The sequence below is a fragment of the Adiantum capillus-veneris genome, chromosome 9 (genome assembly GCF_014529385.1).
Source record: "Adiantum capillus-veneris isolate H3 chromosome 9, ASM1452938v2, whole genome shotgun sequence".
Taxonomy (NCBI): Eukaryota; Viridiplantae; Streptophyta; class Polypodiopsida; order Polypodiales; family Pteridaceae; genus Adiantum; species Adiantum capillus-veneris.
The window spans coordinates 119042372-119186550 of NC_140939.1; the positions used below are offsets into that span (position 1 = coordinate 119042372).

Below are 144179 nucleotides of genomic sequence, written 5' to 3' on the forward strand. Positions count from 1 at the left end.
TACCAGAAATGGAGCAGGATCCAATGGAACATCCTTCAGCTTTTTGTATTTTGATTCTGGGAGGATATTTACCCCATACCCTCCATCCAAAAGTACAATTCCAAATCTCTTATTCTGATACTCCATTTGAACAATAGGTACCCTAAAATCAACGTCCTCTTCTTCGAATCCATAATAAGGTTGAATATTTGTCTTCTCTTCTTGAAGTATGCCTATCTTACTCATCATCCTCTCCTTGAACATTGGAGCTATGTCCGATTGCCCAATTGTGATGTTCAGTGGGGCATTCAACAATTCTTGAAAGAACTCATCAACCCCCTAATTATCTTCTACAACAACCTGCTCATCCTTTTTTGGAACTTTTTGCAGCTTGTAAGTAACCTCCTCCCGAACCTCTTTCTGCTCTTCCCTAATTCAATGGTGACTTGAGCTTAGCCTTGGATCTGGTCACTGACATAGCCTGCCCTTCAACACTTCTTGTAACACAGGTAGAACAATCACATGATACTGAGATCTCTTCGATGCCACACTTTTCCTCAGGAATTATCTTCGTAACTACCAAGTTTGCTTGTGGTATCGGCGCATTTGCCTGCATTACGGGAGGATTAATTTTGGGAGGTCCTCTTGGTGGTGGAACCTGATTTCCATAATTCCTCTACCACTGTGGTAAACCCTCTCTTCCTCTGCCCTACTAATACTATGGTGGCATGTTATCCTTGGAATCTTGGTGGATATCCAAGAAAATTTTATTTGTCAGTTAGAGGTCTCCAATTCCTCCCCTGATCTTGTAGGTACGAGTTTTGGTCCATTCTCTCCTGTACTTTTGTATCTACCCATTTTGCCAAAGGGCCTCTTAGTTGAGGCTTTGCGGCACATTTCCCCTAAACTTTGGATCATACCAGCAACTTTTTGTTGTATGTCCTTGTTTATCACAAATCTCACAAAATGGTTTGTTATTCTTACCTTCTTGAGTCCCCAAATTCTTCAATTGTTGCACCAAGGAACTAAGCTCCACCATATCCTCCTTCTGTTTTTTTAATTTTCCTTCCTTGCGATCTTTTCTGGATTTTTTGTCCTGCTTCCCTTTCTTCTTTTTCTTCCTTGATTTTTGAAGTCCTCATCTTCATTCTTTCTCTGAATCTAATTCAAAGTCTAATTTGTGCTCCTCATCCTCTGAATCCAAATTCGATTCCGTATCCGACTCCCCTATCCCTGTGAGCCTCATTCTTTTTTTCCATTATGACTGCCGATTTAATCAACCCATCAAATCCTCTAGCCACATCGTAACTAGCATTCTTTAATTCCTTCCTTAATCCTTGCATAAAATATTTTGCAACCATCTCATTAGTTGGTTTTCATCCAGCTCCAACCTGTTCAAAATAGTCTTGAATTTTTGGGCATAATCCTCCACCTTCAACTTCTTCTGCTTTATCAATCTAACCTTCCTCAACAATTCATTGGGCATCTTCACCCTTCGGAATCGTCCCAAAATTGCCACCTTTAATGAATCAAAGTTTGGAGAAGCATTTGTTGGAAACCCACTGAGCCACTGCATGGCCTTCCCTTCCAATATGGCTTGTAATTGCTGCAACTTCTCTTGATCCCCATACAGAAGGTTGTATCCGTTGGCCATTCTTTTTGTTTTGAACTGGCCTTTATGACAATCATGGTGGGTCTTCATTCTTATTACCCTTGAATGCCCCGAACTTGATCTTCAGATTTGAGATTCGGTTTGGTGCCACAACCATCCACCTCGGTACGGGTTGATTTCCTAAAACTGTTGAATTAAACACGAATTGCTTTTTTGCCGAAATTGTTGCTTCATCTATAATTGGAGAAAAGAGGATGTGGTGCCTTGCTAACCGCCCTCTTGAAAATCTCTCCTCTTTTGTTTCCAAATGTGAGTCATCTTCACCCTGCTGCTCTATTGGTGTCTGCTCACCATCATCCCCATTATATCCAAATGGGTCAGGTTGATCGAACGAACTCTTATACTCCTCTCATCCATGCTCATGCTCTTCCCTCTCTACCAATTTTTTGGCTACGAAACGCGTGAAATACACATCCCCAAGCTTTGTTGGTTCTCTATCGGACATACATTCCTCTCATTTGGTTCTTGCATGTAGTCCGCTCTTAATCTAATCTAAGCAAACAGAAACCCGCAGGATTCCCCAGTGTTAACTGTGATGAAACACTAAGAAAAAAATACTCAGCTTAGCGGAACATACGTGTACACAGAGACAAGACACAACAAACTACCTTCTTTCTTCATTGATGTGGAACAAGATTACAAAGGGATTTATCTAGAAAACTTAACAACATAACTTTTGAGATCACGTGAGACTCCCAAGACAACCACACGGAATTTAGATCAAAATAGACTTTAGAACTTATATAAGTAATGGCTAGATATGCCCTTTACACTTCACAATTTCACTTTACCGATCTGTTTGAGGATGATAGGCTAAAGAGGAATTGAGCTTTGTTCCAAGCTCCTCAAAGAGACCTTTCCTTACTATTTATTTGGGAGATCTTTATCGAAAAAAATACTTGTTGGCAAACCATGATACTTAAATATTTGAGGGATAGCTAGTTGCCATATGTGGAGCTTAATAGTCTTTTTGATAGGTATAAAATGACAGTGCTTGCTAAACGTGTATACTATTATCCATATTTCTATATTCCCATGGATAGAATTTAGTAAGCCAAAGATAAAATCCATAGCGATATTCTTCCATGGAGAATTAGGAATTGGGAGTGGTTGGAGCAAGCTAGCTTCCCATGGTCATATTTGATCTTTTGGCGAATATGTTTCAATTTCATTCATTGTTGCTTGAATCCCTCTATGCCAAGCATATGGTTGATCATGTGATTTATACACGACCGTATCTCTTAAACTTTCAGTAACACATAGCCAAGAGCCATAGAGAAGATAGCCATCTTGAACCACACATTGTTTTTGCACTCTCTCCTAGTGTTATGTCACACACAACATCTCAACTACTTGGTTCACTAGCGTACTCATCTACCATATAGGTTAGATAATTGTGAGAAGCTATTGACAGAGCATTGCATCAAGGTCTATGTGAAAGTGCATCTGATACTTGATCGTGCTTGCTACAAATATGAGCAATGCAAAAATCAAATTGCAAAAGAAAATTTGCCCACCTCATTTGTTTGTCGGGAAGCTTGGTTTGCCTCATGAAGTACTTAAAGACTCTGGTGATCGGCTCCAATGAAAAGAGTGTCCCAAGTAGTTAATGCTTCCACTTATCCAAGACATGTAAGTTAGCTAGAAGCTCATTTTGATAAATGCCAAGAATCATCTCATTAGAGTGCAATCAATGACTCTAATATGTTATAACGGCATGCCCTTCTTAAAGTAGTACCGCTCAATCACCACTAGCATCACAATGGACCTCAAATGGCTTTGAGAGGTTTGCTAGCACTAAGATAGGTTGAGACGTGAGTCTCTCTTTAAGGGTAGTGAAAGCTTTTCTACCCTTTGAAATTCAATTTATACATGCTTGACGTTCTTCTTGGCCAAATTGTGTAATGGTCCTCCTATGGTAGATAATTTTGCAATGAATCTTCTATAATACAAGCACATTTGAATAAAGCTTTGTAGCTCATGTAGATTCCTTGGTTCAGACCATTCATTTATCACCTCAAGCTTTTGTGGATCCATATGTATCCTATCCTTTGAGATAATGTGATCTAAATATTAACTCTCTTTTAAGAAAAATGCAAAGAAAGGCCAAATCAAGCTAAGATGCCGTAGAACAAAAAAATCAGAGGAGTCAAACTAAAAAGGGGGAGGTGATTTGATGGGTGCATGTCAAGGCGGCCAAGTGGTAGAAAGAAGGCTACTGCTGCTAGAAAAGGCAAGCAAGGCGGTAGACGCAAGAGGCAGAGAGGCAGTCAATAAGGAGGATGTCATCCACTGGGAACAAATTGCAAACTGCCTGTGCACACAAACGAGGAGTTCAAAATAGGGCAACCGAGATTGAAACTATTTGTTTTATTGTAAAGGGGAGAACATGCAATCGAGGTAGAATTTTGGTTATTTGGTAGTGTAGCAGTTGTAGAGCACTATACAAATGTGCTCAAGATCGAACCCGCAAGTTTTAAAACTCCATGCTTAGTGGAAATCACCCTTGCAATTGGGGATCTACATAGATTTTGGATTATATAACTGGGAAGTTGCCAATATCCAGTGGTTTTTACGATGTGCTTTTTATTATTTTTGTATCTAGTGGTTTTTATGATGTGCTTTTTATGATTTTTGAATGTTTTTTGTAAGATTAAGATAAAGATGAAAACATATTGTCTTTATATAAGCAAAAGTTCATTCTTTAAAACCTAAAGGTAAATTGGTAAGATTATACCATGTAATCCTAGGCCTTTTTTGATGTTAAGCATTCTCTTTTGAATCCTAATGCAAACCCAACAACTCAACGTCTTCTTGTATAAGGCCCGTGTCACACCCAGGCGACGAACAAGATCTATCAAAAAAAGCCTCTTTGGGTGCTTGGTGTGTCACACATACAGAATATAGAGTCAATGAGCCAATGCAACCAGCTAGTAAGGCAACGTTGACCTTCGGAAGCATCAGATCGCCAGTTTGGATCCTATCAAAGGCGCTTGTGCCCTTTGATTTTGCTCTGTCCGCACACCCATCTGGATGGACGAGGATTAACGAACATCACAACTTCCAGTAACGTTTTCCATTTCAGTTGCAAACAGGGCCACTTGCGTCCAAACAATGGAGACCTATTTTTCATTGGCAGCCGCATATACTGATAGGAACATGCTTTGAATAAAAGAATACTGATTATTTATATAGTGTCACACGTTCATTGGCTTTCAAAAGTACGGTGCAGGCAGCGCCATGTACAAGCGACCTCAATTCCCAGACTGCTTGTTTGTGACGTGCATTCGTGCATAACCTAATATGGTTTTTCTTGTCTGCTACATTATGCTGCTCACCAAGTATGGAGAGCTATGAGCCACTGCATGCTATAGATGATCATGTGGTGATGCAGATGATGTGGCACACAAGCTAACAACTGCGATATGATAAGACGGCTTTGAGCTTCATGCAGCATGTGTACCCAAGGTACAACTCTACTGCTAAAAGACCAATGGGGCTGATTTGATACTCAAAACTGTGTCAATGTCGCATGGGGAGTAGTGATGCTCAATCATTGCTTTTGGAACATCGTCAGAGCTTGCTGACCATCTACCTACGCACAGATGGTCAACGAGCTCTTAATGACTTGCAGTTTTGTCACAGACACGGCTGCATTTCTGTTGTCCATGAGCCACCATATCCAAACTTACATAGACCTTCCAGACTTGGTTTTTTCATAATAGCAAGGTTTAGAGCCCAGGCCCCTTACAATTGTATTAGTTGCATGAAGGTTTGAAAAGTACTGGATGTGGTCTTACAAAAACAAGTCATTGTGGAGAAATAGAGAAAGGGTTTTAGTTGCTTACCCAAAAAAAAAATCTTACTTGAAAATTTCATAGTCTTCCTTACCAAAATTATCTAAGAAGGCATCATGCTCATTTAGCGAGGAAAGCGGAAAGGTTTCTCATTCGTTAATTTCCTTCCAAGCCTCTTATCTTAATACAAATCAATTCATACATATTAAGAGCATTAAGATTTATTGGAAGGTTGTATTCTTTATTTCACTAAACTCACAAACGGCTAGGTGAACACCATTTTGAATAATTAAACTAATCTCACTATACCACCATGCAGAGGGGACCTAACTCAGTGTAATCCCACCTACAAAAATTTGAAATTCATCTCTAAATTCAAGTTCGAAGGCGAGAAAACCAACAATATTCACAAAATGAAAACCTCCAAATATTATCAATCTACCTCCATTTTTTTGTGTGTAGGTTTCCAAGTTTTTGGAAAAAAAACTTATTTGGAGCACTCGTATGATGTTGGAGCCCTCCTTGCCTAATGTACTTGACTACCTCTTCCTTCATTAGTATGTACCTTGCTTGAAACTACTCTCCTCATGCTTTTCTTGTCACATGATCTTTTGAGTCATGCCTCGTTCGAAATGATTTGGCGTGGAACATGTTGTGAGCAACTTAGTGAATCTCCATATGCTTTTGATTAAAAATGGAGTGTTGAAGTAGAAAAAGAAAAGTTGAAGTAATAATATTAAATCTTGACTCATGGTTCTCATCACAAGACCCGTTCTAGGGCTCTTGCATCATTTAATTGCATTTAATGATAATGCTTAAAATTTACATATCTTAGAAATCCACAATACCTTTATTTAGATTGGCTAAGAAAGCATGCCACATCACTTTGCAACCAAGTAATGTGTTTATATTTGCAAAGAATAGATAGTGGTTGATCTCAATCGATAACATGAGGACTATTATGGTAGGGTGATTACCATCGTCCTTTTGCTTGTTTCGGTTAGAAAACAATTTCCTATTGAAGTGCCTAAAGATAAACGAGCAAAACTCTAATAACATTGCCAAAAAATGGTTTTACAACCTCTGAAGGCTGCAAAGTGCTCGCCTTGAGCCCAAAAAGTAGGCTTTAAAGAACATGTGCTCAATCCCTCCCAAGCCATCTATTCGAGCACGAGTGGATATGGCTAGAGCTTGGAGGGGAGAGGGGAACCACTTTGAAGTTCATGGGCTATTTGGCCAAAACTATTGCACAAAGCCCACGAGCTTATCAATACCTTGTTTAATGCACAGTGTGTCTTGGGCTATGGTGGGTTTTCCTCTTGCCATGTGCGAGGTGAAGTTTGAGAGTACATCCCATTAACTCATTGAAAGGCTAGAACAATAAAGGCCAACTAGCAAACTCTCAAGAGGGTTGACACTTATCATAGAGCTCACCGTAGGGATTTTTCAACAAGTGATTTGCGTTTTGGTATGCATCTATCGACTTTAAAGTTTATTGTGCTATGGGCGTCAAATTTGTTTCATTGTTACCTTCCAATGCCGTATCTCATGTGCCATTCCTAGTTGGCTAAGCAATGGATTGATGATAGCACTTAGCATTTTGGTTCTCCGCTTTGAACGCCTATGTACTGAGAGCATTACATAAAGTCCATTGAGGTAAGGTCAATTCAAGATTTCAGTCGAACTTCCATTAATGTTTTTATCTTTTGATATTGAGCTATAATGATGTCAGAGAGACAGTACAAGGATTGGTAAGCTATATATCCATCACAAATGAATCCAACACTTGGTTTGTTGTTATCCATTGTCACCAATCTCTCTCAGTCGATAGCCAGTCAATCTTGCTCTGTTTTTGGTTTGCTTGGATGAATTCACGCGGTGTTTGGTAGACGTCATCCGGTGCAATTACACTAGAACAAGCTGACTTTACGTGCTCACTATTTGGTTTGCTTGGATGACTTCACATGGTGCTTGGTAGATGTCGTCCGATACAATTACAGTAGAACAAGCTGATTTCAGTACACGAACAGTGTAAATGACTTTGTGCCAGCTTCAAATTGTTCAATCAAGGGCCTTCTTCTAAACTTGGTGTGTGGGCACAATCCCTGTAACGTAATCCAATGAGAACACTGGTGTCCAAAAGAGAGAATTTGTGAAGTGCACAAAATTTTGAAAACGTTGAAGGTTCTTCGACACGACCATTGATTGCTACACTACACCAAATTAGAGTACAGATATGTGCCATTAACGCAAGGAGAAGCTGATCCCCTTTCTAGTGCCTTCTAGTGCAAAAGCGCAGCTTCATTCAACTGATACATGCAAAATGCTTACACTGTAGGGCTTTATTTGGAATACCCTTGGCCTCTTGTCACGTCACTGTTATTAGCCAGCTATAATTCCACCAAGGACATCACTTTGGCCACGTGAATAAATAGTGTACACGAGTCGAATGGCATCCACCCAGCAATCCACCTCCTCCCAGGAATCTGCAATCTGCAGCAATGAAAAGAAAAAAGTGAAAGAATTAAAGCCTGTTTGTGATTGACATGAAGAACTTAACGGCTACGGGGCTAGGTTGCTGAAAACTAGCTCAAAAGCTTCTGCCTCTCCAAATAGACAAATCAATTCAGCAGTTTAGCTGTGCTTCAAGAGTTAAGCCATGCAGCTATCCTTAGAATTTGGCACGGAATCAAAGAAAAGAAAAACTTTCCAAGCAGCACCCTTCTTTAATCAGCTTGTAGTTACGTACATTGATGGCTCGTGTGGCCCTGCAATAGAAACACCATGTTTTCCCAACAAGCAGCATAAACTAAAGAGGGATCCATCTAGCTAGACACACCATTAGCCCAAGGTGGTTGGGTCTTCTGCAGATAGGAACACGTTTTATGCGTCGCATCGAATGAGCCATGTAAGATACGCACCTCTTTTCAGGAAAAGTCTCAATCTTAGTTATCAAAGAGTCTAAATCTTTTGAGAAAACTCCTACCTGCCTGAATGAACTGGACGACTGGTCATATGGTAGTGTGCCAACGAGGGCAGTCATTTGGCCTGTACAAGGGTAACTAAGCGCTAAATAACAGCAGTTTAGCATGTATATGTAAAAACACAAGGATTGCCACGTAGGATCGAGGTGCTGAAGATGAGATCGATGTCAGTTCATTATGCTTGTTCAACATGTTAGTATGGCTTGGTCATCTCATTTGCGCACTACATCCTACAGATCATTAACATTTTTGGATAATGGTTAATTTTTGTCCGGTTCTTCTGCAAATGGGAGTGGTCAAAGAGTAACAGCAGCTATAGAATCTTCTTTTGATTGATATACATTGCATATATATGGAAGAGAATGTTGACCCAAAATAAGTGTACATGCGCTTTAAAAAGCTATGCATACACAGTGCACACTAACTTTCTCTCAAAAGGCAATGCCAACGAAGTCTTCAAACTTCCATGACCAAGTACCATTCCATTTCAGGCTCCATGAATTGAAAATTTGAAGGGTGTGAATGCTGTGCTAAATCAGTTTGTCTTAGCCGGATGCACAGTAGTTGCATACCATTAACAAGTGCCATTTCGAACACTATTGAAAGGTGCATGTTATGACTAAGCCGCCGAGGTTCACGCCATGTGTTCCCAAGCTACCAAAATCAGAATTGAAGTGAAATAGGAACCTCACATTCAATAGGACCTATCTGATGCAGGTTTTCAGTGCTATCCTTGGACTTTGGATTATCATGCATGACAGTGTAACCTCCAACATCTTTATTTTTGGGTTTATTTTGCTCCCCCATGATCCTACCCTGGCGTACAAGCATCAAATTCTCGTCCAACACAACCTCATATATGCAAAGCCACCAGACTTTTTAATATGCAAATAACATCTACCTACCTTTCCAGATAGTTACAACACATCTTTCAGCATGTCTAGAGCATCAAAGATGCTTTGTAGAGCGGTCACTATATTCCCACTCATGGAGTGTGGGTAATCGTACAATGGACACAAAAGCTTCAAACAGATAATTGTAGGACCATCCTCAAGCTTGCAATGCCCAAATGTACAAGGCACGCCGCGAAAATGTCACTCTCTACTGACAGATTCACTCACAATAGTTTTGAAGCGACAAACTTGAAACTACTAATTGCTTAAAGATGCCTCATTATGTGTGGGGAAGTTGAGGCGAGGTACTGGTACTAACAATAAAAGCTTGACAGATCAGGAAAGGTAGGAAATGGCTTCTCCTGCAAAATCTGTGCACGCTAGACAGAATTTGTAGATTAAGATGCATTTTTGCAGCCCATTATTGTGAGGCCAGTACCTCGGGACCTATCCTTCTTTAGAAATGGGAGAGCCCTGATGTCCTCCAGATTCCCAATAGTTCTTTATTGACTGTATACTCCCAATTTACATGCTGTCAAACCTGCATACGACGAAGCCACTTCTACAGCAACTATATAATAAAACCTTGGGACCTTCACCATGAGCACAATTGAGTTTCAAAACCAAGCCCCTTGCTCGTATAGGTGTGGCTTATCAACATACAGTAAATGTGCCAGCGAAGAAATGTGTTCTACTCTCTACTTCTGTGGGAAAGCCAGGAGCAAGAAAGGCAGTGCTCTTTCAAAATGCTGGCCCGTGGGGTCTCTGGCATGAGAGCTAATCCTCAAATCAACGTGTTTGGTCATGGCAGCTTTGACATCACTTGCAACGCGCCGAAGAAGTTGAATCTACCCTGCTTGGGTTTGTCACAAACGGGAACGCACACGAATAATCAACAAGCTGAAAATAAATAAACTTTCAACTAAAAGAGTCGAGGGAGAAGATGGACAAAGTATTTGGGACCAGAAGATGGGCTGGTTCCCCCCCTTAAAGAGAATCTTTATTAGGGAGAATCTTTTTACAAGCACAAGAACCGGAGAAAACCCCTCCGTTCGAATTTCAGACTCGATGGTCGTTCTTTCCCGTGAGGGAAATCCGAGAGACGAGCTCTCGATCCTTTTTCCGTTTGTACTCGGAGTCAAGGCTCTGTAGACACTATTCTGAATCCCGTTCCCGTAATTCCCAAGCGTACGCCGAGGTTCTCCTTTGCGATGAAGTACCTGCAGACACGGGACAACAATTCATATGGCGAATCCACAACTGATACCCGTCGCTCTTTGCACGGAAAGCGACCTCCGTGCTTCGTAATCCCTCGATCACTTCTGTCTCCTTCCCACCAGAGTCTCTTCCCAACTAGCGCTCGTAGAAATCTCTGTGTGTCTGAGAGAGAGAACGGGTTGCTTTAATAGGCTCCTGCACTCGGCAGGAATAGCCAGTGCAGAGCCAGCGGAATAGAGCAGCTAGGTAGCACTAGGAGTGGGAGGAGACTGCGGGCTGTTTTTGGCGCAAGGAGAGAGATCGCAAGACGTTTTTCAATCAGTTGTAAGAAGCCAGCGCTGTATCTTTTATAAGTGCTCTTTCAAAATGCTGGCCCGTGGGGTCTTTGGCATGAGAGCACTCCATCATCCGATCACTGTTTAAAAAAATGTGAACCTGATCAAAACTTCATAAAACTCAGTGAGTTGAAAATCGATGCTAAGCAACCACATTCCAGGAGTCCCCGGATGCAGTTCTCAGGCACAGATGCAATGCAAACACAGATTCCTCGCGGGAAAGCGTCTGCCATTCCCGGAAAACACTTAAAAATATTCCGCTTTTTAGAAAAAGCTTCTCAGAACCCATCTTTATTCTTGTGCTTACATCTTTACACGTATTCCTTTTTCCAGTTCGGGTTTCCTGCCAGACCAACGGAATATTCCCTTTCCGATTCTTCCGTTACCCATCATGTGACGCATCAAGAATATCCGTTTTCCGGTCTCTCCTACCGGACTAACAATACAACCCCTTCCCGATGCTTAATGTCACCCATCATATGACACATCAGAGTTGTCCGTTCCTGATGGCTTTTAATAATTCCCGTAGACCTACAGTTCCTAACCTTACGGTTCAAGTGCACATATTTTAATATTCTAATTTCAATAAAAAGAAATTACTCAAAATAGAAAATAGTCCATTTAGCAACATTCCTCTGGCTTCTAAACAATTGTCCTCAACCGTAGTGCTTGTACATATCCTTCCAGTTTCTTGGGATAGAGTGCTAATTCCTACTCGGTTGTCCCTTGAGCATCCTAAGTGTAATCTTTCTAGACTTAAGTGTTCGGTCCAATTGATGGATAGTCTACTCCGGTTGGAGTATCTCTTGTGTAGAGTGTAGGTCCTCAGCAATGATTGCTAACTCCATCATCCTCTGAAGGGTATTATGAGGGTACACCTTCACGCTCTTCCAAAGCTGTGGTAGGAGACTTGCTTCAAATTTTTGCATCTTTTCCTCTGTCCTACGTAAAACTAAAGAAAAGCCCAGATTCAAGAAGGATAGTCGCAAGTCTCATCGCCGCCTGAGGATTTTCAAATCTGGCGACAAAGATGTCAAGTTTGATAGCTATACTGGATGGAGAGACATCTCAAAAGCATTGGCCTTTATATGGCAATTTAAAGTTGCTTTCGCTAATGAGCACTTCACACGGAAAAATCCAAGTTGCGTCATGTTGGGATGTGTCTCAAGGAGACGGCAAGTAATTGGTGGTTAGCCAAGATTCTAGAAGGCTCTTAAGCCAAAACGTGGACATTCGTTCGCCCATAGAGAACATGAGAAAGTCGCCACTTATGTTGACGAGTATTGGTCAGTTCTTCTAAAGATTTCCAACGTAGTAGTAGCTTCTTCTTCTTGGGAGAAGATTTAGATACTATATAAGAAGTGGAAGTAGTATAATCAGGAGAGAAAGATGGAGAAGAGATAGAACATCCTTGCTTCCATCCAGCAGAGAGAGTTCCTTTTCTTTGCCTTTGCTCTTTGTAGGCCGTTTGTTCCAATCCGAAGATCCCTTATGCGTATTGGCACCATCCTCAGCATGTTCCTCCTGCGGTTTTGTACCACCCGCAGTATTTTCTTGATGCCCACCGGCATCTGTTCCTTGCGGGTTCTTAAGTCCGGCCAAAACCTTCTGGACATCTGGCAGTGTGTGAAGTTGTTGCAATTCCGCAAGCTGAGCTTGCAGTTGCTGAAGTTCCTCTTCAACGCTTCTCCCTTGGCCCGACATGGTTCTTCCCGTTCCTCCCGGAATCGTCCTTCTTTGCAGAGAAAGAGAGAAATCTGGATTCTGAGCTCAGATACCACTATCACAAACGGGAGGGCACACAAATAATCAACAAGCTGAAAATAAATAAACTTTCCACTAAAAGAGTCGAGGGAGAAGATCGACATAGTATTTGGGACCAGAAGATGGGCTGCCCCCCCCCCCCCCTTAGAGAGAATCTTTATTAGAGAGAATCTTTTTACAAGCACAAGAACCGGAGAAAACCCCTCCGCTCTAATTCTTAGACTCCATGGTCGTTCCTTCCCGTGAGGGAAATCCAAGAGACGAGCTCTCAATCCTTTTTCCGTTTTTTACTCAAGAGTCGAGGCTCCACAAACAATTTTCTGAATCCCGTTCCCGAAATTTCCAAGCGTAGGCTGAGTCGAGGCCTTCCCACTTCTCCTTCGCGATGAAGTACCTGAAAACACACACAAACACGGGACAACAATTCGTATGGCGGACCCACAATTGGTACATGTCACTCTTTGCACGGAAAAGCGACCCCCGTGCTTCGTAATCCCACGATCACTCTATCACAAACGGGAGCGCACACGAATAATCAACAAGCTGAAAATAAATAAATTTTCAACTGAAAGAGTCATGGGAGAAGATCGACACAGTATTTGGGACCAGAAGATGGGCTGCCCCCCCGCCCCCCCCCCTCCCTCCCCCCTCAAGAGAATCTTTATTAGGGAGAATCTTTTTACAAGCACAAGAATCGGAGAAAACCCCTCCGTTCTAATTCTCACACTCGATGGTCGTTACTTCTCGTGAGGGAAATCTGAGAGACGAACTCTCAAATCTTTTTTCCGTTTATACTCGGAGTTGAGGTTCCGCAAACAATTTTTGATCTCCTTCCCGGAATTCCCAAGCGTAGGCCGAGGTTCACCTACGTGATGAAGTACCTGCAAACACACACAAACACGGGACAACAACTTGTATGACCCCGCCGGCTCTGCACCGGCTGTTCCTGCCAAGTGCGGGAGCCTATAAAAGCAACCCGTTTCCTCTCTCACACACACAGAGATTTCTACGTGCTAGTTGGGAAGAGACTCTGCCGGGAAGGAGACGCAAGTGATCAAGGGATTACAAAGCACGGAGGTCGCTTTTCCGTGCAATGAGCGACAGGTATCAATTGTGGATTCAGTGCTAGGAGTGGGAGCAGACTACGGGCTGTTTTTGGCGCAAGGAGAGAGATTGCAAGACGTTTTTCATTCAGCCGTAAGAAGCCAGCGTGGTATTCTTTATAAGTTCTGGCTTTTATTTAAATAGGCTGCCCACTTATCAAGTGGGCGGCCGGTCACTTTTTTTTAAAATGTGAACCTTGTCAAAACTTCATAAAACTCTGTGCAGATGCAATGCAAACACAAATTCCTTGCAGGAAAGCGTCTACCGTTTCCGGAAAACATTCAAAAATATTCTGCTTTTTAGAAAAAGTTTCTCAGAACCCACCTTTATTCTTGTGCTTGCGTCTTTACACGTATTCCTTTTTCCAGTTCGGGTTTCTTGCTAGACCAACGAAATATTCCCTTTCCGATGCTCCCGTCACCCATCAACGTGACACATCAGGAATATCCATTTTCCCGGTCTCTCCTACCGGACTAACGGCACAACCCCTTCCCGATGCTTAATGTCACCCATCGTATGACACATCAGAGTTGTCCGTTCCTGACGGCTTTTAATAATTCTTGTAGATCTACAGTTCCTAGCCTTAACGGTTCAAATGCACACATTTTAATATTCTATTTTCAATAAAAAGAAATTACTTAGAAAAATAAGAAAATAGTCCATTTAGCAACAAGGTTCCTCATGCGGAGCCTGCCGACACCTTGGGGCTTGGACATAAAGATGCTGTCTTACTTTGTGGAACTGCTTCAACAATAGCCATGAACAAACCCGCCAAAAATGAAGAACTCCTCGTCTTCCTTGCCGGTGTTGCCATTATGCTACAACAAGCCAAGTAGTCTTGCGGGCAATTGCCATCTTACTCGGGCACCATATACATGCAGCAAATTCACCTAAAACATAGCCGCTAGACAGCCGGTAATAATTAGCATTGGAAAGAGTGGATTGAAGACAAGAACTCCAAAGAGAACTAAATTCTATGTGTTAGCTCAATGGCGACGGCGGCGCTGAGAGAGAGAGAGAGAGAGAGAGAGAGAGAGAGAGAGAGAGAGAGGGGGGGAATTGGTCTTCAGAAGGCCAAAAGGTTAGACCCATATGTGACTCCAATACAATGTCTGAAGAATATAAAAATAAAAATAAATGAGGGTACCTAGAGTAGGTAGGTATGTAAGCCTACCAGCCTACCCTACATCCTCATCATCAGCATCACATGATGCATAATCTCGAAACAAATGGGGAGGGGTACAATCACACACGGCTAATGAGGTGTACAATGGAGAAAGTATGCAATGGTGATCATCCCATGACTCTCTCATGGGTTCTTTGCAATATGGCCTCGATGTCCTCCATAGTCGGCTCTCTAGGTGGGAGTGCTTGATGTTGCTCAACGATGCACCTTAGCCTCCGATGTGAAGATCCTCGCATCCTCAAGCATTGTAAATGGTCGAGCTGGATGGCTCCATCAGAGCATCATACATGAGACTTGGACGGCTTTGTCAAGGAGCGTAGTATCCTTGACTACATCTTCACTTTCTAAGAGGCGACTGCCCTGGCTCGTCTTCGAGGAGAGGATCTTGTGGTGCTCCTTCGAGGAGAGGCCTACAACAGAGTTGACTAGGGCTTCCTTGAGGGAACTATGTGCAGGATGGGTTTTTCACATACATGGATTAGAGGGGTGTCTTCTCTTTGCAGATGTGCTCACACAGTAGGAGGTCGAGGGGAATGGTTCATGCTTACACGCTTAGTACAACAGGGTTGCCCTCTTGCCCTTTTCCTATTTCTATGCTATGCAGTGGCGATGAGTAGATTTTTGACTTCACAAGAGGTTGGTTTGCGTGACAAAGTAACAGGGAAGGGGGGGAACGGGGCCCTCCTGTTCTCGGAACCTATTCCCATCCTAGTCTGGTACCCAGAACAGGTACGGAAACTGAACGCACGCCCGACTTGTCACCTGGAGAGGGCTTTCATTGGATCCCTCCAGGGACGCGAGTTCGTTACTTGGGCTTCCAAGTTGGCTTGGACTTGTCACCAGAGCAGCACGCTGCTCCCCTTCTCCTAGCCATCAAGAGGAAACTGCTTTATTAGAGCTTGGGATGGCTATCTCTTGCTGGCAAGGCTGTTGTGGCTAACCAGGTGATCTTGGCCACCCTGTGGTACATCACTTCATGCAGAACTTTCTCAAGTTCTTGCATCAGCCAGCTGGAGAGGTGATCAAGAACTTTCCGTGGACAGGGAGAGACACGCAGTTGGCTCAGGCCAAAGTCTCCTCGCAGGTCATCACCCTACCTTGCTCTCGGGAGGGCTGGGGATCATTGATCCGGCACGGCATAGTAGAGCCCTCCTTGGAAAGCTTGTTGTCAAAGGTCGTCTTCCAGGTGAGGAGCCCCGAAAGAGCTTCTACTTCATTGGATTCGAGGCCGAGTTCCACAGACGGGTGGCCCTTGGAGCCCCTCCACTCGTTGGATTTTCACAGCGAAGCATAGAGTGCGCTTAAGCAGGAGGTGGGAAGACCAATTCTCTTCGAGCTTGTTTCGGTGTTGGGAGCAATTAAGGGGGGACTTGAGTAGCATCAGCCCACATACACTGAGGAGCGCTTGAGGCAGCCTCTTACATGGAATCTGTTGGTCATTACACAACGAGGTCACATGGTTGGCAGTAGACCCCATGTCTCTTGGGGTCTCATGGTAGAGCATCTTGTCCGCACCCTGGCACACTGGTTGCAGTTTACAACACTCCCTTAGGAGATTTAGAGCATCCAACTAAGTGGCATGAGGGGGGTGCAGAGCATGTGCCAAGATCTCGTCAAGGCTATACCAACAGATGGCACACACCTCACGAGCCGGTGGCTCTGAACTGAATGGGGGCCTTTACTCACATTGAGGTCCTCATCGCAGTTAGCGCTTGCTAAGACTCAAGCCTTTGCATGTTCTTTGAGATTCAGCGAGAGGGTGGCCTCCATAGAGTTACTACTGAGGCACCAGAGGTAGCAGAGTGCCGTTTCTAGTGGATTTGAGTTAAAGGTGAGGGTCTCACAACTGAGTTCCTTACAGACTTCTGGGGGCGCTTGTGGGACAACATACAGCTGAGGAGAGTCACCATGTTCCAGTAGCTAGTTGCCCATTGAGTTACGCAATTGGGAGTGTATATCCGTGCTAGAATCAATATGCATATCCTGGACGTATCAAAGTACCGACGCACTAGACGACACAAATTTAGCACTTACACAAAGACAACAGTCACTGAACATCCACATTTCATTCAAATCAAATCATATAAAGTCCATCGAGATCTAGGACCATGATCTCGGCAACATGTTTAGCAATCTATCTAGATCCACACCGGACCTCACTTATGTCAGATTGATCAATTCTTATTGCTATCATGTCCATAGAATCTCAAGACCGAAATGTTGCAGTCATTTCGTCTTTCAAACTTACACTCAAACACAATCACATGAGAGAGCACACATAAATCAAAATCATTTTGGGAATACGCACTTCAAAGTACTTCATTCATAAAGTCATAAAGCAATACTATCAACACATCAGTATCCTTGAAATGCAAAGGAAAATGATTGATTTTATTCCATCTAAGTAATCTATGACAAAGGAGCGGAGTAACTCCCCTCTTGTGTAGTCCCATCTACACTAGATTCAACCCTGCTGATCTGCAGGATCTCTCGGAATAGTCGAAGCTAGACCAAAAGCCTCAAGGTAAAGTTCCAATATCTGAGGAGTATTTGCTAGGTCCTCCTCCTCCATCCACTTCGCATCCAATGCCAGATAGTTCTTGAATTTCACTAAGAACCGCCGTATCACTTTACCTTTATCTTTCCTTTCCTCGTGAGCCAGTATCTGTTCAAGAACGAGTATCTCCTTGCACTCTTCTACTTCAGGTTGCTCCTTAGCTCCATGTCGACTGGCATCTCACCCTTGAAAGGTTTCAAGAGATTCACATGAAAAGCATTGTGAATCTTCCAAGTATTTGGCAAATTCAGTCTGAAGGATACATCATTTCTCTTTTCTTTAAACTGGAAGGGGCCATAATATCGCATACTTAGCTTTGGAAAAAGCCGCTCCTTTCCCTTTCGTTTCCTCAATCGTGCTTTTTCAAATTGTAAGAGCACCCAATCATCTTCCTTCAACTGTAGTCGTGTCGATGTTTATCAGCTGCCTTCTTATGCCGTACTTGAGACTTCTCAAGAGCCTCGCGAACCTTGGCAATAGCAGGGTCCAAATCTCTCATGTACTAACCCCTAACCCGCTTCAAAAATCTTGTCTTTGGTGCTTAGAAATGGAGGAACCTTCTTAACACCATCAATTACTTCAAATGGCACTTTCCTCGTCCATGAACGAGCCGTGATGTTGTAGGCAAATTCCACAAAGGGCAAGTACTTTTCCCATTGATTCTTTTGATCAAGACTTGAATAAATCCAAAAACCACTGAATTTGCTATTTCAAATTGCCCGTCTGTCTGTTGGTGGAATGAGGACGAGAACTACAACCGCATGCCAATGTTCTCCCAGATTGCCCTCCAAAAGAAACTTGTGAATCGAGGGTCTCTATCCGAGACTATGGACCCAGGAATGCCATGTAGCCGAAAAATCTCTGAGATGAACAGTCTCACCAAACGATCAGGCTTAACTGTCTTCTTTACCGGAATGAAGTGGGCCTGCTTGCTAAATCTGTCAATGACTGTCCAAATGCCATCATGCCCACTTTGAGTCTTTGGAAGATCAAATATGAAATCCATAGCAATGCTTTCCGAGGGCGGGGGAGGGTATGGGTAAAGGCTGTACAAGTCTTGGTGCCATATGCCTGTAAAATTTGACTTTTTGGCATACTAAGCAATTGTGAACAAACTCGTCCATATCCTTTTTGAGCCTCGTCCAATAAAAGTAACGCTCAACACTCTTCGAGGTGGTATGCCGCGGTGGCCCGAAAAAGGTGGACAGTGGCACTCTGTCAAAAACTTTTTTCTCAAAAGTTGTGTAACACACATTGTTTTCTGCATCAAATAGCCATCCCGTATGGAATAGCCTGCAACTGTTTCCCCACTCTGTATCCGGTGAAAGATGTCTGCAAAGTCAAAATTTGTGGTGTACTACTCTACCATATCTTCAAAGCTTTAATGATGTCTCGCGGAAATAGCCAGAACCAAGGGCTTTCGAGACAATGCATCTACCACTAAATTCTTGTGTCCCTGAACATGGACTATCTAGAAGTGGAACTGTAACAAGATGTTAGTCCCCCCGCATCTACTTTTTCAAAAGCTGCTTCAACGACATTGAAGACGGTAAAGTCGGCGCCGAGTAGATAGTATCGGCATTGCATAAGAGCATGGATAACTGCCAATAGCTCTTTCTCGTAGATCTGTGCAACCAACTCAAGACGTGAAAACATCCTACTCTCGTAAGCAATTACATGGCCTTCTTGCATCAAAACTGCTCCCAGACTGTGACCACAAGCATCACAATAAGGTTCGAATGGATTTTGCAAGTCTGGCAAGGCCAACACTAGTTTCGTAGTCAACTTTTCCTTGAGAGTCTGAAACACTGTAATTTTTGTCGGTCCCCAAGCAAAAGGAACTCATTTCTAAATTAGCATATGGAAGGGAGAAGCTATCTCTGCAAATTTTCGTATGAACCACCGATAATATGAGCACAAGCCCAGAAAACTTTGACAAATCAGGGCAATCACAAATGGCCTCTTCTTTGGCCGGGTCCATCTTTACCCCTTCTCCTGAGACAATGTGCCCCAAAAAGTGTATCTCTGGCAAGAAGAACTCGCTCTTTTTTGCATTTATAACCAATCTATAGTTTCACAGTGCTTGGAAAACCTGTAACAGATGGTGTCGTGCTTTGTTTCACTCTTGGAGAAGATGATGATGTCATCAAAGAAAGTGACCACAAATCACAATTTGATAAGAGACGACACAGCCCAACGTAGTTCCGTGCCTAGAGGTATTAGCTCCAAAGTCTGGCCCCCCTTTTGGTATTTATTTTAGTATTAATGCTTGAGCAAAAGTACAAAGAAAGAGGGGTTCTCTCTACTAAGTGCTCGTCAGCAAATCTAAGGGAGAAGAGCCCTTGAATACATATTTATAGGCCCTAGGTCTTCTCAAAAGCAGTTACATGAAAAGCTTCATCCCCAAAAGCATCTGGTCCAAAAGCTAACGCTCAGGTCAGCCAATGAGATTTGCGGTGCAAAAACCGGGCATCCGTACAGCATGCCACGTTAGCGCAATTTGTGGAATTTCCGCCAGCCTAACATGTCAGCACTTTCCACGCAAATTAGTCTTTTGGCATATTTTACTGGCCTTGTGTCCCTTGGGCCCCGTCGAAAAGGAACCATAAGTTGGAACAACTTTAAAAATGATTTTTATATGATCTCCGCGTAGTCATGCGTCGTCATCACTTTGTGGCATAATCTTTGCCAACATATCCATGCCAATCGCATCAATACCATGTGCAATGACCTATGCTAATGTATCCACAGTAGATATCTCAACCCTTACTACATCACGACCAGAACTAGTCACGTATATATGCGACTCCAAGTAGTCCTCACTCCCTCATCGTCCATAGGGGCTGTATCCACATGTTCTGGCATCACCATATCAGCCTCTAGCATGAGCATGTCAAAGAACTTGATATCGCTCATCTCTGTGGTAGGAGGCATCTTTGTCCTAAGGGGATCAATCTGTTGTGTCTTGCTACAACATGGCCGTGCTAACTCTGCATCTACAAACATGTTGTTCACAACACTTTGGAGCTCATCCGTGAAAGAAATGTGTCTAGTCTCTCGTTGACATGACTGTAATGTAATTGAGATTATGTTGTCTCGCACCTCACATACATGCATAGGGTAGACCAAGCCAATCTTGGCTCCTCTCACAAATGACTAGTGAACCGCAACGCATCTGGAAAAACTTCTCTCTAAACAATACCTAACATTTGCTGTCTCTAAAGCATCTCACTGAGATCACGCTCTGTCCGATCTCAAGAACATAACGCACATGTCGTAGCTGATTCTCCCCCGCCCCTGCCCTTGCCCGTGCCTGAGTTGCCCTTCATGCCCAAGCTGAACCCTCCTACCCACCTTGCCCCAACCCTCCTACCCAAACCACGCATGCTCCTCCCTTGCCTAGACAGAGTTGCCAAAAGCTTGTGTGTCTCATTTGCCTCTCCTTTCAATGCACACCCTCTCTCTCACATTCACACATTCGCCTCGTTCTCACACCCACTTTCCTTTGCACAATTCCATGTTTGAGGGGTGAAGAGGGGAAAGGTCAAGGTTTCAGCCTGGGATATCTTCTTCATTGACTCTCTCTCACTCATTTATGGCACATTCTATGGTTATTTTGAAAGATCTACAGCGCAACATTTGTGATGTATTGAAGTTCTCTCTCAAAGAGAAGTTGTTGGCCGCTTGGTGGGGTGTTCCTATGCATGTATCAACATATGGGAGTGGCTCACATATACACTAGCTGGTTCGGACGAAGGCAAAGTGGAGGAAATCATCTTGCTCGGTACAGGCACTTTCATTGCTATTTTCTTATCAAAGGAACTTGCCTCTAGGGTCATCAGCCGCACTTCTCTCGACTTTGGAGATAGATTGATTTTTCTGCATCCGTGGTGTGATTTGTCCATTACTATCTTCAAGGACAAATGTCAGGTCCCAAAGTATCTAGTAAAAATAGTTTCTCTAGAGCTGCCTATACAGTTTTTCCAGAGCTGCCTGCACACTGCACAGTTTTCCCAGAGCTGCCTGCACAGAACTCGGAGTTACGGGCAGACCGTACCAGTGCCTTAGATGTCATGAGATGGGACACTTGGTGAGGGATTACGCTAGAGGGTGACAACAGAGATAGACTCGTCGAAGGAGGAGACAGCTCTCACAGCCACATCAGTCTCAACAGAGTTTTGCACATCAGCAAGGCCCTATGTAGAGTCAACAGCAGCACAATTTGAGCGACAAAGAGACAAACATGTACAAGCACAACCTATCCTTGTTTACAGAAAGGTAGTGTTATAGAGGTTGGCAGAGGCAGAGCGGTCCCTAGACAGACCTCCAGAGGAGAGATTACTGGATCAGGATCGAGAGGAGGTCCTAGGATAGTTGGATAAAGAAATGGAGGACTAGCAGCCGGCCGCAATCCACTAGCGACTTGAGTTGCCCCCAAATAGGCAAGTTCGATAGACTTTGGATCTCTTGGAGATGCAGCCACATGTGCCTCTCACTGTAGGCATTGTTCAATTTACAGAGGATTTTGACTATTCAACAAACTTGACATCTACGACAGATGCTCCGGTTTATAAGATCTTGCCAGTTTAGTTCTTTGCGGTTGGTCCATGGAGATCTCCATATGTTTCTTTGAGGAGTGGCCACTATGTGTCGACATGTTTTTCCTACAGTTGTTAGAAGCACATCACATTTTCCTCGGTCCAGAGAGAGCTCCCATGATCAGATTTAGAGTGTAGGTTTCATATGATGACTCCATTTGGACGAAGGAGGCTGTTGATGATATCTTACAGGAGCAGACAATGGTTGAGGACAATTACTTTATGGATATTGGCTTAGTTAATGGCCTCAACAATTTGTTTCTTTGTAGATAGAACCGCTTAGAGAGGGCTAAAACGAACCCGACAAGCACATGATCCCTATAACGACTCGGGTTTGTGGCCTTCTTGGTAATGCAGAAGATGCTCAACATCGCGCATTTCTCATATTGGCTATTGGGCGGGTCCACTCTTCCTTTGATTTTTTTTTTGTTTGCTTCGTTTTTTTAATTTCTTTTGGCTTGCAACTCCTTGCTCTGGTTTTGGGATGCGTGTGTGTGTGGAGCTTGGTTTTGCGTGTTTTGTTTGCTTCGTGCTCTTAAACTTGACTTTTGGGAGGGCATATGTACATGGGTGGGTAAGGTTTGTTTTGAGAGCATGCTTTTCGTTTTCTTTTTTTGCTTTCTTTGTTTTCCTGCTTTTATTGCGTAAAATCCCCAATTTCCGGGTCTCCTTTATAAAAAAAATTGATTTTTTTTGTTTTAGTTTAGAATGTTTTTTTTGCAATGATGTGATATTTATAAGTGGAAAGAGACTTCGTTAGCAAGTTTTCTTAACTTAGATGGACACTTGGTTCAGTTTTGGAAAAAAATCCTTTTTCTTACTTTTTGCGCTTTTTTCAAGGCTTTTTTTGCGAAAAGCAAGGCCGAATCCTTCTTCTACTGGGTCCACAAAAGCTAGGGTTCAATTTTGCAAACATCCACTTTTTATGCGTTTTCGTGCTTTTCGGTAAAAAGCAGGATTGTTTCCTTGTTCGAGTAGACCAAGTGAAGTCATAGTTTAATTTTTTTTTAATTTACTCTTTTTTGCCTTTCAAACTTTTTCCCATTTTTCATGCTTTTCTGCGTTTCCAAAAAGCAACCTGCATTCTAATATCACATAACCCTAAAAATATTATTTTTAATCACCGTATACGAGCAAAATGGATGTATTACATAGAAACAGAATTAAAACACGTTTTACGGGAAATATTTTTCATAAAAAGCGGCACAGGGCGGCACGATGAGCATTGTGATTATGCCAGGGCGTTGTCGTAAGGTTTAGCTCACCTCTGATTGCATAAGTTGCCAGTATATTTTTTCATTGAATAAATTGTACCAGAAAATTGGACGGTAAAGCAAGAATCGACTTTTCAAAGCAGATCCTTGTTTTTAGAAAAGAGGAGAGCTTTTCCACAAAATTAGCCTTAGCTTTAGGCACCCTGTTTTGCCTTGGCCATCACTCTGCCTTGCCACCTATATAAGGAGCAGTTGTACACACAAACGAACAGATACGGATGCATACAAACGTAGTGAAACTCTACGCACTTATTATACGGAGATGGGACAAAGCTCTCCATCACCATCTCCATAGCAAACTCTCTAGTTGTTCGTAGGAACAATCCATCTCTCCCTACTCTCTCTACTACTTTCTTTTTTCCTTCACGGGGTGAACGCGCTCTCCATCAACTTCGTGGCGGAAACCTCTATGTAGCTCTCATCATGGCTCTCTTGCGGCAAAGCAAGAAGCCTCTCAACTATCAAGCAACACTCCATCACAGTAAGAATCTCTAAGAGGGCTCCCCTATAGGCCCTCTGAAGAAGGCTTGGCAGGACCCTCGATTTTCCTTGCGGGTGCTCCATACCCTTCAGGTCAACATGAGATGCCCATTACCTTTCAAAGTGGAGTTACGCCTTCCTTTTCGCTGGTGAGTGCTTCAACCACCACCAAGATAAAAGTTTTGCCTTCGCTACAGGCAATAGCAAGTCAACTAGTCTCGCTTTCTGCTTGTGCACCTCCAAGTTTCTACTCTTCTCTCTTTGATGAGAGCAGGCAAGTGAGGGTACCTGCGTGCTGTTTAGTTGCACAACAGGATAACAGAGGTGAAGGGTGATTGAAGTAGAGGATGACGACGTAGCAGGAGATGGCAGAGTCGGAGGGCTCCCACATGATGGAGCCCCAAGCAAGTAGAAACAAAAGAAGATGGCGAAACACATTACAGCTGATGCGCGGAAAAAATAGGAGTAACCGGCTCCTATTGGGTTCTGGGGTAGTCACAATCATTCTATTGGATCCACCATAGAATAAGCCCACCCCCCCCCAAAAAAATTGCAAGGCCCTTTAGAAGGCCTATGGGGGAGCCCTCGAAACTCCATAGCCACCATCTTTTTCTCTCTCTACTTCTGTGTCCGCTCCATGCAAGGAAATTGCAGTCTCGGTTGGCGCTTTTGCATGTACATAGGCATGTATGGCCTTGTTGAAAATGTAGTTGATTCATGCTTCTCATATCATGTTTAGCATGCCGATGTATGTGCACGGGGTGTTTATTCTCACATAGACGTAAAAATCTCTCTCTCTCTCTCTCTCTCTCTCTCTCTCTCTCTCTCTCTCTCTCTCTCTCTACAAGAAAAGGGGCTGTATTTTGCGTACATAAGAGACCTCTGGAGATGCATAATGGCCTATCACCTAGAGGAAGTACAAAAGTGGGCTAACAAGGTGTGAACTATACATACATCAAGGTGGCCTATATTCGGTTCAGTGAAGAATATGGTCAATGGTTGAAGATCTCTTATGGTTTTGGTTGTGGAAATCGGTGTGTCTCTTGGAATTTTTTTTTTGGTTATGGATGTGCTATTGAAATTTTTTTGGCCATGTTATGTGCTAAAGTTAGTTTTGTAGGATGGATGTGCGTCACCTAGAGTAGGTTGGAGTGTTCATGCATAAGATGAGAATTTGATTATGGTTTAAGGTTTTGGATTTGGACTTAGGACCCTATACATTCCAATTGCCTTGGAAAGGATTGTTTGTGCATATGCAAGATGCTAATTTGATGGGACTCATGTGTTATGTTTTTCATGATAGCGTCGATACGAGATTAAGATTACCTACATCGCTTAGCCTTAAATGAAAGGGTCGATGACTTGGGGTTTTGCTGCATCGAGGGTATTTCCTAGATCTTCTTTTTTTGTTAAGCTCATCTACACGGTTAGTGCATCGGGGGTTGAATGACCTACATGAGCAGGGGTAGAACTCTACTGCATATCAGCCAATTTGTCAATTGCTGCTACAAGGGCTCTGCATGAGCACTCCAGCTTTTGAGAGGGCTACTAAAATCAGCAGAGTTGGGAATTAGAGGCAGCTTTGGGTGATGAAACCAGGCAGGGGTATAACTCCTCCCGCGTGAAAGCTCTCTAGCCATGAAGGCAAAGATGAACAAAAAAACCTCTTTATGACAAAGAGTCATCATCCTAACACTATCTCACAGAAATACTATCTGTAACTAGTACCCTGGACGGTCCTCAACCAGCTCTTTGCTGGAATCTCTGTGAAGTCGTTTTCAACCTTTAGAGAAGCTAATATACCATTTATGATCAGGGCTTTAGGTGTGAGGGGGCCCGGTGCACACATGAGATGTTGGATTCTCAATGACACTCAAGTCGCAATAAAGAAAAGTTTAGCATTTTAATGACCTGTCTTCATTCATTTCAAAAAACTCAAACAAAAATCTCACCAGATATTTTTGCCCAGTGCTTGTGTCAATCTCAAAACCTGCACCCGATGGAAGGCTCAAATCAGCGCTTTGACTCAGACCACAGATGTCAGAGACCTCAATCCTGAATGGGCAGGAGCTATTTGTTTTTGATTCATGACTGTTTGAAACAACTTCAACTTTGATTGAGCTAGATTCAGAAGAGCCTACAGTTGTCTTATCAACCTGAAAAATTGTTATTTCTTAAAACAGAGTTCTCTTACAAGAAACGAGGGAAAATTTGTTTCTGATTGGACCACTTTAGAACCTGATAAATAGCTTCGTGATCTAATACAAACCACGAACGTTTCCAATCAGTATGAGGAGCTAGATTGTCTCCTTCTGGTGGTACCAACAAATATCCCGTCTTCAGATAAGCCAAAGGAAGCTGCCCAAAATAAATGTGTCAGACATGGTTACGACTCAAAAACATAAAACATTGCTGGTGTGAAAACTTGCTGCCACAGCAAGAATAGCAAATCTGGTACTCTCTCTGTCGCACTACCAAAACTGGTAAAAGAAGTCATAAAGAACAATCCCCCCCCGCCACCTCAAAAAGAAACAAAAAACAAAACCAAAAAAAAAAACCCAACCAGCACCACCAAAACACTCTAGACCTCAACGTAAGGTTCTTCCATGCACTCAAGTCTCACCTTCCAACTTCTATCTAAGCAAGAGCAACAGCGCCATGCAGGTTGACTTTGAGAACTCAAGTGAAAGTGTACTTGTTAATGAAAAATGTTTTAAGGTGGGCTGCAGTAGCAGTTTGTATAAGAAACACCAGCTTCCCACATCACACACACATTGGTAGACCACTCGACCTGGGACCATGCCCCAGGATAGATAATTTGATGAGGAGTGCAGAGAGCTATACAGACGCCTATGCGCGCAGCAGGCCACAGGCGAGTTCACAGAGAGGGAAGCTCGCAAACAGATGAGGACCCTCACCTGCTAAAAATCCACTCCGATTGAGGACCCTCAGAGATGGCATGATTATGCTCAGAGGCTTTATAAAATTTCAGGGCGGCCACCCATACCAGAGCCCCCAGGACCACACCCGACCACATCTACTTTCTTTACAGCAAGTATGGTAGAGAGGGCCATACGCCCCCTACAACGTGGGCGCTTCATGGACCACATAGGTATGCACAGTGAGCACATCATATATGCTGCAGATACACTTTCCCCTTTCATTGCAATGCCCTTCAATAGGGCATTAGCAGAGGGATTGCCTTTAGAGTGGGACTATGCACACCATCGTGCCTATCCACAAGTCCAATGACCCACTTGACCCAGGCAACTACAGGACTATCATGATTGGCCAAGATTTATGAAGCAATACTAGAGGCAGAGCTGAGCTCCTCTGGTTTCATACGAGCTTTCTCCACCATAGACCACATCTTCACTCTGCATTGTCTCATTGATCAGGCAAAGGCGCGGAAGAGACGACTACATTGTTGCTTTGTGGATTTCCGCAAAGCTTTTGACACAGTCCCCCGTGACAGACTCTTCCAGTGCCTTCAGATACTAGGAGTCCCTCTAGAGATGATTTGGGGGATTTTCACTCTTTACGAGCGCGTCTCGAGTAGGCTCTCCAAGAGGCACCTCACCATCTCTTGTTGGCACCATTGGTGTGAAGCAAGGCTACCCTCTCTCACCGACACTGTTTGGGCTATACATCGACGAGTTGTCAAAGCATGTCCTCCGAGATGGGGACGAGGGCATGGATTTAGCAGGTACACCTGTTCACATCATGTTATATGCGGATGATATTGTATTGGTATCTGAGTCACACAAAGGACTACAATGACATCTCCAGATTCTGGATGACTTTTGCACACAGCGAGGTCTTACTATGAACCTTGGAAAAACCAAGGTCCTTATCTTCCATACCTCCAGACACGTCAAGAGCCAAAGCCACCTTTACACTAGCAGGAGGGCGAGTTGAGGTCATTGACTCATATATATACTTGGGGATCACTTTTACTGCTACTACAGGTCCTTATCTTCCATACCTCCAAACAGGTCAAGAGCAAAGCCACCTTTACACTAGCAAGAGGGCGAGTTGAGATCATTGACTCATCTATATACTTGGGGATCACTTTTACTGCTACTACAGGACGGTTCTCATGGCGAGTGCAGCCAGAGATAGGATTACTCGAGGATATGCGGCATTAGCGATGCTAGAGCGTCGATGCCACCAGGCATTTTTGCAAGAGTCCTGCACCAAGGGGTGGCTCTTCAACATATTAGTCACCCCCAGCTCTCATGTATGCAGCACCAGTTTGGGCACCAAGTCTTACGGGATCTTGGTGGGCACAGTACAAGAGGCCATAGATTCATGCTATCCCATTTGATATGCAGGATATCCTCAGTGCCCCACAACATCATCAGAGTAGAGCTAGCCGCACCACCTATGTTTGTAGAGGCTCTCTTTCAGACAGTATGCTTCATCTAGAGAGTGCGGCAGCTTCCAACAGATAGATTATCATACAGAGCACTTGAGGCATCCCGCCAGCTAGCTGAGACTGGAATGCACACATGACACAGTGGTTTAGCACACATGGCTTGGATATCGAGCAGCTACCACCCTTTATATAAGACCCCGACTCAACTTTCATTCTCCTCTCTCATGCGTAGAGAAATTGGGTCCTCAGATAGGATCTCCGGCGAATTTATATCATAGAGACATGGGTCACACCGCGATGGCCTCTTCCACCGAAGATACTCTACTACAGGGATCAGTTTGTGACTATTTTAGAGGACAGCTTCATCCAGAGGCCTGGATACATGTCTCACAGTGCGAGAGTAGCCATCAAACAGCTTAGAGTCTCATCACACAAATTGGAGATTGAGACACGCCAAGCATCCCATACCCCCCGAGACCAGAGGATAATGTACAACAGAGGTAGCTGCAGATGTCGAGCTTACCATGATATCCGCAGCCGCTCCCTGCCTTGTTCTTAGGGCAACATACACTCAAAGAGCTTATGCAGTCCAGAGACCAGAGACAGCTTGGGCGTTTTCTCCTCATGATTCAGAGACATAGAGACCTGATACGAAAGTCATCCAGTGGGAGTAGACAGTCCTAGCTTATAGATTTCTTTCATTGAGCGACTCCAGCATCACTTGTTACCACCAGACCGGGAGGGGTCGCACTCCAACAAGCAGATGCGAATCGAGCCACGACACGACCCGAAGCAGTGGGATATCGTGCTCGACAGCACACTAGAGGGAGATCTACCAGATTCGGACACAACATGAGCAGACCACGTAGAGAGAGATACAAGGAGTCTTCTTTGACCCGGCTGCTATACTACACGGGCTCTTTACACCTTACCCCCCTATGCATGATATCCTACACTGCCAGTTTTCTACCAGATGGAGCTAGTTTGCATCTCATGATTGTACCTTCTGAACATATAGTTTCACATATATTAGAGATAGAGCTCCATTCCCTCATCATACTGCCACATATATTACCTCACATCCGATCAGATTAATGCACCCTTGTACAACCTTACCCCTTTAGTTAGTTCTTTTTCAGCACTTTTATCCTTTTTTTGGATACTCAGAGGATACACACATGTATATGGTTTTGTCTCATAGGCCGGGTTCGGCCTCTAGAAGACGTTAACAAACTCGTTCTTTCTTTCTCTCTCTCCCACTCTCACTCTCAATCGCCGAGAAATTGATTCCAAAGCAACTCAAGCTCAAGGCAAGCGAGCTCAAGGAGATGCACGAAGCTCATAAACAAGGTAAATACGATGTCTATCAAGGCCGTAAAGCCATCATTTAGGAGTTTCAAACTCCTAGACCGGTGTCTCCGTCCCCTGACCCCCCTAAGGATTTGTTCTTCTCTTTTCTTTTTCCTTCCGATGGACCCTCAGTTCTTAACTAATATGTATCTCTGAGAAAGCCCCATTGTAATGGTTTCTTTTGGTCCCATGGGTCATATGTGACCCCCTAGGACGATAATCTCTCTCTCTCTCTCTCTCTCTCTCTCTCTCTCTCTCTCTCTCTCTCTCTCTCTCTCTCTCTCTCTACTTACTATAACAGGATTTGCTGTACCACATCCTACCTCTGGCTTGGACTAACACTAGCTCAACCCCTGAACTGATTCATTATGTGAGTGGATAGCCGTATCTCATCTTCTCTCTCTGTTTATCTTTCTTTACTTTCCTTTTCTTTGACTGTTATATAACTGTGCTCTTAAAACTATCGGATAATGACCCCGTGGCCCGACTGGGCTTCCCTCTCCCTCTTTCAAAGCTTGGGAATAATTACAGTATCCTCGTGGTGATTTGGGTCGTGTAGGTGATCGTTTATTATCATATGGTAACTTTTGATTTGGGTCGTGTAGGTGATCGTTTATTATCATATGGTAACTTTTTACCGTGGGAACAGGGTTTGGCCACAAGGTGGTTGGAAAAATAATAATAAATTTTATTTTTTTTTGGGCACCTGCTTTATCTGGGTCGTGTACTATTTGAGGGAAGGGTCATAAAGCTCACTTGATGGCACAACGCGGTGTGACAAGGAATCGTGCCTCTCTGCGGATATTGCGAACGCCGCTTGCTGATTTTGGGTGCATGCGACTAACATCGCCCCTGCGCAGTGGGTGGGCATTCCAACGCACGGCCAGGCTCCATGTGCTCATGAGGGGGCTCCACGGCCGAGAGCGGGAGTCTGCAAAGCCTGTCAATACCTTATAAAGGTGAGCATAATGCTCACTTAGCTTCCATTAAGCATATGGTATTCTATCCTTTCATGTTTTTGCATACACTGAGTGGGTAAGGGTGTGAGAAATTTCACCTTGTCTTTTGCAATCCTGTTGCAAAAGACTATACTGTGGGTGAGAGGATTCATCCCTGCAAGTCTTTTGGTGATGGCTCCCAACAAAAAATCATTGGCCGAATCGACAGAGGTACCTGTGTTTTTTTTTACTAAAAGGCATTTTTGGGTATGGTTTGCTTTGACATTATGGAATAGAATAAAAGTTGTTTTTGGTTTTTCACTGCTGTTGGTTACACCTGATTCAGTTTTGAACTATGCGAATTAATCTATATGCACTTGCTATTTCTAAATGGGGAACTTAGAAACTTTTGGCATTATCAGGTAAGGACTAGTCTAATCAGTAGTTTCGGACTGATACACTGATCATTATATCCAATGTGTAGTATTATATGAGGCAAAGAGTGGTCACGGGCTGTTGGACTGCTCTTATATCTGAGAAAAGGGAGTTGGGCTTGACTTACCTTGACTCTAGTTGATAGTGAGATGTCAAATCAATGGTTGGGCTAAGGTGGATTGTTCGACTATATGATAATCCTTGCCGATGGGTTGATGTATGAGAGGAAGGGATATCCTATGCTGGACTAAACTGGGTACTTTTTGACCGACTGATTTGCTGCACATTCACTGCTGTCAGACTGTTTAGGAATGATATACCTTGACTCTTGGCACTATATGGCAATCTTGGGCTGCTAGACTGCTCTTCAATTTGAGGGGTTGGGCTTGATATACCTTAACTCTTAGCAGTATATGGTAAAGGTGTGTGTAATCGGGGGTTGGACTGAGATTATATGTTTGACTGGGTGAGGATCCTTGCCGATGAGTAAGCTATCGGATGTTAGGCTTGACTGGTTTTTTTCTGTCGATGGGTTTTTTTTGCCGACTGGTTTTACCCGACTTTTTGGATTTGATATACATTGACTCTTGGCACTATATGGAAGTGTCGGGCTGTTAGACTGCTCTTCTCTCTCGGTTCGAGGGGTTGGGCTTAATATACCTTAACACATAGCAGCATCTGGTAATATTGTGTGCAATTAGGGTTTGAACTAAGATTAACTGATGGAATTGATAAAGATCCTTGCAGATGAGTGGTACATATAAAGGTATGCTATCGGATGTTGGGCTTGACTGGTTTTTTTTGCTGACTGATTTTTTCGCCGACGGAATTTTTCCGACTCTTTGGGATTGATATACCTTGACTCTTGGCACTATATGGAAGTCTCGGGCTATGAGACTTCTCTCTTCTCTCTCGGTTTGAGGGGTTGGGCTTGATATACCTTAACTCATAGCAATATTTGGTAATGTTGTATGTAATTAGGGGTTGAAATGAAAGTAATTGTTTGACTTGGTAAAGATCCTTGCAGATAAATGATACATATAAAGGTATGCTATCGGATGTTGGGCTTGACTGTTTTTTTTACCAACTGGTTTTTTTCTCCGACTGTTTTTTCCAATTTTTTGGGATACCTTGACTCTTGGCACTAGATGGTAGTCTCGGGCTGTTAGACTGCTCTCTTCTCTCTCGATTTGAGGGGATGGGCTTGATTGTACCTTAACTCTTAGCAGTATCTGGTTATGTTGTGTATAATCAGGGGTTGAACTAAGATAAACTGTTTGATTTTGTAAGGATCCTTGCAGTTGAGTGATACATGTATGGGTAAGCTATCTTATGCTAGGCCTAACGGGTTTTTTTTGCCAACTGGTTTTTTTTCCGAATCTTGTCAATATCTGGTAGTGGTATAGTGATAGGATGACCGGCTTTTTCCGATTGGATCTTGTTCGATTATGGTCTTGGATTATGTTCTTCTCTCTGCTGATCATGATCTCGGATTATGGTCTCATATCATTTTCTTCTTTCTGCTGATTATGGTCTCGGATCATGTTAGATTCTGTGAGGACTCTTGCCGATGACTGATTTATGCAAGGGTTAGCTAGCCTTGCTGATCTAGGTTATCATATTATGTTCGAATTTGTGAAGATCCATGCCAATGATGGATACATGTAAAGGTAAGATATCCCTTGCTGGTCTTGACTGGTTTTTGTGCCGATGGGTTTTTTCCCCGACTCTTATCACTATCTAGTAATGGTATATTGGATAAAGTTGACTGGCTTTTTCGACTGGAAATGCTGGCAAATTAAACTACTGCCTAGACTGAATGGCTAATGGTAAAAGGTGCTTCTTTCTGTTGATTATGGTCTCGAATCATTACTGTGGGTGCTTTTGAAGAGAAGATGTGACTGAAAGATTGCTACAACTCACTAAACTAGGTTTTTTGGAACTTTTTTGATGATGGAAATACTGGTAGAAGAGGACAGCCATGCCAATGATTGTTGAATCTGATTAAAAAATACTAAAACTTGACTTCACAGTAACATAAGAAACAATTGGTATAGCGTGAACAATATTCTGGGCTATAAAAACTTCATTTAAAACTTAGGAAGAAAAGAAATGAACTTGAACTAAAACTGGAAAGTTTTTCTGGAAATAAATATTACTAATCACTTTGAACCCTAGCAACATGATTTTTCTTTTTCTGATACCTTGGTGACATGGATGACAACTAGGTCACCCCAGTTACCTGCAATGCTATTTGGAAGCTAACGAATGGTTTGTTTCCTTACTTTGGATGCAGGTAAGGGTGTCCTTTCCTTGGCTATTGATTTAGGAGAAGAAGTGTTGTACCTGTAACTATTGGACTATAACAGGACCTTCCTACCCTTTAAATGGCCTATTACTATGATGTATTTGCTTTGGATAAACTGTCGAAAGTAATACATGACTTTGTATTGTATCTGTAGGCCATGGTCTTTGTAGAATATCTCATGTGTTATGTATACTGTTAATAGTTAAAACTCTCTCTCCTTAAGCACATGGGTGCTTTTTGGCTCTCGGGCTGCCCTAGAGCACCAGGACCTAGTCTACAGAATTTTTATCCTTAGAAGATTTGGCTTGCAACCATATTTTCTGGGATAGGGAGTATCCCACACAACCGTTATGACCCTCTGTCTTGGTTGTTGTTAAGATGGAATACTTACCAACTCCTCTTATGGATCTTACTAATATTTTCCTATTTCTGGCTTCAGATTATCCCTATCTCTGCTACCCTTGACCTTTCTACCTTGCCCTTTTCTCCGGCTTCCCTGCTCGTGATTAAACTGATCCGAGATGCTTTAGCCATTTCCCTCCTGAACCAACACTCTAAAGTACCACAGGTCCATGACTCGATCATGAATCTGTTGACTTTCAACGACTGGGTTTTGATCCTCGCCAACCTAGTTGCTGATTCAAAAGAAGGGTTACTTCATCTACAGAGATTGGCTTCCAATCTATCTGCTATTGAAATTAGTCATAAAACTGATCTGCTACAATTCTCAGCTAAGGGAGCTGACCTATCTAACTTTATCAGAAAACTATGTGGCCTCACTTCTTATTTTGCTTCCACTAAATCTTTCGATCCTGCTAAGGCTCCTAAAGGCCTTTTTTGTAGGGATGACGCGGCTCTGGAAGCGGTAAAAAGCTTTCAACAGGGACTTAGCTCGTCAAGTGAAACTTCTTTACTTGATATGGTTCCAAAAGTCTCTAAATGTTTTCCTTTCCTCCCTCCAAGGCAGATTGCAATTGAAGGAATTGAGCTTGACCATCAGCTTTGGGAGCTTCAGAACAAGGCTTTTGTAGCACCCATCTCTAGAGAGACTTGGGTCTTCTTAGCAGCGCTACCGGCCTCTACTAGTGAAGACTGTCGACTGGAAACCCTCAAAGGTTTTTGGACAAAGGTGATGTAATAAAAGCACCTTTCAGTATGCACTTCTTGGATTCAAGGAAATGCCCGGTCTTATCTGGCATCTATGTCAGAACCAAAGGGACGATGACCTTTTCTAAACAAAGCAATGAATTCTACTCTGAGTCTATTTGGAACATCTACCGTCCCTACATCAAGTGTGCTTGTAAAGCTTTGGATGCAAAAGCAGACTGTGAAAGCAACATCCTCTGGTTTGATCATGCCATCTGGTTTCTTCTCAACCATCTGAAGGACCTCTTCCCATCACACACGGAGGAGCATTTTTTACCTATGATCTGTTCATGGCTTGGAGACCAAGCTAAGGAAGCTGTGCGAGCCCAAATTGCATATCTACACTTCAGGAATTTCATGTATGAGGCTCTGAAGGAGCTAAAGTTAGATGCACCTAGTCATTTACTGTCAAATCTTAGTGCTTCTAAAGGGATCAAACATATTCTATCCCTTCTCAAACCATCACTAGATGTAGATGAGTCCCCCACTCTTAAAAGGCCTCTGTTGACTAGTTCTGCTTCTCACTCCATCACCTCATTTTTATCCCCCTCCTCTACACCTGGGTCTTCTGAAGGACGTAATAAAGCTAGAAGCTATGTCAAAGGAAGAGGGAAGAATCTCCCTATCAAGAAAATGTTTAACTCTTGATTGTATTGCTTTTTTCAGATCAAGCGGACTACTTCTGGGAAGCTGGTTCTATGCAAAAAAGAGTATCTGAAGAAGCGTTTAATTCACTACCATTTTTCGAATCGATTTTTTGATCTTTTTACACCAAAGTCTTTGATGCAAAATGCCTTTCAACAATTGTTTGGCAATACTAACATGTTGGATGATTTGACTTTTTGTTGGACCTTTGACCCACCATTGAAGAACTTTGTATACTCTACAGAATTTTTGACTTTTAACAAACAACCATCGTGTATATGCTCTCTTTTTAAAGACTACTGTTCGGATTTTGGTGAGTTTGGACAACACGTTTGTACTACAGATCTATCTTTAATTGATTCAAAGGAAATCAAAGACCTATTAAATAAAGGTCTAAATCATATCCCCTTACAACCTTTAAACCCACACTTGGCCTTTGCCGCCCTACTTACCTGCTTGGCTAACATAGCCGAGTTATTGAAATTAGAAAGTCTACAACATGCTAGACTTTTTGATTATATTTTCTCATATTTTCAAACATGTATTGGAGCAATCCCACCTACATGGTTAAGCCGGGAGACAACCTGGCTATCTCCGTCACTGCTTTATACGATAAATAAACTAAAACAGGATTGGTTTGTGGTAGGACTTGACAAAGCCCCTCATATACCTACTCTTATCTGCAAACACCTAGCCAAAATAGCAGCTGAGGCTAGACTTAAGGGACCAGAGTTCCTGCTATCTGAAATGGGTCCAGAAGAAACCATACGGTACCTAGGTTTTTCACTAAGTAACTTAAAACTAGACACTCATAGTGCTAAACTACCTTTACTATTTCCCACGTATAAGAGCCACAAACACAAGTTTAGGTGGATTTTAGATGCCTCGAATTGCATTATGTTACACGCCACAAGCGTAATTACTGCTTGTCTCAATCTCATTCTCACGGACTTTACCAATATCTGCGAAGAAAAGTTTATAGCAGCTAAAACCTTCACGGGGCTTCAAGTAAATAACTTTTGGCTAGTAAAAAACGCGACTGAGGTGTTCATTAATCTACCACAGGACATCTTTTTCATGTTTTCAGCAGATATCACGCAATGCTATGAAAACATATCACTATTTGGACCTTTGGGGCTGTTTTCTGTACTACAACAGATATTAAATGGGTTTATGAAAGAAGAAGTTTGATGGCGGATGAGGCGGAGAAATGGATAGAAGTCGCTAAGAAAGGGAAAGGGAAAGAAACCACATCTATTCCCACTCCTACAATCATCAACATGACTTTAGAAGAAGAGCAGCGAAGGAAGACTACAGCTCTACACATATGAATAACCTGTCTAAAAGACTGAGATGATGTGGAAGAGGAAGTCAAAGAACTTCTCCGCATGATGGGTAGTGAGGCTTCTCATACAAAGGCATGGAGGGTAGGGAATAAGACACAAGGAAATGGGGAGACTTCAAAGGAAAGAGCTCTAATCACACGCTTTCCATCCATGGAGGCAAAGAAGGACTTCTTGAAGAAGCGTCCTACTCTAAAGAAAACGGGCATATTCCTTGGAGATGACCTCACACTCACACAGCATGCTCATATGAAAGAAGTTATGCCCGAGATACTGACAGCTCGAGAGAAGGGAAAAGTGGTCTTCTATAGGGATGGACGAGTGGTTATTCTGGAGAAGCGCCCCGCATGACGGTGCGAAACTTGTGGGACCACACTCAGAGTGGCTACATGGAATTGTAATGGATCTTTGCGCCTTGATGTAGGGGCCTTTGAGGATAGTTTCACAGGGAGAGACATCATTTTCTACTCTGAGATGCATCAGGCCCCGGGGTAGTCTATGCCCCATGTGAGTGGATACAGATGGGAGACAACTTGCAGACAGGAGACTTGATCAGAGCATAGAGGACGAGATTCAGGAGGAGCAGCAGTCTTATTCAGGGAGGAGCTACAGTTTCTGATACATATAGCTCGAAGGGATGAGCATGCTAGGTACATGTAGGTGAGACTAAAGACAGAGACAGGCAGATATCTCTACACACTATTTGCTATTTCCCTCCTGATACGTCAATATGCATCAACTAGAGGACAATCCCCCTTCTCTATTTTGGATGATAATATATGGGAGTTTTCCAGAGATGGCGACATTATTATCTTGGGGGATTTCAATGCTAGGACTGCCCATCACCAGACAATATACTATGACACCTCAGAGGAGTTGATGCGGAAGCTTGATATTACAGAAATGGGCCCGTCTAGATTATCACAGAATGAGGAGCGCACTGAGTATGGCAGATACTTGATTGATATGGGGGTTGCACATGGATTGTCCATTTTGAATGGCCTACAAAAATTCCCTGCAACAGGTGGTTTTACATGCTTTACACATCGGCATGGCGCTAGTACAATGGATTATGTTATGGCTCTGCTAGGACTCATTCCTTCCTTTCAGGAATTCATGGTGGGGACTAGGCCGGTTGGGGTAGCAGTCGATCATGCTATCTTGTTTTTCACTCTATCGTTCCAGTTCAACACAGCCCCATTGGGAGACGCCTCCACACATACTCGGTATACCTTCACGAGGAAGACAGATCCTGTGTACACTGATGAGATATACAGGCAGCTATGCACTTAGGAGCCAGGACGACCACTAGATGAGCTCACCCAGATTCTGACAGAGACGCTCCATGATGCAGCATCAAAGGCATATCCCCACAGCCAGCCTACACGAAGACGATCTAGAAGCATGCCTCGGAACAATTGGTATGATGAGGAGTGTAGAGACACTAGGATCAGATCACAGAGAAGGTGCTCATGGGTACTACCAGTCATGGATTATCTTTCGCCACCTAGTGCGACAAAAGAAGAGGGCTTACCTATCTCAATTAGAGCGTGATCTGTATCAGCTGTTTATGAGTCAGGACTCTAGTGAGGCATGGAGGCTTTTCAATGAGCACTCTCGATCGCTAGCCATCACTTCCATAGAGACATGGGGAGAATATGCTACATCTCTCTATACAGCATCGGGGCAGCCCCCTTTGCCTGACCTCCAGAGGCATGCCCAAAAACATGTACTTTCTTTACTGCTAAGAGGGTAAGGAAAGCCATTGACAAGATGAAGACAGGAAGAGCACAGGATCATGATGGTCTGGTAGCGGAGCACTTTATCCATGCCAGAGATATGCTTGCAGAGCCTCTTGCTATGATGTTTAATAGAGCCATGTATAAGGGTTTCCCTGAGACTTGGGAGTATGTCCACTATTGTGCCTATCTTCAAGTCGGGAGATCCTATGCTTCCCAAGAATTACCGAACCATCATGGTTGGTCACACTCTGGCTAGGCTATATGCATCAATTCTTGAGTATGAGTTGAGTGGATGGGCAAAGAGAGAGGGCATACGAGCAGCAGGACAAGCAAGGTTCACGAGAGGCTTCTCCACTCTTGAACAAATTTTGACACTCAGAGCCATTATGGAGGAGGGTAGACACCATGGCAGGAGGATATATTGTAGCTTTGTGGATTTCCGCAAAGCCTTTGATACAGTGCCACGAGCCAGACTCATACGCAGATTGCAAGACATGGGGATGCCCACCGAGCTGATCTAGGGGATCTTAGCTTTATACAAGACATTGGTAGGACAGGTACGCACTACTCAGGGTATGTTCGACATGGTTCACTCCACCATTGGGGTGAAGCAGGGTTGTCCCCTATCTCGGACTCTCTTTGGGATATATATAGATGAGTTTTCAGATTATGTACAAACAGAGGGTGATAGAGGTGCTCAGCTTGCAGGGACATGGATTCCGTTGCTATTATATGCTGATGATATTGTGCTGATTTGAGATTCTCCAGAGGGGATGCAGCGTCATTTGGATACATTGCATGTATTTGCACGGGACAGTGGATTGTCTGTGAACCTTGGTAAGACCAAGGTACTGGTGTTTAACACCACAACGCAGTGGGTAAGGAGGTCCGCCCCCACTTTTACATATGGTCGAGAGACTGTTGAGTATGCAGATATATACACTTATCTTGGGGCGGTTTTCAGTGGTCTAGTATTTTCCCTAAGGCGTGCAGCACATACGCGATTGACCAAAGCCTATGCAGCATTGGGGAGACTTGAGAGAATATGTTCGCAACTTCCGTTCCAGGAACCTTAGACAAAGATTTGGCTCTTTGACACTTTGGTCACTTCAGCCATGCTATACGGAGTGGAGATATGGGGCCCCTCAGTTGATCATCATAGCAAAGCTTGCAGTACTGATGGATGGAGCTCTATGGAGAAGCCCTTGGTGTCTATGATTTCTCGGATGATTAGGGCCAAGGCCTCAGTACCACATGACATTGTTAGGTGGAGCTCGCTGCTCCTCCATTGGTAGTGGAGGCACTCACTCGATCAATTTCATTTATGCATAGCACTTAGGCTCTCCCTAGAGACAGATGTGCTCGATTAGCACTAGAGTCTTCGCGACAGCTGGGGTATGCAGAGATGGCATCTTGGTTTTAGTTACATGGCTTTAGTATGGATTGGCTCAACGGGAAGGGAATTTGCTTCGTTTGGAGAGTCTTCATTGGAGTCGAGCATTCTCCCTTACTTTGGTTGACCACTCGCCTCGTCAGGCATACTTCCTCTCTTGCCGTGGCATTCGGGTGGTTGAGTGGTGGATGCGGCCGGATACACCTTTGAGTTTCCCTTTGCCGCTTGCCGTTTTGGATTCGGCATGCATTACCGTCAGTTCTGGAGAGAACTTCAGCTCATGCTAGTTGATTTTTTGCCCATTTCACCTTTGCCTGATGTGATGACATGTCTCATTGGAATCTTTGGGAGACCTTTCAGGATATTTCCGCAAGTCTAGTTTATTCTCTTCTTCTACCACAACCTTGGCTTGTTGATCATTGTAATGGCCTTTGGCACATGCACAAATCTAATGTCTGCTGGAGGAAGCTTCTCTCCACCTTGTGGCAAAGCCATTTTCCTTTGAAGGAGTGGTTGTTTCTTTGGCATTGTTTGCTTGGAGTGCTCACGGTGGGAACTTTTCTTAGGGCATGTAATATCCGCCCTTCTTCTTCTGTTTGTTGCTCGACTGCGGAAGAAAACGTTTTCCACTTCTTGTGGGATTGCTGCATTACAAGGGATTTCCTTCGCTACGTATCGGCATGAATGCGGCTCCATTTTCTAGCGATGGTTTTCCATAAATGATTTCGGGCATTTGGCATTTTCTCACCGACATTACAGCGATTCGCGGTGATAGACAACTTTTGGCGTGTACAAAGTAGTGCATAAACGCATGGCATGTGTACAAATGAATGTAAATACATGCACTTGGAGGCTTCACAAAGTGGTTTTGAGTTCCAAACATGATGCGACATGTACACATTGTAAATAGTCATGCTTGCGTGTCCACAGTCGCGCATATGTACGTGCCTAGACATAGGTGTCGAAGACTTAGATATGGTTCCAAGTGGCTTCTTTGGCTCTAGAGAATGTGTTTGGGATTTTTTTAATGTAAATAATGCAAGTGGGAACTGTGGTCACTCTCATCCCGCCCCAAAGATTTGACACATGCGATAACTGTCTATTTGCGGCGCCTGATATGCAGCCATGCACGAACCGCCTTAGAAGTGGTCAAAAGTAGAATGTGGCAATGAAATTTGATTAACAAGGACCAAGCCTACAAAATTTGGTGGATTTTGGAGTCGGTTTGGTATTTTTCCTACGAAAAATGTCCGTTAGAGGGTCAAAATTGGCCAAAACTAGGTCCAAAAAAGTTTTTAAAAAAAGGTAAAAAATGGTGTGGAAAGGCAAAATTTTGCCGCATCAGTGACGATACCGTGGGTGTTGAAGTAGAGGGAGACTTTTTGAAGCCAAGAATCAGCACTTTCACCTCTCTGTGTGTGGTAGGAAGCAGGGTTTCTACATGTGGTCCTGCAGTCCCATCTTGTAATCTTTTCTAGAGATTACAATCTAGATGAAGCTGAAAGCAACAATTAGGCTGAGTACCTCACTCTTTACCTTGGATTGAAGCAGTGTGTTGAGTTTGGACTGAGGAGAGCAATTGTGAAAGGGGATGCATTCCTAGTCATGAATCAGATGCTTGGTTTGTGGAAAGTTAAAAAGGACAACTTAAAGAAATGGTTTTATGGCATCAAGAAGCTTTTGCATGAGTTTTGAGCAGATATAGTTTAAGCATGTTCCTCGTGAGCAGAATAAAGAAGCTCATGAGTTGGCGTTGATGAATTAGCGCTGATGAGTTGGCTAGGGGCAAGTTGAATGCTTTGGTAGCCCCTTTAAAGGTCAAAGAATCCTTGTATGCAAGAAGTGAATCACTGCAAGATGTAGAAGCATTTCTTAGTAGAGGCCAATGTCTGGAGGGCGTGTCCAAGATTCGACGTAAGAGAATAGTTGCAAAAGCAAGAAACTACACATTGGTCAATAAGGATCTCATAATTTATGGTAGAGATAGCATTTTAAGGAAAGCGCCGTACAAAGAAGAAATAGGTTTGATATGAAAGCACTGCCATGAAGAAACAAGTCATCAAGGCAGGGACCAAGTTGTATTTCGTATTTTGAGACGGGTTACTCTTGGCCCTCTATGATGAGAGATGCTAACTTTTGGTGCAAGTAATGCCATGAATGACAAGTGTTTGCAAATCGAAAGCTTTTGGCGGAGCTTCAAAAGGCAATACTGTCTTTTGATGGATTTACAAAATGGAAAGTGGATGTTGTAGGTCCGATGCCAAGGACCAATAATGGCAAAAAGTATATCCTTGTGGCTGTGGACTATTTGACAAAGTGGGTGGAAGCAAGAGCTGTAAAAGATGTAACAGCAGAAAGAGTGGCCTCTTTTCTGTATGAGCAGGTGTGTTGTAGGTTTGGAGCTCCTATGGTTATCAAATCTGATCGTGGACCAGGGTTTAGGGAGAAACTTGTTGGTGCCCTCATGAAGAAGTTGAAAACTCAGCATAGGCATTCTTCTCCTTACTAACCACAATACAATGGATTGGTTGAAAATTGCAATGGTCAAATCATAAAGATATTGTCAAAGTATGCTAGAGAGCATTCCAAAGAGTGCGACTTGGACTTGCAAAATATTTGTGGGCTTACAGAATTGTGTATATAGTGTCTACACAGTTTACACCGTATGAGCTTGTTTATGGAAAGGAAGCTGTCATGCCTATATAAGTGCAGTTGGATGCATTAATATTGTTGTGTAGAATGCAAGGTGAGCTTATATAAAGACAAGCTGCAAGAAAGAATTTTTGCTCTAGAGTTGTTGCAAATGAATAGAGAGAAAGCCAGTGATTATTATCTTCAATAGGCAGAGATAAGGAACGAGAAAATGAATAAGAGGCTGCCAAAGAAAGAGATTAAAGAGGAAGACCTTGTAATGAAGTATGATTCTCGCTTAGATTTCACTTTTCAAAATAAATTGAGAGACAAATGATTGGGGCCTTACAAAGTGAAGCATGTTCTTCCAAATGGCACATATGAGTTAGAAAAGCCGCCTGGTCAACATTTGCCCTACAGAATAAATGGTTATAGATTGAAGAAATATTTTGCAAGAGATGTGGTTCCATATGCAAATAGTCTCTTGGTTGAGCATCAATGCTCGACCTAGAGGGTGGGCAATGATGATGGACAACTTTTGGTGTGTACAAAGTAGTGCATAAATGCATGGGCATGTGTACATATAAATGTAAATACATGCATTTGAAAGCTTCACAATGTGGTTTTGAGTTCCAAACATGATGGACGTGTACACATTGTAAATAGTCATACTTGTATGTCGGCAGTCGCACATATATAAGCGTGTGGAAAGGGTGTCAAAGCCTTAGATGCGGGTTCCAAGTGGCTTCTTTTGGCTCTAGAGAATGTGTTTGAGATGAGCACTCTCATCCCGCCACAGAATGGGGAGGATTTTCGTTGAGCTCTTGAGTGGTGGTGTGTGAGATGAGGAATTTAAGCAAATACCTTGTGTTGTGCTAAGGTGTCAGGGTGTGTGTGTGCGCACGGTGTCTTTTGCTCCATCAACGGTCGTCTTCATGTAGGTCAAATATTGGGCTTACTAGACCCTATGGCGTCAGCGCAATGGCAATATGTTCCATCGCATTCATGAAGATCCCTTCCCGTTCTTCAAGTTCTCTCTTAGGAAATCTTAACGGTTAGCCTTGGAAGTTGGTGATATCATCAGAAAGATTCATCAGCTCTCCTATGATGCTTTTAGCTAGATTGTACAGCAGGAAACTTCTGTGTTCTCTCCCTTATATATGATCTTTTTGGTCGGTTTTCCTCGCCTTGAGATTTCCCAATTGTAAAATAATCAAACTGATTTACAAAAACAAAAAAAAGTGTGTGTGTGTGTGTGTGTGTGTGTGTGTGTGTGTGTGTGTGTGTGTGTGTGTGTGTGTGTGTGTGTGTGTGTGTGTGTGTTTGTGTGTAAGCTATCTACTTGGCCATTACATGTTCGCCTGCAAATCGTTCAGAGTATTCTGATGGCATATGTTTAGTTCTTTCTGCCACTCTTGCATTGGCCTCGCCATTGTCTTGATTCTCTTATGTCAGCCATTCTGTCTCATTTCTGACAAATTCATTCACACAAAAAAGGCTTGCAATTGATGTCAATGGAGAAGCTTTGTACACCTAAACGCTTTGGTGGTCTCAAATTTTGGATTGCGTAGGTATGTTCTTGAGGGAAAGCTATGTTATTGCTACACTTGCGCAACAATCTCAGCCTTGGACTCTTACGTTTGCATACCTGAGCCAGCATGTTGCTACATCTTCATTTGGTCACTGGCAATCAACTATTTGGGAGGTCGTACTTGGTAAGATGGATGGACATATTCCTGGATGTCCGCTTGCTTCCACTTTTCTCTCTGCTTGGAAAGAGGTTACAGTTCATCTTTCATGGAATGCATGGTAGGAAGGAAATTTGCTTCGTTTGAAGAGACTTCATTGGAGTCGGGCTTTCTCTCTTACTTTGGTTGACCGCTCGCCTCACCATGTGTACTCTCTCTCTGAGGTCGCACATACGTAGAGAGCAGGTCAGCTTCACCGTGCGGAGGTCTCACACCAACACACTTGCACACACTCTCACTCGCACACATTCTCTCTCTCTCTCACACACACACACACACTTTTTGTAAATCAGTTTGATTAACAAAAGTGTTCAGCTGTACCAAAAGGCTAAAAGCATTCATAGGAGAGCTGATGTATCTCTAGGGTGATATCACCAACTTCGAAGACTAACCGCAAAGATTGCCTGAGAGAAAGCTTGAAAAACGGGAAGGGATATGCATGAATGCAATGGAACATATAGCCATTATGCTGTCGCCATAGGGTCCAGTAAGCCCAAAATCTGACCCGCATGAAGAAGACCACGAAGCATTGCAACGCTGGCAAGAAAATGCCAAATGCCCAAAACCATTTATGAAAGACAGTTGTGGGAAAACGGAGCCGCATGCAGGCCGATACGAGGCGAAGGAAATCTTGAATAATGCAACAATCCCACAACAAGTGACAAACATCCTCTTCCACAGTCCAGCAACAGACACAAGATGAAGGGCGAATATGGCGTGCCCTAAGAAAAGTGCCCACCAAAAGCACACCAAACAAACAATGCCAAAGAAACAACCACTCCTCCAAAGGCAAATGGCTTTTCCACAAAGCAGAAAGAAGCTTCCTCCACACGTGTCAGATTTATGCATGTGCCAAACAGCATTACAGTGATTAGCAAGAGAAGGCTGAGGGAGAAGAAGAGCATAAACTCGACCAGCAAAAATATCCCGAAAGGGCGTTTCCTGGAGAAGTAGGACATGCCATCATCATCGGGCACAAGCAAAATGGGTTAAAAAAACAACCAGTATTTGCTGCAGTTCTCTCCAGAACTGACGGTAATGCATGCCCAATCCAAATCGGCGAGCAACAAAGGGAAACTCCAAAGTGAATCCAACTGCATCCACCCCATCCTGCAGTGTGCTCAGTCCTTCAGCACGTGCTCCCTGTCGCCTGCAGAAGACCAGAGGTTCTGCTGCGCACTTGGTTTCGCCTTTGCAACCTGCACAGCATGTTGCTATAGCCAACCGTAAGTGTGGGAGCATGTGTATAGGTGTGGTGCATCTGCAGGCCTGCGTGGTCATAGTACAGGGCAGAATTTTAAGTTCGCAGGACTTGTGTACAGCTAGGGAAATTTGCAGTAGGTTGTTCATTTGTTCTGGATTCATTTGATGGTTTTTGCATCTTCTGTACAGAGTTACAATGATACAGGGATTTTTGGCAGTGCTTGGTTTCTTAGGGATTTGCTCCTCGAGTGAGGTGTTTCTGTTGTATGTTCGATTCCTTGTGTGTGTTTAAACATCGGAAAGCCATGGGAAGCTTTTCTGAGGATACATCCGAGATCAAGGCTTGTTTATATGAGGACTTTGAAGAAGCCCGGAAAGCTTGGAATGCTCCACCTCCTCCTCTCGAAGTTCACATTCCTGTGCAAGAACTCATGGATCCGGTTGCGCAATATGCTATGAATGCAGTCATTCTGTTTTTCCTGGGAAAGATGCCTACTGCAGAGGATGTTGGGCAATGGGTTGATTTTTTGCTCAAACGCCAAGCTGTCCGGGGCATATACTTTGGGGCTCCAGGATTTTCTTTTGGTGGATATCGATGCCAGAAACTTGTTGTTGGAAATGTCTCAATTGTTCTTTGGTACGCAAATCACTCATGTCCTGCCGTGCGCATTGACCAAGGACTATCAAAGTCTTATTCGCCACAAATGTCCGGTGTGGGTGGAAATAGTGGATTTCCCCAGCACATGGAGACACTTTCTACCACTGTTGGCGGCACAACTTGGGAAGGTGGTCTATCCCCCGAAACTAGATGTGAATACCAACAGGTTCTGTATTCTGTGGGACAATGATAGACCTACACCGAAAGGCATCATGGTTGATTCAGGGGACCCTAGGTGGGTAAGCGCCCATTTAAACTCAAATGGGGCAAGTTAGCAAATCATGTTTCCGATGTGGAAAATTTGGGCATATGCAGTCTGAATGTCCTGAACCGGTTTTGCAACCACCTTTTTCAGCAGTCCCATCACCTGCTTCTCTTTCTACTTGCAAACCGCTTCATGAGGCTAAGCAAAATGGAAGCTTGGTTGTTAATGTGACTCCCAATGTGGAAAAAGGGAAAGCTAAGCTTCGCAGTCTACAGCTCCGGCTAATGGCAATGCTGCAAAGGGTACAAATGTGGGGTCCAGCGAGTCTGCTGCTTGGGTGGTACCCAAACAAACGGTGAAGGTTGGCACTCCTCCCTCTTCCCGTAATTATGTTCTACCTTTTTTTGTTTTGTTTTCGGAGTCGGGTAGGGCACGCCCGGCCGCTCTCCTCATACACCAGAAAAATGCACAAGAACGACCAGGACTATGCACCCAGGTAGACGCTTTTGTCACTAGTTTCCTCTGGACTACGAGAGGCCAGAATTATCAAAAATGCACAAGAACGACCAGGACTATGCACCCAGAATCCGAAGGTAGACGCTTTTGTCACTAGTTTCCTCTGGACTACAAGAGGCCAGAATTATCTACACTCTTAGGGCCATGACTATTTGATTTGGGCGTGACAGCGACCAAGTACCTCTGCTCAGAGGCCCAGGTACTGCGGGACATTATGTTCCACCTGTGAATACAAATAAGAATGTACCGTTCAAGCAGCTTCCATGTAACGACAATCGAACGTTGATCGATGCATGGGAAAAAGCAATGCACTCTTGTAAAGATGTACTCGTTGGTGAGACTTCTACCCCGCGTTTGAATCTCGCAGAAACTTGTTCGGCAATGACTCAATGCATTGGCTCTTGCACAAATGTGGTAGAAGAAGACGTGCATTTGGGCACGTCTACATGATTCCTCTTGTTTTGTTGCCTTTGTACATATGATCTCTCATGCTTGATCACATCAGATGCATCTTGGTCAATGTGCGTGGGTTATGCAACCTTCATAAATGGCAGCTAACCTGGCACTATGTAAATACATGTAGGGCTAATGTAGTAGTATTGCAAGAACACAATCAGCACGAGTTTGCGGGCCAGTGCTCCTATTTCGCAGGTTATTGATTGCGTATGCTGGTTTGCATGGTTACTCTGGAGTAATGATATTAGTTCGGCATGAGCTTCAGCCAATTGTGGTGAGCAATGATCCTAGGGGTCATTGGATGGTGGTGCAATGTTTGTTGAATGGCTCACATTTATGAAGCTGGAGGTGTATATGCATATATAGCTCTGGGCGAAGGGCTGCTCTATGGCGAGATATTTCTTCTTATCCATGGACGTCCAATGCACTTCTTTGTGGGGAATTTAACAACACTCCTGACGTGTATAACACAACACAGAGGTAATTCGCATATGTTGCTTGTAGAAAGACAAGCAAAAGGGACCATCTCCTTGCTTCTATGCAAATGCTTGATTTATGGCATTGCCTGCATCCGGGTCTTCCGTGTTTTACTTTTCAGCATACTGCTCATCACTCATATCATGCACGCCTGGATAGATGGTATGTTCTTAACAGACAGTAGTATGACGACTTTGTGTGTGATATGAAAATGGATTGCACTTTGCAGTTGTCGGACCATCATCCAGTGCTACTGAATTTGTACTTTGGGCAATCACTTTGTGATAGGCCTCTTCATCGGAAGCGTCTGCTACATATTAATAGTGCTTATCTTAAGCATGACGCCTTTTGAGGTTTGATTTTTGGGCTTGTTCCTCCTTTGATTGCTCACATGCATCTTGATCTGGATGTCGCGTGGTTTCGCTTTGTCATGCGAGTGCAATCTGCTATTGAGGATTATGGCAAACAATACTTGCATTGGACTCCCAGCAATGTTAAGGATGCCGAGCAAGTTTGTCAACATTTGCAAGCATTGGCTGATTCCAAGCCTTTAACTGAATATGAATTATTGGAGTTGTGTGAAGCTCGAGTATGCATACAACTTGATGACAAACGAAAGCTTGAAAAATGGCAGACGCATGCTCGCCAACGGGCTTTTGTTGATAAAAGATGTGCTCCTAAGCAATTTTTCAAGCATTTGCATCACACGAGGGTTTCTTAGAATATTTGACGTGTGAAGCTTTCTTCGGATGATTGGACATCCTCTAAGCATGAACTTGATGATGCCATGGTCTCACATTATAGACAGGTTTTTGCAGCTCCTCCTTGAGGATCGCCAACGGTATGTCAAGCAAGATAGTGGCTGCTCTCTCATGTACGACCGATCATCTCTTCTCGTGATGCATTATCTCGTAAGGAACCTTTCATCGATTCAAGATTGCATAATGCATTGCTTTTGTTGGGCCATTGGCGATCTCCTGGCTGGGATGGGCTTACTATGGAATTCTTTCTCTTTTTGGGAATTTCTAAAAGAGCCGTTACTTTTCATGATGAATGTTGCATGGGAGAAACAAGATTTGCCGGATTCTTGGAAAGAAGGCTTGCTTTAATTGTTGCCTAAGCAGGCACTTTGTGAGCATTTCGCGCACTGGAGACCGATTACGTTGATGCCTGTAGTGTATAAGAGAATGGCCAGGCTATCGGCTAACCGGATTAAGGATCATCTTTTTGTAGGAATACATCAAGCTCAATATGGTTTCATACCACGTCATCAGATCAATGATAACCTGGCTAATGTGATTGGCATGGAATATGCAAAATACATGCAGCAGGATGTACTTGTGATGCAAGTTGATATAGAAGCTTTTGACATTGTGCAATGGGACTACATTGCAGCCACGATGCGTTGTCTTGGGTTTGGTCCTAAATTAGCCAATAATGTTCATTTTCTGTATGCTCGCAGTTCATCTCAAGGCTTCTTAACGGTGAGTTGACAGATTCCTGGCCTCTTGGTTGCTCGGTAAGACAGGGATGTCCCCTTAGTGCATTGTTGTATTCCATTGCCACGCACCCTTTGTTGATATATCTCGATCACTTGACTTCTGCTGGGTGTCTTCATGGCCTGCAGTTATCATCGAGGCATAATTTCGTTGGGAAGGCTTATGCTAACGATTCGTTGTTAACGCCCCGTAACTGCTAGGCTGATGTTCAATTGATTACGGAAGCTCTGGATCGGTATGGGCTTGCGGCTGGTCTTCGAGTCAATTTTCGTAAATCGAAGCTTCTCCCTTGAATTCTTGTGATTGGCATGAGTTGATATGGCCAGGGGAGACTGTTCCTCCGAATCAGATTATGAGGCATTTGGGATATCCAATCCGTTGGAATGTCACTCATGCTCAAAAAGCGGATTAGGTTATGCAACGTTTGAATGCCAAACTGCATTATTGGAAGCTGCCTACATGGCCATTTCATGTTCGTTTCAGAATTATCCAAAGTATCATGATGACATATGTACAATTCTATTTACCCTTGTTGTACTGGCCCCGACATTGTCTCCCGTCACTCATGTCATCAATTTTGTCTCATTTGTGGCATACTCATGCTCACAAAAAAGGCCTGCATTTGATGTCCATGGAGAAACTTTGCACTCCCAAGCGCTTTGGTGGGCTCAATATTTTGGACATGTTCTTGCCCGAAAGGCTATGCTGTTACCGACTCTTGTGCAACAAACTTAGCCGTGGGCTATTATGTTTGCCTCCTTGTGTCGGCATGTTGTTACTTCCTCCTTTGGCCATTGGCAGGCAGCCTTTTGGGAAGTTGTGTTTGGCAAGATGGAGGGGCGTATTCCTGGATGCCCTATCACCTGCAGCTTTATTGCTGATTAGAAGGAAGTTACAGTGCATTTATCATGGAAAGGTCGATAGCAGCAGGACCGGAACTCGACTAGATTAGAGAGTCTTCATTGGGGTCGGATGTTCTCTCTTATGTTGGTCGACCGCTCGCCTCGCCAGGCCTACTCTCTCTCTCTAGTCATGGCCTTCGAGTGGTTGGTGATGTAGTTGATGATGCAAGCTACACTTTCCAGTTTCCCTTTGCTGCTCGTCAGTTTGGATTGGGAGTGCATTACCGTCAGTTTTGGAAAGAGCTGCAGCACATGCTGGCTGACTTTTTGCCCATTCCGCCTCTGCTAATTGCGGGACAAACCCTTTCACACTGTCGGCCAGCAAGATTTATGCTATTCTTCTGCCTCAACCCTAGATTTCTGATCATTGTAATGCCTAGTGGTTCATGCACAAGCCCGACCTTTGGTGGAAAAAAGCACTTTCTGCCCTTTGGAAGAGTCATTTGCCTTTGAAGGAACGATTGTTTCTTTGGCGATGCTTGCTTGGAGTTCTTCCAGTGTGTTCTTTTCTCAATGTGCGTCATATTTGCTCCTCCCATTGCGTTCGTTGCTTGGCTCCAGAGGAGACTGTTAGCCACCTCCTTTGGAATTGTTGCATTATTAGAGAATTTCTTCGTGGTATAGCAGCTGGCATACGGCTCCGATTCCCCTCAATGGTTTTCCATAAAAGGTTTTGAACATTCGGCATTCTACCGCCACCCGCTCGACCATTTGCAGCTTTCTCTATGTGGGTCAGATTTTGGGCCTATTAATAGGACATTGTGGCGTCAATGTAACAGCTGCATGTTCTCTCGTGCCGATGCAAATCCAATTCAATTTTTCAAGATTTCCCTTCGGCAATTGTTACATTGTCCCTAGAAGTGGGTGACATCACTTCAGACATGCATCAGCTTGCTTATGAATGCTTTTAGCCCTTTTTCGCGGATGAACACTTCAGTGTTCACGCCTTTGTATTTGCTCTTTTCTGTGGATTTTCCTCGCCTTGAGGTTTCCGACCTGTAAATTAATCCCAAAGATTTACAACAAAAAAAAAAGAGTGTGAGAGAGAGAGAGAGGTGGTGTGTGTGTGTGTGTGTGTGTGTGTGTGTGTGTGTGTGTGTGTGTGTGTGTGTGTGTGTGTACATGGGCTGGTCGCACCGAGCATGAAGGTAACTCTTTGAGGTTGGAAAGCATTCATTGGAGCAGGGCATTCCCGCTGACTTTGGTGGACAGCTTCCCACGCCAAGCTTACTTTATTTCTCATCGTGGGCTGCGTATGGTTGCTGATCTCGTGAATTTGGAAGGGAATGTGCTTTGTTTTGACGAGATGGCACGCAATTTTGGTTTAGGCATGCATTATCAACCTCTCTGGCGGCAATTGCACCTCATGCTGGCTAACCTGCTCCCCATTCCACCTCTGGCTGATGGAGGCCGTATCATGGATTGGCAACTACATCAATTCAACTTCACTACAGTTTCTGTTGGCCAGGTTTATAACATTTTGTTGCTCGATCCGTAGCTTGCGGACCACTGCAATGCCCTATGGTGACTACAGCGTTCCACCCGGTGGTGGCAGAAACCCCTTATTGCCATTTGGAAGAGCCATTTGCCTGTTAAGGAACGTCTATTTTTGTGGCGTTGCTTGATGGGTATGCTGCCGGTTGGTTCTTTCTTGCAAAAGCGTCGCATCCGCTCCTCACGCTGCGTTCGTTGCTCTGCTTCCGACGAATCTGTTCAACACTTGCTATGGGATTGTTGCTGTACTAGAGTCTTTATTGCTCGGGTTTCTTCACTCATGCGTCTCCGTTTTCCCGCAGCTATCTTTCTTCACATGGGTCAGATATTGGACCTTCTGGAGTATTTGGCGCCAGCGCAACTCCTGCATGTTTGACCGCATTGATCTGGACCCTTTCCCCTACTTCAAGATGTCTCTTCGGCAATCCTTGCGCTTTGCACTCGCTACTGGGGATATATCGCCTGACCTTTATCAGCTTTCTTATGTTTGCTTTTAGAGCCTTTTCATACTTGAACACATTGGTGTTCACCCTCATGTGTCAACTTCTTGTTGTGGGTTTTCCCTCTTTGGAGGTTTCCCACTTGTAAATTAATCAAATGTTTTTACTATAAAAAAGTGTGTGTGTGTGTCTCACGCGAGCTTCAGCCCCTGCGCGTGCTGCCTCTACGCGCGCTCAGCCCTACGTGAGTACCAGCACCTCAGCGCCCTTAAGCCTACGTGCCCTGCGCACTCTCAGCAACAGCTGCCTCTCAGTTCAATAGCCACTTCCTGCGCTTCTTCTATACGCTCAGAGCACTTCTGCAGGTCTGTTAAGTGGTTCTATCACAGATGCTTGGAATCTAGGGCGTTCGGTCAGACAAGGGTGTCCTCTCAGTGCTTTGCTTTATGCAATTGCTTCACATCCCTTGTCATATCTTGAGGCTCTCACTTCTGCAAGGTATTGCTCTACCTTCAGAGAAGCAATTCATTTGTCAGGCGTATGTTGATGACTCTCTTTTCATGCCCAAAAACATTAAGGAGGATGTACAGCAGATTATGCATGCCAACATATACTACATAAGCCTTAAATTGTGTGTGTGTGTGTGTGTGTGTGTGTGTGTGTGTGTGTGTGAGAGAGAGAGAGAGAGAGAGAGAGAGAGAGAGAGAGAGAGATATGCCAACACATAGTACATAAGCCCTACATTTAGTACAACGGTGACGCCTCCGACAGTGCTATGCGGGTATTCTTACCTTAGGCACGTCAATATTATCTACATAAGCGAATGGCCGCACTCAAATCAAACAGAGCCTAAGAACATGTTAAACAAATTGCATCGATTGCAATTTGTGGCTACACAAATCACAATACGTTCTCTTCTCTTCTTACCAATGGTACAACGGTAAACCGTAAGACCTCTGGCGGTGCTTAGGCATGCCAATTCTATCTACATAAACCCTACATTGATCTCTCTCTCTCTCTCTCTCTCTCTCTCTCTCTCTCTCTCTCTCTCTCTCTCTCTCTCTCTCTCTCTCTCTCTCTCACACACATCAACGTTATACGGGTAAGTCCTTTGACGCCAACACCGCCTTTGGTGGTGCTTACACATACCAACACTATCTACATAATCCCTACTGAGAGAGAGAGAGAGAGAGAGAGAGAGAGAGAGAGAGAGAGAGATGTGCTTGATGCCTTTCTCTCTTGCTCGTAGTCTTCAATATACATATACTTCTATTCTTAAGCAATTACATGTGTGTTTGCCTACTCTATTGTACCTACTCTATCTTAGTTTAAGCACACAAATTCCAACTTTATGCATGCCCCACATGTTAGAGAGAGAGAGAGAGAGAGAGAGAGAGAGAGACTTGTAATGACAACACTTCTTTTGTTGAAGCTTGGGACCCGGTGGTCCGCTCTTACAAGGAAGTTGTTACAGGAGAAGCCTCTTCATCGCAAGGTGCCTTTATTTTCATTCATCCGGGTCCAGGTCTTCACCCACCTCCTCAGGCACCTGCAGCTGGGGAGGATGTGTTGATGGGCACTGGTACTTGAGTTTTCTCCCCTTTCCGTTTCCTCGCCCACTATATATACCACATAGAATGCATAGTCATTGAATTGCATCTCCTATAATGTGTGGGGGTTATGCAATCACGACAAGTAGCGGCTTACCTAGAACTATGTACATACATGTCAAGCGGACATTGTGGTTCTTCAAGAGCATAACCAGCATCAATTTGTAGGACAGACTTCTTACTTTGCGGGCTATTGGATAGCTTATGCAGGATCAGCTGACTATCCTGGAGTGCTTATACTTGTTCGACACTGACTTTGGTTTTCAATGACCAAGCTGGGAGATGGATGATCATCCAATGTATTGTTAATGGGGAAGTTTTCCAGTTTGGAGGATTATGCATACACAGCTTTTGCAGATAGGGCACAGTTGTGGAGTGCTATCTCCTCTTATTGTTGGCATTCCAATGCCTTTCTTTGCAGGGATTTTAATAATGCACCAAACCCTGGGCGAATAATACTACTGGCCATTCTCACATGCTTCATATGGAACGGCAATCATGGGACCAATTTATGTCGACCTCTAATGGGCTTGATTTGTGGCCCTTTTTGCATGCGACTGATCCAAGATTCATTTTTCAACATAATGCTCAATCTATCTATCGCGCTCGGTTGGATCGCTGGTATCTTTTTCACATGCAACAATATGATGACTTTCTATGCCAGATGAGGATTGATTATGCTATGTGTCTCTTGGATCATTTTCCGAGATGCTTGAAACTTAGTTTTGGCCCTTTTGATGTCGATGACCGCCTACCCAAGAATGCTTATCTCAAGCATGAGCCTTTTCGCGCTATGAATGTGGATATCATCCTGCCTTTAATCTCCCATATGCATGTTGACATGGACATAGCCTCGTTCCGCTCTGTTATGCGTGCTCAATCTGTTATCCAAAATTATGGCAGGGATTATTTGTCACAATTAAGGGAACAAGTTAATCACGCAAAGGATGCTTGTAGCCGATTAATGCACTTGGCTAATCATTCTTCTCTTACTGACGCTCAAATGACTGAGCTGTTTTCTGCTCGCACTATGTTACGGCAAAATGATGAGAGGAAATTGGCCAAATGGCAGACTCGAGCTCGTCAACAAGCTTTTGCAGATAAAGGATGTGCTTCTAAGCAATTCTTCCAACATTTGCATCACTCGAGGCAGTCTCAAGCTATACGGAGAGTTAAATTACCGTCAGGGGAGTGGACCTCCACTTTCCAGGAGCTAGCACTAGCCCCAGAGTTACCCGGAACGCGGAACGGGAACGGCGACGGGCCTCCCTGCGGAACGGGGGAACGGGAATGGGCCCGGAACGGGAACGGCGCGGAACGGCAGGCTAAAAAAACACCCAAATATTATTTTTTTTAGCGTTATGTGTTTGAATACAAGTAGTATTAGAGTCCTTTGACTCTAATACCCACAAAAAACACGATTCGAAGACCATTTAACCTTATTATGACTTGATTGGGATGTGAGGCGCCCAGAGTACATAGCCAGATGAACAACATAGCCAGATGAACAACAATGAGCAAACACAATGCCCATAGTACATACACAATGCTCTCAAATAATTGCAAGAGTAGTAGTCAGAGATAACACTTTGGAATTAATTATGGCTAACATAGTAACAAGCCTCAAGGGCCGCCAGCGGCCAAGGTGCTACAAAAAAACCAAAGGGGGGCAAAGTTCAAACCAGACTTCAGTGACCACAATACCAAAAGACTGAAGGTGAAAAATACCATAAAGATGCTAGTAGCTACAAATGGCAAAGAGGGCAAGGCTCAAGCAGCCATACAAAAAGGTGGATAAATGGCAAAGACTCAAGACTCAAGAGCCACTAGCCTGAGAGGCCTCCCAATCCGTAGTAGCCGGCTGTAAATCATGCATATCCTCCCATTCCTCATCATCGAGGTCTAGGTCCGGCTCGATCTCAGCCACAGATGAAGTACCTGGTGTTGGTGGATGTGCATCTCCACCCGCCTGAGAAGCCTCTTGCTCCATCTCCCACTTGTAAAAGGATCTGTCTGTTTGTCTGTACTCTTGCAAAGCATTTTCAAATTTGCGCTGACGAAGACAAGATCATTAGCCTTCTCCACTCCAAGCCGATTCCTCTTCTTGGAAGCAATGTGGCTAAAGGTACTCCACAATTGCTCCAAGCATGAGGTACTAACTGACTGGCTGAGAATACGGATCACCAATCTCTGAAGCTCAGGGCCATCATAGCCATAGTCCTCCCACCAAAGCACTGAACCTATTTTCCTGCGATCAATCTGAGCATCTGGACTGCCAAATGACCCTCGCATCTCTCTGTACTGTCTCAGCTGATCTCTGACAATGCGTCGCCCATCTCTGTCTAGAACCATCTTGTTTAAGATCTCTGTAAATTGGTTCGTGACTTCCCTATCTGTCTCTTGCCCTGCACCTTGGAACTCTGGATCCACCATGTACGCTGCCCCGTGTAAAGGAGAGGCATATGAATTCCACCTCGAGCTGCAAAGCGCATGGATCTCCTCATATCGCTCTGCGTTCGGCTCAAGCTGTGCAAGCTGCTCAATCATGCAGTCCATTGCCTCATAAATCTTGCCAATGCAAGGATCCATGCCATCCAAAACTCGAAGCAAATGAACCACCAGTTTTACCTGTGCATCTAGACTCTTGAGCTCCTTCCAGAACTCAAGATCCTCTGCCTTATCCTTGCACAAAATCCCTGCAACTGTCTTTGCATAGGGGGAGGTGGTGAACTCATCACTGATGAAGACCTGTCGGACCGCATTTTGACATTCAGACAGCCTGCGTACAAGAAGAAAGTTGAATGCGAAGCGGGTATCTGAATACTTTAGAAGCCCTTTGCCGCCGACCTCTTGAGGTACTCACTCCGAACCAAGTTGTGATTGTTGATGAAAGTAACCATCTTCACTGCATCGGCAATGACTGGAGCAATCCAGTCTAGCTTGCCGATGTCTTTCAGAAGGTTGTTCAAGCAGTGTGCCATGCAAAAGCACACTGTCACATGCGGATAGTGGCCCTCTATGATAGCTGCTGCTGCCCTGTTTGATGCCTCCCCATCTGTGACAAAGGCCACCACGTGTTGCTCACCGATGGTTTCTATGGCCGCTGTCCACTCTGCAGAGAGGACATCGGCGGACTTGTCACTCTCAGTGGCATCATGAGAGTGCACAAAGTACATCTCTCCACTGGAGTATGCGACGAGACCATGGATAGATCTCTTCCTTGTATCGCTCCACCCGTCAGCAATGAGGGAAACGCCATGTTTTGCCCAAAGACGCTGAATGTTGAGGGTTGCTTGCTCCACGATAGCCTTCTCTCGATCGAGCAAGGTGGTTCGGAGAGCCTTTGAAGATGGCGGCACATAGCCGGTGCCATACTCTCCTATCTGTTGCACCATGACTTTCCAATACTCCGACCTATTTCGATCAAACATAGAAGAGGTTAGTGCCAAAAAAGTGGAAACGACGATAACGGAAGAAATGAGAGAGAAGATTGATGAATCATAAAACAATGTACATACCTCGCTGCGACAAATGGGATATGGTCATGATAGAAGAATCGGGCCACGGCCGCATCCACCTCTTCTTTCTTCTTTGGGTCCCAAGAGGTGGTAAGGGTCTTTTGGCGACGAATTGGACCTTTTGAAGATGCACCAACACCTACACCGGGTAGAGAGGAAGAAGGGAAAATGAGGGTCTTTGGATCAATACCTTTGCGTGCCGGCTTGGCTTTATGGTTGAATTGCCGATCCTTTTCCTCGAGCTCCTTCCTCTTCTCGATGGTTACGTTGGCACAAAATTTCACCTCATGTCCCGGCACTCGAAGAAAGTGTGCCCTCACTTTGTCATGCCCCCCTTTCCGCGTGTAAGAGCATAGCTTGCATCCCCATGCACGAGAACCTCCTGCCGCCGACAAGGTGCCCTCCGAGGTCACTTCATCCCACCACGACCATTCCTTCGCCTTTTGAGTGTTGCCCGCATGAACGGAGGGGGTTGAACGAGAAGAAGAGGCCATGGATGATGGATTATCCGTGAAAGAGAGAGCTTGATCTTGAACTTTGAGAGAGAGAGAGAGGGATTGAGAGAGAGAGGCTTGCCGCTTGATTCCGTGAGAGCTTGAGCCTTGAGCCTTGAAAGTTGAGGGTTAGAACTCAAAAGTTAGCCCAAGAGAGAGAGAGGTTGAGAGCTTGAGCCTTGAGGCATGCCGCGGCGCCACACTATGGCTTGAGAGTTGAGAGCAAGCTAGGGAGAATGAGCTTGGCTTGAGAGTTGAGAGCAAGGCTCAAGCAAGGGAGAATGGGCCTTGAGGCTTGATGAGTGTGTGAAGAATGGGGGAGGAGGGGGGCATTATATACTTTTTTGACTGCTGAAAATGGCCGTTGGCTGCCTAACAGTCATTTTTTTCAATTTCAAAAACTGCCGTTTCTGGCCGTTGGGGCCGTTCCGGTCCGTTCCGTCCCGTTCCAGCCCGTTCCGGTCGTCCCGTTCCGGTGACAGTTTCCAGCCGGAACGCCGTTCCGTTCCGACGCGTTCCTGAAAATCCCAGCCGGCCGGAACGCCGTTCCGGCGTTCCAAGGCCCGAAATGTCCGTTCCCTGGTAACTATGATTGGATGACTCTTTAGTGCAATTGAGGAGCATCACTCATGACATGGAATTGCGCAAGAGTTACTTGACAGATACATTTCGGTGTTACCGTGTTTCTTGAAGATTACCCTGACACCCATCACATGACGTATCAAGAATATCCGTTTTCTGGTCTCGTGCCGAACTAATGATACAACCCCTTCGCGATGCTTAATGTCACCCATTATATTATATGACATATCAGAGTTGTCCGTTCCTGATGGCTTTTTAATAATTTGAGTAGATCTATAGTTCCTAACCTTTACATTTCAAGTGCACACATGTAAATATCCTAATTTCAATAAAAAGAAATTACACAGAAAAATAAGAAAATAGTCCATTAAGCAACATCTCTCTAGCTTCTAAACAGTTGTCCTCAATTGTAGTGCTTGTACATATCCTTCCATAATCTCGGGATAAGATGTTAATTCTTGCTTAGTCATACTTTGAGCGTCTAAAGTGGAATAATTCTTGAACTTTACCAAATACTTCCGTGTAATCTTTTTGGACTTGAGTGGCCGCTCTCGATGATAAAGGATTCGCTCTAGTTTGAGTATTTCTTGTGTTTCCTCAACCTTGGGAGGTTCTTCAACAATAAGTTGACTTGGAGGCGGTCCCACATATGGCCGGAGTAAACTAACATAGAAAGCATTATGGATCTTCCAATTAGACGGTAGCTCTAATTGGAACGTCACTTCGTTCACTTGGCCAATTATCTTAAACGGCCCATAATAACGATTGGAAAGTTTTACCGCTTTTCCTTTATGAGTCTTTTGTTTCCTTAGACTTGCCTTCTCAAGATTCCTTCTGTGCTTGTCCGTAGCTTTCATATGTTTTTCCAGAGGATGCAAAATTGCTCTCTTAACTTGCTTGTAGGCCGTGTCCAAATCCCGGACAAATTCATGCACTGCAAAAACCTTATCCTTAGTTAAAAGGATCGGTGGAAGCAAAGGCTTACTATAAAGAATCTCAAAGGGTGCCTTTCCCTTAGACGAATGTACAGTATTGTTATACGCGTACTCGACAGGGGGCAAATACCTTTCCCCAGTCAGAATGTCTGTCCGACACATAGGATTTCAACATATCCAACAACGTGGAATTGGCGATCTCACTCTGCCCATCCGTTTGAGGATGATATGCAGAAGAAAAATTCAACTTCATATCAAGGTTATCAAACAAAGCACAGCAAAAATTTCCTGTATTGGGACGCGAGGATCTTGATCACTCACAATAATAAACTTGGGCATCCCATGATGCTTAAAGATCTATGCTAGAAAAAGCCTAGCCATATGGTCCGCTTTGATCGTTTTCCTGATTGGACAAGAGAGAAAGGCATCAAGCACATCTCTCTCTCTCTCTCTCTCTCTCTCTCTCTCTCTCTCTCTCTCTCTCTCTCTCTCTCTCTCTCTCTCTCTCTCTCTCTCTCTCTCTCTAACATGTGGGGCATGCATAAATTTGGAATTTGTGTGCTTAAACTTAGATAGAGTAGGTACAGTAAAGTAGGCAAACACATCTATAAATGCTTAAGAATGGAAGTTTATTTATATTGAAGACTACGAGCAAGAGAGAGAGGCATCAAGCACATCTCTCTCTCTCTCTCTCTCTCTCTCTCTCTCTCTCTCTCTCTCTCTCTCTCTCTCTCTCTCTCTCTCTCTCTCTCTCTCTCTCTCTCTCTCTCTCTTTTGTAAATCTGCTTTGATTAACTTACAAGTGGGAAACCTTAAAGCGAGGTAAACCGTAAAACCCACGAAAAGAAAGGGATACAAAACGCGGAGCACTATGAGGCTCCGAGGGCTAGAAAGAGTCAAAGTAAATCCTCAGGTATCAAGAGTGATGTCTCCAGTGTCATAGGCAAAATACAGTGCTTGACCAAGAGATAATTTGAAATACGGAAAGGGGTCAACAGAAGTCCCTTGGAACATTAAGGAGTTCCTATGGTGCCAGATGGCCCACATAGTCCAAAATCTGACCCAGGTGAAGAACACCGCAAACTGAGATTGCGGTGACTGGAGCACCCCAAAAAGCCAAAAGCGTTTGTGAAAAGAGTGGGAAGGAAAACGCAGCCGAAGAGCAGTTGACACTTGCCGAATGAAGGCTCCGGAGTGACGACAACGCCACAGTAAGTGTGGCACGGTCTCCTCAGCTTCAAGGCATATGGGGTAGCGGGAAGGCGCAATATGCCGAGCATGTAACACATTGCCAAGAGGTAGAGCTCTCACCAAGCAGCGCCGCAAGAAAACACGTTCCTTCAAAGGTAGGTGACTCTGCCAAATGCGAGACAATGTGTGTTGCCACCACAAGGATGACTCGGCAAAGCGACCACAGTTGGTTACCTTGATGCACAATCCATACATCAGACTGAAGGATGACATAGACACTGCCAGCTTAGATGCAGTCCAATCTAGTAGTAGCCAGATTCCAATCAGAGAAGCGAGAGTCCACATCCAAAGGAGGAATGGGTGAGTGAGCAGCAAGCATCCTTTGAATTTCCCACCAGAGAGGAGAGTAGTGAAGACCCAACCGAAAGGGGGAGATGGCATCAGCGAACGAAAGAACATTACTCGAGTCATCAACCACCTGATGCAGCTGACAACTTCCTTTTTGGGAAAGAAAATACGCTTGGCGAGATCGTTGAACCAAAGTCGAAGCGGACTTGGATTTTCAGGAACGCGTCGGAACGGAACGGCGTTCTGGCTGGAAACTGTCACCAGAACGGGACGACCGGAACGGGCTGGAACGGGACGGAACGGACCGGAACGGCCCCAACGGCCAGAAACGGCAGTTTTTGAAATTGAAAAAAATGACTGTTAGGCAGCCAACGGCCATTTTCAGCAGTCAAAAAAGTATATAATGCCCCCCTCCTCCCCCATTCTTCACACACTCATCAAGCCTCAAAGCCCATTCTCCCTTGCTTGAGCCTTGCTCTCAACTCTCAAGCCAAGCTCATTCTCCCTAGCTTGCTCTCAACTCTCAAGCCATAGTGTGGCGCCGCGGCATGCCTCAAGGCTCAAGCTCTCAACCTCTCTCTCTCTTGGGCTAACTTTTGAGTTCTAACCCTCAACTTTCAAGGCTCAAGGCTCAAGCTCTCACGGAATCAAGCGGCAAGCCTCTCTCTCTCAATCCCTCTCTCTCTCTCTCAAAGTTCAAGATCAAGCTCTCTCTTTCACGGATAATCCATCATCCATGGCCTCTTCTTCTCGTTCAACCCCCTCCGTTCATGCGGGCAACACTCAAAAGGCGAAGGAATGGTCGTGGTGGGATGAAGTGACCTCGGAGGGCACCTTGTCGGCGGCAGGAGGTTCTCGTGCATGGGGATGCAAGCTATGCTCTTACACGCGGAAAGGGGGGCATGACAAAGTGAGGGCACACTTTCTTCGAGTGCCGGGACATGAGGTGAAATTTTGTGCCAACGTAACCATCGAGAAGAGGAAGGAGCTCGAGGAAAAGGATCGGCAATTCAACCATAAAGCCAAGCCGGCACGCAAAGGTATTGATCCAAAGACCCTCATTTTCCCTTCTTCCTCTCTACCCGGTGTAGGTGTTGGTGCATCTTCAAAAGGTCCAATTCGTCGCCAAAAGACCCTTACCACCTCTTGGGACCCAAAGAAGAAAGAAGAGGTGGATGCGGCCGTGGCCCGATTCTTCTATCACGACCATATCCCATTTGTCGCAGCGAGGTATGTACATTGTTTTATGATTCATCAATCTTCTCTCTCATTTCTTCCGTTATCGTCGTTTCCACTTTTTTGACACTAACCTCTTCTATGTTTGATCGAAATAGGTCGGAGTATTGGAAAGTCATGGTGCAACAGATAGGAGAGTATGGCACCGGCTATGTGCCGCCATCTTCAAAGGCTCTCCGAACCACCTTGCTCGATCGAGAGAAGGCTATCGTGGAGCAAGCAACCCTCAACATTCAGCGTCTTTGGGCAAAACATGGCGTTTCCCTCATTGCTGACGGGTGGAGCGATACAAGGAAGAGATCTATCCATGGTCTCGTCGCATACTCCAGTGGAGAGATGTACTTTGTGCACTCTCATGATGCCACTAAGAGTGGCAAGTCCGCCGATGTCCTCTCTGCAGAGTGGACAGCGGCCATAGAAACCATCGGTGAGCAACACGTGGTGGCCTTTGTCACAGATGGGGAGGCATCAAACAGGGCAACAGCAGCTATCATAGAGGGCCACTATCCGCATGTGACAGTGTGCTTTTGCATGGCACACTGCTTGAACAACCTTCTGAAAGACATCGGCAAGCTAGACTGGATTGCTCCAGTCATTGCTGATGCAGTGAAGATGGTTACTTTCATCAACAATCACAACTTGGTTCGGAGTGAGTACCTCAAGAGGTCGGCGGCAAAGTGCTTCTAAAGTATTCAGATACCCGCTTCGCATTCAACTTTCTTCTTGTACGCAGGCTGTCTGAATGTAAAAATGCGGTCCGACAGGTCTTCATCAGTGATGAGTTCACCACCTCCCCCTATGCAAAGACAGTTGCAGGGATTTTGTGCAAGGATAAGGCAGAGGATCTTGAGTTCTGGAAGGAGCTCAAGAGTCTAGATGCACAGGTAAAACCGGTGGTTCATTTGCTTCGAGTTTTGGATGGCATGGATCCTTGCATTGGCAAGATTTATGAGGCAATGGACTGCATGATTGAGCAGCTTGCACAGCTTGAGCCGAACGCAGAGCGATATGAGGAGATCCATGCGCTTTGCAGCTCGAGGTGGAATTCATATGCCTCTCCTTTACACGGGGCAGCGTACATGGTGGATCCAGAGTTCCAAGGTGCAGGGCAAGAGACAGATAGGGAAGTCACGAACCAATTTACAGAGATCTTAAACAAGATGGTTCTAGACAGAGATGGGCGACGCATTGTCAGAGATCAGCTGAGACAGTACAGAGAGATGCGAGGGTCATTTGGCAGTCCAGATGCTCAGATTGATCGCAGGAAAATAGGTTCAGTGCTTTGGTGGGAGGACTATGGCTATGATGGCCCTGAGCTTCAGAGATTGGCGATCCGTATTCTCAGCCAGTCAGTTAGTACCTCATGCTTGGAGCAATTGTGGAGTACCTTTAGCCACATTGCTTCCAAGAAGAGGAATCGGCTTGGAGTGGAGAAGGCTAATGATCTTGTCTTCGTCAGCGCAAATTTGAAAATGCTTTGCAAGAGTACAGACAAACAGACAGATCCTTTTACAAGTGGGAGATGGAGCAAGAGGCTTCTCAGGCGGGTGGAGATGCACATCCACCAACACCAGGTACTTCATCTGTGGCTGAGATCGAGCCGGACCTAGACCTCGATGATGAGGAATGGGAGGATGTGCATGATTTACAGCCGGCTACTACGGATTGGGAGGCCTCTCAGGCTAGTGGCTCTTGAGTCTTGAGTCTTTGCCATTTATCCACCTTTTTGTATGGCTGCTTGAGCCTTGCCCTCTTTGCCATTTGTAGCTACTAGCATCTTTATGGTATTTTTCACCTTCAGTCTTTTGGTATTGTGGTCACTGAAGTCTGGTTTGAACTTTGCCCCCCTTTGGTTTTTTTGTAGCACCTTGGCCGCTGGCGGCCCTTGAGGCTTGTTACTATGTTAGCCATAATTAATTCCAAAGTGTTATCTCTGACTACTACTCTTGCAATTATTTGAGAGCATTGTGTATGTACTATGGGCATTGTGTTTGCTCATTGTTGTTCATCTGGCTATGTTGTTCATCTGGCTATGTACTCTGGGCGCCTCACATCCCAATCAAGTCATAATAAGGTTAAATGGTCTTCGAATCGTGTTTTTTGTGGGTATTAGAGTCAAAGGACTCTAATACTACTTGTATTCAAACACATAACGCTAAAAAAAATAATATTTGGGTGTTTTTTTAGCCTGCCGTTCCGCGCCGTTCCCGTTCCGGGCCCATTCCCGTTCCCCCGTTCCGCAGGGAGGCCCGTCGCCGTTCCCGTTCCGCGTTCCGGGTTACTCTGCATCCAATACCTCGAGAATATGTCACTTGCATGAAAACTCTTTACAGTGTCCTTCAATGCCATGGTCAAGCCAGTCCAACATCACAATAAAATTTTCCATGATAGGCGCAATTGAGACTATAACTGCAAGCAATTCCTCGTGACTACATCTCCAACCTCCTTAGAGAAAGATGGACCGGGCTGAAACAAGCTTCAAAATCATCCCCCTCAGCCGATTAAAACATCTCTTGCTTGTTGGCCAAAAACCCAAAAGTTACGAGACAGATCAGAGCACGAACTGGTCTAGCAGGAAGTCCGAACTGGAAATAGCAATATGCGTAAAGACGCAAGCACAAGAATAAAGATGGGTTTTGAGAAGGCTTTTCCTAAAAGCAGAATATTTTTAAGTGTTTCCGAGAAAAGCAGATGCTTTCTCATGAGGAATCTGTGTCTGCATTACATCCGTGCCTGAGAACTACATCCAGCAACGCCTAGAATGTGTCTCTGTAGCATCAATTTTCAAATCACTGAGTTTTATTGAGTTTTTAAACACGTTCACATATTTTAAAACATTGACCGGCCGCCCACTTAATAAGAGGGCAGCCCATGCTTAAATCGAAGCAAAGTTCCTGCAAAAAATAACCAGCGCTAGCCACAAGCTAAATTTAACATTGCGATCTCTCTCTTTCTTCACGCCAAAATTGCCGCCAACCTCTCTCCTTCACCAGCACTAACAGCAAGGAGCACCTCCTCTGGGAATCTGCAAGTGATCATGCGAAGCCATTGCACAAAGGCCGCTTTTCCGCACTTGGAGGGACGGGTACCGATTGTGAATTTGCTATACGAGTTGTTGTTTTATGTTTGTGCTTTTGCAGGTACTCCATCACGGAGAAGGAGCAAGGAGGCCTGGGGCTATGCTCAGGGATTCCGGAAACGGAATCAGGAACGGACTATAGGGCTTCACATTCTAGATACAGTGGGAAACGGAATTGAGAGTCCGTCTATCGGAAATTTCCCGCATGGGAAGGAATTAAATATCGAGTCTGAGATTTAGAACGGAAGGGTCACTCCGGTCTTGTGCTTGTAAAAAGATTTTCCCTAATAAAGATTCTCTCTCTCTAAGAGGGAGGGAGGGACGGGGGGGGAGAGGAGGGGAGACTTGCCATCTTTTGGTCCCAAATACTGTGTCCATCCTCTCCCTCGACTCTTTTGGTTGAAAGTTTATTTATTTTCAACTTGTTGATTATTCATGTGCCCTCCCGTTTGTGACGGCATTCTCTCACCTTCCCTATAACGATTTGCGGTCTTCTTCATGTGAGTCAGATATTGGTCTTTTTGGACCTTGTGTCGTCACCGTAATGGTTGCATGTTCCATTGCCCTGAGGTAGATCCCTTTCTGTTTTTCAAGCTTTCCCTTGGGGAATCTTTACGTTTTGCCCTGGATTTCGGTGATATTACTCCAGAGATACACCAGCGTTCCTATGAATGCTTTTAGCCTCTTTTACACTTGGAACACTTTCGTGTTCATCTATTTGTACATGATCTTTTCAGTGGGTTTTCCTCGCTTCGAGGTTTTCCACTTGTAAATCAATCCAAACAGATTTTATTTTATTTTTTTATTTTTAGAGAGAGAGAGAGAGAGAGAGAGAGAGAGAGAGAGAGAGAGAGAGAGAGAGAGAGAGATGAAATGAAATGATATATTAACGTCTCTAAAAGGCCAAAATAACCTATGAGACCAATCCATTACAAGCTGGTGAATTTGATATCATGTCTGGGTACCAAAAAAGAGATACAAAAATGAATCTAGAAGTGCTACTAGCTGAAACTGTGTGGGGTATGTATGACCACTGATACAATGGGTTTCCAATACAAGAGGGTGATATAATGGGTGATGAATCGATCCTCATATGTACTCTAGATGTGGAGATGGCATGGCTCAAATCCTCTGATGTAGTCTCCGTTGATGCTGTGAAGCTCCTCTACTCAGTCGTGGGCGTCTCAAACTCCCTAGCTTCAATGTTCAGTCAATGAGAGTACCGTGGGGTGTGCGTATGAGCTGTGCTTTGCAGTGGTGGTTGCTCCTCTATCTGTCGAGTGTCTGGAGTGAACAATCTGTAATCTGTCTTTGGGATTGTCTCTCTCCAAGTCTCCTCCTATCTGTGTCTGTGTAACTCAAGTAGACACAATCCAAGACATCTTTGGGGTCCTGATAGCTCATGACTCTGGAGAAGGGTCCGAGGCCCTCTCTGAATAGACACTGGAAGCAAGCCCCTATCTTGTAATACACTATGCACTAACATATATAATGCATCTCTGTCTCTGGCTCTATATGGCATAGGTGGCATATCCTACTAGCTGATGGTATCCCTTTGAATCTACCAGTCTCAATCTCAATCTGGTGTGAAGAAGTTCATATCTGACCAATGGCACACTATAACCCATGAGATAGGTGTGTATCCATATAACCGGGTCAAATCACAAACCCATCCCTTGTGAATCAGAGAAGATGCTCTCTATAGAAATTCATCTTCTTGCCCAACTCCTCTGTCGGTTCTATCCATGTTCTCCTGGGGTCCAACTAGGTCAGGTCCTGGCAGTAATCTCCACCTGTGGAAGAGACAGCAATGGTGCATCAAGGGAGTACTGGGAGGGAGGCAAGCTGTCCATGCTGAAGCCATGCTGAGAGAGAGAGAGAGAGAGAGAGAGAGAGAGAGAGAGAGGTCCAAAAATAACGACCCATCTTGAAAATTGAGCAATACCAGGTCAAACCTTGAGGAATCTAAGATTGGGTGCCAGATATAGATTATCTCACTCAAAAATAAAGTTTGAGAACACCATAATGGGGTTTAGTGATGATATGCTACAGCAGCTACATTTATCTGAAGGAACTCAAGAAAACCTCTGCTAGAAATTGAGCAAGATTTAGAATCTCGTCTACTTAAGCAGCTATAGCACATGATGGCAAAAGCAGAGTCTATCAAGAAGGCAGAAAAGCTAGGAACAATTATAAATATAAACAGATGAACTCTCTCAGCTGACCTTTGATCGCACAAGCCGCAATGCACTCTTGTACACCTGTACCAAACGGTTTTTGTCATCCTTACAGCCACAGGAAGCACAAACCGGTGTCTCTTTGCAAAAATAAAATTCATTCACTTCATACCGGATACTCTGGCTTTAATGCATGAGCTGTAGCTACATATATAGCTGATTGACTGTACAATTCTGTAGCTGTTAGCTCTTTGTTATTGCCTTGTTGGGCCCCACTTCTAATGGTATCCTCTGCCAAACCATACTACACATTTCAACAAAGAGCACAAGTCTCAGCAATCGTCTGTGTCCTGCAATTTTCATGAACCAAGCATTCACACAGTAAGACTTAAAAAGAACCAAAAAATATACCAAGACAGTTCCCAGGTTGTATATTGCACGGTGAAAATCAAACTGGAGTGCAATTGCTGCACGAAACTGATTGTAATTTACTTGTTAACTCCGTGAGCTTTGAAAAGCTCAAAACTGACGACGTCAATTGCATTACCTTCTTTATTGCTGTCTTCACAATAGATCTTTTGTCCTTAATTGAGACAATACCACTCAGCTCCTGCTTTGAATAGAAAACAGCAGCTAGATCATAAACCTTAGAGAAAGACTATATAGCGTACTCAATGTATTTAAAACAGTCTCTCTGCTGATCTGAACACGCACTTCCTAAACCACCTGCTCATCGACAATGTGAAACCAAACACTAGTTGAAACCTATGTCTCAAGTTTGAGAAAAAGGAACCTGAATAAAGGCAAAAGAAATGTAGCAGAGCCAAAAAGCACAAAAATGGAACAGGGAGAATTTCTGATATTGAGAGAAATATGATAGACATTTTATCTTCATAAAGTCAGAAAAGTCTGAAGTTAAGAACTACAAGAGGAGCTAAAATATTTGCACAAAACTCGCACTCCAGACATGAAGGTTGCATTCCAAACTCGTATTTATCATTCTTCCCATACCGTATGATAAATACGCATACTGGTATTAGTGCTTAACATACTGGTTGTTATTTACACATACATGTGTGTATGCATGCATGTATATTAGGTTGTAGACATATGTATGTATATATGCATATGTGTGCATGTATGTCGGTGTGTATGTACTATGCATGCACATTTACATGTATGCAACCCTGCCTAAGCAGACATATACATTTATTTGTAATCAGTGCTTAACGTAGTTTTCGTACTGGTAGTGATTACCCATACTATGCAACGTTTTTTTCATATCATAATTTTTCGTACCTATCCACCTCGCCACACATAAAAATCTGGCATAGGCAAAAGATAATGAAGCAAGGATAATTTAATATTACAAAATAAAACATAACAACATACAATGACTCGGAAGAGATGGATAAAACAAATGAAAGAAGTGTACATAATTATCCAAAAAAGAACGAGACAGTGGAAATACTTGACTACTAAAATTTAAACTTATAATCCCTACAACAATACATGAACATAAGATAAATGAGAAAACGCTTAATTCCCATGAAGGTCAGGACAATGAAAGACTAAAATCCCAACCTTAAAATCCATACAATAAGGCATAAGACAAAAGAGCAGATTTATTCCCTATATAAGTTCTACAGTCACAACCCTTCAAGCAGTCTGACATTCCTTTTGCAAAGCACTAAGGCGATTTACACAATAAACTGAACATATTGGTTTTTCTGTCATAACAAAGTTGAATTCAGTCCCCCAAGATCAAACAGATTTGCTAACTGAAACCAGCCCGACAGCTAGTCTTATTTTGCAGCTTTGGCTGCTTGCCCTTTGAGCAACCCTCCTGCTGCTGCTCCCTTCGCTTATGTTCAGCCATACAATTAGGTTTTCTCCTTTATGTGCACAGAAAGGTGCGGCCACACAGAATCTTACCACATGGCCGAATGTGGCTCTCACAAAGATGATGCTCCTAGAGCATAAGAATATCAATCATACCATCCACAAGGCATCTCTGAAGCTCCTGGCGCAAGCGGCCCCTCTGGTGCTGAAACTGAGGCCCACCTAAACCCTGTACATTCCATGAGACAATCCTCATGTGACCAGTGAGAAAAGACCAATGCTGCTGCTACATCAGCCAATCTCGCTATCTTCTAGGCCGGTTTGGATGGGGAGTAATCCGCATCCGAGCGACCTCTAGACAAACGCATCTGAAGTGACTATCTCACCTAGGCCCAAGCAGAGCGTGCAGTCCATAAGGCTACATCCTCTGTCCAAGAATCCTCATGTACAAATACATAGCAAGGGGGGCTCTTGAGTGTTAGCAAACACGTGAACCACAAGGTGTCTACATCCTACTACATCCGGTGGCATCATACTGAACTTGGCTAGGGGCCAAAGTGTCTGTACCAAATCTATCAGCCCCGTTCCCCTCTATGGTGTGAGAACTCAACAACCTGTACCTGGAGCCAGTCAAGAACTATGTGCAAGGTCCACTCTGTGTAGTCACCGCCGCACAACGGAAAGGAGAAACCTACCGCTGTATCCAAATCCTCAGTGCCCCTCGCTGCTAGAAAGAGGAAGTGCACTCGAAAGCAAGCTGCCTCAAGGTCGAGAGAAGGGTCAGGAGGGGGCAAGTGGAGTGGGAGGTGGTGGCGGACCGGAGGAGGCTGGGGGGCAGAGCAACCCGGACAGCAGGGACACACACCCAATTGATGACGTGGCTGACTGGCTGACAGTACGGACCACCGTAATTCACGTTGACTGGCTGACCGTACGGATCGCCGCAATCCATGCTGACTGGCTGTGTACGGACGCCCGGAAAAAGCATTGGGTGTACGGACTGCCGTAAAATGTGCTGGCTGCTGACATGGCAAAATTGTACGGAATTCCGCAATTTCTGACGGTTGCTTTTGGCAGCGCTGGCTTTTGGGGCCTAATTGCTTTTAAGTTTAATGCTTTTGGGGCTCTGCTTTTAGCAACCCTTGTAACTTATAAATTGAACCCAAGGGGGCTCACTCTGCGGAGCATCTGGGCGCAGAGTCTGAGAGCGAGCACCCACGGGCCGGTTGTACTTTGCTCAAAGATTAGCATAAAAAGAAATACCGAAAGCGCCAGTCTTTGGGACCAATATCTGAACTACCCCAGGCCGTGTCGACTCTCTTATTTTGTGAAGTATTTTGAAGTGAATCTTTGTTGTGACGCAGTAGAATCTTGGCTTGGGGTGTCCAAGTTTGTTACAGCGGTATCAGAGCACGGCTGATTTCTCTTCTACCCGGAAATCCGATCCCTTTTCTGGCGACACTTATGGATTCCAAAAAGAATCGATTGACTTCTTCTGCAAACATTGAGGAGGGAGGAGGCAATGCAGAAGATTTAAACGACTTAACAGAAGATGAGTACGGACCACCTCAGCCTAAACAGTATGAACTTCTGGAGATGCAACGTCAACAACAGGTTGACGAGTGCACAAAGCAAATGCTTCAGTTCGCTAAGGGTTCCCATTTTGTCTCAAGTGCATATTCGGTGGCAGAAAGCCATCGAACCACCAATCAAGAAACCTTCTTCTCCGAGGATGTTCACTGAACAAGAACTTCAAGAGGTGGTTCAGACCCAGATCAGTCAGCTTTTGGACACGAAGAATCAATCAAAAAAGCAATTGAAGAAGCACAAGAAGGGGACTGACTACTCTGGTTACTTGGGCCGTCGATCTTCTTTTGCATTTGCAAGAAAGCAGAAGAAGCGTGTGCGTTTTGAAGGACTACCCAATTCTTCTTCCTCTGCTTCTGATAGTTCTTCTAGCTTTTCCGACTCGAGCCAGGAGGACAAAAAGGGCAAAAAGCAAAGCTTCAGAAAGAGCAAGAAAAAGGCAAAGAAACTCAAGATTCCGATCAGTTTCTGATAGCTCTACAGAGGAGTCATCCTCTAACAGTTCGGACTCTGACAACCACATGTTTTATGCGAAGAAGAAGCACTTCTACAAAGCCAACCAATACAGACAAGAGCAAGAAGACAAAAGTTTGTGGATAGCATCTCTTCAGCTCTTTGCTCACGTTTCCCTCGATCACAATTTGGTAAATTTTTCTAGATCTTTGGAGTGCTTCCATCTTTGCTTCGGCCGTATGTATACTTTTTTCGATGGGTTAGATTCTGGGTACTATGGACAGTGTGGAAAGCGCGGAATTCCCTCATGTTTCAACAGATTCAAGTGGAATATGTTTCTTTCTTCAAGATATCTCTTAGACGGCCTCTTCAAGTTTCCTATGACTTGGATGAGCTTCCTATTAGCCATTACCAGCTCTACTTTGACTGTTTCTGAGCTACAGTTTATAAATGGGTTTTCCTCGCTTTGAGGTTTCCCACTTGTAATTCAATCTGGCATTACAAAAAAAAGTGTGTGTGTATGTGTGAGTGTGTGTGTGTGTGTGTGTGTGTGTATGTGAGAGAGAGAGAAAAGAAAGAAAGAAAGAAAGATTTTTAACGTCTATGTCAGGCCGAAATCGGCCTATGAGACAAATCAAATGTACATGGTGTGTATGTCATCCGTCTATCGGAAAGACAAATGAAACAAAAACTGATACAAAACTGAACTGAGTGTAGGTAGTGGGGTATCTGAGGAGGGATGGAGCTCTATCTCTAGGGGTATATGCATGTCTATATGCTCAAGGTAGTACAATCATGAGAATGCATCAAGCTATCTAGCTCCATCCTGTACTAATGGGGGGATGTAAGATGTGGTACATGGGCGGGTCTGGTGCCAAGGCTGCCCGGATGAAAGCTGTCGGGTCGCCCCTCATCCGGGCCACTCGCTCCTCAGTGGCACGGCGCTCCCGGGCTCGGATCTCCTCGATCTGTCGGTGGTGGGAGCTCGCGCCCCTGTAGCCTGTGACTCGTGGTCGTCGTCTAGCTCGGCTCACCTCCGCCTGTGGGAGTGTCACTCCCCTCTGAGTGTCTGGTGGGGGAGGGGCGGTAATCCTCTGAAAGAAGTCTGTGAGCTGCGACTGTCTCCCCTCTGTCTGTGTAGCTGTGTGTGGCTGTAGTAGTGTGTCCCGATGGCTCTGTATCTCTAGTAAGAACCGTCCGAGCTGTCTCTGATCTCGAGAGTCCATGATCTCTCGGAGAGTGGGCTGTCCTCTGAATAGGGCCTCATACCTGCCTCTGATCTCAATGTATGCTCTGCATCTACATACAAAGTGCTCCTCACTCTCCACCTCCTCTGTGCAGGCTCTGCAGACGCGCTCCTCCCTGGGAACACCAGTATGTCTCCCGATCTCAATCTCTAACCTGTGTGAAGCCACTCTCAGCTGACCAATCGCCACCCGTGAGCTATGTGGCATATATGTGTCCATGTAGCGTGGTCTCTGTATGAACCCCCCGGACAATATGGTGAGAAACTGGTCTCTGTAATCTGACATCCTCGTCCCCAAGCCAGGTGACTCCCAGACTCTCCTAGTGTATAGCTGCCACAGATCCTGTCTCAGTACCAAGTTCCTCTCACTGCGAGAGAGGTGAACATATGGTGAGTGGGGGTCGTACTGGAATGGTGGTAGGCTCTCCATGTCAAGACCGTGTCCCTCAAACCATGCTCTGACCTGTGAGTACCATGCTCTCTCATGCCCACTCTCTGATAGCTGTATAGCTGCCTCAAATGCTCTACGAGTAAGTCTGTCAGGAGGTAGCTCTCTCATCCTCTGGATGAAGCAGACTGTCTGGAATAGTGCCTCTACCACCATGGGTGGTGTGGCGAGCTCGGCTCTAATAATGTCATGTGGCACTGTCTTCTTGCTGCGGAGCAAGCGTGAGATCATACATACCTGTGGCCTCTCAAGCTGTGTCCACTGGTCAGCTGTCAATCCTGGTGCCCATAATGCCGCCGAGTACATCAAGGCCGGGGTGACTAAGGTGTCGAAAAGCCACCCCTTCGTGCGGGGTTCCTGAAAGTGTGCCTGGTGGCATCTCCGCTCTAGCATGGCCAGAGCTGCATATCCTCGGGTGAGCCTGTCAACAGCAGCCTGCCTCATAGTGAAGGGTCCTGGTAGGCTGGTGAATGTGATGCCAAGGTAGACATAGGAGGTGACTACATCAACCTTTCCTCCTGCTGCTGTGAAGGTGGCAGCGCTCCTCACTGCATTGGATGTGTGAAAGATCATAACCTTGGTTTTGCCAAGGTTCACAGTCAACCCCCTGTGTGTGCTGAATTCGTCCAAGGCCTCAAGATGGCGTTGCAAGCCCTCGGGTGACTCTGAAATCAACACAATATCATCAGCATATAACATGATGTGGACCGGAGTACCTGCCAAGTCGCTCCCCTCTCCCCCTGCTCGCAGTATGTAGTCGGAGATCTCGTCGATGTAGAGCCCAAAGAGTGTCGGGGAGAGTGGGCATCCTTGCTTAACACCAATGGTGCTAGCAATGGTCTCTGAAAAACCGCCTGGGCAACGAACTCGACCCGTCACCTTCTCGTAGAGAGCATATATGGCCCAAATCATCTCTGTTGGTACCCCAATGCTGTGAAGGCGCTGGAAGAGTCTCTCGCGTGGGACTGTGTCAAAGGCCTTGCGGAAATCCACAAAGCAGCAGTAAAGCCTCTTCTTCCGCGCCTTTGCCCCATCAATGAGGCAGCGCAGAACGAAGATGTGGTCAGTGGTGGAGAAAGCTCGTCTGAAACCTGCCTGGCCTGGAGCTCGTAAACCCTCGATCTCTGCGTAGCAGCTGAGCTGTGCCTCAAGTACTGCTCCATATAGCTTGGCCATCGTGTGGCCAATCATGATAGTCCTGTAGTTCCTTGGATCCAGGGTGTCGCCAGATTTGTGGATAGGCACTATGGTGTGCTGTGTCCACTCCTCTGGGAAGCCCTCCCCTATAGCCCGGTTGAAGACATGTGCAATCAACGGGGCTATAGTGGAGGCCGCATAAATGATGTGCTCACTCTGTAATCCAGTATGGTCAGCTGATCGTCTGTGCTGCATGCGGCGTATGGCCCTCTCTACCATCTGTGCTGTAAAGAAGGAGGAGCACGTGGGGCGTGGCTCGTGTGGCTGTGGGATAGGAGGCTGTCCTGGCACCTCGTAAAGTCGCTCTGCATAATCATGCCATATCTGTGGATCCTCAATAGCTGTAGTCGGACGTGGCTCGCGCAGGGTGCGCCATGCTGTCGCGCTATCCATGCTCATGAATAGGCGGTATAGCTCAAGCTCATGTGCCTCTTCGAATGCTCGCCGCTTTTGGCGTGTCAGCGTCTTCATATGCCGTCTGGCCTCTCTCTCTGTGATCTCTCCTAAGGCTCGCTGTGCGCGGAGGCGTCGGTATAGCTCTCTGCACTCATCATCATACCAGCGGTTCTGAGGCATAGTCCCGGGGGGGGAGTGCGTCCTGTGTGAGTGGTGTGTGGAAAGGAGCTAATAGCTGAAGTGTGGAGAACGGAAGAGATATGTGATGTGAGAACTGAGAGTGGTGTGGATGGGTGGAGGAGGCATAGGCCATGCTCGACCTCGGCCGAGTAAAGAGAGGCTAGCTCATGTGTGAAATGGATGGTGGTGTGTGGAGTGTGTGCTGTGGAGCTGTGTGGGATGGTATCTCCGGTGATGGAGAAAGAGAGGTATGTGTGGTCGGCTCCGATGGGTATGGGTGGAATGGTGAAGGATGTGATAAGGTGTGTAGCCTCCCTGGGTCCCAGAATATAGTCGACTGTACTCCCCCCTCCCTCTGCAACTCCATGTGGCATACAAGTCAGGCCCCCTGAGGTGGGCCACTGGACCATCCCGTTATAAATAACGAGACGGTGCTGGGAGCCAAGTCGAAGTAGATGTCGTCCGTAGGCTGTGACTGGAGCTCTGTCTGCTGTATCTCTCATAGTAGCCTCCTCATCTAGAGTGTGTAGTGCCTCTGGGTCCTCGTGGTCATATGCCTCACACTGCTCACAGCGCGTACGAGCATTGAAGTCTCCCATAAGGAAGACTTCACCCAGTGTGGAGTACTCCATAATCTCCTCCGTGAGGCATGCGTACGGTGACTCCTGCTCAATAGGGGCGAATCTGGAGCTTGTGGGAGCAAAGTAGCAAAGGGCAATGTAGACAATCCTGTCTCGTGAGAGCTCGAGGCGAATCCACATGTAGCGGGCCTGTGGGTCCCGGGCAACAATCTGTAGTCTACTGTGAAGCCCCTGTCTAAAGAGTATGGCCACTCCTCCTGAGCCACGAGTGGTGTGCTGGCGCATACACCCCCGATGTAGAGACTCCCACTGGAATCCATGTATCCGTGGTAGCCCTCTCTCTGGGCTCTCGTGTGTCTCTGTAAGTAGAATGATGTCTCGACCTCTCATCACCTCCTCAAGTCTCTCTGGGTGTGTCCATAGGTCTCCATTGCAATTCCAAACCATGACATGAATCTCCTCGTGTGTCCCACAGGCCGCGAGTCCCTATGCGATGGTCTTGCCATCAATGATAACCCTACCATCTCGATATACTGCCTTCTTCCCTTCTTTGCGGGCTTGGTGGACTCTAGGCATGCACGCGCGACGGTGATCTTGTTGCATCTTTGTGAGGTCATCATCAAGATAAATCGGGGGGCCTTCTAGCCCTCTCAAGATGACCCTCTTTCGGAGGAAAGAAGTTCGAGACTCCTCGGAGGCGAATTGGAGGATGAGAGCTCTCTTCTTTGGATCTTTGCCGGCTCTCCAAACTTTGGAGAAAGGGATCTCTTCTTCCTTGTATCCCACTTTCTTGCATAAAGCTTTCCCATCGCATTCGGGTGTAGACCCTTCTTCTTCTTTGATGCCGGTCACTCGCACATTGAGACGGCGAGCTTGTCGCATCTTCTCCTCCTCGATGGTTGTGTGTACGATGAGTACCTCATCTTTTTGGGCTTCCTCTCTTGCAACCTTCTTGATGTTCTTTTTTTTTGAGAGAGAGAGAGACCACGTGCCAAAAGCGCATGGCCTTGGGATAGCGCATGCACACACAGACACATAGCGTACCTGGGATTGCATGCAAGCTCCTTTGCAACCAACTCGATTCGGCACACATTTCTACCATAGAAACCTCTCAACAAAATAAAGTAGGGTTCAATATTTTAAAACGTGTTTTGTATGAATGAAAGGTTTTGAAATGTTTCGTAAGTTTCATAAGGCATGAAACGCGTTTCTATGCAACACTACCAGGGACACCGGAGATGGCGATGGCTCTTACAGTTCGAGATGGTCATGATTGGATTCTGGATAGTGGTGCCTCACGGCACATGACACCTTCGAAGGATCTTTTGTCCAACATATGGCAATATTGTGGTACTATTTTCATTGGCGACAAATCTGAAATTCCTATTCACAGCGAGGGATATATGGAGTTGTTTCCTGACGGTAGAAGAGGTATGCATACCTCAAAGGTACTTTATGCTCCGCAGCTGGGATTTCATCTTATGTCTGCGCACGAAATGTGCAAGCTAGGCATGGAGGTGGTTTTTACAAAGGATGCGGTGTCTATTCACGATCATGGCTCCGGCAAGGAGGTCAGAGGGGGCTCAGTGGAGAACGAACTCTACAAGCTCCATGCTCTTTCTTTAGCAATCAAGATACCTACGGGTGATCTTTGGCATTACAGATTTGGTCATTTAAACAATGATGCTCTTCAGGTTGCTTTTCGTGAGCAAATACTTACAAGCTTACCAAAAGTAGGTGTAATGGAACGGTCACCACGTGCCAATGGATAGGAACAGCTTGAATAACTTTAAGCACTTCGATTAATAACAGAACTGAAAGAGATGCATAACACACAAGACAGGGAGCGTGCTGCGAAACTAGTTTTATCTGACAGAAAAATAATTCTAAATGAATTGTTGGATTTATAAGTGAGAGGGTTTTCTCGCTTGGGACACCAAGAAAAATAATTCTAAATGAATTATTGGAATTTTAAGTGAGAGGGTTTTTCTCACTAGAGACATCCGAGCACAGAGTATTCCTAGTGCGTTGTTCGGAGTAATGACGGGAGCACTGTGAACGGGAATATCTGAAGGCCATCAGAAACGGGTACTTCTGATGCGTCACATCAGATGGGTGACAAGAAGCATCGTGAAGAAGTATCTGACCATCCAAGAATGAACATCTCTGATGCGTCATAGCATGGGTGACATAGAGCATTGCGAAGGAGATTGTACCGTAAGTTCGGTAGGAAAGGACTAGGTGACGGATATTCCTGATGCGTCACAAGGTGGGTGACGGGTGCATCGGAAAGGGAATTTCCATAGTCAAGAGGAAATTCCGAACTGTGTTGGAATTGTGCACAAGGAAAAGCAAGCACTTGAATGAAGATGGGTTCAAAGGAAACTTTGCTTTTCGGGAAATCATTTGCTTTCATGCGAGGAAGTTTATGTCTGAATTGCAACTGTGCATGTGATTGCATCCAGGGACATCTGGGAAGTGCTGTGAAAGCATTGTTTTAAACTTATAAGGTTTTATTGAGTTTTTGGACCGATTCAGGCCACTTTTAAAGGTGACCAGCCGCCCACTTAATAAGTGGGCAGCCTATGATTAAATAAAGCAGTATAAACAAGCCAGCGATTTTTCTCTCTTTTTCAAGCAGAATCAGCGCCAACAAAAAAAAACGGCCACGATCTCTACGCGAGCAGCCTGCGCTCAGCTATTCGTGTCGTGGCCAGGAGCTATAAAAGCATCACATGCCCTCACTCAGAGGAGAAGATCAGTTTTCGCAAGGAGGAGATGCTGCTGCAGATTTCAGCCGCAAAGAAGACGTTGCCGGTGATGCCCATGGCTGCCCCAAGTGTAGCAAATGTCGCCAGGACACAATGCGCGAGTTCCCTCGCAAAGAAATGTCTATGGAACGTGTTTCCATCACGACAAGCTGCTGTTTTTCTCTGTTTTCAGCCCATAAACGTCGTAGACGGGGCTGATTTACAAGAAGGAACCCAAGAACACACCTCTTTTGTGTGTAGGATTGGAAGAGAGGATTTTCTATGTAGAGATCTCTTCCGGGGAATTGCTTTTCAAGAACCGAGTTGCGTTTCGAGCGTCGAGACTTTGAAGGTAACGATTTTCATATTATAATCTCTTAAGTCTTTGTTTGCAGGTGTACTTCCTCTTGGTGAGGGAGTAGGAGCAGAGGAAGGCATGAGCCTCTGCAGGAGAAAGCGCTCTAAGGAACTAGAGCCAAATCAGCCCAAGGGTTTCGTACCCAAGTTTGGGAAGCAGATCACGGATCGAAGAGAGGTAGACTCTCAAGATGTGATCTGGAAGTTGAAATTCCCAAGGGTAGGACTTCGTGTCCAGGAAAGCGGAGTTATTCTGCAGGAAGAGGACTCTGGAAACAGAGTCGGAAAAGAGTTGAAGGGATACCGTACCCTGAGTCTGGAAGGTGAGATCCATAGGCGAGAACCTTGATTCTTGAGGATTTGGAATAAGGAACGGAAGTTCCTTGGAATAGGTTTTTGCCCTAGGAATAGGAAGTCGAGGCTTCCAGGAACCATCAAGTCTTATTCTAGAATGAACGTGGTAACACGTTCGGTTCAATTGCTTGTATAGACTTCTCCTTAGTAATAAAGATACTATTACAGGGGGGGACCAGCCCATCTTGTGGTCCCTAGTACTGTGTCGATCCTCTCACTCTCTATCTCTCTCTTTCTCTCTATCTATTTCTCTCTATATCCTTTGTCTTCAGTATTAAGTGATAAATTCTATTTATCTTAGTATATTTTTTATTGTTATGCGCTCCCGTTTGTGACAGTGGTATCAGAGCATGGTCTCCTCTCTTTCTGTAAAGGACGAAGACTCTGGGAAGAGACGGGAAGAAGTCATGACAAGCCAAGAGAGAAGTAAGCAGGCGGAACCCTAAGTCCTACAAGGAAAAGCTCGCTGAGTTAGAAAAAAAAAAATTAAAATCTATGCAAGACTTGGGATTCTGTGAGAAGGTGTGAGAAGGTGACAAGAGCATGATGCGCAAGAACCTAGAGAATCGAAGGAGCGGAATGCTCAAGATTCTTCAGAACTCAGAAGATATCCATGAATATCAATCCAGCACCATAGCCAAGAAATCCCATCATTTCGAGAAGGATATGAAGGTCTCTAGACCCAGGAACACTCCAATCAAGTTTAATACTCTTGACGGAAGGGAAGATGTCCTAAAAGCTACTACTTTCATTCGACAGTTTGAAGTTGCCTTTGCAAACGGCAATTTCTAAGAAGTGTCGAAGGTGAGGCATGTGACCAAACACCTCAAGGGGGATTGCAAATACTTGGTGGTATACCAAAGCTTTGCAAACTTACAACAAGACTTGAATTCAATTCAAGGCTGAATTTTTCGACAAAATGTTTTTCCTCTACGCTTTAAGGAAGGCATCCAAGAAGATTGGGATTGGTTTGCCCAATAGAAACACGAGCGAGTCAAAGCAAGTAGTGGTTTACTCTTGCCAAGGTAGCTCCTCTCTTGATCCTCTCTGAGGAAGGAAAGATGAAGAAATTCAACGAAGGACTTTTGCCCGAATTTGTAAACACAACTGCAAGATACGTTGCAGCAGATGGTGGAGTCAGCAATAAAAGATGAAACTGTACACCTTAGTGTACATAGAATCTAATCCCCGCAGTGGGAGGGGAACCATTGAACACAAAAACATTGAATTTTTGCTACCTCTCCTCGAAGGATACATTGCTATCTGGAGAAAGTTTGGAGTAAGGGAATTCAATCTAATTCCTGAGTTTTTGAATAGAAGACCCTCACACTTCAAGTGAGAGGGCAGGTCTGATCAAAGTTACATCTTTGAGGAAATTACAAAGTGCATTTTCTTTTTCGCACAAGGAATCCATATGTCTAACCGAATCTAATCGCTCTTGAGTGTTTATGAGAGTAGGGTTGAGTCAACATTGTTTTATACGATGAGATGCTTTGTCTAACCATCCAGAAGGTCCATGATTGATCTGGTATCCGGTAATTCTCGAACAGATTACCTACTAATGCGGGTAGGAAATTATGAAGGAACCATTCTGAGCTTTCAAGCAAAGAAAAACTTTTATTAAGCTTGAGCACTCTTTAAGCCCACACCCCCTACCTGGTAAGGGAAGATATGGTAGTGCTTTTCGCACAAGTGAAGGAATACTCTCTTTATGAGGGAAGAAGCAAGCGACGGCCTTGGCCTATGCTCGTAGAAATCCACATTTGAAATCCAAGTTTATTTGATGAGCGGATTTTGCTCTAAGATCGAGCCAAGGGATCGTCAGGTTGAGCGTCTTCGCTCTAAGGATCTTAAGAAGTGAAGGTAATTTTCCAGGTTCACCGAAACTCTAACACAACTTAAGAATTATGTACACCTTTGGATACATGGATAACACATGAAGATGCAGACCCATGCCAAGGTGGGTCATGTACCAGTCGAATTTTTTAGATGAACCAACTTCCTTTTCAGGAACTGGACGGGAGTTTGTTATACTCTCTTGAGCGCCTTTTTGCGCGCAAGGATATTCCGAAACGAGAATCTCTATTTTAGATGTGTTCGGTAGAAAAAATTAGAGTTTCTCTACGGAAAAGAGGTTTTCTGATGGTCATTGATCATTGAGTACACTATGTGCTTTTACCATTACAGTAGCAACTTTTGATTGCGGTATATGTTTCTCCATGTGCAGGTCAAGTAGCATTTACACGCTGCTGGAATAAATTCGAACTATTATGTTCTTAATCGTATAACTCGCCAACCCCTTTAAAATGGTAAGAATTACCTTAACCCCATATGGGAGAACATCATTGAGATCTACAACGGGTTCGCCCTTAAGTGGGCAGAGTTTGAACTTATGTTCACATAATGGTATGGCTAGAATTTTATCTGCCTAAGATTTTGCAAGTCGTCATTGATGCTTGCAAGGGAGAGATGATTTTGCAAGGGAGAGATGCTAATGCGCATCGGGAAAACATTGTTGGTGGTAATAACTCGCAAGAGGAAAAGATTGGAAAGAAGTGCCCCCCTGCACAAGGAATCTTCGGATTGGAACCGTCCGCCTACGTTGAGCGACGGCCCGGATCAAGAACCTTCTTTAATGTGATCGCAAACTCTATTTGTGAAAGAAAGACATCGAGCTTAATGCTCTATGACTTGGGCATTCCCTATGTGGAAGGACACAAGAGGTTTAATATCCTCAGGACTAACAGTGTAGGATTAAGCACAACGACAGAGACCTAGATTGACTTCTAGGAGGATTATTCTTCTCAGGATTGAGAAGGCGAAAGTGAGTTGACAGATTCTCGGATGAGTAAACTTCCGATGAGTTGGAAAGACGCGAATAACGAGTTCTTACATGGCTCGTAAGTTTCATGATTGGTGACAGATATCCTCGAGGTATTAGAGGACGGACATGAACCGGTAAGGAAAGCATTGAATTATTTAATTTTCTGAATTTTTGTTTAATTTAATTTCTAAGTTCTCTTTTGAGAAAGGACTAGCTCAACTCACCATTGAGCAAGATTTGAAATTTTTCTGGTTTCTCCCTGGCAATTCAGTTGGACCTCTACAGTTGAGGACAACTGTTTATAAGTGAGAGGGATGTTGCTAAATTGGCTTTATCTGACAGAAAAATAATTCTAAATGAATTGTTGGATTTATAAGTGAGAGGGTTTTCTCGCTTGGGACACCAAGAAAAATAATTCTAAATGAATTATTGGAATTTTAAGTGAGAGGGTTTTTCTCACTGGAGACATCCGAGTACAGAGTACTCCTAGTGCGTCGTTCAGAGTAATGATGGGAGCACTGTGAACGGGAATACCTGAAGGCCATCAGGAACGGGTACTTTTGATGCGTCACATCGGATGGGTGACAAGGAGCATCGGGAAGAAGTATCTGACCATCCGGGAAAGGACATCTCTGATGCGTCATAGGATGGGTGACATAGAGCATCGCGAAGGAGATTGTACCGTAAGTTCGGTAGGAAAGGACTAGGTGATGGATATTCCTGATGCGTCACAAGGTGGATGACGGGTGCATCGGAAAGGGAATATCCATAGTCAGAAGGAAATTCTGAACTGTGTTGGAATTGTGCACAAGGAAAAGCAAGCACTTGAATGAAGATGGGTTCAGAGGAAACTTTGAGGAAAAACACATGCTTTCTAAGGAAGCAGAATTGCTTTTCAAGAAAGCAGATGCTTTCCCACGAGGAAGTTTATGTCTGCATTACAACTGTGCATGTGATTGCATCCAGGGAGACCTGGGAAGGGGTGTGAAAGCATTGTTTTAGGTTTTATTGAGTTTTTGGATAGATTCATACCATTTTTAAAGGTGACCGGCCGCCCACTTAATAAGTGGGCAACCTATGATTAAATAAAGCATTATAAACAAGCCAGCGATTTTTCTCTCTTTTTCTGATAGAACAACGCAAATTTATTATTATAAAAAAAAACAGCTGCAATCTCTACGCGAGCAACCTACGCTCAGCTATTCGTGTCGTGGCCAGGAGCTATAAAAGCATCACATGCCCTCACCCAGAGGAGAAGATCAGTTTTCGCAAGGAGGAGACGATACTGCAGATTTCAGCCGCAAAGAAAACGTTGCCGGTGATGCCCATGGCTGCCCCAAGTGTAGCAAATGTCGCCAGGACCCAATGCGCGAGTTCCCTCGCAAAGAAGTGCCTATGGAACGTGTTTCCATCGCGACAAGCTGCTGTTTTTCTTTGTTTTCAGCCCATAAAAGTCGTAGACGGGGCTGATTTACAAGAAGGAACCCGAGAGCACACCTCTTTTGTGTGTAGGATTGGAAGAGAGGATTTTCTATGTAGAGATCTCTTCCGGGGAATTGCTTTTCAAGAACCGAGTTGCATTTCGAGCATCGAGACTTTGAAGGTAACGATTTTCATGTTATGTTCGATCTCTTAAGTATTTGTTTGCAGGTGTACTTCCTCTTGGTGAGGGAGTAGGAGCAAGGAAGGCATGAGCCTTTGCAGGAGAAAGCGCTCTAAGGAACTAGAGCCAAATCAGCCCAAGGGTTTCGTATCCAAGTTTGGGAAGCAGATCCATGGATCGAAAAGAGATAAACTCTCGAGGTGTGATCCGGAAGTTGAAATTCCCAAGGGAAGGACTTCGTGTCCAGGAAAGCGGAGTTATTCTGCAGGAAGATGAGTCTGGAAACAGAGCCGGAAAAGAGTTGCAGGGATACCATATCCTGACCAGAGTCTGGAAGGTGAGATCCAGAGGCGAGAATCTCTATCTCTCTCTTTCTCTCTATCTATTTCTCTCTATATCCTTTCGCTTCAGTATTAAGTGATCATTTCTATCTATCCAAGTATATTTTATATTGTTATGCGCTCCCGTTTGTGACAGAGCGGTTGAGTTCCACCCCAAGAGAACACTAGCCCCAAACCTTGGACCCCTTTCAGTATTTCTTTATATTGCTTCAACAAGGTACAACTCCATGGTTCAGCTCTGCATTTCCCCCGGGTAGACTCCCAGAGTGAGAGCCCATGGGTCATATTTGAAGGCGCTTGGCCTCTAAAAGCAGTTTACATGAAAAGCATCGGGTTTAAGAAACATCTGGTCCAAAAGCTAGCGCTCAAAGCTACCATCGCATTTTGCGGCAATCCGTACAACTGCCACGTTATAAGTCAACGCAAAACACGAAACGTTTGTACAGCTACCACCTCATCAGATTTTACGCAAGTTGATTTGTGTGTATGTGGATCCTGCTTTATTTAATCTCTTTAGGTCACTTGGGTCCCATCGGACGGGGTCCCATAATTTGGTGGAAACTCTTCTTTAAAAATAAGCATCAATCACACTTGAAAGTCGACTGGCCTTCCGTCCTGAAAGCTGCATCAAAATTGGGGGTAGCATGGTCGATAAGCTCTTGAATACTCGAAACAGGCCTCGACAGATAGTGTTCCTGTGGCGGTGATGGTAGCCCCAAGATATAGCAATTACATTGGGCCTCCAAGGTTATTGGTTCAAGAAGAGACACCTGCTAAGAGATGTCGAGAAATTTCAAGTTGTAATCTGCTAGGGTTTTTGTGGCTAGCCTCTCACAATACCCCTACTTTGCCAAAAGCTACAATCCAAAGGACGATGTCTGAAGGCATGTAACTTCGCGCAAAAATTTTCTTGAAAGCTTGCCAAGTCCTTGGAGTGTGCCGCTTGGTAAGCTATAAACATCCACCCTGCATGGCACTCCTCTCAGGAAAAACGGCCGCTTGAAAAATCTTTGATCCTTCTCTTGCAAGTGATCTTTATGGCTTATGCCCTGTAAGACATAGCGATGAAGATGGGAGCGCCCCGATGCGCGATGGACCAAGGGTGGGAGTGGCTAATAAGTCCGGGGTCGGGACACCCAGATTCTTTGATAAAATATCTTGTAAAACTTGAAAGTGTCATCTTGCTCCGTGCTCTTTAGTAGTACCCTAGCAAATCACTCGTTACAGTGGTATTAGATTGATACACTGTAACGAAACGGGCACCACGTGCCTACGGAAAAGAACAGACTGAACAACTTTAAGCACTTCAAATAAAAACTGAACTGAAAGAGATCCTCGACACACGAGACAGGGAGCGCTTGATTCCACCCCAAGAGAGCACTGGCCCCAAACCTTGGCATCCCTTTTGATGTTTCTTTATATTGCTTCAACAAGGTACAACTCCCATGGCTCTGCTTTGCATCTCCCGGATAGACTCCCAGAGTGAGAGCCAATGTGTCATATTTAAAGGCCCTTGGCCTCTAAAAGAAGTTTACATGAAAAGCATCAAGTCCTAAAAACATCTGGTCCAAAAGCTAGTGCTCAAAGCTGCAAACACATTTTGCGGAAATTCGTACAGTTGCCACATCATCAATCAACGCAAAACGCGGAACGTTCCTACAACTGCCACATCATCAGATTTTACACAAGTTGATTTTTGTGTGTCTTGCTTTATTTAATCTCTTAAGGTCACTTGGGTCCCATCACAAGGGGCCCCATAAGTTGGTGGGAACTCTTCTTTGAAAATAGGCCACTCGGCAAGACTTTGCAAGTTGGTAAAACTTCTTTTGTTGCTTCTTCTTAAGGTTTAGGCCCCTCGTCCGGGATTTAGAGATTGCCTCCGTTCTTTAGTGGCTTGACATGTCAGCAACTTATGACAATAGGGAGTAAGTGTCACAAACTGCTGACGTGTCAAACCACTGAAAAACGGCGAATCCCGACCAAGAGACCTAAACCCTAAGAAGAAGCAGAAGCAAAAGAAGCAACAGAAGAAGTTTTCACCAACTTACAAGTCCTCACCGAGTGAGCCTAATTTTAAAAGGAAGTTTGTACCAACTTATGGGACCCCGTCTGATGCGGCCCAAGGAACTAGAAGCAAACCCCACAAGAAGGACCGACGTAAAAGCCGACGACGTGGCAGCTCTACGGTCGTCCCGCAATTTGCGTTGACATGCTAACCTGGCACCTATGAGTTTTACGCTGATGAAATGGCAGCTGTACAGATTTCCGTGAAACTCGCTTGCTGATTTGCGTTGCGCTTTTGGGCCAGATGCTTTTAGAACTTGCATCTTTTCATGTAACTGCTTTTCATAGGCCAAGGGCCTCTCTGGCATGCTTCCACGTGAAGGTGTAAAGGATGGAGTACCGGCGTTGTACAAAGTTGAAGCAATATAAAGAAATACAGAAAGGGGCGCCAAGGTTTGGGGTGAGTGCTCTCTTGGGATGGAACTTCGCCACTCCCCATCTCGTGTCGTGCATCTCTTTCAGTCCAGTTGTTATTTGAAGTGCTTAAAGTTGTTCAGTGTGTTCTTTTCTGTTGGCACGTGGTGCCCATCCCCGTGATAGTAAGCATGGGAAATGCATTACTTGCATTCGTGGGAAGCAACATCGAGATGCTATTCAAAGGCTTGCTACACGTCGAGCTACTGCCGCTTTGGAATTGGTTCACACCGACCTTTGTGGACATGCTCAAGCATAGTCCGCACCATCTCAACCATTGTCCTATTCTTCCGCTCCACTACTCCATTCTCTGAGGGCGATCCAGTATTTGCAAGCTCTTGCTTGATGCCATTGTCCGCACAAAACTGAATGAATGCTTTGGAGGTAAACTCGCTACCTTTGTTCGATTGGCGAATAGTCTTCTAACACTTCATTGCTCTCCTTCTCCACAAGAGCGCACCAATTCTTGAAGAGGCCAAATGCCTTTGACTTGTACTGTAGAAAATATACCCAGATAAAGCGGCTGAAATCCTCCACCAGAAACATGAAATAGAGAGCTTTGCCAAGGAAAGGAGTTTGCATCCTACCAAAGTCTCTATGGGTGGAGGCAATTGCGACGGTGTCACAAAGTGATGACTTGGCATGACCATCCGAGCAGAATAGTTGACGTGGCAGACCGAGGTGGCGGGCAGTACGAAGCTGGTGTTGCATCAAAACAAAACCCCCGGATTTTGTGTTGGCATGCTGATGTGGCAAACTGTACGGACGGTCCTGTAAATTGCACTGAGTCCTGACAGCTATACGGATTTTCGCTTTTTGCGCTAAAGCTTTGTCCTGACAGCTTTTGGACTAAGTTGCTTTAGGAACCAAATTGCTTATGAGTTTAAGCTTTTGAGACTCTACTTTTGGCATCCCTTGTATCAATAAATAAGCCCCAAGGGCCTCACTTCTCAAAGCATCTGGACGCAGAGTCTGAGAGCAGAGGACCCCTACGGGAGTTGTACTTTGCTCAAGATTTGATATAATAAAGAAATACCGAAAGGGACGCCAGGTTTTGGGGCCAATACCTCTGGGCACGGAACTATGCCACACCGTGTCGTCTCAAAATTGAACTGTGATTTAAAGTTGTGAAGTATTTTCAGTAAATCTCTCTCTCGTCTCGAGACGAGATTTTAGATTTGGGGTGCCCAAGTCTGTTACAGTGGTATCAGAGCACGGCCGATTTCTCTTCTACCGAGCAATCCAATCCTTCTTCTCGCGACACACATGGATTCAGGCAAGAATCAAACGACTTCCCTTGCCACCTTGGAAACAGGAGGCGGTACGGAAAATTCAAGAGAATTATCAGAGAACGAGTACGGGCCACCTTGGCCTTCGTAGTATCAACTCATGGAGATGCAACGTCAACAGCGTACTCATCAACAGCGTACTCATGGAGATACAACGTCAACAACGCCAAAAATCCTCTTTTGAGAATGCAAGAAAACAGAAAAAGCGCGTACGCTTCGAAGCATTGTCTACTTCGTCCTCATCTTCTTCTGACAGCTCGGATAACTCATCCTTTTCTTACTCGAGTGATAGGATAGAAAGGGCAAGAAACGACGAGCGGATTATATGTTTTATTCAAAAAGGAAGCATTTTTAAAAAGCCAATCAGTACGATTTTCTCGCCAACAAGGGCAAGAAGGCCAAGGAATTCAAAGAGGGTGGACAAGCAGTAAAGTTTGAAACCTTTTCAAGGTTTCGAGATGCTCCTAAGGCTTTATCCTTTATCCAACAGTTTGACATAGCATTTTCTGGAGACCGCTATATAGAGCACTCCAAGATTAGACGGGCGACATCCTTTCTGAAAGGCAATGCATGGTGATTCACTCTTTTGTTATGAAAAGAAGCATCGACAAAATGGCTGAAATTCAAGAAACTCTTTAATTCTTCATGGCTCACCTCAAGAGTATGAACGAGATGTGAGAACCGACGAGAACCATCTTCAGATGATCCGGGTGACACACTTTGGATGATTTCTGTGAAAGATTTTGGGATTCTTTCCTTCCGACCTCTTCTTTCAAGAAGATCAGTTTTAGGGAACACATTGAAGGTTTTGTTGTGGACTCCCCAAAGAAATTCAAGACTACTGTCTTGAGAAGAAGTCAGAGTCCATTCAATTGGGACATGCTAACGGGGATTCGTTATGCATTTGGGTAACTTGACTTACCCATCAGATGAACCTTCGACCAGTCAGGACAGAAACAGACGACAAACAGTACACGAACTCGTCTAACAGAAGAACAAAAAGATACACGATCTCGACTGACAGAAGACCAAAAAGATGAATATTTCAAAGCAAGAAAGTGTTTTGATGTGAAGAACAGGAGATATTGTTGCACGGTGCCCCAACAAGGCACAAGAATGAGAATGAATGATAGAATGGAAATACAGCGGGACGAGGAGATACTCGTTCCAGAACAGATTTTAGATAGAACCTTATGGATGAATTAGCATTACTTTGTTGTATGAATTTAAGAAAGAAGATTTTGAATTTTTGGATGAAACCAATGTTGTATGGAAGAACCTGTTATTTGTGAGCATATAACACGATTATGAATAAGATGATGATGATGGCTTTGGAACAGTGATTGCCCCCGGATGAACAAGAATTGAAAAAGAGCGAGAAGATACTTCTTCAAGAACAAACATTGACTTTCCAAGACAGGAAAGAGAAAGGTATAGTGAACGGTGGTTCTTAGATAAGAACCATCCGGCATTGAATGCGAAATGAATAGAGGAGGAAGAATAGTAACAGGGAATAGCCATTTTCACGTCCCCGTTTCCGTCCCAATTTCCCGTTCTGTGTTTCAATCGTGAGTATTCGAAACAAGGAATGGCATTTCATGCATGTTGCCGTTCCCCGTTCCCCGTTCCGATTTCCCGTTCCGGGTAACTATGGAAGGAGGACCTAGCAGATACTCCTCATATATGGAACTTTACCTTGACGCTTTTGGTCTCTATTGTGGCTATTCCAAGAGTTCCCACAAATCAGCGGGTTGAATATGGTGCAGGCGGGACTCCACAAGAGGGGAGTTACTCCACTCCTTTGTCACAGATTACCTCGATGGAATAAAGTCACTAATTTCCCTTTAGGTTTCAGGGATACTGATGGGCTGACAGTATTCGGTTGAATGACTTTATGAGAGAACTTGGGATCCCCGAAAATGATTACTCGCACACAACAGTGCTTGAGTGGAATGATTGACCAAATGATTGGAGCATTTCGTTCTCAGAATCTATGGGATTAGTTAAATCGACCTCAGTGAGGTCCGTTGCGGATCTAGATGCGATTGCTAAATACATCGCCAAGAATCACGATCCTAGATTCTATGTGATATGAATGTGAATGTGATCTGACTGTCGTCTTTGTACAAGTGTTGGATTGGTGTCGTCTAGTGCGTCGGTACTTAGAGTCAATGTCTATTGAACTGGTTATGGCCTATGTCTCTTTTGCAGGCGTAATGGAGGGCGATTACAATTCTTTCAAGAGGGGAGTATGTCACAAAGTGATGACGTGGCATGACCACCCGAGCACAGTAGCTTGTGTGGCGGGCAAGTTGGAACCCCCGGATTTTTGCGTTGGTATGCTGACATGGCAGACTCTATGGACAGTTCCGTAAATTGCGTTGATAACCGTCGGATTTCCACTTTTTGCGTTCAAGCTTTTTCCTGGCAGCTTTTGGATTGAGTTGCTTTAGGAACCAGACTGCTTTTGAGTTTAAGCGTTTGGGGCACTGCTTTTGGAATCCCTAGTATCAATAAATAAGCCCCAAGGGCCTCACTTTTCAGAGCATCTGGACGTAGAGTTTGAGAGCAGAGGACCCCTACGAGAGTTGTACTTTGCTCAAGATTTTATATAATAAACTACGTCGGGCTGTGTCGTCTCGAAATTGAATGGTCATTTAAAGTTGTGAAGTATTTTCACTTAATCTCTCTCTCGTGTCGCGACAGATTTTAGACTTGGGGTGTCCAAGTCTGTTACAAACGGCAGGCAGTTCATACCATAAATCAATCTCCAATCTCTTCAATTCCAAGAAAGATTCCGTTTGAGACTTATTTTGGTAGAAAGCCCGATGTCTCTCATTTTCAAATATTTGGGAGCCATGTATACGTCCATATTCCGGAGGAGGAGAGGGGGAAGTTTGATCCCAAGTCTAGGAAAATGTTTTTTAACGACTACAATAATCTTTCCGAAGGATATCGACTTTATGATCCAATCAAGGAGGATGTTATACTCAGCCGTGATGTCGTCTTCGATGAGTTTCTTCCTTTAAAGAGGACTTCCACTCCCAAGTCTTCACGACGACCCCAGATTTGCCGATACTTGGAGACCCAGATTATGATTTGCTTCTTGAGGTTGATGAACCCTCTTCTACTACTACTATCCCTCAGGCCTACTCCTACCCCTCAAGCTGTGGAGGAGGATGCAAGACGGGCACCACGTGCCAATAGAAAAGAACGCCTGCATTGTTTGGAGGTGCTGAGAGTAACCACTGCTCAGACTTCTTAATACTCCTCCCACATAACCATCCAAGTTCGGGCCGGAAGTCACAACAACAATTATTTTACAAGCAACGAAACGCTCCCCAGGCATCCGCCTGCGTCGTTCCGAGGTTCAAACCAAAACAGTATTTCTCACTTCTCCACCCGGGAGTAAAATCACCAATCATTGAAACCAGTATCAAACCAGAGTCAAACAATTCAAATCGGCACCAAAACAAGTTCAAAACAGATACCATCTATTTCAAACAAATTCCAAACAGGATCACCAAACAAGTTGAAACAGAACTCAAACTTAAAAAGAAATCTCGACATCAGTCGAGCTCGAAAATTCGACTGACTTTCCATCCTAAAACCTGCACCAAACATTAGGGTTAGGTTCATTCCATAAGGTCGTAGCCGAGCACAGCATGGTCCACCAGCTCCTAGACAAACAGTGTTTCTTTGGCGGCGATGGTAGTCCCAAGATAGCAATCGCACTGGACCTCCAAGGTCATTTGATCGTGAAGAGACATCTACTGGGAGATGTCGGGAAACTTCAAGTTATAATCTGCTAGGGTTTCCATGGCAAGCATTTCAGGATGCCCCACTCTGCCAAAAGTTGCATTCCGAAGGAAGATATCAGAAACCGTATAATTTCGGACAAATATTTTTTTTCTTGAAAGCTTGCCAAGTCCTTGGAAGTGTGCAACTGGGTAGCTGTAGACATCAACATCTGCATGGCACTGCTTTTGAGAAAAACAGACTTGAAACAAATTTGGATCCTTCTCTTGCAAGTGATCTTAATGGCTTATGCCCTGTAAGACATGAGCGGTGAAGACGGGAGCGCGCCCGATGCGCGATGAGGTAAGGGTGGGAGTGGCTAATAAGTCCGGGTTGAAGGGCGAAGATACCTCAAATAAAATTCCAAAAGCTCTGTTTGCTCTTTTGTAGAACCGGTATGCTTTCAGAAAAGCACACGCCTGATGCTCTGATACCATTGTCACAAGACGAGCACCACGTGCCAATAGAAAAGAACAGACTGAACAGACTTTTAGCACTTCATTAACAATTGAACTGAGAGAGAGAGAGAGAGAGAGAGAGAGACGACACACGACACGCAGTGGCAAAATTCCACCCCAGAGAGTATTGGCCCCAAACCTTGGCGCCCCTTTCGGTATTTCTTTATATGGCATCAACACTGTACAAGCCGGTACTCCAGACTCTGCACCTTCTCTAGGAAGCATGCCAGAGAATGAGCCCTAACCTCATATTTAAAGGCCCTAGGCCCCAAAAGCAGTTTACAGTAAAAAGCCTTCAAACTCAAAAGCATCTGGTCCAAAAGCAAAGCCAAAAAGCTGCCAGCGTAAATCACGGAAATCCGTACAGCTGCCATATCATCAACCAGCGCAAAACGTGGAAATCCGTACAACCTGCCACGTCATCATGCCAACGCAATTCTCGGAAATCTGCCACATCATCAGCATTTGTGTCTGTGCGGGTCCTGCTTTATTTTAATCCTTTATGTCACTTGGGGCCCCATCGGACGGGGTCCCCATAAGTTGGGAGGACTTCTTCTGTTATTTGTTCTTCTTAGGGTTTAGGCCCCTCGGCCGGCATCTGTAAGTTGGCTCCATTCTTTAGGCTTTGACACGTCAGCAGTTTGTTACAGCACCAGATTTTCCACCAAATTGGCATGATGCGGTACAACACGACGCTCTCAACGACAAATGGGACCCAGATTTGCCGATACTTGGAGACCCAGTGATTTGTCTCTTGAGGTTGATGAACCCTTTCTCCTACTCTTATCCCTCAGGTTGCAGAGGAGGATGCACCCGTTGCAAATGATACAAATGACAATGGGTCTCACCATAGTGCAGAGATAGAGCCAAATGTACCAGTATGGGGAGCAAGTCAGACAAGTTACCGAAGTGGCAGTTGGAGACCTTGCGAGATGCACCATATTTTCCACCAAATTGGAGTGATGTCGGTACGACACGACCCTCTCAGCGACATCGATTTTTTGAGACACATGGGACTTTATTACAGGTGAACTATGCTTGGATGTCAACAATGATCAAGGACAGAGATCCTCTAGCAGTTGAGAAGGCCCTTTTACAACCAAAGTGGAAGTTAGCCATGCAGAAAGAACTTGATTCCATCAAGAAGAATAACACTTGGGAGTTGGTTCCGCGGCTTGCCAAGCGGAAGGTGATTGGTGTCAAATGGGTCTACAAGGGTCTACAAGGCCAAGTACAAATTTGATGGTTCTTTGAACAAGCACAAGGCAAGACTCGTTGCCAAGGGATTCGCTCAGAGATAGGGTGTGGACTATAACGAGACCTTTGCACCGAATGCCAGTATGGTGACCATTCGGACAGCTTTTACCCTTGCTACCTTTTTCAGGTGGCCCGTTTTTCAGATAGATGTAGTTTCGGCTTTTCTCAAAAGCGACTTAGAGGAGGTGTATGTGAAGCAACCCCTAGGGCTCCAGGATCCATATTTCAAAGACATGGTTTGTAGGTTGCTAAAGGGTCTCTATGGCCTTAAGCAAGCCCCTTAAGCGTGGTACCAGAAAATAGACTCTTTCTTTCTACGAACTCCTTTCGACATTCTTCTGCAAACCGAGATTTGTATATTTACAGTGAGGGAGGATTGGTGACTCTTGTTATCCTCTATGTGGACGATCTTGTGATTACAGGTAGCCATGTTGAGCACATCCGCAGTACTACAGAGACCTTGGCTAAGGAGTTTGAGATGAAAAATGTTGGCTTGCTTCACTACTTTCTTGGATTGGATATATGGCAGAGAGAGGGGGGCATCTTACTCTCTCCAGAGCGCTATATCCAAGAGTTTTTCGAAGCATTTGATATGACTGAGTGTAAACCTATCTCAACCCCTATGGATCTCAATCAGAAGTAGTCACAATATGACAGAGAGAGGGGGGCATCTTACTCTCTCCGGAGCGCTATATCCAAGAGTTTTTCGAAGCATTTGATATGACTGAGTGTAAACCTATCTCAACCCCTATGGATCTCAATCAGAAGTAGTCACAATATGACCCTGAGATGTAGCATATGCTACAAAGAATCGAAAACGGGTCGGTTCTCTAATTTGGGATCTCAACACCCGGTTTGATGTCAGTTTCCCGGTGGGACTTCTCAATCCTTTCATGCAGAGACCCGTCAAGTCACATTTTGAGCAAGCTCTTCGGACTCTAGGTATTTAAAGGCGACCAAGTCATTAGGCATTCATTATGTGGCTCGAGGTATAGACTCCAAGGAGGATGCAGTGATTCAGATTGGGGTGGAGATCCAGATGGATGACGGTCGACTACAGATTACACCTTTTCTTTTGGCTCGAAGTAAGTTTTATGGAGTAGCAAGAAACAACCGCCAGTTTTGCACTGAATGTGAGTCAGTATGGTTACGGAGGCTGCTTTTGGAGATGGGATTTTCCGAGCAGACGAACACAATGTACTCTCACAACCAGAGTTGTATAGCCATTGCAAGGAACTCGGTGTTTCATGTCGGGACCAAGCATATAGAGATACAGTACCATTCTGTTCGTGAGGAAACCAAGGATGACTCTATTCGACTAGAATATATTCCGACATTAGATAACCGTGCTGATATCCTTTTTTTTTCCAACAAAGCAGAGAAAATTATATTACCATGAGAGGAAAGGCAAATATACAAACAGTCCAACACATCTGAGTACTATCAGACAAAAACTGACGCAAACTATCGAGTGTGACTGAGGTTCGAGCCCTGACTTAATCATACAAAAAGATATCCCATCCATCAAACACCTAGGGAATGCCAAACAGATCTGTGATCAATTTCTGGAGCTTAACCATAAACTCAGAAGCCTTCGTCACTGCTTCATATGCTTTTTGGATTTCTTCATTGAGTTCAGCTCTCATCTTTGTAATCTCCTGCATCTTGCCTTGGTTCCTCATCTGCGATAGCTCTTCATCAGACATACCAATCAGAAAATATGCAGCATCTTTGCAAATTCGGTTACGCAGCAGGTAGATATTGATGTCCTTGACCCTCAGCTTGAAGACCTGTAAATTAATTTCAGCAAAAAGTGTTCTCAGGCTAGGTGCCTGGTAAGTCCCATCAAAATAATAGTTATTTCTCTGCTTCCAAATAACCCACAGAAATTCTGCTCTCGCTCTGTTCCAGAAGGCAGAAAGAATACCAATAGAGTCCCCAAGTAATAACTGCTTCCATGACACAGACTTATTGAGAACAACTCTAAGAGGAGAGAGTAACCTGGCCGATTGGGGGCAAGTCATGAACAGGTGACAAATAGTCTCTACATCATTCTTACACCTGCAGCAAATACCTGCAGAAATCCCAGCCTTAAGACTTCTTTCTCCCGTCCAAATGGCTTTGTGGAGACAAAGCCAAAGAAGAACCGATTTCTTTGGGTATATCACTTTATCCCAAATCTTTTTGAACTTGAACATCCATTGCCTCCTGTCGAGGTTTACTACCCATCTCCGGTTAAGGGTGATATGGAGAGGGTGATATCTTCACCAAACCTCTTCCACCGGCGACATTATCCTCTCATGCCAGCATGGACTTGTTTCCCGTCGAAGAGCTGAGAGGGGGTGTTAAGAGTTCAAATTCCTATCCGATGGTGGCTCCAATATCTCCCAAAAGCAAATTAGGGAGTGAGACTGTTTGCCTCATGGGTAGAAACTATTACAATGCAAAGACATCACTTGTACAAGAAGAAAAAAGGGGTGAGGTGTGGCATATAAGACCAATATTACCTAGAAGAGTAAGTGGAGGCTACCTCAAAGAGAGCAGCAAACATTAGCACCCACTTCCCCACAAAAGTGTGCAAAAGGAGAGTGACACACCTACCGATGGCATGGCAGTCTAAAAGGACAACAAGAGACGAGTTGAAGACACTCTTATTATACCATACAGTAATACAGCGACGTTGCAAACTGGCCATAAAAGTTGCGCACTGTTTGAAGCAAGCAGCGGTGAACTCCAACAACCCTAAAGCCCCAATCTTCCTCATTGATCAGACCTTGAAGGCCTACTTCACAAATAAAATCTAGCAATTTAAAACATGGTGCATCACATGTTTAAGCACCTCAAAGAAAAATTAGAAGAAAAAGAAAAGTTTGCAAATGAATGTGATAGAGAGAAGTAATAGAAAAGGAACCTGGAGTGCCAAACCCCAATTGTTGAGAGCCTGCAAGCAAGGACACAAGCATAAGTAAGTCCTGCATTCAAGACTTGAAAGAAGTCAGGGCAGAACATATCACAGCTATTTAAGCATCTGTAGAAAACCTACCTGAGGACTATTACGGTTAAGTTGAACTGCTCTTTCGTATCTTTTGCATGCCTATCAGTAGTCACAAATTGAAATGTATAGAGCAAAAGCGTGGTTAGGTCACTACAAGTCCTAGAACGTTCAGAATCTCTGTAAAATCACCTGTTTCCATAGCTCTTCAGCTTCCTTAGTGCGACCTCGTGCCTTGGCTCGATCAGAAATGGCAATGGCCCAATTATAGAATGCCTGCTAGTCCAAACATCAACACATCAAATAAAGGCAAAGAATAAGATAATTTTAGCAGTAGTATATGCAACGTGGATGCAAAAGTGACTGGATAGCCAATTCTTACTTTATTTTGGTGTTCATGATAGCTCTAACTGAGCTTAGCCAATCGACTTCTTATTTAAGACTTCTAGGAGGAAGAATTAGCAAGATAAGATTAGGTAAAAAGAAAGAAACGAAGATCGTACTAAATGCCCATGAAAGGCCAGATTGACCTATTAGATAAATAGATTGACCTATGAGATAAATTAAACCATTCAAGGAGATCCATGTCTCTTTATTACTGAGGGGAAAGCATGGAGGAGAGTCGAGGGATTCATTGTCCTTGTTTCCAATTGTTGAGACTCAACTGTGGGGCCTATGTTACGTCCAAGTTAAAAGGTCATCAGCCAAGGGCATTGTGTACGTCAGACGCACACTTCTGTTGTTTGCGAGATTTAGCCTCACAACCTAGTTGTGAACAAATTGTGTATCCATGTTAGCACCCATTTGAAGGAAAAAAGAGTGTAAGTCATGTTTAATAAGAGAAGCAAAGGCCTTTTGTCACAATAAACCACCAGTTAGGAGTGCCAATGTCGTGGTCACCCTGAAGGGGATGAATCGCAGCAAGGTTGGTGCTTGCCTTGGGACCCTTGAACCAAGCTTATGGCAGCTGCCAGATAGTAGGTAAGGAAAGGTGGGTTCTCACACTTCAACCTTATTGAATGAGTAAATTAAAAAAAAAAGGAAAATCAGTCGAGCAATTAGATGATTATATAAAGCAAGGTTAAATTATATGCGGTTTCCCAAATTAAGAATAGGCATCCCATTGAAGATCACAAGCCTTGGTAACAAGGTCGCAAGGTGTCGTCAATCTTTCAATTACAAACCTACTACATAAACTGTGACAACTTGATGACATGGAAGCACTGTACATTATCCCGAAAATCCCAGTGGATTTTTAGGGATTCTAACGTGGCAGAGTTTGCACCCTATTTTTATTATGAGCTTTTTGTATTAAATGTTTTTCCGCCAGTGGCCTTTAAATAAGAGCCTTGGGGAGGCTTTTGGGAGTCTTGAAACTCCAAATCTGAGAGTGCTCCTCCCGGTAGTTGTACTCTCTGTTGAAGATCAATCTAAAAGAAATACCAAAGGGGGTTTCAGTGTCAGGGTTTTGGGGCCATTGCATCTTAGAGTGGAACTCCGCCACTCCGTGTCTCCCGTGTGGAATCTCTCTCTCTCTCTCTCTCTCTCTCTCTCTCTCTCTCTCTCTCTCTCTCTCTCTCTCTCTTTGGAAAAAGTCAGGGCTGTATATTACTGAGTACAATATAATCCCCAGCGGATGCCAAAAAAGCCTATCACGTGGGGTGTACAAGCTGAATGTAAGGAGGAGAGCCACTATAGTGACTACTCGACTAGAACAATCTCATGGTGGTCGGTGTGATGAGTGGAGGAGAAACCACTCAGGAGGGGCATAATGCCAAGTAATCTGACCACCTGTAAGTGTGAAGAGTGGGAATCGGGCCCAACGCCGAAGGAAGGCAAATCGACGAGCCTCGGCTGCTCGAGATGTACCAGAGGAAGAATCCCACTGCCAAATCAGTGTGTGAATGATGTCCAGCCAAATGGCAGTGAGGGTATCCTTGAGGAGCTGTGGAGCCGCATTGAGAATGTGAAGACAACGAGCTCTCCAAACATTCCATAGTGTAATGCTAGTGATGACTGAGAAAACTTCATCACGTGTCTGAGGATCCCCCTGCCAAGCAATCTGTGGTAGCATAGCCAAAGTCCCTCACTGATAACCAGTCGAGGTAAGCATAAGGGCTGGATCTGTGTCTGAGCCCTCGTAGAAAAGATGCGGTCCGGGCATCGGCATCAGCCATGAGACAGATCCCCAAGTGAGAAATCCATGCTGAACACCCGCTCTGCTAAGTAAAAAGCAAACTACAAGCCACACTACATGAGAAGTTGAGCATGACCAAAGACAGTGTGTAGGTGACTCAAGTAGTCGCAAAGGACAACGAGTACATAGCAGATCATGACCCATAGTAGCTAGCCAAGTCCCAACTGGAAGTCTTGCATGTGCAATCATCCACATGAAAAAAGAAATACGTCGAGCCGCATGTAAATCCCAGATGGCTGACCAAAACTGCTGTAGATAAGCATGGGAGAGACCTGAATGTAACCAGAAACGCATACAAGTGGGCTGCTCTGGTTGCTGTCTCATCAATGCTAACCTTCCAATCCTGACAGTGTACTCAAAGAATGATACAGGTGCACCGGTGGGGTCAAGAGTGAGGCCAATGCCACTCCCCTGGGTCCCAATAAAGCTGAGATAGGGCACGACCCTCCCACACCCAGAGCCTCCAAAGTGCAGCATCAGCGGGAAGCGAAACGGGGATCAACACAACGACGCTTCCCGCGGGAGCCGACTACTCGTATGGCCTCCCATCGAGCGCCGGGGGAGATAAGTTGTGGAGAGGTGGCATCATATGTCAATCTAGCATGAATCCCCTGAGAGTAGTTAGTATCAACTGTGAAGAGCATGGTGTCTAAACGAACTAATAAGAGAGTGCTCTCATCAAAGAGGCCTTCCCAGCCAGAATGGGGGGGCATCTGAACCGTGCCTCGCATGACTGCATCCCACTGTGAAGGAATGGCAGAATCAATCTCAAGCAGTCTGTCTCTCACCGCGCGACCAATGTCATAATGTTCTGCCACAAAATCTGCATCCAGCATACGTGTCTCATGAAACAACTGCATAGAGGCAGGAGGGCCAGTGTCCCAAGCAACCCAATCAATCTGTTATATTATGAAGACCGAATTTGCGTACCACACAATTTACGCATGAGGAAGATGATTATTCAAGAACATCATGAAGTTCCTTATACAGCTCATCCTGGAATCAACAAAACGTATAAATTATTGACACCTGTATTTTATTTGCTTCAAATGAAGCAAGACGTAGTGAACTTTGTTAAAGCTTGTCACTCCTGCCAAACTATGAAGGCCTCAAGACAGTTACCACAAGGATTGTTACAGCCTTTACCAATTCCAAATGAGCGATGGGAAAGCATTAGTATGGATTTCATTTGCCTAAATCATCAAAAGGCAATACTCAGATATTGGTGATTGTGGATCGATTTTCAAAGATGGCACATTTTATACCTTGCAGAACTACTGCTTCAGCACCAGATATTGCTTCGTTATTTGTGCAACATATATTTCGAATACATGGACTGCCAAAATCAATAATTTCAAATCGAGATCCCAAGTTCACAGGACATTTTTGGACTTCCTTATTCAAGTCATTGGGAACGAATCTTTTATTCAGTTCAGCTTATCATCCACATATTGATGGACAAACTGAACGAGTGAATCAAATATTGGAGGAAATGTTGCGACATTACATACAAACCCGCCTAAATTCTTGGGAAGAATATTTGCCTTTGGTGGAGTTTGATTACAATAATTCTTTTCATTCAGCGATTGGAATGACTCCTTTTCAAGCAGCATTTGGACATACACCATTGATTCCCACAAACTTTGTGATACAACATAAAGTTGCTTTAGCGGATCAGTTGGTAAATGAAATGCAAGATATCCTTCTTCAGATCAAGGACAGATTGGCACATGTTCGACAGACTTATCAAAAGCAAGCAAATAAACACCGTCGTCATACAGAATTTCAAGAAGGAGATTTGGTGTTACTATATGTTGCCTCGCATCGATACAAAACAGTAAAGTCTGTTTTTCCCAAGTTACGGCCTAAATATTATCGTCCTTTCAAATTTTGAAGAAGTATTCTACAGTTAGTTACAGAATCGAACTTCCAATAGCATGGGGAAAGATTCATCCAACATTTCACATTTCTTGGTTAAAGAAATATATTCCAGGAGATTCAGTTATTCCAGATGTCTCATCCTATGTTCCAGAAATTGAGGAAGAACACTTGATTTTAGTCCCAGAACTTATTCTTGATGTTCGACAAAAGGAGACAAGAAGGAAGATTATTACCGAGTTTCTAGTCAAGTGGATGGACCTTGAAGAGTCAGACTCTACTTGGCAAACGGATGAAGAAATGCAACAATACCCTAACCTTTTACAAGAATTTCTTGATAAACGCATGAAAATTATATAATAACGGGGTTTTATTTTAAATGGGAGGGAATGTCACGATTGTGACGTATTCTTTACCTTCTTTACGTGATTCTCTTACAGATACAAAGACGTACCAGATCAGAGACCCCTATTCTCGAAAGGATGCATCTCTTCGACCAAGAGTTGCACCTGTTCGGTGAATAGCCATGCCTCTTCAGCGAATGGCTACACCTTTACGCCGAAGGGTTACAACTCTACAGTAGAGGGACACGACTATTGGCCTAGAGTCATGTCTATTGGCCTATGGTCATGTCTTTTCATCGTGTCTTTTTAGATTCTATATAAGAACCTTCTTGTAACAGATTCAATCAATCAAAAACACACATTCCTCTCTTGTGTCTTTGTCTCTAGTCTAGTTTAGTTTTCAGTTTTTATCTAAGTACAGTTATGAATAAACACACTTAGTAGTAGTGTTCTTCACAGAGCGTGACGCTCAAAGAGTAGCCTTGGAGGTCGAGCGTGAGGCTAATAGAGAACTACGCACTCAAGAATTGGTTCGACAAGTACTTGCCTCGAAGTCCGAACCAACCAAAGATTGTGGGAGTTCCTCAAGCGGCGCAAGCCACGATGCGGATTCCAACAATCCAGTCACAGAGAAGTTGACTTTCAGTAAGTATGATGGTAAGATGGATGCTACGGTTATTCATTCTTGGTTGCATCAATTTAATGCTTATTTTGCGACAACTAAGAAGATAGGAAATAGCAAAGTTTTGACGGCAGCCATGTACCTTGCCGATGATGCCATCAATTGGTACCACGCATGGCAGGAGGCACAGTTAGCCGCGCACCTAGAGAAAGCCGACGAATTCACGCCCCTTTCCTTCAGTTGGGCTGATTTCCAAGACAAGCTCAAGGCGCACTTTATGCATCCTTAGTACCTAGCACGATTGAAGGAAGATTGGCGCAATCTCAAGCAACATGATATGCCCGTCGTGTCTTTTCTAACCGTGTTTTGCAACTCGGCACTCAATTACGCAAATCGAATGATGAGCGCAAGGAGGCTTTCTTCTTTGGGTTAGACGAATACATCAAGTTTGATGTAAAAGTCTTTATCTCAACAAGGCGGTAACGATTGCTCTCTCCCAAGAGATGAAGCACAACAAGGGAAAGCCTAAGGAGAACAAGACTTCTCAAGGAACCTCTCAGAATTCTCAGACCACGCAGAATGGTAAGAACGGTAAGAATGGTAATTCTTCTAGCCCTTCTTCCTCTAATTCCTCGGAAAAGAACTCTAACAATGAATCTAAGGGTAAAGCTAAAGCACCTGCAAAACCTAAGCTAACCCAGATGAAGAAGCTGCACAAGGAATTGTAGGAGGATACATCACGGCTGAAGAACAAGTGATTTATGCTAAGGAAGGTAGATGTTTTCAATGTCACATCAAGGGTCACATTAAGAAGGATTGTCCTAAGACAGCACCACCTAAAGAACAAAAGGCACCCACAGCAACCACAAGCACCATAACACACCACCCTGAATCTACTCATGACTCTGACACACACATTGATGAGAAGTGTTATGGTCATGTAAAGGGTCAATGTTTTATCATATTGTTTGATCCAAGCGGTATGTATGATGTGATTAGTCCCTCTCTTGTTGAGAGAGTCCGCCTAGAGGTTAGTCAGAAATCTCCTCTCGAGGTTTCTGGCTTCGCTCCTGGTATGGACTCTCTCATCACGAAGGAGTGCCTTGATGTGATGTTTAGCTCTTGTGTCTTCTCTCTCAGGATGTGATATGATTTTGGGCATAAGATGGTTTCGTGAACTCAACCCTCTCATTGATTGGGAGGCTAACACTCTCACTTCACATGCCAAAACTGACTCCCCTCTCATCATTCGTGCTAAGGAAGGCTTGCATTCTTTGCCTCTCATCTCTCATGTGCAGGTCAAGCATGAATTACGACGAGGAACACAAGCGGCATTCATCTATGCTGCTCCAGTTTCCCAAAGCATTCAGGCTCCAGCTAAGTATTCAAATTTGTTTACGAAGTTTAAACATCTCTTTTTGCAGGATGATCTCCCATCTCGTCTCCCACCCGAGCGGCCGGAGGACCATCGCATCGAGCTTATGGAGGGGGCATAGCCTATCAGTAAGGCTCCCTATCGTTTGAACAAGACACGGGAGGAAGAGTTAGGGCGACAACTCACGGAGTTGGTGGCTAGAGGATTCATACGCCCTAGTGTAAGTCCTTTTGCTGCCCCTATTTTGTTTGTTCGCAAGAAGGATGGTTCATCTCGGTTGTGTGTTGATTACAGGGCATTAAACAAGATGATGCCTCGCATTGAGTATATCCTTGATAGGCTCAATGGGACAAAGGTTTTAAGCAAGGTCGATCTCAAAAGTGGATACCATCAGGTACGGGTATTCAAAGGCGACATTTTCAAGACCGCTTTTCGCACCGAGCGAGGGCAATGGGAGTATATTGTTATGCCTTTTGGATTGACAGGTGCCGTGGGTACATTCAATCGTCTCATGGTAGGTCGTTTCGGCAATATGGTCGGTGTATGTGTGTTCATCTTTTTGGATGATATTCTCATTTTTTCTGCATCGTGGGAACAACATGAAAGAGATGTCGAAAGGGTACTAACTCGTTTGGATGAGTGTCAGTTGTACATTGCAGCTAAAAGTCTGAATTTTTTCTTACTGAAGTCACTTATCTGGGTTATATCATTTCTGTAGAAGGCATCAAGCTAGATCCCGCGAAGGTGGAACAGGTTTGTAATTGGGATTTGCCCAAAACCGCATATGATGTGCGTTCTTCTCTTGGTTTATGTCAAGCATATAGTTCGCACATAGAGAATTTAACACGCATTGCTGCACCTATGACTGATGTTTTGAAAGGGGTAAAGACTCGCCGTCAGCGCGTAGACTTTCCCGAGGCAGCCATTGAGGCTTTCGTAGCTCTCAAGGTTGCGGTGACAGAAGCACCGTGTCTTATCCTTGCATCTTGGAATAATCTCTTTGAGGTATGGACGGATGCGAGCAATGTCGCCATAGGCGCTGTGCTTCAGCAGCATGGTCGTCCTGTAGCTTTCCTTAGCCGGAAGCTCAATAGTGCGGAAAAGAATTATTCAATTTATGATAAAGAACTTTGTTTGTCATTCACTCTCTTAAGCATTGGAAGCATTTTCTTTATGGTAGAGAGTTTACAGTTCGCACAGATCATCAAGCCCTTAAGTGGCTACAGTCTATGCTTAGTGCACATTGGAGTGATCGCCAAGCACGGTGGTCACAATTTTTTGAGCAATTTGGAGGTTTGATTGAGTATGTGCCTCGAAAAGCTAACCCTGTTGCAGATGCGTTGAGTCGCAAAGGACAGATTTTGGCTCTTGAGTCAAGATCCACATTTTCTATTCACGGAGAGTCTTTTGACAGCATGAAGAATCAGTATGCGGCTTCCGAGTTGGATTAGCATTGGTTGCAGGTCTTGCTTCCCAAGGGCCAAGCAACTATCTTATTCGTGATGGTTTGTTGTATTTTCGTCAACGTTTATGTGTGTTGCCCTCTCTCAGGCCAACCATATTGCATGATGCACATGATTCTCTCCCGGGTAGGCATAGGGGAATGAACAATACTTTGGAAAAATTGAAAGATTCTTTTATTGGCCTAAAATGCGAAAAGATGTGTTTCGTTATGTCACACACTACGCTATATGTCAAAAAGTAAAAGCTCTTCGGGGTAAGCAGCAAGGCCTCTTGCTTCCGCTGCCTATTCCCGATGGACCTTTTCAAGATATTTCTATGGATTTTGTGACTAACCTACCACCAAGTTTGCATTCAAAGAACACTCAATGTTTGACAATTGTTGATCGTTTCAGCAAGTTTTGCATGTTGATTCCTTGTAAAGCCACAGTTACTGCACAAGATGTAGCACGGTTGTTCATTAAGCATTGGTACCCCCTCTGTGGTTTGCCAAAATCAATTGTTTCAGATAGGAATGTTGGCACCTTTGTGAGTCTGCTCGCAGACCGTGCATGTCCAGACACTTAAGAGTAGTTTCATTTCCTCTGGTTGCACACAGCATGATCATCAGATTACAGTCAGTACCCATCAAGGGCATTTTACAGTGCACAGAACTCATTTTCCCTATTTTAGTCATTTTTCACTTATTATCAATAAGTGACTTTGTTGGGAAACTGGGTAGGGCAAATTGGCTAAGCAGATATATAAGAAACGCTAGCACTAGCACTTTCTCGCAGAAGAGGCAGTAGAGAACCAAGTTCTGGCAGTGCACCTTCTCAGCAAGACCGGGCAGGAGGACTTAGCGTTTTTCAGCCATCAAGATCAGCCTAGCGTTTTCACCAACTGCAGATCAGCCCCAACGTTTTGCAGGTTGCAGATCAGCCTGGCGTTAGCAGATTCCAACAAATTGCCTAGCGTTTTTGCAGAAACAGTCCTAGCGTTTTTGGAACAGCGGGCCAGCCCTGGCGTTTGCAAGTTTCTTAGCGACAGAACCCATTTTTGCATCAGCGTTTTCAGTTTTCAGCAATCAGACTCCGCACCGCAGGCCCCAAACCTTGCAGATCTCACCTTCCCGCAGCAAATCCTCGCCGCACGGTCAGATCAGCCCGCTATTCGCAGATTTCAGCATCTGCGTTTTCAGCGCATCGTTGTCGCGTCGTCGTCGCCGCCATCATCACCAACATAGAGTCAGAATTCAGTAGATACAAGATTTGCAGATTTCAGTCCCTAGCGCTTTCAGTTTTCAACCAGTCTCGTCATCGTCGTCATCGCCGTCGACATCATCAGCAAGACCATTGCATTTAGACCATTGTAGAGATTTGTGCAATCAATAGTAGACCTCTCTCACTATAGAGGGTGGGGCCCTTGGAGGAGGGTTTGACAACTTTCTAGTGTCGTATTCTTCTCTCTCTATCTCTTAGTCTCAGCACCTTCATTCACAGTGTTTACCACTTTGTTTGTGATCATTTGCACTCTCTCACTAAAGAAATGGAAGGCTCTCCCTTCCGTAAGTTAAAGGAACCCTTGAGCACAGTTCGGAGCACTCATCTTGAGCAAAGTTCAACATTCACTTCCACTGCACCTTACATGGATCCCATTTTTGTTATATGTTGATGATTATGTGTTGATTTCTGACTCCCCAGAGGGATTGCAGCGCATGTCTTTGCGGAGGATAGTGGATTGTCTGTCAACCTTGGTAAAGCCAAGGTTATGGTGTTTAACACCACACCACAATGGGTCAAGAGGTGACAATGGATTGTCTGTCAACCTTGGTAAAGCCAAGGTTATGGTGTTTAACACCACACCACAATGGGTCAAGAGGTGAGCTCCCAAATTTACCTATGGGTAGGAGATTGCGGAGTATACAAATGCATATACTTATCTGGGGATAGTTTTTAGTGGGCCAGTTTTTTCGCTGAGAAAAGCACCAGAGGCTAGATTGACCATAGCCTATGCAGCCTTGGGCAGACTTGAGAGGATATGTTCGTAGGTTCAATTTCAGGAACCTTGAACTAAACTGTAGCTTTTTGAACTTTGGTGACCTCAGCTATGATGTATGGGGTGCAGATTTCGGGCCCCTCAGTTGGTTGTCATGGCAGAGTTGGCAGCACTAATGGATGGGATGGAGAGGCCCTTTAACGGGCCCGTAGGGCGGTAGACTTTGGCTTTCCAATGATGGAAGTAACACACTCTGAGTGGCCAGGACATGCCAACACTCTGATGCCCAGCTATGGGCATCAGAGCTGAAGAGATAAAGTTCGCTTTGGCACCTGGATCAAAGAAAATAAGTGTCGTTTGGTCTCTGACTTTACCCCATGCTCTACATAACTCGCTGGCATCCGTGCTTGGCCTATCACCCACCATGTCTGGCACTAAACCTGTTGTGGGTTTGGACTTTTTTCCTTTCTTGTCCTCTTTATCATCTGAGTCAGCTCGTCTTTTCCTTTGTGGACAATCTGTAGCAAAGTGACCAGGCTGCTCGCATATGAAGCATTTATTCTCAGCCATCAGGACCTTCTTTTCCCCGAGCGACTTACGCACAAAAGGCTTCCTTTTCTATATCTTTGTCTGCGCTCCAGAAGTCCCGGCTGAGTCCTTATCCTTGTTGACCTTTTCTGGCCCATGTGACGTTTCAGGAGCCATTTTCACAAAGGGCTTCTTTGCTGACTTTTTCTTTTCCTGCCCCCCTTTCACGTTGCTTGGAAACCCACTGTCCTCTCCCTTCAACAAGGCAAGACCAGTGTTGGCAACTTCCATAAGTTCAGTGCTCAATGAGGGTAGCCATTCTGTTCTTTGTACAGTAATCTCGAATCCCTTTAGGCAGCCCACAACAATACTTCTCAATCTGCTCTGTTAGCGGCACAAACCTGTAGGAGGTTACTGAGAGCAACGCTTTACAAAACCTGCGATTGTACTCCTGTAGGCTCTTGCAAGTAGCCGCAATAAGTTGGTGCCAATCCGTCATGACATCGGGTTCAAATTCATTTGATAGCCACGCAGATGCAAACATTTGCATGAAGTAAACCCATGTGGCTGGTGCCTGTCCTTGCATCAACAATGTCGTCCACCATATAAGCGCCTTGTCTTTCAAGAAAGTGGCAGCAGCTTTCCTAACCTTAGAGGCCTCTGTAAAATTCCCTCCTGCATAAGCTATATTAAATTGTTGGAGGAAAGTAAGAGCCTTCGTCTTGTCCTCGAAACCACTAAAGGTATCAAACTTTCCCGCTGCACCACCTTCTTTGTATGGCTTTGACTCCCAAATTATCGTAGGGAAGTATCTGCAACATGGGCACTGCTATGTGTCCGTGGACAAGCTACAACATGACGAGGGTTCAGTTCAGTCAAGTCAGTCTAGAATAGGAAGTGATCTGGCACTTTTGTGAGTCTGTTCGTAGAAAGTGCATGACCAGACACTTAGAGTAGATGCATATCCTCTGGTTGCACATAGCATGATCATCAGCATTACCATCAGAATCCATCAGGAGCATTTTCCAGTGCACAAAACCTACTTTCCCTATTTTTGACATTTTTCACTTATTATTTTTAAGCGGCTTTTGTTGGGAACTGGGTAGGGCAAAATGACTAAAGAAATATATAAGCAAACCTAGTGCTAGCAGTTATGGCAGAAGAGGCAGCAGGAGCATTGCTCAGCGGGTCACTTCTCAAGCAAGATTTCCCTCCCTAGGCTGGCGTTCTTCCACCAAGAACATCAACATTTTTTAGCCCTGCCTTTGGCGATCTCAGGCCAGCGTTTCAGCAAGGAAATTCAGCAAGCAAAGGCCCTGCACTTAGAGTTTTTTTCAGCCCCTGCATTGGCGTTTCTGCAGTAGTATTGCAGCCAGAAATACAGCGTTTTTGCAGCAGTGTTTCAGCATCATCAGGACAGCGTTTTAGAGCAGCATTGCAGCACCACCAGACTAGCGTTTTCAATAGAATTTCAGCGACAAAAACAGTAGTAGAATCCGCGTTTTCTGTAGCAGTCATTCGCGTTTTTGGAACTAGCAAGCAGTCAAGCGTTTTCAATCTTCAAGTCCACAGCATAGATGGAGGTCGTCGTCCTCGGCACCACCGTCTTCAAAGCATTCAGTCTCCCGCATTTGCGTCATTTAGCTTCAATCTACACTTGTACCAGATTTGTGCAATCAATAGCGTAGACCTCTCTCGCCATCAAGAGAGGGGCCCTTGGAGGAGGGTTTTACAACATCCTTGGTGTCGTATTCTCTTCTCTCTATATCTCTCAATCTCAGCACTTCACGCACAGTGTCTGTTCATTTTGTTTGTGATCATTGGCACTCTCTCATTAAAGAACGGAAGGCTCTCCCTTCCCTAAGAAAAAGGAACCTTGAGCACACTTCGGAGCACTCATCTTGAGCAAAGTTCAACATTCACTTCCGCTCCACCTGACATTGGTATCAGAGCTTTGGCAGTGTTCTATATCACTCAAGGAAAGAACCACAAGAACCATATAATTTTTTTTGCTTGTTGCGGTCGCACGTAACCCAAGACCTCTTGGGTATCACTCAAGGAAAGAACCACAAGAACCACATAATTTTTTTTGCTTGTTGTGGTCGCACGTAACCCAAGACCTCTTGGGCTTGTCGATTCCTAATCGTGTTTTTGAAGAGTGACAACAAACCCAAGAAAGAAGGGCTTGTCCAGCCCCCCTTGTGCCTCTTTTCACTTATTGAGAGCGGACCGTGCACTTAGCGGCCGGCCAATCGACGTGAGGTGGGAAAAAGCAACCTTGGTGTGAGCACAAGGCCACCAAGGGGTGCGCCCATGGAAAAGAGCAAAACCCGAGTGAAGAGAAGATCCTTCTCTAGCACAGATTACAAGCGAAAGAAGAACCTCAAAAACCCCACGACCCTCAAGAACTTCCAGAACCTCAAGACCCTCAAGAACCACAAGAACCCAAGTTCTCGTGAACTTAAGGACCCAAGACTTCAAGTGTATGGTCATCACCGGAAGCGGAATGGATACTTCGCATGGAGGTGGTGAGCATGAAAGTAGTGAAGAAGAATTTCCTCACCATGGAGGTTTTCCTGACCCTCCCCCTTCGCCATCTACGCCAGGGATTGCACTAACTCCTATGGAGGCTTTCGACAAGATGATGATGGACAGGAAGCTAGAAAGCGACGAAATAATGGCAGCCATAGAGCGTAATACGAAGACAGAATGGCAGCCATAGCGCATGAGCGCGAAGAAAGAGAAGCAAAATTTGATCGCGAGAACAAAGAAAGACAAGCAAAATTTGATCGCGAGAACAAAGTAAGAATGCAAGAAATGTTGCGACTCTTTTCTCAAGTTCAGACACAGATGCAAGAGATTCGGGAAAAGGAGACTCTCTCAGTCTCTTCTTCTCCAAAGCATGACACACAGGATTTGCATGATGATTTGAATGATAATGATAAGCATGATGATTTGGATGACAATGACAAGCATGATGATTTGCATGATCAAGATGTGATTTCTCACGAGCATGGTGATTTGAATGAAGATGATGTGATTGTTCACAAGGATGATGTGTTAGTTGATCCTTTCTCTAGTGAAGCTAACCTCATTTCAGATTCGATCAATCACGAAGAACCGATCTTGGCTCTCGAGTCGAGGTCCAAAGAACCCCCTCAGAAAGAACCCCCTCAGGAAGAACCAATCTTGGCTCTCGAGCCTCGGTCCAAAGAACCCTTACAAGACGTACTATGTATTCGAATGATTCGAATGATTCGTCAGCACGCATTGTTCGAGTGTTTCATTCGTGATCGTTTCCTGTATTTTCGTCAGCATCTTTATGTGATCCCTTTCCAAAGGCATGCCATATTGTACGTTGAGCACGATTCACTCATGGATGAGCACGGATGTATGCGGATTTCTCATTAAAAGATGAAATGTTTGCATTCAAGGAAGTCACATTCCATGTCTCTTCCTTGGCATGACACATGCGTAGAAAGAGCACAAGAAAGTATGAGCACCAAGCATGGGCATTTCCGTTGTGAATTGCCACAGTTCATTGATTTAGATCAGAAAGACAGGATTTGATCTCATTGTTTGCGTGTGTGTTGTGAACGGTTTGGCACTCCGTCTATTTGTTCATCTACCTTGCATGCACAGTCTTTGAGGAAGACGATATTTTTTCCAGTCACTTTACATGGTATAGGTATGTTCATGTTTTTGTGTTGGAAGTGGTTTCAGGAATTTTCAGCCTTGGAGATTCTTGAAGAAGATGGACCTACGTCCATAGACAAAGTTGAAGCATTGAAGGAGCTACAGAAGACTTTGTGTCGCTTTCTGCGTGGCCCAAAGAAGCAAGTTTTGCAGACCTTTATGAAGTTAAGTATCGCAAGACCCACGCATCAGAGTGGGCCGGCGAAGAGTTCTTCACAGGATTCCAAGAGTTGTTGGCGCACTCCCTCGACGCCATAAAGCTCGGTACCAGTACCTCACTTTGAAAAGGAGGGGATGTCACGTGACACATCCAACCCTATGTGTCCGTAGACAAGCTACAGCATGACCAGGGTTCAGTTCAGTCAAGTCAGTCTAGAATAGGAAGTGATCTGGCACTTTTGTGAGTCTGTTCACAGACCATGCATGACCAGACACTTAGAGTAGATGCATATCCTCTAGTTGCACACAGCATGATCATCAGCATTACCATCAAAATCCATCAGGAGCATTTCCAATGCACAAAACCTATTTTCCCTATCTTTTGACATTTTTCACTTATTATTTTTATATGACTTTTGTTGCGAACCGGGTAGGGCAAAATGACTAAAGAAGTATATAAGCAAACCTAGTGCTAGCAGTTCTCGCAGAAGAGGCAGTAGGAGCATTGCTCAACAGGTCACTTCTCAAGCAAGATTTCCCCCCCTAGGCTGGCGTAATATATAAGCAAACCTAGTGCTAGCAGTTCTGGCAAAAGAGGCAGCAGGAGCATTGCTCAACAGGTCACTTCTCAAGCCAGCGTTTCAGCAAGGAAATTCAGCAAGCAAAGGCCCTGCACTTAGCGTTTTTTCAGCCCCTGCATTGGCGTTTCTGCAGCAGTATCGCAGCCAGCAATACAGCGTTTTTGCAACAGTGTTTGGACAGCGTTTTAGAGTAGCATTGCAGCACCACCAGACCAGCGTTTTCAGCAGAATTTCAGCGACAAAAACAGTAGCAGAATCCGCGTTTTCTATAACAGCCATTAGCGTTTTTGGAACTAGCAAGCAGTCAAGCGTTTTCAGCCTTCAAGTCCACAACAGAGATAGAGGTCGTCGTCCTCGGCATCACCGTCTTCAAAGCATTCAGTCTCCCGCATTTGCATCATTTAGCTTCAATCTACACTTGTACCAGATTTGTGCAATCAATAGCGTAGACCTCTCTCGCCATCGAGAGAGGGGCCCTTGGAGGAGGGTTTTACAACATCCCTAGTGTCGTATTCTCTTCTCTCTCTATCTCTCAGTCTCAGCTCTCCTAAGAAAAAGGAACCTTGAGCACAGTTTGGAGCACTCATCTTGAGCAAAGTTCAACGTTCACTTCCGCTCCACCTGACAATCTGGGTGCTGTCCAGAAAAACCAGCCATGCCAAAATTGCCCTGTGGCACCCCAAACTGGCCCTGATTGCACTGAAAACCTTGTTGCATGCCAATACTACCATACATGGGGTTTGGCATCATGCCTTGCATACCCCCAAACACTATTCCTGGCATATATTACTGGTTTCCAGGCGCATAACCAGCCATACTTTGGAACACAAATCCACCCCCAAAATACCCAAGATGTATCGTGGGTGGTGGAAAAACCTGATGCATTGCCTGGAATCTGGTCCCCTATCCATTTAATGCAGCATATAGACTCTGAAAGGTGGCGGGCTGAACTGGCAAAACCTGTGGAATTGGCATCCTAACCACCTGTTTATGGACGAAAGGAACCTATCTTGGAGCCCCCAACTCCGCAACGTTCGAGTGCTCCCTATCCTGTTGAGACGCATGAAGTACCTAGGCTTGAGCCTCATCGGGCTCTACTGGCTGTGTGAGTTTCCTTGTCTGCTATTGGCACTGGTGGCGCTTGCAAAACCTCCATAAACCTTGGGTTCTGTAGCAATCGAGAAAACACATTCACAACGGCAACCAACTTAGTCTTGAACGCATCATCTTCAAGTTGCCCAGTCATAAAAGCCCTGCATTGGGGGAGCATTCACATCAACAAGAGTACAGACAGACGTGGCTGTGAACTCTCGCCAACCACAAAACACTATAGGAATTGCCTGCATGTCCTATGAAGAGGAACCCTCTTCCATGATGCCTTTCCCTCTGTCGGCCATAGTGTAATCCCGCGTTCCTGTACTCTGTCTTCGAAGTACAGACAGACGTGGCCGTGAACTCTCGCTAACCTCAAAACACTATAGGAATTGCCTGCATTGCCTGTGAAGAGGAACCCTCTTCCATGATGCCTTTCCCTCTGTTGGCCATAGTGTAATCCCACGTTCTTGTACTCTGTCTTCGACACAAACCAATCAAGGCTCACTTCTTGAGGAAGAAGTGATTCTGTCCTGAGAGCGGAACCATGTAACCGGCCCGTAGGGCGGTAGACTTTGGCTTTCACCTGAAACTTTACTTAAGACTTTAGGTAAAGACAGACAGACGTGGCCGTGAACTCTCGCTAACCTCAAAACACTATAGGAATTGCCTGCATTGCCTGTGAAGAGGAACCCTCTTCCATGATGCCTTTCCCTCTGTTGGCCATAGTGTAATCCCACGTTCTTGTACTCTGTCTTCGACACAAACCAATCAAGGCTCACTTCTTGAGGAAGAAGTGATTCTGTCCTGAGAGCGGAACCATGTAACCGGCCCGTAGGGCGGTAGACTTTGGCTTTCACCTGAAACTTTACTTAAGACTTTAGGACACAGAGAAACTTTGCAAATAAAAACCTGTAACAGGGATTGACACTTCAAACACCCACGGCTTGGAAGTTAGAGCGCTGCCAAGCAGACGCCGACACCTGTTGGCCCCAAAGACTGGCGCCCCTTTCGGTATTTCATTATTCTTAGTGCAAAGAAACGATCCGATCACTATCACCTAACTCCCGCCAAGTTGTCCGAACCTGTCAATGGCTGTCGTAGGTTTTTGACCCAATTTTGTCAACATAACGACGCAAAATCCTTGTAGGTCAAAAGTGCACGCCTAGGACGCTTTTCCCCGCATTCTGGAAGCTTTACGGAGAACTGCAGGTCAATTTGAGCGTGTTGTAATTTTCTATTTTGCCACTGTTAGGTGCCTACAGCCCTGTACATGCATCCCAAGGCCTTTCTGAGGCTCCCCTTGTGATTCCCTACAATTTAGGTGCGAAACCCTAAACCAGCAGAAAAACATAGCAGGCTGTAATTCTCTATTTTGGACGTTTCGAGCGGAGCGAATACGTGTACGCGTCTCAGATGCTTCCGTACACAATGGGACAGTTCCCCTTCGAATCGGACGAGTTTTGACGCGAGAAAACTCTCTGATTTCGCAATCCTTCGCGATGGAATTGTGCGTACCTGTGAGGGATTAGCAATTAGCTAACCCGGTTCCTGTTCAGAAGGCTCTTGCCTTGGCAAACGCGCATAAACCCTCAGAACTGTACATGGTCAACTGAGTAGCCCATCTAGTGGGGCATTACTATATGTGCCAAAGGGGAGAGAGAGATACGCGAGAGCGGGTGATCGTGTTGCATGAGACAAGCGAGAAGGCAAGCTTTCCATTAAAGTTGTGATCACCTGCACCCACTACTCACCCCCACACTGTAAAGCACAATAAGTTGCAAATCAGCCTCCTCTCAATTTGGGCACCCCCTCTTCTGGCTGAAAGTGGCAAATTGTTGTAGAGCCGCCATGTGTCTAGTTTGCCACTTTAGAGTTAATTCCTAGTACCCACCGACGTATAAGTGTAGCGAGGGGGCCTAGGCCCTAAATGACTTTGACTTAGCCTAGACACCCTTTTACTGCTCGGAATCCAGTGCCAACTGGCCCAACCATCTCGTGGCAACCTGCCCTTCCCAACTACGGGTGAAACTCTCGATCGCCGGCCGTTTCACATTGGCCACGCAATGTCCGACCATTTGTGACTTCAAAAAGAGGGTCCCAAATTAAATAAAAATCATCGGAAAGAAGCCAACAACTAAGGTTAGCAGTTGCCACGTCCTCGTGACACCCTTGGTATCTATGATTTGTTGAATGATTAGAGCCAAGGCCTCAGTACCTCATGAGATTATTAGAGCAGAGCTAGTTGCCACTCCGGTGGTGATTGAGACACTTACTAGATCAGTCTCTTTTATACATAGCTTGTGGGACCTTCCCAGAAACGGACATGCCCGGCTTGCTCTGGAGTCTTCCTGGCAGTCGGTCTTACAGGCCTTCTCGTATGGATAGATGACTTCTTGGTTCCAGATGCATGGTTTTAGCGTGGACAAACTGCCTCCCTTCCAATACTCTTTGGAGGCCCCCTCTCTCACTGTGACACGACCAGAGATTACTAGACTTATCCGTCGGGACTTGATTCACATGGACATCGAGAGGACTTAGATAGAGCCTACTCAAGAGTTGGGACACGAAGATGGCTTTTTACAGAGAACAGTTTTTTCAACTCACGACAGATGGCTTTGTAGTCAGGCCCAGCTATATGGATACATATTTATCATATGGGGTGCGGTGTGCTATTGGCCAGATACGGACATCCTCACACCAGCTTGAGATTGAGACTGCTAGATATAGAGGAGTTACGGTTGAGGCCAGGGTATGTCATGTATGCCATAGAGAACCAGAGACACAGCTGCATTACATTTGTCATTGCTCCGCATACTATGAGATTCGCGGGCGATTCCATAGCTTCTTCACGGAGGGTTTTGGACCACTTTCCAGAGTTATGGAATACTAGGATCAGAGATGCTTGGGTCTATTCTTGCTTGAGTTGAGGATACATAGAGAGTGCTTGTTGAGGCTACCAGAGAGAGAGACTCAACGGCAGGTCACAGACTATTTCACGCCAGATTTTACCACTAGAGAGCTAGAGAGACAGGTTCTGCAGCAGAGTTCGGATCCCACCTCCACTAGAGGCACATTGATTGACCATGGGATGGACCTAGGGAGATCCAGGCGTCCACGATTACAGAGGAGGGCATCCCAGCATAGACAAAGATTACAATGGAGGATTCGGATTATTTTGGCGCACCACACCGATGCCGAGTCAGGTTTTTGACCATGGAGGACATAGAGGAGATCCGACACCGACTGATGCTGGATTTACTTTGAGCTGGAGGATTATCCCCTTCTTAGTAGCTTAAGTTTCTTGCACCCCTCATTATTTTGTACCTTTGCATTGACTAGAAAGTCTCTAGTCTTTCCCCCACATTCACTTTCACTACAAAATTTTGTTTAGAATGTTAGTCTTTCTTTCAGCACACAGACTTTGTACGTCAATATATCATTTTACTTCATCTCTCTCTCTCTCTCTCTCTCTCTCTCTCTCTCTCTCTCTCTCTCTCTCTCTCTCTCTCTCTCTCTCTCTCTCTCTCTCTCTCTCTCTCTCTCTCTCTCTCTCTCTCTTTGTGCTCAATTGTTTTGAAGTGCTAAAAGTTTATTATAGTCTGGTTCTTTCAGTTGGGACGTAGTGCCCTCCAGTTACAGCATGGGCCTCTGGATGTCTTGAGCAATTGACAATGCGTGACTCAGAGAGAGTACGATGCATATTGCCTACAAGTTCATGCTCATAAAGAATCATGCTTGCTTTGTGGCAGTCGTTTATTGCAACAATGTATGGTTGATGCATACTGAGAGGGCAAGCTTGTATGGGTTCGTCATGATCAACAAACGCTGAGAGCTGAATTGTAACATAGAGAGCTGAATTGCACACTTGCCTGGTCAACATCGTGCCTGCCCTCATCATTCACAAGTGGAGCTCGAAAAGTGTATCGTCTCAAGATGCAATGGCAAAGGGAAAGAGAAACAGGCGCATAACTCTAATTGGTGAGAAATAACTGAGGCATTGCTTCCAAGACACGTTTCTTCTGATTGACCAAACATAACAGCAAGGCTTCTTTTCCAAAAGCACCCAAGCATGATGAAACACAATCTTCAGGAAAAAGTGGTGGCTTACATGCCTATTGTGGAGTTTCAACAAAGAGGCTTACCACATTCTCGCACATGGTTGATTCCACATCCTCAGTGTTAGCCTCAATCAACATTTGATTATGACAAGATGGTTTGTGCTGAGTTGCCAGGTAAATCGTCTTCCATTGTTGCATGATATCAACGTAAGTTGTAACATTCACGGCCCACGGGAAGAGTTTAATACTTCCTCTCCTTGCATGCTTGATGGGCATTGTATCAGAAAATATCGACGTCTTTTCTGTGAGAAACAAGCATGGACAATAATGGTTACCCCATCTATGTGCGACGGAACAATGGCTTGATTGCCAAGGTCAAGCATTGACAGTCAATGGATAGCGCCTTGTGGCACGTTTGACAATGTCAATCAGGAGCTTGCACGTACTAATCGACTAAATCGAGTAACAAATGTGCTCTGTGTAGATCCTTCAAAATCCCATGAGCAATTTCTACATTTTTCAGAAGACATTGGAACTAAAAGGACACTCGAAGATGAAGAGGAAAATAGTCCTAGGCTTTGCCATGTGAGCAGCATGATACCATTCTTGGAGCCAGAGCAGGAAACAAGTTCTTCCACATACAAGTAACTTCCATAAGATGGAGCGCATTACTACACACAGCATTGGCTTTCACAAATATGAGCACGGAAGATAAAGCATTGTGGGTAGATGATCGGCCTGCACATCTTCAATGCTTCAGTACAGCAATACCAAATGCAAGGGTCTTTAATCGACAGGGATGCAGGCAACACTCAATTCCTAAAATTTGTTGCATAGTAATCCCTTTTCACCCTCGTACATGATAAATTTCATCCTTCCCACAAACTTAATGAGTCCCCTAGCACAGAATGGCTGATTTAGACCTGATTTTTCTAATAGAATGTTACCTCTATGTTTATGTGCCAAAAGATAAATCCTGATCACAAAGAACACACCTCGTGGAGAGTAGGACAAATATCGGTAGCAGCTTTATATTTAGAACATGCCTCCTCCAAAAGTTGGTCTTTGTCACTTCCCATTGTATCACCATTAATGTTGTCGGCACTTTCCTGAAATGTTTTGAAAAAACAATGTTACATTGGCTTGGCCAGATTATTGCAGGTATAGAATGAAGCTTGACTGAAAAGAAATGAAGATCAAGGTTGTCTTTATTGACCTGCAGAACCAGAGCCCAGTTGTACAGTGCATCATAATCTTGAGGATTTTTTTGTACTGCATTTGCACACCTGACACAAACCACATGAAAAACACAGCTACTCATAACCACTTAGTCAAAAACCAAAAACATTTGCCATTTTGACACATAGGGCATGTGCACACCTTTTGGCAGCAAAGGCAAGTATTCGCTGCTGGGATTGTGTTTCTCGATCTCCAAATGATAGGGCAGTGTACATTTCATCTCCACCTAAATTAGATGACCCTAGAGACTCCCGTTCAACCGCACTTCTGGAAGAAAGAGAGAGCCTTCAACTTTAGAAACCAAAAAAGCAAACAGAAGACTAAAGAGGCTTTTAAAAATCGAGATTTATATAGCGAGTATACATAGAATGTGATGTGCATGTCAGTGTCAAGTATCAGTTGTGTGCACCATCTCTTCAAATTGGTCGAAGGCTTTAATTTAAGTCCTTTATGTCGACTTAAAAACTGAAAATGTGTGTGAACACACATTTATTTATGTTCTAAGTGACATTTTGGTTGCCCAAGGCTCTAGTCTTAGGATTTTCTCATCGCGGAAAGAGGTTATACTTACTACCTGTTCACAACCCAAAAAAATGTGTTAGGAAATAGCATACGCACAGTTTCGAGCACGCGTTCCCATTTCCCAAAACTATTCACGGCATTCATGCAAGAAGGTAGCATGCAAAAATTAAGCACACAAGCACAAAAATATGTTAACAATGCAACATCAATATGGATGGTCACCGTTTATGATCCCATGACTACAGTAAGTTCCCATGCAAGTACACGATGGTACCAGATCCTGCAGAAAACTCGACACAAGGCATTTCCGGGGATGTGCATGTAAACACAAGTCCCAACGGAAGGCCGAGTCCACCATTCCATGCATGAACTCAAAGTTCAAGACCAGTATAATTTATTTTTCTCAATGCAAGCATAACATTTGGACCACAATTACCATTTAAGCGGCCAAAGGGTAACAAACATGGTTTGAACTTATATCTCAGTACTTTAGGTATGACATGTCAGCTTTCTCGGTCTGTATAGTATCTTTTTGCAGCTATGTTAATGTCTTATGTTATAAGTGGAAAGAAAAGATCAAGATGATAGTCTCAACTTCCGTATATTAGCTTAAAATTTTCTGTGGATATGAAACGCACATTCAAACATGACATTGGCTTCATGTCAAAACAATAAAAGCATACACAGTTTTCTTCAAACAATCCATGTTGAAAACTCAAGGGCTGGTAGGTATAAACAGAGAAGGCACAATGCAACATCAAACTAGTCGCACAAGATGTACTGTACTACAAGAACGGGCTTGTAAAATGTAGACAACCCTTCACTATCTCCATTCACTACAACAAGCATTCAACATCGCAACAATGACAACGTGTTCAGCAGATTTTCATGATGTTTACCACTGATTGGATGGCATACATGTATTGTCTGACACATAGCATTTAAGCAGATCTAGGACAGTAGAATTGGCTGACTGTCCATCAGTTTGTGGATGAAATAAGGATGAAGACTTAAGCGTAGTGCCCATGTTTTCAAAGAAACCTCTCCAAAACAAACTTGTCACATGCGAGGATCATGATCACTTACAATTGACTGTAGTTGTAAAAATGTGCAAGACACTACTTCTTATTTCGATACTAAGGCTGGTATCCACAAGCGAGAAGGTGCAAACTCAAAAGATGTAACACTAGGTTTTGCAAGGCCTCTAGGTCTTCCTTCACCCTGCCTCGCCCCGTAAAGGACCATGAAGAACTTGATTGTGCTCCCTGGCCCCATCTAAGAGGATGTATGCCCAGAATATCACAGACAAAGCACAAATAGATAAAGGAAGCATCACTCACGTGGCGGTAGCAGGAGGAGGAGGAGGAGGAGGAGCCGACGTGGACAATGACAAACTCACGATCTGTGAAGATTTGGCACCTGTCAGCTCTTCGTGAACTGGAGCAATCACAGGAGATGCCAGGTCCTGACAGGGAGCATCCGTGGAGGATAACTGACCCGAGGAGTTGCCAAATTCAGCGGCCATTATATCGCCGAGAGTGCCCTCGACACAGAGAGGGGAGTCGGCGCCAGGTGAAGGAGGGATGAATGACAATTGCTCCGAGATATCCTGTAGCGCCTCGCTGCTTGGCTGCTCCTCAACCAGCTCTTCTGCTTCAAATTTTTCTCCCATGATGGTTTGAACGACAGATTCGCACATGAACTGACCTGAATGGAGATTTTGCGCTGGAATTGCGCATCTTAATGCAAACGTCTACGGTCTTTGCCATAATCACTACGTGGCCATTTACATGGAGAGGCAAAGAGCAAGTTCACATGGGCGCATGGTTTGCAACTAGTTGCCAACCAGTTTGGTTCCCATGAGGAGTTGCCAAGAAGTTTCTTGCAATTGGTTGCGAGTCAGTTGCATTGCTGCTCCTAGGGGGCGAGGTGGAGCACGCTGGAAACCACGCAAAAAGACAAAACAACTCCTCGCTTTTCAAGTTTGCAGAGGGAAAAAACGTGATTTTTAATATTGTTTTCAAATTTTCAGTGTTGCATGTGAACTCAAACGTTGTTGGTTGCTAGTTGCGGGTTGGCAACCAGTTACGAGCCACAACTCCACGTGAACTAGCTCAAAACAAATAGCTTAGAGAAGAGGAAAGTCCCTCTAGAGGTGCGCACATGAACGCTTTTGCAAGCCGCTACGGATCCAACATCCGACGTGGCATTCAAAGTGAAGCCGCTGCATTTTTTGCGTGAAAGTAGGGCAGCGTACGTAGTTGACCACTGCGTTTGCTGGTATTGCGGATACCTTTTGGAATTGCCACCATGTGAGCCACTTGACGGCGATTTCCTCCAACTGCAGCGCCATCACAGGGCAGCAACCCACCCTACTTGGTAGCAAACTCCACCTGCACCCTCCAAAATCAGCTGGCGGTATCTACCAGCTAGAAGGGACGACCTGCTGCACTCGAGTAGGTGCGCTCCATCTTCTAGTAAGTGTAGCTACTGGTGTCCGGGATTACTGGATGCAATTGCACCAGCTTAGTGCCTTATGAAACGTCCACCACCTGCAGCCTCGAGCATTGCGTCACATTAAAAAAGCACTTAAAGGCAATGCATTTCCCTCTTAAAAGGATCGGCCCTGTCTGTGTTTCCAAGGGAAGAAGCTGGGAGCTAGCGAGCTGAAACGTCTAAGCAACCTGAACCATCCCTGCACACTAAGGTATCCTCTCTCTCTCTCTCTCTCTCTCTCTCTCTCTCTCTCTCTCTCTCTCTCTCTCTCTAGGGAAGGCGCAGACCAGATTAGCACCTTTCCCACTTTAATGGATATGAAAACAATACTTTATGTGTTAAAGTAGCAATACTTACCTCGCCTTATAGCTAATGGTGGTTGTTCTAATGCTTGCAGGGAAATAGAATGGAGCAGCAACACCCTACTCATTTGCGACCAGGCTCTCCATTTTGAGTGCGTTCACAACATATCGGCCTCCACGTTCCGTCCACCGGCAACAACCGCCCCCCTCCAATTCAGCCACAATTTTTTCCCACGGAGACGGTCCCCTCACCGCCACCACCCGGTGGATTCCGTCAACTTCTGCAAGGTGACGACTACATTATGCATGATCATGTCAATTTTCAGTTGCCTCATCCTTCAGGATCCACTACCTACTGTCAAACCCTACAGACCACAACAAAATGGTAGGCATTCCTGCAACGGCTCCACCCGGATCCATGTCGGTGTTCCTACCGAGCAATCGGCCACTTGGACATTCAATTCCTCAAAGTGGCGATGGCTCCATGCCATCTAATCCTAATGTCCTTCCTGCCATGAGGGAGAATATACCTTTGCTGGAGTTTCCAACACTCAAGGCACCCTCTCAGCAAGGAAATGAAGTAAGCTCAGTCACAAATACTATGTCTTCAGCAGTGGTGGCGCAAAGAGACCCAAAGAGCAAGGCTAAAAAGCCTTCCAACTCAAAGAAAGGTTTGGAGTGGTCAACCACAAGGGTCTTGTGCTTGATCAACTTCTTCCAAGAGAAGTGGACTAGCCTAGGCAAAGGAAACTTCAAGCAGAAGCATTGGTCCGGCCTTGCGCTACAAATGAACTCCGCCCAACAATGCAAAAATAAATGGGATTCTCTTCGCAAGACCTACCAGAGAGAGAAAAGGGCCGAAGAAGGAACTGGCGCATCCCCATCTACTTGGGAATTTTTCTCACATTCTCGGGAGAACACCCAAGGTGTGTGGTTTTAGCTAGTGGCTTCAATGGGGAGGACTTTCTACATGGGGCACCGAAGGAGGATGAATGACGATGATAATAATGATGCAGACAATGACAATGTCAACGTCCCTAATGATGATGAGCATCAAAATGTAGCAACCCCCTCCCAAGGAGGGACCACCAACCACACCAATTACCAGTGTGCCGAGCAATGTAAGTGCCGGAGAAAGTTTTGGTGGTAGGCCTACCGACTCCGTTCGGGGCTGCAATGCAAGAAGAAATGACGTCTCTCTGAAGTTGGCTCCTCCTTGGGTGCTGAGCTGAAGGAAGGACTCTCCAGTTTCGCAGAAAACAATGAAGGAAGTTGAGCTTCGCAGGATTGAGGCCGAAGTGCGTCAAATTGAATCAGATGAAAGGTGTGCAGAGAAAGCTCTCGAGATTCAAATTGCAGATAGCAAGAATTTTGGCATGTGGACGAGATGCTTGATGTCAGATTGCATCTTATTAGGTTCTCTATTGATGTACTCCAGCAATAAAATAAAGCAATGCTTGCGTCTTTTCTTTTGAAATACTCTCTCTCTCTCTCTCTCTCTCTCTCTCTCTCTCTCTCTCTCTCTCTCTATATATATATATATATATATATATATATATATATATATATATATATATATATATATATATATATATATCTACACTAACTTGATGAACTAAAACAAAGAGAGGTAGTGAGATATATATCGTTATATCAACTCAAAGTTGGTGTCAGAGGGAGTCAGGGATTTGATATCTATGTAATTATTTAAAAAATTGTGTGATTACAAGGTCTTATTGACATATTTACATAATCACATTTAACATGATCACAAAAAATCTGATCTAGAGCAACCTGAAAACCCAAAAAAAGCCCGACGGGCAATGCAATTTTCCCTACGGGCCCGTCGACAAAACCCAGATGCCTTACGGGCCACAACATAATATATATAAGGCCCCGATCGGGCCCATTGGGTGTTATTTCTTGAGCCACTTTGAAAGAGAGAGAGAGAGAGAGAGAGAGAGAGAGAGAGAGAGAGAGAGAGAGAGAGAGAGAGAGAGAGACGAACGTCTTCACAGGTACGTCGAGAGGAGAGAGGGAGAGAGGGGATCATGTGGGAGCGTGCTCTGTGTCGTAGTGCGCAACAGCAGAGTGGAGTACCTGACCACATGACCTTGGGTGTGTGTGTTGTGTGTGTGTGTACGTGTGTTGTGTGGTAGCGTTCCTTTTGTCGTATTGCACGGCAATCATAAGATACCTTACCACACAATGTGAGTGTGTGCGTAAGCTGTTCTATGGAACATTGCTTACCATGGGGGCATCACCTCGGTGACGTGGGGAATATGGTGTCTTGTGGTAAGTATTGACTCACGGTCTGGGTACTATGTCGGTAACGCGACGATTCTAGTATCCTTATGGTGACTCGACTTCCCTTCCCCTTTGTAAAAAAACGTATGGACATCGATCGGTAACGCGGCTATATGATGCTCATATGCAAGCCATTATTGCTCTTTAGATTCGGACGACACTCGATCGATAACGCGGCTAATTGAGTGTCGTTTGTTAGAAGCATCTGTTTTTGTATAAATGTGGCGTTCAGGTCGTTAACCCAGTCGTACAAACGTCATATAATTTGTATGTGCATGTTTAGTTCATTTTTTAAGTATTAAGTATATGAAATACTTAGTCGGTAACGCGACTATGAAGAGTATTTCATACATAAATGTTTGAATTGTCCAATATTATTGTTTTAAGGTCTTCTTGTGAAAATATATACCATATTCAAAAGAATGATTTATTCATCAATCATCGTTGCTATTTTAAATGCTATATTAACATAAGTAATATTCACACTATGTTATTTTTCTATGTCTACAAATAGCTAATATACTTTCAATTTAAAAAAGTATATGCAGACATTTTGTATGTAAAACATTCATTTTAATCTTTTTAAAGAGCGAGACGTTCTTTGCAAATTATGAGTGGTATATATATTTTCAATGTTTTAAAATGAGCTAAAATAAAATTAGAAATATGTACATCATGATGCATATATCTTCTATTGCTAGTTCTTTTTCACGTGTTAACGTGCAAAATATTAACTCACGTCATATGTTCTATCTGAATATTTTGAAATGTTTTGGGTTTTTAACCTGTTCTGTTAGATCTAGATAATTTTCTTAGGAGTTACTTATTCTTATTGCATTTTACACGATTAAACATAGCATTTTAAAGTTAAAATGATTATCAACATAAATAAATATAATCTTGCATAATTTTTTGAAGCCTTTAAGTCAGGGTATGGTTTTTTGAACTAGTGTGAGAGTGCAACGTGCAAAATATAAATTCATGTCTTGTGGTTTTCAGACAATATGCTCAAATGTTTCAGGTTTTTAACCTGTATTGTTTGATCTGGATGGTTTTCTTAAAAGTTACTTGTTTTTTCTACATTTTATACGAGTAAACATAGCATTTAAAGTGAAAATGGTTTTCAATGTGTATCAATATAATCGTGCACATTTTTTGAAGTCTTCAAGTCACGGTTATGGTTTATCTGAAATAGTGTGAGAGTGTCACTACACCCATGAGATTGTATTTGATATGTTGTTTTATATTGTCCAATGCAAAAGTGACGTAAAATCAAAAGAAAATTATTATGTGTGTCATTCAAAAAGAATTTATTTTGGCAATATCATCATGTGCAAATGGTCGCATACAACAGATTAGTGAAAGTGACGTCTTCATTAAAGACCTCACTAGCGCTATATGGGAGAACACATAGTGTAGGCTGCGAGATGAAGGCCGATATGAGTTGCTCATTCCAACAGGGATCTGAGAATTTGACCCCCACTACAAGGTCAGGATAGTGTTGGGAAATACGAAAGTCTGTTGCAAAGACTTAAAAGAAGATATTTGTCCCACCTGCGATATGGAAAAAAGAACGCTCTGGGCAAATTATGGGAGGAGGAGAAGGTTAAGATGCAGCGGGTGAAAGCTCAGGACCAAGATTTCTTACCCAAGAGATTGAAGATGGCCCAGATCCACGTGGGTGGCTGATCAGATGCCAGCGGCACCGGCACAATCATTCACACGATATTGAATGCCAAGTGTGCTCATTTGATTATCATTCCCCACAAGGCCCTAGTGGAAGGTATAAGGGTTGGAACAGGCTCTTTTGGTGTGTGCACATTATACACCATTAAAGGCATCTCTTTCTTTCCAGAGCACATTACATATTTAGGAAAATTCTACAAGGGAGGGAGTGAGAAAAAATTTGATAGCTTTCCTACAGAGGAAGGAATGCAAACACTTTACCCCTCCATTGTAAGATGCATTGGCTTTACCATCGAGGCTCGCTTGATCACAATCTTTCCATACTACAATGGGGGCACCTTGGGGGACATGATGTGCTGCTTGCCATTCACCCACAAAGCGTTTAGATGCTACATGCACATGCTACAACATGGCTAGAGGTTGCTGCCACCAAGAAATCAACAATTACCAAAGATAGAGACTGACGAATCAAAGCAGTGATTGAGCACATGCCAACAATCTTGTACACGCTTTAATTGATGGCGTTGTGGCTGCTCACTCAGCTGGTATAGTACACAGCGACATGCACCCTTTCAACAAAATGTTGGACTTTACTCGCGCAAATAAACCCTACGTCGGCATCATTGATTGGGGCATGATTCTTAGAACGCCAGTCAAGTGTATATCAAATAATTGTTTACATTCAAGCGTTCAATCGGACTTGGCAGTTTTGGAGGCACAATCAATAGGGAAAGGAGAGATTGCAAAGCGACATGGATAGCTCTAGAAATATATGATCCACGGTGCGTAGATTCATACAAAAAATCAAGCGACATTTATGTATTAGGATTTCTATTCGACATGTTGATAGACTTTTAGAGTGAAGCTAAGAAAGTTTATTTCCCAAAAGAAGTATTTTACCACCCCGATCAAGATGCCATGAGGGCTATTCAGATAAAAGTAGAATGATGGATGAAGTTAAGAAAGCGGAAAGCTAGAAGAAACGCATCAGATGTTTTGATCTTTTCAAAGAGCATTTAAAGACAAACCTCTTGTTGAACTTGTGTCGTCTTTTTACCCGACCTGAACATTTTTGTACTATACATTTGTCTTGTTGTCTAGGTATTTTATTTGAATAGAAGTCTATTATCTGGGTTTGGGGTGGTTCACTTCATTGAGTCATTTGATAAATATTTGAATCTATATGTCTCTAGTCATTTGTCTTGTAGTTCAATTTGATCAATTGTCTTGTGGTCCAATTGATCAATTGTCTTTAATCATTTCTCTTGTGGGTTTAATTGGTTCAATCAATTGTAATTTTGTTTTTCGCATCAATTGTGATTTGATTGAACTAAGATACAACATGTTGTGGAGTGGATGAGACTGCTGCATGTTGTGTATCTTTAAGACTGTTGAATCGTGACGTGAGAATAAATTTTTGTCAAAGACATTTATTATTGGTCTATTTGTCCATTGCAATTCTAAGATACTATGGCCAACAAAGAACGAGTTTGTGGTGCCCAAACGGTGCAAGATGATCAACAGCAAGTGGCTATTAATGCGTTTCATCGCATGAAATCTCTAGCGCACAGTATGTCAGGCACAACAAGCGACATGCACTGCTCGACGACTATGAAAATGGGCAAATCCAAACCACATGGAATGGAAAGATATCAATAAAGAAGTGACCAAGGATATGATTAAAACAATATGGCTGTGTGAGGACGTGGAGATAAAGAAAGGATGGTGAAAGGTATCGAAGTGCCTTCACGAAGCGATCAAAGATAACGCTTAGAGGATCTACTTGGAAGTTTGTGGCCATCCATTGCACAATATAGATTGTGCATTATATGTTGCGAAAATGTTGTATGTACATTTTGTGCAACAATGACCAATAGATTTTTCATCGAAGGAGATAGGGAGAGTTGTATCACTTTCACACGGGATGAGCTTGCATTGATAGTTGAAGGGGCCAACATATAGTTAAAAAAAGAGAAAGATGTTTACATGACGCAACCGGCAAAGAAAGATATTTACGCGTTGTGTCAATTATTTTGGCGAACCATGTGGTTTCTTCACTAGTGTACCAATCCTTGAGCACCAAGTTTAAGATGTGCGTATTACAACCATTGTGGCAAAAATGTGTGGAAAGCACTTCTTTATTTAATTGCTAGCGTTTTTACAATTCTTTGCATTATCCATGACTACTTGAAGACGTGTTCAGCTCCGATTTCTTTAATTGGATTAATCAAGACCTCAGAAATATATTGCCACTTTTAATTGCATCAAAACTGTCAAATCGCCTTTATGAACATTTCTCCCCTTGGACAAACCAACATTACATTGATCAGTGGTATTCTTTGAACATTAGACCAACCATCACTCACAATTGTGCGTCCTGAAAGCAAAATATTCCCAAGTATTATTTTGAAAATACGCTCTTTGACTTTGATGTAACATTTGTCCAAGCGAACATTTCATATCGTGTGATACGAAGGGGCTGAAAATCATGAGTCAAACTCATCGATTTTCTTACAGGCGGCCTTCCAATGATTGTTGTCTACCATGACCAGAGCACTTCCAGTGAAGAAAATTATTTTGGCGAGTGCGGTTTGTGCTTCTTCTAGAGACTGCATTCCAAAGCTTTAATGAAATGATTTTTGACGCATTTGTTCAAGTCCACCTTCATTGTGACGCTTAAAAGGAACGCTGCTTGACATTTCCTCTCCTTGCGCAAGCTGTTCTAAAAGGAAAGTTGGTGTCACCACAGGATTAACATAGTTAATAATTGGCTCTGATGCTCTTGACTTGCATCCATAACATAGCTATGTATTCGCTGTCTCTTGCCACCTTTGGCTAGCTCATCTTTCAAACGCATTGCAATTGCAGGTGCTTGAGAATGTTCATATTTCTTACAATTCTATTTAATGCTGCTACCCAAAAAATAGTCCCTAATATGTGGTGCACCGCTTGATTTTGTAATGAAGCATAGTTTACATTGCTACTCCATATATCGACCGCATATGTTGTGAGCATAATCCCACTCTTTGCCAGGGACCTTTTTATTATTTACCTTCTTCGCACCACTTTTGCCGACATTTTGCTCCATTGCTTTCAATTTAAATTGAAGGCATAAAAACTACATGTTTAGTTTTTAAAACATTTTTCTTCTTTTCAATATATATTAAAAAAACATTCTCTAAGAAAGTAACTCAAATCTGCACATTATGAGATTTGCAATGCACTCTAGTCAATACACATTCGATCACATATGTTGTGAGCAAACATACACATTGCAATGCACTCTCTACAAGGCATTTGGAATACAACAATGTTATGACTTTGTCAATGCAATTATAAATATGATGAATATTATACATCCTCTTCGATTTGCAAACAATAAGACGCATCTATTTTCAAAAGATACGAAGAATAATCAACTTCTACACTGAAACAATTATAATTGTTTGCAAAACACACATGAAAGCAATAATATCTATGGTTGGTCATGTCATGCACTAACAATCTTTCATAATATTTAATGCATTCCCTATATAAACCAATGCATAAAACAACGCAAAGAAATCTTCAATACAAGGACTACTTGTACCCAGTCAAGGGTTGTAGCCCCCTTATGCAACCAATTCAATATGTAAAAGCTATTTTCATTGTGTTAAGGATTATAGCTCTTATATTGTGCAATGACAATGTATATCAACTCAAATCTATGATGGTGAAAAATGCAAGACTTCAAGGATCTTTATATACCCAGTACACTAGTTAGGGCATCCGACCCTTGACTATCGACTCGTCATTTACATATGTTCATCTTCTATAACCAACTTCAGCCCTTTTATGGACCAATGGCTTCGATCGCAATGAGCATAACTCTCTAAATTCTCAATTGTTTTGGTTTAGTACCTTTATGTTCGGTGAAGGATTTAAATATTTTTAGAAGTGGTTACCGAATTAAGAATCACATTCGACCCAAAAAAAGGACCTGTGACTCTGTAACCTTAGGTAAATTCACAAGGAGATGACTGTATCCGATGCTCGGATACACTCCCTAGGGATTTTCCTAGTCAAAGGCACCATGGTTTGAAGGGGTTTACCTTTATATAATTACGCCCCTCGGGTTTTTATTTTATTTTTCGATGGGCCCGTCGGGAAAATAAAAAAACTTGGCAGACCCTGAGGGAACATGTTTATACCCTGCGGGCTAACCGGCTCTATTAGTTTTTGCAGGTCATCATCGGGATCACGTTAACAATTAACGTGATCACGTCTTTTTCTTATGTAGTTATTAACGTAATCACACGATCATGATCACCCCTGGAGAGAGTGTTTCAAATTTGGTGTGGCTGAGTGAGAATTAGAGAAATTTGTAAATGCAATTTAGAGTTAGACAGATAACAAATGGGAGAGTTAGCTATCGAGTAGTCGTTGCTTGTCTCTTTGTCCATCTATCACTAAATCTTTATGGTGGTCTCATTGTCAATTATTATACAAACAAGTGGCGTAATGATCTTCACTTGAGCACTATTCTCTTCAACTCTTTCTCTAACTTCCTCCCTCTATTGTTTGATAGACATAGATAGTTTAGAGTATGACAAAATGAGAGTTTCAGAGAGAGAGAGAGAGAGAGAGAGAGAGAGAGAGAGAGAGAGAGAGAGAGAGAGAGAGAGAGAGAGAGAGAGAGAGAGATAGTCTGACATAGCATTAGAGTTACAAAGACATTGATCACTTAGAATGTTGGTTTGATAGTACATTATGACTTAGAGTGAGAGTTAGATAGAGATAGTGGGAGATAGAGTTAGAGCCTCGTTAGAGAGTTAGATAGAGGGAGTTAGAGCTAGAGGGGTTCATAGAAAGAGGGAGTTATGGATAAAGCTAGAGAGGAAGTTAGAGTTATAGTTAATGTTATAGAGACAGATAGTTTCCATTATAGTTAGAGTTAGAGAGACAAAATGTCAGAGACAAAGTTGGACTTATAGTTACACGGTTAGAGGTATAGTTATAGTTTAGAGTTGGAAATTAGGTTAGTGTTAAAGGTAGTGTGAGATGAAGTTAAAGGGACAATTAGAGATGACAGAGTAGTGTGAACCTCGTTGGAGAGTTAGATAGAGAGAATCGGAGATAGGGTGGTGCAGAGAAAGATAGAGAGTTAGAGATAGAGGGGTTCAGAGAAAGATGGAGTTAGGGATAAAGTTAGAGAATAAGGTAGTGTTAGAATTAAAGTCAGAGAGATAGATAGTTAGCGTTATAGTTAGAGTTAGATAATTAGCGTTATAGTTAGAGTTAGAGAGACAGATAGTTAGCGTTACAGTTAGATGTTCACATAGAGAGTTAGAAAGATAGAGTGGTTGGATAGTTAGAGAATGACTTAAAGTGAGAGTTATATAGAGACAGTTAGAGTGAAGTCTGGAGCTACCTAGAGAGAGTTGGAGATAAGGGGGAGATGGAGGTAGAGCCTTGAGAGTTAGAGATAGAGGGGTTATTAGAAAGAGGGAGTTAGGGATAAAGTTAGAGAATAAGTTAGCGTTATAGTCAGAGTTAGAGAGATAGATAGTTAGCATTATAGTTAGAGTTAGAGAGATAGATAGCGTTATAATTAGAGTCCTCTGAATAGTTAGCATTATAGTTAGATGTTGACATAGAGAGTTAGAATGATAGCCAGAGTGGTAGTTAGAGTATGACTTAGAGTGAAAGTTAGTTAGAGAGAGTTAGAGTGACATCTAGAGTTAGATAGAGCGAGGTAGAGATAAGGGGGAAATGGAGTTAGAGCCTCGTTGGAGAGTTAGAGATAGAGGGGTTAAGAGAAAGAGGGAGTTAGGGATAAAGTTAGAGAATAAGTTAGCATTATAGTTAGAGTTAGAGAGATAGATAGTATGCATAATAGTTAGAGTTAGAGAGACAGATAGTTAGCGTTATAGTTAGATGTTGACATAGAGAGTTAGAAAGATAGTTAGAGTGGTTGGGTAGTTAGAGTATGACTTTGACTGAGAGTTAGTTAGAGTGACATCTAGAGTTAGATAGAGAGAGTTAGAGATAAAGGGGAGATGTATTTAGAACCTTGTTGGAGAGCTAGAGATGAGGTTAACGTACACGATAGTAAGAGATGAAGTTAGAGTAAGGTAGTCACTGGGATAGAGAGTTATGGAGTGAGATATTAACATAGAAAGGTAGAAACATGGAGATAGGGTGCAAGTACCAACTATGTGGATCACTTCAATGGACAAGTGCCAAGAACTCCCGTGAGTCTCATTTGGCATTGTTGTTCGCTAATTGATATCGAGCAACCTAGTCCCTATACAAAATGTTGTGCATTCTCTGACATAGAATACACTCTCTCTTAGAACTTCTTTGAGCAGGCAAAGTATTTGGATGGGAATCAAATTGCTCTTCTCTATCCATTACATGCACACCATGCTCTGCCAAAAAATTATGAAGCACAGTTGGAGCTCGACAATGGTCCACATGCATATTTTACAAAATTTGCCACTTGTTCTTCATGATGCCAAAAACATTTTCTATTACAACGTGTCCTTTGAAAATGTGACGGTTGAATTCATCCCAGGGTCCTTGATTAGGAGCATTGCCCTCTCCAAAAGGAGTGATCATCATAGAGGAAGAACCATAGCCTTTGTCTGCGAGGAGGTATGCTTGGATGCGCAAACACTCCAACGCAATTACTGGAGTAGAGAGGACCCGTCGGGATTGCATGTGCCTATACAATGCAGAGCTCTTCCAGTGTGCAACATCGTTAGTGCCTCCGGGCACGCTTACACATACATCCCACAATTTCTTCCTTGAATCGCACGTTGCTGCAACAGAATGGAATGGAAATAATGTCTACACCAATACTCTACAGGAGTGTCACGATGTCTCGGTCTCCTAGCCGACCTTATGTGAGTGCCATCTATCCCGCCACACACATTTGTTAACATAGTGATGGTCGAAAATTCAGCTATAAATTTGATCTAGCCGTTCATCAGATGGCACACTGATGTATTGAGAATGTAATCGTGTGGCAAGGATGTCCACCACGATGTTACAATATTTACGCACAGTTGATTCTCCGACACCAGAGGTATCACTAATGTGAGTGGTGGAATCGTTGTGGGCAAGCCTAAGTAGGGTAAAACTAAGAGCCAGCTCTAGGTCTATAAGAGGATATCTCTATCGAACGATGGAAGAAAAGGCACAATAGCTTGTAAAAGAATTTGAAAGACCGGCTCAGGCATACGATACCTTTTCATGAAAAGATCATCTTTGTAATCCTCCTCGCAGATCTAGATTTGCCTTTGAACTTGGGACCAAAATGCGTGCTGGCGCGGGAATATCCACGGTGGCATTCTCGAATTCTAGAAAGCACCTTGAGTTGCTCATGGAAAATCGCTAGCGACACCATGAATAGAAAGATGACTAGCGCAATAAATAACATTTTTGATGCTACACTTGGAGTAGAAGTCGAACCTAGGCTTTCCAGCTCCACAGTGATCCAGTAGAATAGAATGCAAGCAATGGATTCATTGTTTACAATTTTAGGGCAACACAAGCTTTCTTTGACAGCGAACAATTTTGGGGTGAACAATGCATGCGACAGTAGATAGTTTGGAGTGTTGTTGTGCCTTAAAGCGAGCTCAAAGCTGAAGTCGAGGTTGGATAGCTCTTACAAACTGTAGTAATCGACGAGCTGAATATTGTGTATGATTACTGTGCGAGCCCTCCGTAGACATTGAAGGAACTGCAACTGTAGCTTAAATTGCCTATGAAGTATCGACCAGCTCGCCATGCAGGTGGAAGTGCAATTGCGTCTATAGAACTAGTTGATTGCAAATGTTCTCAACCATAACAGAGAGCTGCAATTATTCCTTAGCTGTGAGGTGATCTCTCTCTCTCTCTCTCTCTCTCTCTCTCTCTCTCTCTCTCTCTCTCTCTCTCTCTCTCGGTGTGGGTTGCATCAGGTTAATTGAATAAACTGGAAAAACGAAGTAGCCTCGCGTGTTGTGGAGTTCACCGAGTGCCTGCGAAGTCAGGGTAATACAAACTATAGGGCTCCAACCTTAGCCTCCAGGGCAGCGTCTCCGCCAGGGCAGCCACTGCTTATCAGCACCGACTTTGGGCATCCAATAAATAAATTAATGTTTTTTTTGTTATCTCATGTGCACAAACCTGTTATGGCGGCTATGTCCGAAAAAGGCGAAAAAGGGGAATCGGGGCTCTGCAGGAACACGCGTGTGCACCCTTTCAAGGGGCACAGTCCATCTTCACTCTACATCCCATTTATAACACACGCACAACAGAGAAACAGTTGGAAACGTTTTTTGTCCTGCCATCAACTTTGAACTCGTTTGGGGTTGACACACGTGCACACAAACACAACCCTTAGATTGCCCTCGTCGGCCTCTATGGGTGTTGATGCATGCACACAACATGGCTCTCTCTCTCTCTCTCTCTCTCTCTCTCTCTCTCTCTCTCTCTCTCTCTCTCTCTCTCTCTCTCTCTCTCTCTCTCTCTCTCTCTCTCTCTCTCTATGTCGACAGTTCTGGGGCTTTGAGAACTGAGGGTGAGTGTGAAGCCGCTAGAAGACAAATGAACATGTTTTTACTTGCCATCAACCTTGGACTCGTTGGGGCTCGACACACATGCGCACAGACACAACCCTTGGATTACCCTCGTCGGCCTCTGTGGGTGTCAATGCATGCACACAACATGGCTCTCTCTCTCTCTCTCTCTCTCTCTCTCTCTCTCTCTCTCTCTCTCTCTCTCTCTCTCTCTCTCGATAGTTCTGGGGCTCTGAGAACCGAGGGAGAGAGTGAAGCCGCTAGAATACATATGAACATGTTTTTACTTGCCATCAACCTTGGACTCGTTTGGGCTCGACACACGTGAACACAGACACAACCCTTGGATTACCCTCGTCGGCCTCTGTGGGTGTCGATGCATGCACACAACATGTCTCTCTCTCTCTCTCTCTAGGTCGATAGTTCTGGGGCTCTGAGAACCGAGGGAGAGAGTGAAGCCGCTAGAATACACATGAACATGTTCTTACTTGCCATCAACCTTGGACTCGTTTGGGCTCTACACACGTGCGCACAAACACAACCCCTGGATTACCCTTGTCGGCCTCTGTGGGTGTCGATGCATGCACACAACATGTCTCTCTCTCTCTCTCTCTCTCTCTCTCTCTCTCTCTCTCTCTAGGTTGACAGTTATGGGGCTCTGAGAACCGAGGGAGAGAGTGAAGCCGCTAGAATACAGATGAACATGTTTTTACTCGCCATCAGCCTTGGACTCGTTTGGGATCGACACACACGTGCACAGACACAACCCTTGGATTACCCTCGTTGGCCTCTGTGGGTGTCGATGCATGCACACAACATGTCTCTCTCTCTCTCTCTCTCTCTCTCTCTCTCTCTCTCTCTCTCTCTCTCCTCTCTAGGTCGATAGTTCTGGGGCTCTGAGAACCGAGGGAGAGAGTGAAGCCGCTAGAATACAATTGAACATGTTTTTACTTGCCAAGTAATCTTGGCTTTGATGAGTGCAGATGAGGGTGTTTTACTTGCAAGGCAATGACAACATATGGTATAACGGGGGCTTTAATTAGAGATGCCCAAGATGAATTGGCCTAGGCCTAGAGTCGGGCACAAAGAGAGGTAGACAATTATGAGGTGTTGTTGGTAGAAGGTAAGGTGTTGGTGTGGCAGTTTGGGTAATGGTTGATCTGGTTATTGTAGCCAAAGATGTAGTCTCTCAAGAACATGTACTTGGATCTAGCACGCTACCATAGCTTCTTTTCCCAGTAGGATTTAAAGCTACGTCTTGATTTCGCCAGCCCTATGCAGGCACCTAAGTTGAAACCTAACTCGAGCACACACACAGAGAGAGAGAGAGAGAGAGAGAGAGAGAGAGAGAGAGAGAGAGAGAGAGAGAGAGAGAGAGAGAGAGAGAGAGAGAGAGAGAGAGAGAGAGAGAGAGAGAGAGAGAGAAAGAGAGAGAGTGGACTCTCTCAACCTACCTACCTACGGCTCGCACCGAGACTGAACCACATGTGGTGCAATAGCCTGCATGCTGCAACCAAAATAAACATATTAACTGCACGCCCTGCTTAAAGAGCCATATCCTCTCTATCATCCTCTTGGCCTGCAATGCATTAATCAAAAGTGACCTTCTGGTGCATCCATTGAAAACAATCTAGAACTTTGTCGCTTGTTGTACCTTCAAAAGACTACAATTGGAGATGATTACATGCCCCACACTCTCTGTCTTGGCCCTACCCTCCTTGAGTATATCTTGCTAATTAAACAACACAGCCCACATGCGACATTCTAAATAGAAAGTTAATAACCAACTTCCCATGTACTCATCACATAGACATGGCAAGATTGACGATAGCCATTGCAGGATTGTCGACAGTTGGCAAGCGACTTGGTTATTGATAGGCCCTACAATAGAAAAGACTTCTTTCAACGGTGGGCTACATAGGATGACTTTTAATGTTGTAGGGTAACGGACCTTGTTGTTGTTTCTGCAATGGCAGACATTTTGAGAGAGAGAGAGAGAGAGAGAGAGAGAGAGAGAGAGAGAGAGAGAGAGAGAGAGAGAGAGAGAGAGAGAGAGAGAGAGAGAGAGAGAGAGAGAGAGAGAGAGAGAGAGAGAGAGAGAGTGAGTTACCATTTTGCCTTAGGAATATGGGGAAAGAGGAGAGAAGATAAGTTTTAACGTCACTTGAGAAGGATGAGGAAGAGGAAGAAGAAGAAGTTGAGAGACCTGCACCATATAATATAGGATGCAAATGCAAGTTTGAGAGAGAGAGAGAGAGAGAGAGAGAGAGAGAGAGAGAGAGAGAGAGAGAGAGAGAGAGAGAGAGAGAGAGAGAGAGAGCGAGCTTGGTCTGTCAAAAGACCAAAAGGGCTACTAGAGCCTACCTCATTACCTTCCTCTATGTATGTGTGTGCGCGCGTGCGCGTAGTGCTCCCTCTGTAACCATACACCAACATGCCAATCAGAGGCTAATCTGGGAATCAAGGAAGCATTTTTTGAAGACACTAATGATGATTCATCGGAATTTGAGCCACCTCTATGATATCCAATTGAACACCCAATATTTAGGCATGTGATGTGTCACAATAGTAGGTCATACACCCCTACGGCCACCCGTGTCTGTTTGAATAGCGCCATTTTTGCTTAGCCCATCGGGCCTCCCTACATCCATCTGAGCTCTCTGTTTGCAGAACTTCCAGCAGTAGTTGTTGATAGTGAGTCATCTGTTCCTCCCTCTCTCACAACCATATATATGTAGAGGACTGTGCTTCCTTCAAAAGCTGCTTCTAAGAAGGCGTTCAACAGAGCTCCTTTGTAGCAGCAACATTGCTTGCCTCCGCCAAGCCCCCACTTCAATTCTCTCTCTTTTAAAAGGAGTAAGCCAACCTTCTCTCTTCCTTCTTGTTGCAGGTCTCGTGTTGTGCCACCCCTTGGTCTCGAGGATGCCCAATGATGGTTCAGTTGGCGTGGGTGGTGCTGACCGCTAGAGGAGGGGGAAAACCAAGGCATTGTTCCACAATCCAAGGCTTTAGAATATAATCTTAGGCACGCCATCTTGGCTCTTGAAGGGTGCAAATTGATGGTCGGGTGGTAGCCAACATGGAGATTATGAAATTTTTACCTCCACAAATCGCTGCAAAACCCTCCATGTAGATGTGTTTGCGAGAGACTGGCTCATGTGGCTCCATGAATTTGCATCCACGTGGAGCATAGACTTGTATTTTTTAAATAGATAGATATAAGATAGAGTTTTGGTGACAGTTGGAGACACCAAGGTATTCTAGGAATCAGCATTGCTTTGTCATCAACTGATTCAACTCATCTCTCTCTCTCTCTCTTTCAATTGCACGCCATATAGGCTTCCAATGGCTTCCATGGCAAGGGCAACCCTTTTCACATTCACCTTTTTCCACAACCCTAAATGTACTCTTGTATACATACATGCTTGATGCCTCCCCAAAATGCAACCCAAGTACTTGCATGCTAATGGAAGTGTTGAATCCCGCAGGCTTTTACAAAGACAACACACACACATAGTGCACACACACACACACACACACACACACACACACACACACTCACACTATACATTCATGCACACATCTACACGGTGGGTTGCTATTTGGGAACACACATGAAGAGATTTGCTGGAAATGACAACAGAGGCAAAGGAGCCTAGAGACGATGAAGCGGACTTTGCAAAAGTTGTGAGCAGGGAGCTTCCCATGGAATCTTTCTGTGTGCCCATGAACACTTTTGAATGTATCTTTGATAGAAAAATATCATTCTCCATCACTGTGAAGGTGCGACTAGAGACATGGGCTTTAAATAGGTGAACTTTGACTCTAAGAACTTCTATTCATGCATGAAAGCCCAACCCTGAATTCTCTACACGGATTGGAAAAAAACCTCCTTGGTTTGCTAAGTAGAGAATCCCTAAACCTTCTCTCACATGAACGCAGGTGTTTTTGATCTTATTCTCCTCATCTCAAAATGGCTTAGAGTTCTACTATTTCATGCTTGGGCCCTGCCAAATGGGGCGCTGCCTTGAAAGGGGGTTGCAGTTCGGATTCTAGCTCCTTTGGGTGATGATAGGGGTCTATGTTTTTGTTGCCTTTTTACAGGCCTTTTGTGCTCATATTCGCCTTGTAATAGGCAAGAACCTTGCTCAGGTTGGCTCTCTTTAATTGTTTGTGGTATTGTCTTGGGCAAAAATGCATTTGGCACAGATCATGAGTACCAACTCTTCTCTCTCTCTCTCTCTCTCTCTCTCTCTCTCTCTCTCTCTCTCTCTCTCTCTCATTTCTCGAGTTTTTTTCTATTTGATTTACTTCAACCTATTTCTTTATCTATTTCTCTCACAATCCATTTGCAAACAAGTCTCCTTCTTACATCTTGCAAACAAAACAAACAAGTTACAACGACGCACGAGAAGATTGCATCTACTTCACTAAGCAACCTACGTTAAAAAATCATTAACGATAATCCCTATTGCATCAATCGGTCAAATGAATGAGGTATGTGCACTTCTTAATCTCCTATTATTTCTATCTTTATGCATGTAAGTGTGTGTGTGTGTGTGTGTGTGCGTGTTTGTATATGCGTGTGTGTGTGGAGTAGAATACAATAGGGGGGGGAGGTTTTGTGGTTACCTTCAATTGTAGACATGGTTGATCATTAGGTTGAGCGTCCTATGACAATCGCGGTAAGCCCCCTTCAAAGACACCTTCACAATTGAACCGAAACTCCTTTGCAAACGGACTAAAAATGTGTGTGTGTGTGTGTGTGTGTGTGTGTGTGTGAGAGAGAGAGAGAGAGAGAGAGAGAGAGAGAGAGAGAGAGAGAGAGAGAGAGAGAGGTGGGGAGAGATGGACAAGGAAGAGAGAGGTAGAGGGTGTGGGAGGTGGAGGGGGGGGGGGGGGGGGGGGGGGGATGGCAGAGTATGCCACAAAAACGCGGCATACTCTACCCTTGTTTCTTTTGTAGGCGCCAATGATTATAGCGGATATTACTGCGTCAATTGCTGCATCTATTACCGCATAACATCATTTCAAATGGATACAAACGTATCTGAGGTAGCATAGGGGGAGAGGAGGGGGTACAAACCACCCCCCTATACCCTTAGATATCAATAATGTCATTTTTAACCTTTTGATTTTTTTAATGAGTATTTTTATTTGTAGGACTTTTTAAGTGCATTTTTTAATTGTTAAAAAATGCAATTAAAAAATTAAACTATTTAGTGAAAGTATTGATTGCACTTTATTTTTAAAAAATTATAGCACTCATTGCACTTTATTCTCTTTGAATTTTTAGTCTTTTTTCTTTTTTTATTGGAATATGTAACCAACACTATTTTCTTTAATTAATTGTTTATTTTTTAGGACACATATGGCTAAATATATATTTTTTGGATTAAATCTCCTCTCTATTTCGCACGTGTGCAAGATGTCGACTGGGATGATTGTGGCCCTCCGAACGGCCCTGAATGTGATCGGTGGCTCAAGGACAAACTCCCTTGTCCTTGCACCAAGTGCAAAAGGGTAATCCCTCGCTTGAGGTGCATTGCATTGGAGCACATGGAGAACAAAGAGCTTTGACATCTTCAAAAAAGCGCTTGGAGAGATGAGAGCGCTACTCACCCCTCGCTTGAGCAGGTCCCACATTGGTTTGTGTTCGGTGGTGGTGCGCCAGTGCGTAAGGCTGAATGACAGAGACAAGAGCTATTGGTCGAATTGGGTGCACCACATGGCGATCCTCCCATGATGAGCACATGTTTGACATGTGTGATGAGTTACTGGCTCATGAACGCAACATGTGCGATGAGGATTGCCAGCCATGCACTCGACGGCCAACGGCAACAGAGGACAGATTGCTGACGAGTGCCCGAACACCTCTTTACGACGGTGCACAGCACTCGGTGCTCCGGACATCGTTGAAAGTCCTCAACTTGCAATAAAAATTTGGTTGGAGCAATGCAAGTGTCGATGCACTCTTTCGGTAAGTTCATTATATGGCTTTTTATACCTCTCTCTCGCTTCATGGTGCCTCCTTGCAATTATATTAATACGCTTGTTTGTTGTAGTTTGATGGGAAAAATGTTGCCAAAAGATCACCACATGCCTTCGGATCCTCGACGAGCTAGATCGTATGTTATTGCACTTGGCATGGAGTATGAGCGTATCAACATGTGCGTCAATGATTGCAGACTATATCACAATGAGCACGCACATGCTACCTCATGTCCCCTGTGCGGAGAAGCACGATACAAGACCAGAGTGAGCACTACAACAACAATCCGGCTCCGAGTACTCCACCAAAAGGTATGCCAAGGTATTCAATATTTTTAAGGCTTCCATATTGGAAGGACTTAAAAATACAACACCTCTTGGATCCCATTCACATATTCAAGAATGTAGTCTACACCATGTGGGACCACATTATTGGGAAGAAGCACTCATTGGGGACGAGGGAGGATTTGAGGGTCTTGAAACGTCTCCCCGCCTTTGCTACTCCACGCAGTGTCCCCAATTGGAAGATTGTGATTCCTAAAGCGCCATAGCCAAAGAAGAATTAGACAAAGTGAAGGGTACCATTGCGTTTATTCGAACACCAACAAGATACATGAGGTTGCTAAAGGGAGCTTTCACAAAAGCGAAGAAAGGTGGAAGCGTTCAATTGTATGGGTTGAAGTCCCATGATTGGCACAAGATGCTTTAGGTAATGTCCGTTTCTCTATTCTATCTATTTTTTGTGTGCATGACTTTCTCTCACTTTCCCTTCCTCTAATTTACTTACTTGGCGAAAAAGGTAAACACGATAGACTTAAAATCTGTTACGTTTCAAGGGTTATCTTAAGTCCGATAGTGAGCATTTGTGTTAACCTCGGTGGAATTGGTAAACGCGACATAGTTTTTTTGAATTTACTCTAGGTTATCGATTCGAATCTGATAGCACCTTTGGCTCGTGATCTAATGCACTCCACATATAATGTCAATGCAAAGACTATGCCTTCGATCAATGTGCTAAAAAATCCGATGTTGAAACCTATAATTAAAGTCGAAAGAGGAAAAAGGATACAATCCAATAGACTTATGTGTGTGTATGGAAGATCCACCTGCCTTCTACCTTTGTATATTGGAATGCAGATGCCAATATGCGTGTCCTAAGAGATGTATGAACTCTCTCTCTCTCTCTCTCTCTCTCTCTCTCTCTCTCTCTCTCTCGTCCCCTTAGTGATGGAGTGGAAATAATTGAAAGCAATCAACATGAGTATGTATGTGTGTGCTTGTTTGCAGCTTTGGATTGTTGATGTGGGTCCAAATGCACATGTGTGTGGCTGTAGGACCACATCACCACTCCGAAATGCTCTCATAAAATTTTATGAGGTGGATGTGGGACCAAACCAGTTTATGAGAGAGCTATGAGAGCTCCGCATTACTATGATAAGGGGCTATGTGTGGCCAAGGACAATCATCACTAGTCTCTAGGTGTGCAGCGCTATTCCTTGCACAAGTTTCTATGTATAACAACATGAGCAAACCCGGAGGTAGCCCAATGCTGCCCTTACGCGTCACCTCATGCAAAGTCAAGAGCTTCACATGCTTTATGCATGCATGCATGCATGTGTGTGTGTACAAATTCACACAGGGTAGTAGATGCAGAGAGCAGAGGAGGTGGAGAAAGGCTGCACTGGAGAGTGAAAGCCTGCGCAGGCAATTGAGGTGGAGCAAAGAGCCAGCGAGGGATTGCTCTGCTTGGCTGAAAATTCTACTTTTCGGCTCCGTTTCCCTTCCACCACTTTTCACATGCGATTTTGGCTTTTTGGGACGCATCAGTCTCCGCAGTCTCAGTTTGCAATCTTTTTTGCTTGGGCTACATTTTGGGTTCTATGGGCCATTTGGCACCATCGCAACTTCTTGATGTTTCAAGGGCATTGAAGTGGCCCTGTTTCCCTATTTTCAGCTATCGCTTGGCCAAACACTGCATTTCACTTATGAGGCCAGTGTTTCACTTATGAGGCTGGGGATATTACTCTTGACGCATACATGATTTACTTTGACTGTTTCTAGTCCTCGGAGCATCATAAAACTTTGCTTTTTGTACCTCTTCTTTTTCATGGGTTTTCCTCGGTTTGAGCGTTCCCACTTGTAAATTAATCAAATCCGATTTACAACAAAAAGTGTGTGTGTCTGTATGTTTGATTTAGCACTCACCCAATGGACTTGAAGCTACGACAATTGGGACAAAATCTACCAACAATACCTCTTATGTACCTATGATGGCATTAGTTGCAACTTCCGATGGTGACGATTTGCTTGCTTGCCCCAAGCACACACAATGCTTATAATAAGATTGTTCTGTGTTGTGTACTCACGATACAGTCTTAATCACACTTGCATTTAAATCTGGGCTTCATTAATAAGCTCTAAGCTTCATTGCACCCTTAGAGCACTCTTGTGTGAGGTTTTGAAGCTCAAAGGTCAAGTTGCTACACAGTGTGACCTCTTGATAGTAAATCAAAACCTGGCTAAAGTTCTAGCTATAAGATCCAAGCCTGTGCTTGTGTCACATACGAGAAGAGGAAGCTTGGACGTGCAACTACGTAGGGCTTTGATACCAGTTGTAGTGCACTGGCTTGTGAGTGTGCTCGTGCACGTGCTATGTCATGGACAAGAAGGTGAGCTTATCTAGTTTGGTGTTGTCATGGCCTAAATAGCTGCTCCTTATTGTTTTATATATGAGGAAAGAATCAAGTTAGTGAGTTATTAATGGGTTATTATTGCTAGGGTATTGCCATAGTTGCCTAAAAACCAAGCACCTCTCTCTCTCTCTCTCTCTCTCTCTCTCTCTCAATCCAATTTAATTTTTAATTGAAGGTTGGTTAATATCTATTTTTAAACTAAAATAAGCTCTATAAACTAATTATGATTTATTTATTACTTCTAAAAGCAAAAATTATTTTAATCTAAATTATCAAATCAATCAATAAAATAATGTTATCTAACATGCAATAAACAAATATAATTATTAATTAACTAATTTAATTACTAGTTAACAAATTAGAGAGAGAGAGAGAGAGAGAGAGAGAGAGAGGGAGAGAGAGAGAGATTATTAATTTATCATCCTAGAGAGGTCATATATGACACATGGGGCCGATACATGCGTACAAGAGATGGTTGTTACATTAGGGTAGTGACTTGAAAGTCAATAATGATTAGGTAATTTCTAATATCTAAGTGGGAACAACCTTGAGATTACAAAATAGTGTGGAAGATGGGGAAACATGCGTACATAAGATGGTTGTTACATTAGGGTAGTGACTTGAAAGTCAATAATAACTAGGCCAAAAGAGAGGGAGGAGGGGATAGTGATTAGAGAGTAGGAGGTAAGGGAATAAGAGGAGGACCTTGAGGAAGGAAGGGAGGGAGGGAGGCGATTGGAGAAGGAGATGGAAGAAGGCAGAGGGGCTAGAGGAGGAGATGGAGGGAGTAAGTGGAGGAGAGGGAGGATGTTGGAGGAGAAGGAGCAAGGAAAGAGGAGGAAGCACATGGGTGGCGAGAGAAGGAAGGGGAGGCATAGAGGGCGGTCCAAAAACAAAAGAAGAAAAAAGCTTGTTTCAAAGTTCTCTCCTTTGAGCTCAGTCGAAGACATAACTCATATCTCAAGACGAAGGTAAAATTCATATAAAAAATACACATTTGATTTATTTTTCAAACACCATTCTTTGAGTAGTCAATTGAATAAAAATTATGTTAAACTCATTGGTATGGTTTGAAATAGTGCCACCTTTCTTCATTTGAAGATTGAGCTGTTTCGTCATCAAAAAACCATTCTCTTCAGCCATACATCTCTTGCATTTTTCTTATCAACAATGATAAGATACACATACTTTGCTCAGTGCAAAGAAATAGTGGATCTAGCCTCTACATCAAGCTTGTTCTACTCGTCTTCCGTTTACTCATTCTCTTTACGTTCGGCAATGGGATCCAACTCACACTTCTGGATAAGAACTTTTGAATTTGCTCTTTCCAAAAAGTTCATACCATTAAATTTCTTGATGTTCTTCTCACCACTAGCAAAAGTTGTAGTGCCACTAAAAAACAATACAAGAGATGTTCAAAACAATGGAAAACCTGGAAAAAAATTGGCAAATCTCTCCAAAAAATGGATTGAGATGTCAAGTATAAACTGCAACAAAAACCTTAACACATACAATCAAACTTGCGAGAAAAATCCAACAGAGTCTCCTCTATATGAGGACCAATATATCAATTCTTTAGAAATAAAAAAACTCTCTTAAAGCCTAAACAAACCATAAATAATGTAATAGAGGGTAATTGTGTATATAAAAAATATGAATTTGATCACAAGACTACCAACATGGTGTCAATAACACGTATCCCACTCTATACATATCCTATGGCGAGGTCGCAAAATATGGGAACTCCAACCAGCTACATCACTGAAGGTATCTCATACATCCAAGAATACCCTAGCTCAATAAAACCTCACTCAAGGCCCTCCAAAGGTTCAACAAGACAAACACAAAAGACCTTTGGACCAAGTCTTAGAAACAATCGAGGGTATTTACAAAAAACAAGTCAAAAATGGCTCCACAACATCATACAATGGTAGTGTCCACAATTCAACGTACATAAATCATACAATCAATGCAATAAGTAGGATATCCACTCAAACAGGCGCCATACAATATGCAAGTAGCAAGTTAATCAATCTTAATAGGAAATAACTGTCAAATGAGCAAGCAACACTCAAAAGCACACAATACACGCATACAACACATAGTCTCTCACTGAGAAGATAAGCTGATGCATAAGATCCTTTAAACAAACAATCATAAAGAACCTAAAACTTGTAGACCATCCACCAAAAAACCTACAAATTGTTTTTGTGACAAGCCAATTATGCTATATGCACGAGAAATAGAGATCAAATCTCTCTCATCAGATGACCACAAGCGTATACGTCACAGTCGATATGGAGATTAGATAGCCAATGTGTGAAATCTATAGAAAGTCTTTGCAAAGACACTTATGAATCCACAATAGCATACATAGAGCAACTAGGATTCTCTCCTTGTGGATATACTCCACCTCCAACAATGATGCAGACCTCTACACCTCACCTAAAAATAGAATATTTGGCTCGTGATCTAATGCACTTCACCTATAATGTCGATGTAAAGACTACGCCTTCGAGCAATGTGCTAAAATGTCCGATGTTGAAACCTATACTCAAAGCCAAAAGAGAAAAAAGGAGACAATCCAATAGAGTTATGTGTGTGTATGCAAGATCCACCTGTCTGCTACTTTTGTACATTTGATTTTGGATGCCGATATGCATGTCCTAAGAGATTGACAAACACACACACACACACTCTCTCTCTCTCTCTCTCTCTCTCTCTCTCTCTCTCTCACTCTCTCTCAGGACGAGAGAGAGAGAGAGAGAGAGAGAGAGAGAGAGAGAGAGAGAGAGAGAGAGAGAGTTTGTACATCTCTTAGGACATGCATATCGGCATCCAAATTCAAATGTCCTCTCTCTCTCTCTCTCTCTCTCTCTCTCTCTCTCTCTCTCTCTCAGCAATGGAGTGACAATACCTGAAAGCAATCTCAACACGAGTATGTATGTGTGTGTGTGTATGCAATTTTGGAGTGTTGATGTGGGTCCAAATGTGCATGTGTGTGGCTGTAGGACCACATCACCACTCCAAAATGCTCTTACAAAATTATACGAGGTGGATGTGGAAGCAAACCAATT

The 144179-nt window shown here is 44.0% G+C and overlaps 1 protein-coding gene and 2 pseudogenes across 4 annotated transcripts; 2 read left to right on the top strand and 1 right to left on the bottom strand.

The window, feature by feature from the left end:
* Positions 1-7099: 7099 nt before the first annotated feature.
* On the bottom strand, positions 7100-118832 carry LOC147451072 (protein HLB1-like). 4 transcript variants are annotated; one of them, XR_015189185.1, is made up of 15 exons: positions 118422-118829; positions 116701-116826; positions 116537-116606; positions 116316-116429; positions 95542-95625; positions 95401-95451; positions 95269-95298; positions 67466-67528; positions 67330-67395; positions 67091-67222; positions 66967-67002; positions 26080-26199; positions 25794-25997; positions 7780-7941; positions 7100-7553 (listed from the first exon to the last, which is right to left on the bottom strand). XR_015189185.1 is itself a non-coding variant. In XM_086520022.1 (14 exons), exons 1-14 carry the CDS (start codon positions 118778-118780, stop codon positions 7831-7833), a joined length of 1563 nt encoding a protein of 520 aa, XP_086376148.1. In that variant the 5' UTR covers positions 118781-118830; the 3' UTR covers positions 7100-7830. The 4 variants fall into 4 exon arrangements, 3 of the variants coding, with proteins under 3 accessions (XP_086376148.1, XP_086376147.1, XP_086376149.1); XM_086520022.1 differs by having other exon boundaries at positions 7100-7941; positions 116701-116823; positions 118422-118830; XM_086520021.1 differs by having other exon boundaries at positions 7100-7941.
* Positions 113832-114588, top strand: LOC147451073 (uncharacterized; annotated as a pseudogene).
* A 1349-nt stretch (positions 118833-120181) lies between the features above and the next one.
* On the top strand, positions 120182-121274 carry LOC147451074 (uncharacterized; annotated as a pseudogene).
* Positions 121275-144179: the final 22905 nt, after the last annotated feature.

Excerpts from the sequence above, each read along its gene's own strand:
- LOC147451072 (XM_086520021.1), bottom strand. The coding sequence starts at position 118,780 with ATGTGCGAATCTGTCGTTCAAACCATCATGGGAGAAAAATTTGAAGCA. Across the intron at positions 116,827-118,421 it reads CCTCCTCCTGCTACCGCCAC|AAGTGCGGTTGAACGGGAGT; the intron begins GTGAGTGATGCT and ends TCTTTCTTCCAG. Across the intron at positions 95,299-95,400 it reads TTAACCGTAATAGTCCTCAG|GCTCTCAACAATTGGGGTTT; the intron begins GTAGGTTTTCTA and ends CCTTGCTTGCAG.